The 141308-nt window shown below is 48.5% G+C and overlaps 5 protein-coding genes and 2 long non-coding RNA genes across 10 annotated transcripts in view; 4 read left to right on the top strand and 3 right to left on the bottom strand.

Annotated features, from left to right (window-relative positions):
* The first annotated feature begins 6281 nt into the window (after positions 1 to 6281).
* LOC115029748 (uncharacterized) lies at positions 6282 to 9263 on the top strand. The gene is made up of 3 exons (XR_003835310.2): positions 6282 to 6392; positions 6871 to 7592; positions 8075 to 9263. It is a non-coding gene; the product is annotated as an uncharacterized LOC115029748 (long non-coding RNA).
* A 177-nt stretch (positions 9264 to 9440) lies between these two features.
* Pim1 (Pim-1 proto-oncogene, serine/threonine kinase) lies at positions 9441 to 14756 on the top strand. Its single transcript, XM_021149061.2, has 6 exons — positions 9441 to 9917; positions 10017 to 10123; positions 10212 to 10262; positions 10359 to 10725; positions 12404 to 12580; positions 13255 to 14756. Exons 1-6 carry the CDS (start codon positions 9836 to 9838, stop codon positions 13410 to 13412), a joined length of 942 nt encoding a protein of 313 aa, XP_021004720.1. The 5' UTR covers positions 9441 to 9835; the 3' UTR covers positions 13413 to 14756.
* Positions 14757 to 38069: 23313 nt separating this feature from the next.
* Tmem217b (transmembrane protein 217B) lies at positions 38070 to 38836 on the bottom strand. The gene is made up of 2 exons (XM_085833139.1): positions 38773 to 38836; positions 38070 to 38652 (listed from the first exon to the last, which is right to left on the bottom strand). Exon 2 carries the CDS (start codon positions 38622 to 38624, stop codon positions 38070 to 38072), a length of 555 nt encoding a protein of 184 aa, XP_085689265.1. The 5' UTR covers positions 38625 to 38652; positions 38773 to 38836.
* A 5528-nt stretch (positions 38837 to 44364) lies between these two features.
* Tmem217 (transmembrane protein 217) lies at positions 44365 to 72605 on the bottom strand. Its single transcript, XM_021149913.2, has 3 exons — positions 72543 to 72605; positions 63980 to 64071; positions 44365 to 45041 (listed from the first exon to the last, which is right to left on the bottom strand). Exon 3 carries the CDS (start codon positions 45028 to 45030, stop codon positions 44461 to 44463), a length of 570 nt encoding a protein of 189 aa, XP_021005572.1. The 5' UTR covers positions 45031 to 45041; positions 63980 to 64071; positions 72543 to 72605; the 3' UTR covers positions 44365 to 44460.
* A 147-nt stretch (positions 72606 to 72752) lies between these two features.
* On the top strand, positions 72753 to 132618 carry Tbc1d22b (TBC1 domain family member 22B). The gene is made up of 13 exons (XM_021149676.3): positions 72753 to 72955; positions 88228 to 88284; positions 92292 to 92599; positions 94502 to 94681; positions 95590 to 95660; positions 96902 to 97030; positions 98835 to 98900; positions 102582 to 102696; positions 118926 to 119032; positions 120125 to 120200; positions 124503 to 124630; positions 124845 to 124940; positions 130586 to 132618. The coding sequence occupies exons 1-13, from the start codon at positions 72900 to 72902 to the stop codon at positions 130712 to 130714; spliced, it is 1518 nt and encodes a 505-aa protein (XP_021005335.1). The 5' UTR covers positions 72753 to 72899; the 3' UTR covers positions 130715 to 132618.
* On the bottom strand, positions 114521 to 120637 carry LOC110284079 (uncharacterized). Its single transcript, XR_003835306.1, has 3 exons — positions 120497 to 120637; positions 115128 to 115252; positions 114521 to 115026 (listed from the first exon to the last, which is right to left on the bottom strand). It is a non-coding gene; the product is annotated as an uncharacterized LOC110284079 (long non-coding RNA).
* An 8421-nt stretch (positions 132619 to 141039) lies between the features above and the next one.
* Positions 141040 to 141308, top strand: part of Rnf8 (ring finger protein 8) — a 26871-nt gene continuing 26602 nt past the window's right edge. For 2 of the 4 annotated variants that reach the window (XM_021149871.2, XM_029470956.2), the window contains exon 1: positions 141041 to 141278. In XM_021149871.2, coding sequence (XP_021005530.1) covers positions 141168 to 141278 — 111 coding nt within the window. In that variant the 5' untranslated portion in view covers positions 141041 to 141167. Of the gene's footprint in view, positions 141279 to 141308 lie in introns of all 4 variants that reach the window. The other 2 variants (XM_085832848.1, XM_085832849.1) reach the window with 2 other exon arrangements.

Below are 141308 nucleotides of genomic sequence, written 5' to 3'. Positions count from 1 at the left end.
ACATCCTGAGTGCTAGGATTACAGATATCAGCATCCCATATCTGACTTAAATAATGTGGCCGTTTAAATAGTAAATATGGGCCGGTGGTTGGGCACACCTTTAAACTGAACACTTGGGAGTCAGAGACAAGTGGAATTCTGCAAGTGTGAGACCAGCCTGGTCTACAGAGTGAGTTCCAGGATAGCCAGGGCTACATAGAGAAACCCTGTCTCGAAAAAAGGAAAAACAAACAACAACAAACTAGTGGCCAGGAAGAAGAGAAAGATCAGGTGGCCTCTCCAGTCTGGAAAGAGACAGAATGAACTCAGGACTAGCTGTTTGCCAGCTCGGCTTCCATTCATAAGAAGGGTTTCAGGTGTGGCTCTGACCTATATAAGGACGACCTTCTGACCTGGTGTGTGAGTGTCTTTTTCTGGTCTTTACTACCTAGCTCAGGCTGCCCTAGAATTGCCCCATTTCTCCCGCTTCAGCCTAGGTGACTGCTGGGATCACGAGCGTCACCGTGCCCCAGTCAAGTGGTTCCTTAGTAAAGTGGCACTGTAGGACACCTAGGCAAAGAAAGGTGATACCAGTGCTGTGTGTGGGCAGCACAGCTCGCTAAGTTCCTGGGATCAGCCAGTTTTGTATGTAGACACTTGGGGACTCTCATTTCTGGGCACCTGGCACATACTGTTGAGGTCTGTAGTCTCAGCAAGCTGAGGCAGGTGGGTGATTCCATGAGAATGAAGGGTTTGAATCCCATCTCAAAAAATGGAGCAAAGCTGAGACTCCAGTCTAAGTCCATGTTTAATAACAAAAAGAAGATTGGGGGACTGGAGAGACACTGGCAGCTCTTCGGAGGACCCACGTTTGATTCTCAGCACCCATGTGGGGGCTCATAAACATATGTAACTCTAGCTCCAGTCTCAGAGGACCTGGTGCCCTCCTGTGGCCTTCACAGGCACTACGTACACACGTGCTATACATACATACATACATACATACATACATACATACATACATAGCACGCAGACACAGAAATTAAATTAAATAGAGCTGGGCATAGTGAAGAAACTAAAGCAGAAAGATCCCTTTAAGATGAAAGTGTCTATCTCCAATCTAGAGTGAGTTTTAAGCCATGCTGGGCTACAGTTAGATTCTGTGGAAACAAATAACATCAACCAGAGCAATAACAATAATAACCAGAGCATAAGCATAGATAGTCTCCGAGTTTAAGGAACACACCTTTAATCTGGGCTACACCTTTCATCTGGGATTAAAGGTGTGTGGAACACACCTTTAATTTGGGCTAAACCTCAGCTGGAGACAATATAAGGACATTGGAAGCAGGGAGTCTGGCTCTTGCTCCTTCGCCTGCTTGCTGTGTGAGACTGAGTAACTGCTAGATCCTTGGACTTCCATTCACAGCTGCGACTGAACCATTGTTGGGAACTGGACTGCAGACTGTAAGTCATCAATAAATTCTTTTACTATATAGAGACTATCCATAAGTTCTGTGACTCTAGAGAACCCTGATTAATACAGATAGGAAACAAAGCAAGCCAGGTATGGTTGTATTTCAGAGGTTGAGGCAGGAGAATCACAAGATCTGTACCAGACTGAGCTGAGTAGATACTATCTTAATGTCTTACGGTTTTACTGCTGTGAACAGACACCATGGCCAAGGCAACTCTTATAAGGACAACATTTTTTTTAAAAGATTTATTTATTTATTATATGTAAGTACACTGTAGCTGTCTTCAGATACTCCAGAAGAAGGCATTAGATTTCGTTACGGATGGTTGTGAGCCACCATGTGGTTGCTGGGATTTGAACTCGGGACCTTCAGAAGAGCAGTCGGCGCTCTTAACCACTGAGCCATCTCGCCAGCCCCACATTTTTTTTTTATTATTACGTATTTTCCTCAATTACATTTCCAATGCTATCCCAAAAGTCCCCCATACTCTTCCCCCCCACTCCCCTACCCACCCATTCCCACGTTTTGGCCCTGGCATTCCCCTGTACTGGGGCATATAAAGTTTGCAAGTCCAATGGGCCTCTCTTTCCAGTGATGGCCGACTAGGCCATCTTTTGATACATATGCAGCTAGAGACAAGAGCTCCGGGGTACTGGTTAGTTCATAATGTTGTTCCACCTATAGGGTTGCAGACCCCTTTAGCTCCTTGGGTAATTTCTCTAGCTCCTCCATTGGGGGCCTTGTGTTCCATCCAATAGCTGACTGTGAGCATCCACATCTGTGTTTGCTAGGCCCCGGCATAGTCAAGGATCACAATTTCAAGTATATCTACTGATTGAGTTCAAGGGCAGTCTGGGCAGCTCCAAGTTCCTGTCTGAGAGGGTGAAAGACTTTTGGGGGATGCCGCTTTGTAGCAGAGCAATTGAGCATGCCAGAGGATCCAGGTTTACACACTCCTCGGTACTGTAAAAGGCATGGGAAGAGCAGGCAAGATGGCTCACCACGTGTGGGCCTTGCTTTCAAACCTAGAGAACTGAGTTCTGTTCCCCCACTCAGGTGTGGAAGGAAAAAAGATTCTTGCAAGTTGTTCTCTGGCTCTGTCACACATCGGACACATATCCCACACACTGACACATTGTGCAGAGTTAGCTATTGTGTGCGTATGTGCATATGCATAACCCTGTGGGATTTATAGCCACTGTGTTTGTCATAAACCACCCAGAGGCCAGAAAATGGTGATCCCCTAGAACTAGAGTTACGTGTGATTTTATGAGCTATTGTATTACTGCTGGCAACTGAATTCTTGAACACAGACCCGGTGTTCAAGTTCTATCTATCTTTTTTTGTTTTGTTTTGTTTTGTTTTTTGAGACAGGGTTTCTCTGTGTAGCCCTGGCTGTCCTGGAACTCACTTTGTAGACCAGGCTGGCCTAGAACTAAGAAATCCGCCTGCCTCCGCCTCCCTAGTGCTGGGATTAAAGGCGTGCGCCACCCCTCCCGGCTCTATCTATCTTTTTTAAAGACAGGGTTTCTTTGTGTAGCCCTGGCTGTCCTGACACTCTGTAGACCAGGCTGGTCTGGAACTCACAGAAACTGACCTATCTCTCCCCCAAATGCTGAGTGTAAAGGTATATGCCACCACCAATGGCTTAAAAAATTTTTTTTCTTTAATTATGAAGAAAGCAAAGGGGGCTGAAGAGATGGCTCAGCGGTTAAGAGCCCTCGTTGCTCTTCCAGAGTTCAGTTCCCTGCAATCACGGGTGGCTCACAACCATCTGTAATGAGATCTGATGTGACAGAAGACTGTGACAGTGTACTTACATACATAAAATAAATCTTTAGAAAAAAAAAAGAGAAGAATATGGAACAGAACTTCTCTGAGAACATAAGGTGATTCTTATTCTCATCTGATGGTTCACAGCTGGCTATAACTCCAGCTCCAGGGAATCCAGCGCCCCCTTCTGGCCTTTTGAGGACAATTCTGTTAAAATGTACACTCACACACACACACACACACACACACACACACACACACACACGCACGCACGCACGCACGCACGCACGCAAGCAAGCATACAGAGAGAGAGAGAGAGAGAGAGAGAGAGAGAGAGAGAGAGAGAGAGAGAGAGAGGAGAGAGAGAGCCGGGTGTGGTGGCACACGCCTTTAATCTCAGCACTCGGGAGACAGAGGCAGGCAGATTTCTTGAGTTCCAGGCCAGCCTGGTCTACAAAGTGAGTTCCAGGACAGCCAGGGCTATACAGAGAAATCTTGTAAAAAAAAAAAAAAAAAAAAAAAAAAAAGCTGGGTGTGCTGGCACATGCCTTAACTCCAGCACTCAGAGGGCAGAGGCAGGTGAATTTGTAGAAGTTCAAGGCCAGGCAGATTCATCTCAAAACAAAGCAAAAAACAAAACCAAGGTTGGGGGGGGGCATGCACGTGGAGGCCTTCCTTAGACCTCTCCACCTTCTTTGAACCTTTACCTTGGCCATACAATCCAAACATAACCATAGAATACCTTTTTGTTGTTTGTTTGGTGTTTTGAGACAGAGTTTCTCTATGTAACAACCCGGGGCTGCCCTGGAACTGGTTTTAATAGATCAGGCCTTAAAGTCTCTGCCTTTCTCCCCAGGCCCTCTGTCTGCTGAGTCATTCTCCTGGCCCGTGGCTTCCAGGTTAGGGATGCTAGGACTCTAACCACTGACCTACAGCCTGCCCCCATCCTCACCTTTCTGTTTAGAAGATTTATTCATTTTGTTTCCTTTCATTCTCATGAGTTTGGAAAGGGGACCAGGCCTTTTCCAAACTCATGAATTCATAGAGAGCTGCCTACCTCTGTCTCCTTAGTGCTTCTGAAATTATAAAACAAGTTAGTTATGTGTATATAAGTCCATTTAACACACATGATGTCTTCAGAAACTAGAGAGGGTGTTAGATTCCCTGAAAGTGGAGTTACAGGTCAGTATAAACTGCCTTGTGGGTGCTGGGAGTTGAACCCTGATCCTCTGTTAGAGACAAATGCCCTTGAGCATGGAGCCGGCTCTCCTGTTCCACACCCATCCTTTTTTTTTTTTGTTTTTTGGTTTTTTTTTTTTTGAGACAGGGGCTCCCTTAGTCCAGGCTGAGAAGGTCTTGAATTCCTGATCCTCCTGCCTCCACCTTCCAAGTCTTGGGTAACCACAGACAATGAGTCACCATGTGGATGCTGGGCATGAGACCTCTGCAAGAGCAGCCAGAGTTTTTAACAGCTGAGACAGCTCTCTAAGCCCCAGAAAAATTATTTCAGTTAATTTTAGCTATTTATTTTTTAGGCATGTTCTCACTAGACCATCCTATCTGGCATGGAATTTACTCAGTACTTCCAGGCTGATCTTGGACTCTGAGAGATCCACCTGCCTCTGCTTCCCAAGTGCTGGGATTATAGGTGAGGGCCACCGCAACCAGCCTAGGATAATTACTTTGTAAGAGAGAAATCAGCCATATAGATACTAATTCCTTTACTGAATTAGTTGAAAAACCTTAACAAGAAAAAGCCAGAAGCCCAGTAGTCTGACTCTACTGAACTCAGTGGTCAGTCTGTAAACCTTTCCTAATCCAAGGCCCTGGATAAGATCTGTAGCATTGCAAAACAAAAGTACTTTAAAGCCAGTGTGGGTACCTGGCTGTGGAGGCGCACACCTTTAATCCCAGAACTTGAGAGACAGAGGCAGGCAGATCTCTGAGTTCGAGGCCAGTCTGGCATACAGAGTGAGTTCCAGGACAGCCAGGGCTACACAGAGAAACCCTGTCTCGGGAAGAAGAAAAAAAAATGTTTGGTCTGGCTATCCCTTCAAACTTCCTCCTACACTTCTCTGATGACAAGCATGGCAGGGCAACCTTTGACATGTTGACTCGTGTACCGTTTAGGGATAACAAACGCCACTCTTTACCCAGATCTATGGCTTTTGTCTTTCCAAAACCATTTGTTATTTAATCATGAGGGTAATTTTCCTGACTCTTCTTTAGTCTTTTTCATCCCCATGCCCCCCCCCAGCCCCCAGCCCTCCCCTCCAGGTTGATTGTGTAGACTGATCTGACACCCACCATTGGTTAGCCTCAGTGCCAGAGTGCTGGGGTTACAGGGGAGTGTTACAACACCCGGCTAGGAGTAATTCATTATCATATAGGGTCTTTCCCCCTTTCCACAGTTTTTCTAAAAAAAAAAATCTTATTTTAAATTATATGCATGAATAGGTATGTACGTGCGTGTGTGTGTGTGTGTGTGTGTGTATGTGCGTGTATGCACGCACGTGCATGTGTGTGTACAGGTTCACGAGAGGGCACGTGCCTGAAGGGACCAGAATAGGACATAGGATCAGTCTCAAGGGAGCTGGAATTACAGAGGTTTGTGAGTCACTAGACTCGGGTGCTAGAAACTGAACTCAGGTCCTCTGCAAGAGCAGTAAGCACTAACAACTTAGCCATCATCTCTTCAGTCCCCTTTACTTGTTTATTGAGAAAGAGGAGAGAGAGAGAGAGAGAGAGAGAGAGAGAGAGAGAGAGAGAGAGAGAGAGAGAGAGAGAGAGAGAGAGAGTGTGTCAGTCGACAACTTGGGGATTTAAGGACAAGGACCCAGGAGATCAAACTCTGTTTGGCAGCACCTTTATCCACTTCTCAGTTCCCTTATCCGACATTTTTACCTTTGGACCCTTGTAGGTATAAGGACCTTCCAACATCAGCTGCCCTCTGACCTCCACACGCCCACTGGGATGTGTGCCCATCCCCACAAATATGTTCGTAATAAAAAGACGTGCCAACAATCTCTTTTCAAGGTGCTGGCTGTCATAATTGCCATCACAATGGGCTCTGCTGCCATGTCATAGCTGGGGTTAGCTTTGTGCTGGGTTTGGGGCTAGCCTTCACACTTACAGGCCGACTTTGCTTCTTCCAGTGAGGAGGTAGGTGATGCTATCTGCACCCATGTTACAGCTTAGGAAGAAAGGCTGAGTAACTTAGCCGGTTTCAGAACCACCAGGAACCTCTTCTCAGTACCAAAAGCTTCCTTAATGGAATCTTCTGGTTTATTTATTTCTCACCTTTGGCCTTATTTTTTCCTGTGCTCACTTAAATATCCTGGTTGCTGTTGCTGTTGTTGTTTTGTCTGCTTGATTTTTTTTTTTTTCTTCCCTTGTTGATCATGAACTCCAGGCATGCTAGATGACTATCTGATCATTGAGCTACATCCTTAGCCATAATGCTTTTGAGATATGGTCTTGGTCACACCACTGTCTGGTTTCACTATACAGCTCAGTTTGGCAGTCCTCCTGTTTCAGCCTTCCAAATATATTAGAATGACAAGGATGACCCACTACATCAGGTTCACAAATTGCTGTTAAGTGTTCTTTACGTTGGGTCATACTCTTTCTCTCCCATCAGGAACTGTTGGATAAAGGGCAGTGGTGCTTGCAGTGTGGGCAAGAGGGAAGGCAGAAGCAAACGATCCATGAACTTGACAACTGTCCCGGCTTTGGCGTGCACAGTGAGATTGTATATTAAGTAGAAAAAGAAAACAAAGCAGGTAGACGGTATAAATCAATGAAGAGATAGCATACAGATAGTCTTCTTGTTGTTTTAAGGCAGGATCTTTTGTGTCTCTTACTGACTTTGAACTTCTGATCTTCCTGACTCTACCTCCTTTGTCCTGGGATCAAAGTACCATTTATGCAGTGCCCAGGGGTCAAACCTAGGACTTTCTTCTGTATGCCAAGCAAGGACCCTACCAACTGAGCAGCATCCCCAGCCCAGAAAGATTTTTTTTCTTTGTAAGAACCCCACATGACCATCAAATGGGCGGAGGGGTAGTGAACAAAGGCTTAGAATTTGTTCAGCAAAAAATGTGGAAATACATGTGCCTTGTTCAGAACGCAAGGCTGTGAATAAGCGACAGGACTGGAGTGTATGTAGGTTGGTGACAGGGTGCACGTGTAAGATCCTGGATTGATTTCCCAACATCAGACACTTTCCGAGAAGAGGACAGGGCACTTTGGACAGGTGGACTTAGTTTTCAGAGGCACAAAGTCTGGAATGTGCTGGGAGATTGAAAACAAATGGAAATAGTCCTGTTTGGACAGAGCTGAGGGCCTGACAGGGAACTGGAGGTAGGTGTACTGGTATTTAACACGTATTTATTTATAGACAGTTTCTCTATGTAGACAAGGCTGGCCTGGTTAGAATGTTGTGGTTTTAACGTTGGGCACCACTCTAGGCATACCTGTTTTCTGATTGCCTGTTCAATACCAGTGCCATAGATGTTTTTAGGCTGATTAAAGGGAGAGCTCTGAACCCTCAGGAGCAGAATTTGGGTCATTCTCTCTGCTGTCGTATGACCCTGTGTCATCCCAGTGACGAGTCATTTTCCTATCTGCAAAAAAGGAAGTAATTCTCCTTCCCCTGGGTTTTTCTCCTTTCGTCATCAGAAATGAATGAGTTAGTCCACAGAACACAAACAAAGGGAAATATGTAATGTTTTGTAAGAGGCATCCATAAAAGTTATGGAGTCTCTGGGCATCTTTATAAGCAGCATGGAAAACTTGTAAAGGAAGCATTTAAACGCGTGCGTTAATGACTACATCCACAACAGGCTCGCTCCTCCTTTAAAGATCTCTCAGACCTAAGAACAACAACAAAAATAACGAACAAGGGGTGTAGCTGGCTGTCCATGACTCTGGCCACTAGTATCTCAGTTTATATGGATTACACAGAATGAGAGTTTACCCATTTCCACACGTCGTTATCAACTCTCCATGAAGTTCAAAAGGACAAAAGATGAAAGCGGACTCGGCTAGCTTTCCGTGGTATTTCCACGTGCATGTGGGGACTTTCCTTTGAGACAAGGCTGGGGTGGGGGCCAATAATATCTGGTATCACCTGACTGCTAATACCAAGCTGATGAGAAGGTGACTACCACAACAACCTCTGATTAAACCCAGCGGCACCCTCCCACCCTCGCCCGCGATCAGGAATTTTCCTGCTCCTCCCGCCCTCTCAGAAGGGGCTGAGGCAGCATTTGGCAGGAAAAAGCTAACATTTTTGTCGTGATTTCCTCTCTCTCAGGCGCTCGGACATGGACCCTTTCTCAGGGGATCAGGTATTCCGGGTCCCTTCTAATTCTCTTTGCATTTCTAAATTGAGAATCTTTGTCACCGGCTCCTCGCATCCCAGGTCTCCCCCACTTTTCCTCGCAGGCCTGTGACTCGCCTCGGTGTGCAAAATGCCGGTGACTCACGTCTTGCACAGCCTTCGCCCCCAAAAACACAATCATCACCCCCAGGATCTAGCCCACATAGCATCGTCAACCCGCCCCAGCAGCCTTGGAGGTCTCCGGGCTGAGTCACACCAGAGGACCACCCTGGTCGGCATCCACACACACGCGGTCCCTGCTCATGGCTTCCGCGCCCGCCACACCAACGCCCTTCCATTTCTCACAACTTGCTACGCTCCAGCTCCAATCCTCGACCCCCCTCCACAACCCAAATCTCCGGGAAACACAGAGCCGGCGGAGCTGGCCTCGGGCGGCCTTTGATGGCTTTGTTATTGTTTGGGTTTGAATCGATACGCCCCTCCCCATCCTTCCTCCCCCGGCCGCGCGCGCCACCCAAGCTCCCGCCTCCCTGCACGCCCAGCGCCCCTCCCCCTCCGTTTTGGCGCCTTTTCCTTCCCGCCACGTCGTGGCGGCGTTAGCGACCATTCTGACCGCGAGGCGAGAGGCGGGGCCCGCAACGCCTTATGCAAATAGAGCGTCTTCTGGTTGGCTGAAGCCGCGCCCGGGGCGGGGCCGGAGAGAGGGGTGTAGCCGCGAGGGGGCGGAGCGGAGGGGAGCGGCCCTCGTCCCGCCGCCTCCCCGCCCCCTCTCCGCCCTCCGCCGCCGAGCCAGCCCGGCTCCCCACCTGGGCCTCCCGGAGAGGCCCCGCCCCGTCCCCGCCCGCCGCGCGCGCCCTCCCCAGCGGCGCGCTCCGCCCCTTTACTCCTGGCGGCGGGGCGAGCCGGGCGTCTGCAGCAGCGGCCGTGGCGGCGGAGGAGGCTGGAGGGGAGCCGGCGGCGGGATCGGCAGTAGAAGCAGCAGCAGCAGCAGTCACTGTCAGCAGCAGCCCTGGGTCCCGCAGCGCCTCTCGCCCCGCCGCCTCCCGCACTGCCTGACCCAGCCGGCGAGCTCGCCCGCGGCCAGCCCCGCCAGCGCCCTCAGTCGTCCTCCGACTCGCCCTCGGCCTTGCGCGCCGGCCGCAGCCCGAGCCGCAACGCCACCCGCAGTCTGAGTCCCGGCCGTCGGCTCAGCCCCAGCTCGCTCCGCCGCCGCTGCTGCTCGTCCCGGCACCGGCGCCGCACCGACACCCTGGAGGTGGGGATGCTCCTGTCCAAGATCAACTCCCTGGCCCACCTGCGCGCCGCACCCTGCAACGACCTGCACGCCACCAAGCTGGCGCCGGGTGAGTGTCCCCACCCCACCCTGGGCGCGTGGGTCGTTGGGACGTCGGGAGACCCCCGCGTGGGTCGCGCGCGCTGAGTGTCCCGTGCCTCTTTCCTAGGCAAAGAGAAGGAGCCCCTGGAGTCGCAGTACCAGGTGGGCCCGCTGTTGGGCAGCGGTGGCTTCGGCTCGGTCTACTCCGGCATCCGCGTCGCCGACAACTTGCCGGTGAGTGGGCAACGCCGCCTCGGGGAGGGCGCGTGGAGGGATGCTTTGAGCAGGAGGGTCTGATGGAGACTCGGGGGTCTTCTTCCAGGTGGCCATCAAGCACGTGGAGAAGGACCGGATTTCCGATTGGGGAGAACTGGTGAGTGAGCCGGAGCCAGAGACCCTCGCATGGGTGGGTGGGTGGCGACGGGCGTGCCGGAACGGGCGCGCTAACCTTCGCCCTCACTCTCTGCAGCCCAATGGCACCCGAGTGCCCATGGAAGTGGTCCTGTTGAAGAAGGTGAGCTCGGACTTCTCTGGCGTCATTAGACTTCTGGACTGGTTCGAGAGGCCCGATAGTTTCGTGCTGATCCTGGAGAGGCCCGAACCGGTGCAAGACCTCTTCGACTTTATCACCGAGCGAGGAGCCCTACAGGAGGACCTGGCTCGAAGATTCTTCTGGCAGGTGCTGGAGGCCGTGCGGCATTGCCACAACTGCGGGGTTCTCCACCGCGACATCAAGGACGAGAACATCTTAATCGACCTAAGCCGCGGCGAACTCAAACTCATCGACTTCGGGTCGGGGGCGCTGCTCAAGGACACAGTCTACACGGACTTTGATGGTGAGCCAGGCCCGGGGGAGGGAGCTGCCCAAGGTGCCGGCCTGGAAGCCAGGCGGCCTCGGCTCCGGCCCTTTGTAAAGGTCATTGGGCCGCCTGGCTCAGAGCTGGCAGGGGTGGGGCAGAGGCGAGCTTCCCGGCATAGTACAGCCGGGGATTTCGAGGTGCTTGAACGAACCTGCAACATTTCTGGCGTGATTGGGTTTTTTTTTTTTTTTTGGTTGGTTGTTGTTGTTGTTGCTGGTGTTTGCTTGTTTTTCTTTCCAGCAGGAATTTAGTAAATTCCATGCTTTCACGGTGAATAAGAGGTCGTGGGTAGCCGGCTGTAGCCCAGATTTCTAAAGTATGACCCACTTTTCCCTCCAGTAGGAGGTGGAGCCGTTGGTGGCGGGAGACGTTGGTGCTGATTTTTTTTTCTCTCTCTTTTTTTTTTTTTCTTTTGTAGTTTTGTTTTGTGGGGGAGTTTTAAGGTAGTTCTTAGAACTGCAGGGTTTTGTTTTGTTTTGCTTTTGAGGGTAAAGGAATAAGAGCCGCGGTTTCACCCCATTTGGGGGTGTTGTGGGGTGACTGGAATGAATGTTGTGAAATAAGATCTGTTGCTGGTTTGAAAATTAGTTGGGAGTCTCCGCTGGGAGGATGAAAACCTATCTACCATAGGGAGGGGCTTGGATCGCGTTCTTTCAGCAGAGGAGGGGAGGAATAGTAGATCAAAGCGCGAGGGTGGGTCACGATCCGAGTGGCTCACCCGGACAAACTATGGCCTTTCAAAACTTGTGACTCTGGCTTGTGGTTTGAATTTCTTTGGAGGATGCCGGGCTGGGCTGCGTTTTTTGTATTTAACAGTTAATGGCTGGCTGGGTCCTCCACTGTGTTTTCCCCCCCTGGGCAAGTCTTTGCTGCCCCCTGTTGAGCACCACGAGACTAGCACTTTTTTTTTTTTTTTTTACTACCCAAAGTTTGTAAACAGGAGTCACGTGGTCTGAAACCAGCAGTGCAACTGTACCTTTCCTGTCTAGGGAGTGGGAGACTGTAGTGTCTGCCTTGCTTGCGTAGAACCCGGAGCAAAGCTTTCCAAAGCACACCCTGACTTCAGTGTTGTATAAAGGTCCTCACCTGGACCCGGTCTAGATGCGACTGGTGTGGCAGGGCCTTGGGGTCCTTGTAGTTAAAGGCTAACCCACTGAGTGGGGACTCTAGACTTGAGCTTTTCGGTGGCTTTATTTGTCTTTGGGCCGATGTGTAAGGGATTTGGGTTTAGGGTTTTTGGGCTCCCAGAGAGCTGCCATATCATTTCTTCTTTTTCTGACTGGACCAGAGAGGCAGAGATGGAGAAAAAAGAACATACATGGTTGTTTTAAAAGTCAAATCTGCCTGTCTGCCTCCTGAGAGCTGGGATTAAAAGCATGTGCCACCAAACCCGAGCCAGGCAGTGTCTTTATTAAAAAATACTTTAAAGCTTAGTGGAGGTGGTGGTTCGTGCTTTTAATCCAGCCCTTGGGAGGTAGAGGGTAGGCAGATCTCTGAGTTCAAGGCCAGCCTGGCCTACAGAGTCACTTCCAGAGCTATACAGAGAAACGTTGTCTGGAGGAGAAGAAAAAAAAAAATTAAAAGAAGCGGCTCAGACTAGCTGCTTTGTTTCTTTTTGCTAATGCTGGTTTCTTTCTATTCCCTCTGCTGGTAGGGACCCGAGTGTACAGTCCTCCAGAGTGGATTCGCTACCATCGCTACCACGGCAGGTCGGCAGCTGTCTGGTCCCTCGGGATCCTGCTCTATGACATGGTCTGCGGAGATATTCCATTTGAGCACGATGAAGAGATCATCAAGGGCCAAGTTTTCTTCAGGCAAACGGTCTCTTCAGGTAACTTCCCTCAGACACCCCCAGTCCTCCCCAAGCCCAAGTTCAGGGTTGGTTTGGGGATTACAAGAGTGAGAGAGTATTCCTACCCCCCTTTTTATTTTTATTTATTCATTTTCTTTTGGGGAGAGGAAGGCCTTAGCCTGCCTCTGACCCCCAACTGCTGGGCCTCAAGAGATGGTGGGATTTCACTGGGTCAAAGTTACTCCATTTGAGCTCAAGTTGGAACAAGTTTTATATACATCCCACCCCAACCCCCAGACCCTGTAAAGTCTAAGTACCAGCAGAGACCTAGTCTCTAAAGTTTAAAAAAAATGAAGGTTCCGGTGTCAGTGGAAGGCGTGAGGTAGGTAGGTGAATTGAATCCCCTTATCTCGCTCACTGGTGGCTCATCAAAACCCTTACCATCCTTCCTATTTCTGGTGAGTGGGTGTCATGGGAAAGGCCCAAGCTATTGAAGTCTGAAACCACAGGTTTAAGAGGGGAGGCACTTTTTTAACTGAAAGCTGATTGCTGGAGGCTTTCGGTATCCATTCTTTCCCACCAGGCAGTGTTTGGTATAAAAAGTACCGGGCCTCTTTAAAAACCCCAGTCTTTGTAGGTGTGGGGAAGAAGACGTTTGCATTACAAAAACAAGTTGAGTCATCTTTAACCTCTGTCTGCCCCGCCTTCTGCAGAGTGTCAGCACCTTATTAAATGGTGCCTGTCCCTGAGACCGTCAGATCGGCCCTCCTTTGAAGAAATCCAGAACCATCCGTGGATGCAGGATGATCTCCTACCCCAGGCAGCTTCTGAGATCCATCTGCACAGTTTGTCACCGGCGTCCAGCAAGTAGCAGCCTTTCTGCTGCTGTCTGTCAGACCCTCCAGGGAGGGAGAGCTTGTCTTCTGGCCTCCAACAGGACCTTGCGTGATGATGCAGGGACAGTAATGACAACTCATTCCAGACTCCAGGTCCCTGGAGCAGCCTCCCACAAGGGAAAGAGCCTACTTCACTGGTCCTGGGCCCTTCTTTGTGCGCCTCTGCCCCCAGACTCAGTGTCTAGTGTTGCTGGGCTCCCCTGAATCCATCCCGGGTTGTTGGGGGTGGGAGTGGATCAGAGCCCTGTCATGGAACTTTAATCACCATGGAGACTGTGGGTCACCAAGATGGGCCAGGGGAGGGGAAAACAGTCTGGGGGGGGTGGGATAAGAACTAGCACCATATTTAAGTCCCTGTCACCTCTTCCAACTCCTGAGTGCCTTCTGTGGGGACTCCGCCTGTGCTGGGAGAAATACTTGAACTTTTACCTCTTACCTGCTGCTTCTTAGACTCCGCCTGGGTTTGGCTTCCTTCCTCTCCTCTCCTTTCCCATCCCCCACTTCCTATGAAAGGTGCCATGGGAGAGGCTACAGGGCCAACTGCTGAGCCACCTGCCCCTTTTTATGTCTCCTTTAGTAAAATTCCCAAGCTAACTGGTCTTCCTTTTTGGTTTCGACTTAACTGTTTCAAAACCAAGACCTCACACAGAACGCACAACCAATGCAAAAAAAAAAAAAAAAAACAGACAAGCTGTAAATGTGTGTATAGTTCCGGCATGGTAGCCTGCAAAAGGACTGTAGATGATAACAATTTTAAAGAAGAAAAAAAAATGCCTTTAAGTTATTTTATGTGTTGGGGGTTTGGTTTGGTTTTTGTTTTTTGTTTTTTTTTCTTTTTTATTCTTTTTTTGCTTGTTTTTGAAAGATGGCACGTTCTAGCCCGGAAGTCGATGTTTTAATGTATTTATTTATTTATTTATTTGGTTGCCTTCCTGTCCAAGCTTCCACTGACTGTTGCCCCCGAGGGTTTATTGTCATGTTCTGCCTTTTTATTTTCCTTCCTCCTGACTTGGGGACCTTTTAGGGGAGGGCTGTGACGCTTGCTGGGGTGTTGGGGCTCCGGTGGGACAGCTGCTGTAGCCCCCTTCTCCAGGGGCCCCCCTTGGCTGCTTGCTGGAGTGGGTCTAGGGTCTGCTGACTGTGTACATAAGACAGTTCCGGTGTGGTGTGCCTTCTGGATCCTCTCTGGGGCTGTGCTTTGAGCAGCGTGCAGCCCGCCGGTTTTATCTGAGTAAAGTATACTGTACAGGGGAATAAAAGAGATCTTATTTTTTTTTTTTATACTTGGCATTTTTTGAATAAAAACCTTTTGTCTTAAACCTTTGAGTTTTCATTCATACAAAGATGTATGCTTGGTACAGAGCCAGGTAGACTGGGCACTTTCAGACTAGATCTGATTTCCTGCTGGGGCACAGAAGTACCAGGCTTTCTGAACAAACCAGTGCTGGATAAAAACCAGGCCTTCCCTGCCCACTCTCTCTACCAAGGAAACTCCCTGACTATGACCATCTCCCTTTAACAAAAGTTTAGGGATTGTCACCTTTTCAAAGCAGTGCAACCAAATTATAGCACCAGGAACTTGGGGACAAGACTTGGCTGGGACTAAATTCTTATGAAGTGTCATGTCAGAGCTAGCATCGAACACTGAATTCTATCAAACAATGTGGTTGCAGGAATTACTACAGGTAGCACTTGGGAGTTTGATTTGGTTTTTGTTTTATTTTTAAAGATTTATTATATATGTGACTACACTAGTTGTCTTCAGAAGAGGGTATCAGATCCGATCACAGATGGTTGTGAGCCACCATGGGGTTGCTGGGAATTGAACTCAGGACCTCTGGAAGAAGCAGTCAGTGCTCTTAACCATTAAGCCATCTCTCCAGCACCCTGGTTCTTGGTACCTCATAGCAGGGTTTCTCTTTAGCTCTAGCTGTAACTAGGGCTGTAGACAAGGTTGGCTTCAAGCTCAGACCTACCTGCTCTGCTTGGTGAATGACCAGCCTAGTGTTTTTGACACAAGGTTTGAAGTCTGTGTAGCCTTGGAACTTGATATAGATAGACCAGGCTGGCCTGAAACTCCTGGATCTGCCTGTGTTTGCCTCCTAAGTGCTGGGATTAAGGGCATGTATAGTTCCACTGGGAAAGATTTGGGAGCCACGAGTCCTAGCATCTTCCTAGCAGAGTGGTATAATCCTATAATGCCAGCATTTGGGAACTAAGAGGATGAGAATCAGGAGTTCAAGGTCAGCCTGGTATACTCATGACTGGTCTAATCAGCTGGAAAGATGCACTCTGGTAGACAGGACCAAATGAATTCCTATAAATTCAAGGCTGAGCCTGGGCTGGAGTTCCAGGTCCTATCTCAATAAAAGGGGATGAGGATGGGCAGGGGAAGTGGAGAGATGGCTCAGCAGTTAAGAATTCTTGCAAAGGACCTGGGTACAACTTCCAGCACCCACATGGTGGCTCACAACCATCTGTAATTTCAGTTCCAGAGGATCCAATATGCTCTTCTGGCCTCCAAGGGCACTAAGCATGCATTCATACAAATACACAGATAACATACCCATTTAAAAGAAAACATTTCAGCCGGGCGTGGTGGCGCATGCCTTTAATCCCAGCACTCGGAAGCAGAGGCAGGCAGATTTCTGAGTTCGAGGCCAGCCTGGTCTACAGAGTAGGTTCCAGGACAGCCAGGGCTACACAGAGAAACTGTCTCGAAAAAGAAAGAAAGAGAGAGAGAGAAGGAAAGAAAGGAAAGAAAGGAAGAAAGAAAGAAAGAGAGAGAGAGAGAGAGAGAGAGAGAGAGAGAGAGAGAGAGAGAGAGAGAAAGAAAGAAAAAGAAAGAAAGAAAGAAAGAAAGAAAGAAAGAAAGAAAGAAAGAAAGAAAGAAAGAAAGAAAGAAAGAAAGAAAACGTTTGCTGTTCTTGCAAGGGACCTAGGATTGGTTCCCAGCACCTGTATAACCTCACAATTGTCTGGAAGATGGGACCCCCAGTTTGCCTCATGTTTGGTCTGAGTGTGTCCTAATAGTTGAACCACTGCTGATCCAAGTCCTAAAAGTAAGGCTTTCTTTTTTTTTTTTTTTTTTTTCTTTTTTGGAGGCAAGGTCTCCTGTAGCCTAGGTTTAAATAGCCCAGGATAGCCTTGAACTCCGGATCTGTTTCTAGGATCTGGGGCTTGCTGCTACCACACCCAGGTGTAAACATTGTTTTCTTGTTGCTTTCTGCCCATTAGTAACAGTTCTAACATTCTTCCCTCCTGCAGGGTCATCTTGACCTTTTCTTCCTCTCTTGCCATAATCTCTTAGGAACTTGGCCCCACTGCGTTGCGCTTGTGGAGGATCCAGGCCACAGTGCCCTCCCTTCATCGAGAGATCTCTACCACCACATCTTGGACTAGGTCCCAAACCCTAGCACAGCCTCGGTGTGGCTCAGAAAGGAAGGAAGGATTTCTCAGCTCTTGGGGGCTGATTTTCTGAAGTTCCCCTTTTCCCTACCCTTCTGTCCCCTTCTCCTTCCTGTATACACACTGCAGGGCAGCTCTGGATGTCTAGGCACACTGTGGGACCTTTCCAGTAAAGTTGCAAGTGAACAACTGAAAGTGGCTAGAAACTTTTTTTTTTAAAAAAGATTTATTTATTTATTTTATATATGTGAGTACACTGTAGCTGTCTTCAGACACACCAGAAGGGTGCATCAGATTCCATTACAGATGGTTGTGAGCCACCATGTGGTTGCTAGGAATTGAAATCCCCTGCTAGAAATGAAATCCTGCAGAGCCTTGCCCTTCTTGCCTTTGAGTTGTGGGGGGGGGGGGTCCTTTCTGTGGCTGTTGAGACTGCTGGGGGCCATACAGTGTGTCTGAAGAAAGTAGGTTCTCCAGGGCTGGAGAGATGGCTCAGTGGTTAAGAGCACTGACCTCTGGGTCCTGAGTTCAATTCCCAGCAACCACATGGTGATTCACAACCATCTGTAATGGGATCCGATGCCCTTTTCTGGTGTGTCTGAAAATATCAGAGGTTGTAGGAGATGCTTTTAGGTTTTGTTTATTTGTTTTTTGTTTTTGAGACCTCTTTATGTAAACCAGGTTGGTCTTAAAGTCACAGAGATCTACTTGCCTCTGCCTGAGTGCTAGGGTTAAAGGTCTGTGCCACCACACCCTGCATTATTTATTTATTTTATTTTATTTTATTTTTTATTTTGAAATAGCATCTCCTGCATTCTAAGCTAGACTTGAACCCTGGCACAATAGGTGTGTTGAGCTGAAACTAGGCATTTTTTGAGAAGGGGAAAGGTCCTTGATCTATCTCTCTCTCTCTCTCTCTCTCTCTCTCTCTCTCTCTTTTTTTTTTTTTTTTTTTGGTAATTTTTTGAGACAGGGTTTCTCTGTATAGCCCTGGCTGTCCTGGAACTCACTTTGTAGACCAGGCTGGCCTCGAACTCAGAAATCTGCCTGCCTCTGCCTCCCGAGTGCTGGGATTAAAAGCGTGCACCACCACGGCCCGGCGTGGTTGTTACTTCTAAGGAGTAAGAAGAGGGTTGTGATCTGGGGAGAGGGACAGGCCCAGCTATCTTTGCATTAGTTCCCATCCAAGAGATGGAGACAGATCTGTTTATGTCACTGTTGATTTGCTTTTTAGCTGTATGACATGTTGTGACATTATGGACAGAGCTGTGCTTACAGGAGGCAGGGATGGGGATGGATGTCCTTGGCGGGAAGAGATTGGGACATCTCCCCAGGGAAGGCAGCGTCTCACTGCTTTGTTTTGTTTTGTCTTGTCTTGTTTTGTTTTGAGTCAGGGTCTCCATACGTGTAGCATGGGCTGGGTTCTGATGCTATGGTGCCCTGTGGAGCTCAGAAAACAACTTGCCAAAATTTGTTCTGTCCATCCCCCACGTAGATTCCAGGAACCAAACCCAAGTTATCAGGTAATCAGGCCCAGGCAACAAGCGCCTTTACCCTCCGTGACATTTGACTACTTCAAGTATTTGAATAAGTGCTAATTCTGCTTCCAGAAAGGTGGGTTCCATTTCCACACTAATTTTGTTTTTCCAAGTTATGTTATGTGCCCGGGGCAGCTAGCAGAAGACATGGAAACCCCGGGGACTGGAGTTATAGACGGTTGTGAGCTATCATGTGGGTTCTAGGAATTGAGCCCAGGGCTTCTAGAATGGCAGCCAGTGCTCTTAACCTCTGAGCCACTCTCCAGCCACCCCATCCCCCATTTGACATTTTCATACCTGCAGCCTATGTTTTTTGGTCATGCTTACCCCACCTGTCTCTCTTGTCCTCTCATTCCCATTGATAAGGTCCCTCCCTCCCTCCCTTAGTACTGATCTTAGGAGCTGGCCTCCAACTCTTTACTATGTAGCAGAGGGTGACTCCTGATCTTCCTGCTCTAGCTTTGGATACTGGGATTACAGGTTTGCACCCCAGTGCCTGGCCCAGGGACTTTTACACTGCGAAAAGTGTGATGAAGAATATAACAGCACTTTGGAGGCTCTGAGATGGCTCAGCAATGGCGGGTTAAAGGCTCTTACTGCCAAACCTGATTATCTAGGGTCCAACCCTAGGAGCCAAGAGCCACATACTAGGAGGGGAGAACCCACTCTTTCCTCTAAATTGTCCTCTGACTGCCTGATGCAAGGCCTGTGCCTAATCCTAGCATTTGTGAAGTACATGCAGACAGGAGGAAGGGAGTTCAGGGTTATCTGTAGCTTACCCAGCTCAAGACTAGCCTGGGCTACATGAGGTAGGAATTTTAGAATGTGGGTTCAGATTAGCCATACCCATTGCTTCTCTATTAGACAGACTCCCTCCCCCCCGCCCCCCTCTTTTGGTATCAAGGACCAAACTTGTGTTGTATTTCTGACAACTAGGCATTTGAGTGGGGGGTCATCTCAGGGCCCCTTTGGATTCCGGGACGTGGAGGTCAGAGCAAAGCTGGGGAAGGAACCCTGCTCTGTGGAAATAGACCTACCCTGCACCTGCGTGTCCTGGAAGGGAGGAAGGGCTGGAGACCGCAAAGTGGGGGAGAAGGGGCCAAGGATGGGGGTGGGGTGGGGCCGGGCACGTTTCTCGTAAGTGTTGCTCAGCTCCTTTAACTGCTCCGCTGGTTCTTGGAAACCCTCACCACAAGGACCTATCGAGAGCAGTGTTGGAGCAGATATGGCCTCGCCCTCCCCCTCAACCCCCCCTAGTTCATTTCCGCAGTGGCCTGTGCTACTAACCCCGATTGCCAACAGCGAAGTTTCAGTGACCCCTCCGGTGGTGGAGTGAGGGAGTGGAAACGAAGCAGAACTCAGGCCAAGCTGAGGAGACCCCGTATTATTTTTATTTACAGTAAATAAATAAATTTATAGGACTTCCGATGTGCAGAATTCTTGGTGACCTTAGGTCTGGGATACAGTACACGACCGGCTGTTATTGAATTGTATCCTGTTGTTTGGCGAGTCTAACACCAAGCTCAAGAGCCAATAGCAAGCAAGTTGATGGTGTGGCTCAGTGGGTAGAACGCTTACCAGACATGCACGAAGCCCTGGGTAGGGTTTGTAATCCCTGCGCTGGGGAGGTAGAAGCAGGAGGCCCAGATGTTCAAGGTCATGCTCAGCCTGCATTACAGGCCACCCTGGACTACAGGCAGGACAGTAACAGTCACGTCTATGTGACCCGATCGTTTTCTTAGTTTGTGTCCCAATGCCCCCAGATAGACCCTGCTGTCCTGAATGCCAGGTGTAGCTTTTTCTTACCTTGAAATAAATGCTTTGCCAGGCAGTGGTGGCGCACGCCTTTGATCCCAGCACTTGGGAGGCAGAGGCAGGTGGATTTCTGAGTTTGAGGCCAGCCTGGTCTACAGAGTGAGTTCCAGGACAGCCAGGGTTACACAGAGAAACCCTGTTTTGAAAACAACAACAAAGAAACAAATGCTTTTACATTCATTTACTTTGATGTTGTTGGTTTTAAGATTTATTTTCAGTTTTTAATGATTTGTGTACTTGTGTGTGTCTGTGCGGGGGTGTGCCTACAGTTGGGTACAAGTGCTTGCAAAAACCAGAAGGGGACACTGGACCCTCTGGAATTGGAGTTGCAGGCAGTTGTGAGCTGTCAGATCTGAATGGTGGGAACCAAACTTGGATCTTCTGTAAGACTGGTATGTATCTTAAGCCCTGGACTATCTCTACTGACTCCTTCCGTGATCATGTCATCATCACCATCATCATTATCACCACCACCACCATCATCATCATCATCTCAGGCTAGCCTCGAATTTTTTTTTTTTTTTTTCTTTTGAGACAGGGTTTCTCTATGTAGCCCTGAATGTCTTGGAACTCACCCTGTAGACCAAGCTGGACTCAAATAGTGCTGGGGACAGCACCCAGGGTTCCTGTGATGCTAGGTAAACCCTCTTATCAACTGAGCCACATTGCTGCCAGTCAGTCCATAAGGTTCGAATAAACAATTAATTTTGTGTTTTCCAAAGTTTTGTCATTGTATATAAAATACCCTTTTAATCTAATTCCCTGGAACCATGAGGGCCCACATGAAATCAGGGGCAGTAGCAGCGTGGTGTGTAAGGGACCCTTCCTTGACTTGGAGACATATTGTCACAGTTGAATTCCTTTCCAACTTTGCTCTTCACATGACCTTGGCAGATTTCTCAGTTTCTGAGTATTGTTTTTTTCTTCTCATCCCTGAGTGAGAAATGGTCAGGAGTCTGTGAAGTCTGTGCCACCCAGCCAACGGTCATTGGTACAAATGTGGCACAGCTTATACAGGACACCGTGGAGAGGAGATTTTAGAACGAGCTAGTCTGAATCTCGGTGACAGCAACTGAGCTCTTGGTGACCTGAAGCTAGTGGGGTCCAGAGATAGACTGAAAAGGGAGCCAGGGGAGGGAGTGCGGACTTGTTTTTCAAGTATGGTAATGTTTATTCGGCTGTGAAAGGCTGTCAGAAACACACCCTACTGAGCTAATGCTTAAAATGCATGCAATGTCTTATGTGTATAAATTACCCCCGGGTAAAATGACTTAAAAAAAAAGTTCATTTCTTTTCCTTTTTCCCCATCAATGAAAACACATCCCTGAGCCAAATAAACCACGGAAGTCTCCTTTCCGGTTAGATTATTCATGCGAGTGTGAACATTCTCCCCGTGGATTGATATAAATAAATGAGAATTGCCTTAATTTCCCATCTTACTTTCTGACTGTAGTGCAAAATTAGAGAGATGTGTCATCAGGGGGCGGAGGGGGCCGACGCTGCGACCACGCTATGACGGAGATAAACTTACACGCCGCGGTTTTTTTTTTTTTTTTTTTTTTTAAAGTCATAAACTTAAAGGGAGAAGGTTTTTTTTTTTTTTTTTTTTTTCCCCTGGCGAAGCACTAAAGCAAAGTGATGGTTGCTCGCGGTGGCGGAACATGCCTGGGACCCTCGCACCTTGGGAGGTAGAGGCAGGAAGGTCAAGGCAGCCAACACTTGGTGAGTGCCACGCCAGCCTGGGCTACGTGAGACCCAGTTGCTAAACAGCAAAGCGAGATGGTGCGGTGCGGAGATCTGCAGTAGCCAAAGGAATCACGTGATCCATCTGGTTCTATCTCCCATCATCCCTCATTTCTTTCCCCTTCGGGGTGAAATGTACACACTAATGTATCTTTGAAGGAATTTTTTCTTTAATATCTACTATTAACATTTTTGCTTACAACTCCTTGGCTTTAATTGTCTCCACACCTAGTCAAAGAGAAACTAGACATTTTCATCTATTTTTCAGGTAGCCACGTAACTAGAGATGAGAAGAGGAGAACGGATTTTGCTGTAGATGTCTATCCATCTCTGTGTCTTTGGGTTTTTTAAGATTTACTTTATTATATATACAGTGTTCTGCCTGCATGTATGCCTGTAGGCCAGAAGAGGGCGGCAGATCACCTTATAGATGGTTGTGAGCCACCATGTGGGTGCTGGGGATCGAACTCAGGACCACTGGAAAAGCAGCCAGAGCACTTAACCTCTGAGACATCTCTCCAGCACACTCCATCCATCTCTATGCATATAGAGGAGTAGTTAGGAGTAGTGCAAGGTCAGAGCTCACGGTCCTAAGCAGGTGGTACACACTTGTCAGCCTAACTCTAGGGAAAAGGAGGCATGAGAATCAGGAGTTCAAGGTTATCCTTGGCTATGTAACAAGTCTGCAGCCAGTTTGGGCTCCAAGAGACCCTGTCTTGGTAAAAAGAAGCTGATAAGCGCACTTGCTGCTCATCCAGAGGACCCAAGTTCAAGTCCCAGCACCCTCATGGAGGGCAGATTGGTATTTAATTATTTACAATCTGTTTGTGCTATTGGGATTTAGAACTGAGCTAGGTAAGTGCTCTACTCCTGAGCTCCACCCGTTGTTGCAGTCTTACATATCCAGGTGAGCACGTGGAGGTCAAAGGACAACTGGAGAATTGCTCAGAAGTAAAGAGCACTGGATGTTCTTCCAGAGGTCGCAAGTTCAATTCCCTCACCCATATAGTGGCTCACAACCATTTGTAATGTGAGCCAGGTCTCTCCTGGCTCAGGGGTACAGGGTGCAGGAGGTCTAACCTAGCCCTCTCGTTTACTTTGTGCTACAGGGTCAGTTGTCCTTGTCACTTGGCTCTTCAAACAGTTACATCTTTTTTTTTTTTTTTAAAGATTTATTTATTTATTATATGCAAGTACACTGTAGCTGTATTCAGACACTCCAGAAGAGGGCGCCAGATCTCGTTGCGGATGGTTGTGAGCCACCATGTGGTTGCTGGGATTTGAACTCTGAACCTTTGGAAGAGCAGTCGGGTGCTCTTACCCACTGAGCCATCTCACCAGCCCCAGTTACATCTTCTTGATCACCTGGGATTCCTTCAGGCTGGGTTCTGTGCTCTTTTTTTTTTTTTTTTTTGGTTTTTCGAGACAGGGTTTCTCTGTATAGCCCTGGCTGTCCTGGAACTCACTTTGTAGACCAGGCTGGCCTCGAACTCAGAAATCCGCCTGCCTCTGCCTCCCGAGTGCTGGGATTAAAGGCGTGCGCCACCACACCCGGCCTGTGCTCTTTATTTTAATAATATTGTTATATTTTGAGGGGGTGGGCTGTGGATCAGGGGAGTGGGAGTCATTTCTTCTAATCATTTTGGTCCCGGGGGATGTAATTCAGGTCCTCAGCCTTGGTGGTAAGTGCCTTCACCTCTCTCTCTGTCTGTCTCTCTGTTTCTCTATCTCTCTCTCTTTGAGACAAGGTATCCCTGGGTGATGTGAAACTTGCTGTGTAAACCAGACTGGCCTCAAGCACATAGGGATCACCTGCCTTGGCTTCCCAGTGCAGGGGTTCAAGATGTATAAGGCCTAGCTGGAGAGATGGCTAAGCAGTTAAAAGCACTGACTGCTCTTCCAGAGGTCCTGAGTTCAATTCCCAGCAACCACATGGTGCACAACCATCTGTAATGGGCTCTGATGCCCTCTTCTGGTGTGTCTGAAGACAGCTACAGTGTACTCATAAACAAAATAAATCTTAATTAAAAAAGAAAAGAAAGGAAGGAAGACAGACGGAAAGAAAGAAAGAAAGAAAGAAAGAAAGAAAGAAAGAAAGAAAGAGAGAGAGAGAGAGATGTACAAGGCCATACCTGACTGGCTTATGCCACTTTGACACAAGCTAGAGCCTTCTGAGAAGAGGGTATCTCCGAAGGCAAGCCCGTGGGGGCATTTTCTTAATTATTGATTGATGGGGGAGAGCCCTCATTGTGGGTGGGGTTCTATCCCTGGGCAGACAGTCCTGAGCTCTGTAAGAAGGCAGAGCAAGTCATTGGGAGCAAGCCAGTATGCAGCACTCCTCTGTGGCCTCCGCATCAGCTCCTGCCTCCAGGTTCTTGTCCAGCTTCAGTTCCTGCCCTCACTGCTTTTGGTGACGAACTGCTATATGGACCTGTGAGGGAAATAAACTCTCTCCTCCCCAAGTTGCTTTTGATCATGGTGTTTCATCACCGCAATAGACACCCTAAGACAAGTTGGTACCAGGATAGTGGGGTATTGTTGTGACAGACCTAACCAGGTTGTTTTGGGGGAAGGATTGTAGAAGGACTTTGGAAAGGATTGTGGCCGTCATTGAGTGTTGAGAGCTAAGGGAACGGTTCTGTAGGAATTTGAAAGATAATGTCAGGACAGCATAAGATGGAGACTTGGCTTCTGAAGTTTCAGAGGGAAGCAAAGACACTATTTTTTGTGTGTGAAGAATCATGGCTCTTGTTAACTAGAGCTAAAGAAGCAGCTGTGGTTAGTAAGATACCAGAACTAGCCGGGCGTGGTGGCGCACGCCTTTAATCCCAGCACTTGGAAGGCAGAGGCTGGCGAATTTCTGAGTTCGAGGCCAGCCTGGTCTACAAAGTAAGTTCCAGGACAGCCAGGGCTACACAGAGAAACCCTGTCTCAAAAACAAAAACAAAAAACAAAAAATCAGGGCTGGAGAGATGGCTTAGTGGTTAAGAGCACCGACTGCTCTTGCGAAGGTCCTGCTCTTGCGAAGGTCCTGAGTTCAAATCCCAGCAACCACATGGTGGCTCACAACCATCTGTAATGAAATCTGATGCCCTCTTCTGGTGTATCTGAAGACAACTGTGTACTCACATACATAAAATAAATAATTATTAAAAAAACAAAAAACAAAACAAAACAAACAAACAAGAAAACCAGAACCGCTAAAGTAAGACTTGCTTTTCTGGGACCATGGAAGCTGGTCAGCTGGGGCTAAAGAACCAGCCGTGGTTAAGAAGAGACCAGCATCATTGAGGTGAGATCTTCTGCGAAGTGTTTCCTCTGAGTCAGCACACAGAACTGTGTTCCAGATATGAGTACACCGTTGTTCAGGCACACATCAGATCCCATTACAGATGGTTGTGAGCCACCCTTTGGTTGCTGGGATTTGAACTTAGGACCTCTGGGAGAGCAGTCAGTGCTCTTAACCACTGAGCCTCTCTCCAGCCCCGAGCCTTTTTTCTTTTCCTAAAGCCACTGTAAGTGTCCTGTCCTGCCTCAGCCTCCCAAGGACATGGGATTAACAAGCTTCTCTGTAAGGGCTTAGTTTACACATTCGGCAGACACACTGGAACAGAGAGACACACCAGAATATAGAGACTCACTAGAACAAAGAGACACACTGGAACAGAGACACACTGGAACAGAGAGACACGGATCTCCAGGAAGACTTGGCTTACTCTCCAATCTCTAATGATTGGGCACCACCCCTCAGTCCCTTAGAACTTCCTCCAGCACTTGTCATACTGGGTCCAAGAGGTCCAAGTGGCCTGGCTCCTCAGGGGGCCGGAAACTCAAGGGGATGTGAGCTGTGACTTCTTTCCCAGGACATGTCCCAATGCTGTCTAAGGTCCTACCACCTTGTACTAAACTGTGAAGAAAAGCAAGCCTGCTGGGATGTGGCCAAGCTGGGTGAGCACTTGCCTAGCTCCCCCAGCCCCTAAGGCCTGGGTTAAAAAGTGGAGCATCCTGCATAGAGAAGACACAGTGGGGCCATGTGTGATCTCCACACTCAGGAGGAAAAGGTGGGGAGGTCGGAAGTTCAAGGCTAGCTTTGCCTACTAGGGAGTTCAAGAAGGCTCTCCTTGATCTAGTTTTAGAGAAAAGAAAGAACAAAGGAAATAAATAATACAGGACCAAGGTCCCAGGGTCTTTGACAGCTTTCTTTTTTTTTTTTCTTTTTCTTTTTTTTTTTTTTTTTTTGGTTTTTCGAGACAGGGTTTCTCTATATAGCCCTGGCTGTCCTGGAACTGACTCTGTAGACCAGGCTGGCCTCGAACTCAGAAATCTGCCTGCCTCTGCCTCTTGAGTGCTGGGATTAAAGGCGTGCACCACCACACCCAGCTTTCTTCAACAACTTTCAGTGTCTTCCTTCTTTTTTTTTTTTTTTTTTTTTGGTTTTTCGAGACAGGGTTTCTCTGTGTAGCCCTGGCTGTCCTGGCACTCACTTTGTAGACCAGGCTGGCCTCGAACTCAGAAATCCGCCTGCCTCTGCCTCCCGAGTGCTGGGATTAAAGGCGTGCGCCACCACGCCCGGCCAGTGTCTCCCTTCTTAAAAACATTTGTCAAGATAGAAAGGCCTGTTTTATGCCTGGTGAGAAAGAGTTAGAGGTAAGATCGTGTCTCTCTCTAGTGTCAGCTGAACAGGAGCAAAGGGAGGCCCCAGAAGGCAGGAGGGCACTGGGAGGCTGAGATCTGATTCGCTGTGGCTAATCTTCCCCAGGAACTCCAGAAGAGGGTGAAGGAAGAAAGGGGTGTTCACTTAGCTTGGGTGAAACCTGGGTCTGGCCCCTAGCACCTCATAAACCAGGCATGGTGGAGCAGGTGTCTCATAAGTTCATGGTCACCCTCAGTTGCAGCTGTGAGTTAAGGCCAGTGGGCCTGGACTGCCTGAGACTTCAACTCAATAAAAAGGGGGAGGGGCGGGGAGAGGGAGAGCTGTTGGTGGGGGGAGAATACAGAAGAGGGGGTAGGCAGAGGCAGAGGCAGAGGCAGGGGGATGCCTGTGAGTTTGAAATCTTCAGAGTGAATTTCTGGACAGCCAAAGCTACACAGAGAAATTCTGTCTTAGGAAAGGAAGGAAGGGAGGGAGGAAGGAAGGAAGGAATGAAGGAAGGAAGAAAAACACTCAACAAAACAAAACAAAAAGCAAACAAAAATCCACCACAAACAAAACCAAGCTGCCCTTCCTGTCAGTTAGGGCAACAGGCCTGAACAGGCCCTTCTGTTCAGCAGAGGGACTGTGTGCATTCACTCCACAGGTATTTATAGAGCACCTGCAACGGGCTGGGCGTTGTTCTAGGTGTTGGGGAAAGCAGCCATGAAATAAATATGGTGTTCCTGTGTCCTGGGGAGAGGACAGGGAGGTAACTATCCATGCTTAATCAGGGAATATGTGCTATGGGGAAATCTGCAGGGGCTGCGGGACAGCGGAGCAGCATTTGGTAGCAGGCAAACGGTCCAAAGTTTGATCCGTGATAACTGCCCAAGTCCAAGGGCAGGTGGGATAAATGACACTGTGTGTGTGTGTGTATGTACATGTGCATGAGTGCACGTATGTGTGTGTGTGTGTGTGCAAGAACCTAGACCATGTAGGGAAGGCATTGCTACTAATGACTTCCAAAAGTAATTCTTAGCTGAGCAGTGGTCCTGCACACCTTTAATCCCAGCACTTGGGAGGCAGAGGCAGGCAGATCTCTGAGTTCAAAGCCAGCCTGGTCTATAGAGTGAGTTCCAGGCCAGCCAGGGCTATACAGAAAAACCCTGTCACGAAAAACAATCCCCTCCCATTATTTAAAAGTTGACACTTTAAAATGTAGTGTGTGTGTTTGAGCGTGACATGAAGGGAATGTGGGGGCCAGAGAACAGATGTGGGAGTCAGCTCTGTCCTTCCACCATTTGGGACTCTGGGGGTCCACCTTGTGGGTGTCTGGCTATCTAAGTCACATCAACAGGCTTGGCATAGCCTGTTGGTCACCTCCTTTCTTTTCACCCCCCCCCCTCCATGCCCCCTCTGTCTATGTGGCCCTGGCTGTCCTGGGACTGTCCCTGTAGATCAGGCTGGCCTCGAACTCACAGAGATCCATCTGTTCTGCCTCCTGCTTGGCCTGCCCTTGTTTCCTTTAAACAAACCTCTTTCTTTATCCTATATATTTGTATCTGCCTGCATGTATCAGATTCCATTACAGGTGGTTGTGAGCAACCATGTGGCTGCTGGGAATTGAACTCAGGACCTCTGGAAGAGAAGCCAGTGCTCTTAACCTCTGAGCCACCTCTCTAGCCCCCTCAGGTTTTATTTTGTTTTGCTGATTTATCTTTGTCCTTTGCTTTGTTTTGTTTTTGTTTTTGCAACAGGATTTTTCTGTGTAGTTCTGGCTTTCCTGAAACTCCCTCTGTAGACCAGGCTGGCTCAAACTGAGAGATTTGGCCTGCTTCTGCCTCCCAAGTGCTGGGATTAAAGGTGTGCACCACCCCTGCCCAGCCAGGGGCACTATTCCTGAGGAGGAGTGGGAATTGAGTGGAGCCCCTAGACTCATAGCTGGAAGCCCCGGAGTACACGTGTGTTGTGAGCAGATGCGCCTGAAAGTCCGAGGCGGAAGTCAGGTGGCTTCTGTGACCCATGGCCTCATTCCCTTGAGACAGGGTCTCTCAGAATCTCAAGCTAGCCTTGTAGTCCCAGCAATCCCCAGTCTCTAACCTTCCCTTCCACCTGGCGATTACCGGTGATTTTTTTTTTTTTTTAACCTGGCTTTTTAAGTGAGCTCTACGGATTTGCACGCAGGTTGTCAACAAGCACTCTTGCCCGCGGAGCTGCCTCCCAGCCTGTGCACGAACTCTCTTTGGAAACTTGCTGCATCACTGATCTGCTGTGGACAGAATGGGGTTCCACGGATAACAGAGAATGTTCTAACACAGCTTCACGGTGTCCTGGAGCCATGAAACGAGCTCCCTTTGCATGCCTCTTTCTTCCTTTCTTCCTTTCTTTCCTTCCTTCTTTCTTTCTTTCTTTCTTTCTTTCTTTCTTTCTTTCTTTCTTTCTTTCTTTCTTTCTTCCTTCCTTCCTTCCTTCCTTCCTTCTTCCTTCCTTCCTTCCTTTCTTTCTTTCTTTCTTTCTTTCTTTCTTTCTTTCTTTCTTTCTTTCAAGATTTATTTATTTATTTTATGTATATGAGTATACTGTAGCTATACAAATGGCTGTGAGCCTTCAAGTGGTTGCTGGGTAATTTAGGACCTCTGCTTGTCCTCTCAGTCCCTGAGGGCTCTGTCCCAAAGATTTATTTATTATTATAAATAAATAAAGATGGTTGTGAGCCACCATGTGGTTGCTGGGATTTGAACTCAGAACTTTCGGAAGAGCAGTCAGTGCTCTTAACCACTGAGCCATCTCTCTAGCCCTTCTACACTCCTGGTTCTTATAAGGTGGTTCCACTTGCACATTTCTGAGCTAACTCCTAACTTCTCACAAAGCCCTTCTGCACTCCTGTTTCCTATAAGCCCACCCCACCCCAGCACCTCTGGGTTCTCTCTCAGCCTGTAGCCTTCCTTTTAATAAATTCTATCCATCCTAGTTCCGGATTCTTCACCAGCCACTGCCTCTACCCCGGGCCCCATCCCCTCATCACCTTGCCTGGCTTAGGCTATTGCAGATGCAGCTCCTGACTGGTTTGTTCTGTGTACCCTAAGTACCCTACAGACAAGCCTCTGCCAAGACACTTAAAGGGGCTTTGTTGTTTGGATTTTTGAGACAGGGTCTTACTGGCTGGCTGGCCTGGAACTCGCTCTGTAGACCAGGCAATAGATTCACAGAGATCTGTCTTCATCCAAGTGCTAGGATTAAAGGCGCTAGACAGCCACTATTCCTGGGCTCTTGTTTGTTTGGAGACAGGGTCTCATGTATCCTAGGGTAGCCTAGAACTTTTTTTTTTTTTTTTTTTCCAGCACAGGGTTTCTCTGTGTAGCCCTGACTGTCCTAAAACTCACACTGACAACGAGGCTGGCCTCAAACACACAGAGATCCACCTGCTTCTGCCTCCTCAGTGCTGGGATGAAAGGTGTGCAGGACCACCACCCAGCCGCCTAGAATTTATTTATTTATTTCTTGCTAGCATTTAGAGGATTTGTGGAATGGAGCAGGGTGGTTGGAGGTGGAGGGAAACTAAGGCAGCTTGTGGTTTGTACCTGGTAAACCAACTCCACTGCTCTTTGTAGGAAGTGTGGGCTTTTAGCGTGCTCTAAGTAAGGGTCAAAGGTCACCCACAGGTCATAACACGCAGCAGTCAGGGGTCAAGGATGTCAGTCTACCTGAGCTATCTTCAAGTTCCTGAAAAAAAGAAAAGAAGAAGAAAACAGATTAGGTAACTGTCATTGATGTCACACCAGAACGAGCAGGACTGCGCTTCACTTAGCTCAGTGACCTTGGAACTCCTGGTGTGAGCGATAGGCGGGGAGGGAATGACCCTTGAGGTCAGAAGTTAAGACCGTTTGTGGTTAGTGTGCCCTAGTTCCTGTGAGAACCCAGGCCCTCTCACCTGAGGTCGACTCTCTGGCCAGTTGACTCTGAGAGGAAGTGCCTTCTAAGTCACTTTCCGGTTATTGGTAGGATCCAGCTACTTGGGGGCTGATGTTTGCGAACATTAGTGAATGAAAAATTGAAAATAAGACTGAAGAGATTGGCTCAGTGGTTAAGAGCACCGACTGATCTTCCAGAGGTCCTGAGTTCAATTCCCAGCAACCACATGGAGGCTCACAACCATCTGTAATGGGATCCGATGCCCTCTTCTGTTATGTCTGAAGAGAGCAATGGTGTACTAAAATACATAAAATAAATAAATAAATCTTTAAAAAAAAGAAAATAAAAAATAAAGAAGATACCAGTGTTCCTAGGTATGGTGGAAGAGGACGTTTATTGTAGATGCGAGGGAGAGAGCCAGCAGCTGGGAAGTCCTGGAGAGTCCAGAGTGAACCAGACCTGGCCCTGGGAGGAGAGGGGAGCAAAGGGGAATAGAGGGGAACAGAGGGCCGGAAGAGTAAGGCCAAGTATCCAAAATGGCTGTGTTATCTAGGGAAGGCAGCTGAGGAAGAACACCCCAGCCTCTGGGCTGGAGAAATTTAGGGTATGCCAGCCATGCCCTATAACAGGCAGGGACTGAGGGATGCTGGGAGAACCTGGGGCCAGGGTTGCTTTGCTATGTTAAATAGGCACCTCTGCTAGTCATTTGTCCTGGGTTTGAGATCTAACTATAAGTTCCCAGCCAAAGGAACCTCTCTGTAGGGAGACTACCAACTCCGGGGTAGTCTCGGGTCTTGGTACCACCAGCACTGAAGTCTATACGGTGTTAACAAGAGCTTTTCAGGTGGTGAGAGCTTAGTGGATAAAGACACTTGTGGTCAATCCTGGAACTTGTGTGGTGGAAGGAGATTTCCATATGTGCTCCACAGCACACTAGTTCTTCCTAGCAAACAAAGAGATGTCATATATATATAGAGAGATGATATATATATATATAAAAGACAGGGTTACACTGTGTAGCTTGGCTGGCCTAAAACTATGTAGACCAGGCTGGCTTTGAATGCAAAGAGGCCCTGGGTCTGCTTCTAATTCTAGAGCCCTGAAATTAAAGGCAGGGGCTCCAACCTAGCCAAGATTTATTTATTTATTTATTTATTTATTTATTTATTTATTTATTTATTTATTATTTATTTATTTTGGAGACAGGGTCTCTCTGTGTAGCCCTGGCTGTCCTGGAATTTACTCTGTAGACCAGGCTGGCCTCCAACTCAGAAATCCACCTGCCTCTGCCTCCCAAGTGCTAGTATGGTGACTTAAAATAAGTCACCATCCAGTGACTTATTTTCTTTTATTTTTAAAGATTTATTTATTTTATGTATGTGAGTACACTGTAGCTCTTCTCAGACAATTTGTAAATTATGTGTGTGTCTGCATGTGCACATGTGTGCTCGAGTGTGGGTACCTTTCAAAGCCAGAAGGCAGCAGCGTCAGATCCCTTGGAGTAGACAAGCATGCTCGTTTGTTTTGAGTCTGGGTCTCTGTGTAGTCCTGGCTGTTCCGGAACTCTTCTTGGCGATCAGGCTGGCCTACCTTTGTGGCTTGAGCCCTAGAGTGAAAGGCCTGTGCCACTATAACTGTCCCCAACAGTAAGCATTATAAATAGACTTTGCATTAAAATGTAAAATTGCGGGCTGGGCGTGGTGGTGCACGCAATTTAATCCCAGCACTTGGGAGGCAGAGGCAGGTGAATTTCTGAGTTCGAGGCCAGCCTGGTCTACAGAGTGAGTTCCAGGACAGCCAGGGCTGCAGAGAGAAACCCTGTCTGGAAAAACCAAGAAAAAAAAAAAGGTAAAATTACACTCATTTACTCATGCGTGCAAATGTATGGATGTGGGCTGGCCATCCATCCGCCGTGAGAGGGTGGGGGTCAGAGGGCAACCTGTGGGAATCGATTCTCTCCTCTGACCCTCACCTTGTAAGCGACCGCTTATCTCTTTGCTAGGCTCTGTTTGTTCCCAGGGCATAGGTACTGACCTATTCTTGCTGAGCTCCGTGACTGGTGGACCGGTCTTAGTGGAAGCAGTTACATAAACAAAGTGGATTTCAGAGAGGTCAAAACTGGAGGGATGGGGGGGGAGTGGGGGGACTCAGGTCATCAGTGCAGAGTGAAGCCCAGGGGAGGTGGGACTGAGGCCTGGGGACTGAAGCCAGAGGAGGAGGAGTGGTAGAAGGGAAGAAACAGGAGCCGGCTAGATTGGAGTCTGTGAGCCAAGAGTGACACTTGTTGGCCGAAGAGGGGGTAGCCACCTGTGACAGGCTGCGGAGGTCAGAAGTAGAAGTGAGTACACTGTTGCTCTCTTCAGAAAGAGAGCAACTCACGTACATAAAATAAATCTTGAAAAGAAAAGAAAATGGGAGACACACGCCTTCAATCACAGCCCAAGGCAGGTGAATGAATCTCTGCAGGTTCGAGGCCAGCCTGGTCTACAGAGAGAGTCCCAGGATAGCCAAGACTACAGAGCTCAGTTTGTATACTGAACCTTAGAGTTTCCCACACCAAGTACCTTCTAGCATCTCTTTAAAAAGCTAAACATATCTATTTATTCTTTTTTTTCCTTAAGATTTATTATATCTAAGTACACTGTAGCTGTCTTCAGACACTCCAGAAGAGGGCACCAGATCTCATTACAGATGGTTGTGAGCCACCATGTGGTTGCTGGGATTTGAACTCATGACCTCTGGAAGAGTAGTCAGTGCTCTTACCCGCTGAGCATCTCCAGCCCCCATCTATTTATTCTTATTATTACTGTGTGTGTGTGTAGGCACATGGGTGCTATGGTGTGTGTGTGTGTGTGTGTGTGTGTGTGTGTGTGTGTGTGTGCCTGTGTGTACATGTCAAAGGACAGCTTTAGGATGAGGCTTCCAGGGTTGAACTCAGGCTGCCCGGACCCTGCAGCAAACACTTTTAATCTGAGGAGCCATATTTTGTGCTTCCAGGCCCAGCCATCTTTTTGCTTTTTATTTTGTTATACAGTCTCACCAAATTGCTGGAGTTCGAATTCCGGTAGGCCTGGAACTTTTTGACCCTCCTGCCTTAGGGTCATCAGCTGGTGGAATGACCCGTTTACACCTGGCCCGGCTCAAGTTTCGCTTAATCGAGTTTATTTCTGGTTTCCAGCCTCCTCACTTCTGCTGTGACTGGGCTGAAGAAACCGGGGCAGGGATTAAATCCTGTTGTAGGTTTCAATACTGTTTGGAGAATCTTGTTTTGGCCTACAGTGCTAACTGGAAACTTGTCGCCGATTGCCACCTAGTGGCCATTTGAAGAACTGCCCCAGGTCCAAATGAATTTCTCGCAGTTTATTGGGAAAAGGAGTTAGACTGCTCGCTATTCTGAATTCGGTGAGTCCACAGTAGCCCGAGTTGGGACTACTCAGGGTTGGGAGGAATGTGGTTCAAACGAACAGTGTTGGGGTCCGGGAGAATGGCTTGGTGGGTAAGAGCTGCCAAAGCATGTGACCCTGAGTTCAGATCACAGAAGCCAGTCTGGAGCATGGTGTGCACCTGGAATCCCGGTACTGGGGCCGGAGGATTTCCGAGGCTTTTAGACAGCTTAGGCAGTGTAGCCAGGCAATAGCAAACTCCGGTCCGGTGTAGGAGAGACCATCTTGAGGGGATAAAGAAAAGTGATCATGGACATCTGCCTCTGGCCCCCATGCAGCACAGCCCCACGGTGATGAACAGATCTCCACTCCCAGACACTTCTTTTACTTCACTTTATTTTTTGAGACAAGGTCTTATAGGTCTTATATATAGACTAGAACTCTTTCTGTAGACAAGGTTAGCTTCTAACGCACAGACATTGGACTTCCTCAGCCTCCGAGTGCCGAGGCAGAACGTGAACCCCATTGTACCTGGCTTCAAACATTTTTGTTTTGTTGTTCCTACACAGCATATGGTCTCAAGCAGCTCAGGCTAGCCCGAAACATGAAAATACAGATGGGGAAGAGTTTGAACTCCTGAACCCATACCTCCAATCACCAAACGCAGTTTCCCGGCCCACACCACCACCATGCCAATGTTTAGAAGGCTATTTATTTGTTCATTTGTTTATTTACGTAGAATTCTGAGACAAGGTTTAAAGGTAGTAGGTAGGAGATAAGGTAACCCTACTATCCCACTCTCCATTGAGGCTGCTGCATATTAGGAGTTAAGAAGTGTATAGAAGGGTTGGAGAGATGGCTCAGTGGTTAAGAGCACTGACTGTTTTTCCAGAGGTCCTGAGTACAATTCCCAGCAGCACATGCTGATGAGATCTGCTGCCTTCTTCTGGCCTGCAGGTTTACAGCAGAATGCTGTACATATAATAAATAAATAAATTTTTTTAAAAGATTCATTTATTTATTATATGTAAGTACACTGTAGCTGTCCTCAGATACTCCAGAAGAGGGCATCAGATTTCGTTACGGATGGTTGTGAGCCACCATGTGATGGCTGGGATTTGAACTCGGGACCTTCGGAAGAGCAGTTGGTGCTCTTAACCACTGAGCCATCTCGCCAGCCCTAAATAAATAAATCTTTTTTTTGTTTGTTTGTTTTTTTTTGTTTTTTCGAGACAGGGTTTCTCTGTATAGTCCTGGCTGTCCTGGAACTCACTTTGTAGACCAGGCTGGCCTCGAACTCAGAAATCCGCCTGCCTCTGCCTCCCGAGTGCTGGGATTAAAGGCGTGCGCCACCACGCCCGGCAAATAAATCTTTATATATATATATATATATGGAAGGTATAGATAGGCCATGCTGCTGCTGCTGCTTCAGGCCACACTACTGCTGTTTCAGGAGCTCAGCCAGTGTGACCTAAGTCCTGCCTCTATGTGGCCTGGCCATGTCACCTCCTCTAGTACTCTGTAGCACTGCACACAAGGCCGACCTGTAAAGACGGTGGGTATGAGACTATAACATTACACTTGGGTGTGAAACACAGGCCACAGGAGTGGTTCCCTGTTGATGATAGGTGCACACCAGCTCTCAGCAGTGAGCTTTCACATACTCTTTCCTTGGAGGCCTGCAGAGATGGCTCACTGGCTAAGAGCACACACTGTTCTTACAGAAACCAAATTTGGTTCCCTGCACCCAACCCTGGTGGTTCACAACCACCCAGAACTCAGCTCCAGGGACTCCAACAGCCTCTCCTGGCCTTCCTGGGAACCTGGACTCATGTGTACAAACCCGAGTGCACACAGGGACACATGATTTAAAAAAAAATAGAGATAACTTTTTAAAGCAGGGTGAGGTGGCACATGCCTTCAGTTCCAGCACTCAGGAGGCAGAAGTAGGTGGATTTTTGTAAGTTCCGGGCCAGCCTGGTCTACATAATAAGTTTCAGGCTAGCTGGGGCTACATAGTGATATCCCAATTCAACCAGCATTTGTTTGTTTGTTTGTTTGTTGATAAATGACTCTTAGGGAAACACTAAATTGTGTGTTTTTCCAGCATGAATAGAACCCTAAGTCTGAGCCTTTAGCACTCAGGAGGCAGAGGCGGATTTCTGAGCTCGAGGCCAGCCTGGTCTACAGAGTGAGTTCCAGGACAGCCTAGGGCTACACAGGAACCCCCCCCCCCAAAAAAAAAGGAAAGAAAAGAAAAGTAATAAAGGAAAACCCTAACTTTGATCCCTTACACTGCACAACTGGGTGTGATGCTTGTTGTATATCTGTAATCCCAGCACTCCGGAGGCACAGGTAGGAAGATCAGAAATTCTGGGTCATCCTCAGCTAATGGAGAGTGGAGGCCAACCTTGGATAAAAGATGGAGAAAAGACCCAGAAAATGACAGAGTAAGTGAAGGGGTGGCCCCAAAAGCTTGCAGACCTGTGTCTGGGTCCACAGAACCTGAGTAGAAGCCAGGCCTGCAGCCTGTGGCACACATCTGTAATAGCGGCTGAGATCCCAGCACTCTCATGGCAAGATGGAGGTGGTGGGGCAGAGATAGGAGAATCCTGGAAGCTGTGGGCCAGTTCACTTGGTGATGCAACTGCAGCAAAGACCTCCAGGCAGAAGCTGAGGACCAATCTCCACACACATGGCCCCCGAGGTATGCACTCACGTGCATGAGTGTGCACTGTCACATAAACAGCACCAAGTTCAAAATGAACGGACCATAGAGGGGAAAGGGCGGGGCCATAGAGGGGAAAGGGCGGGCCAGAGGGTAAGAGAGCAAGCTGCTCTTCCAGAGACCCAGTGTTGGTACCCAGCACCCGTGGCGGGCAGTTCAGGATTTTCTACCCTCACGCCCAGAGGATCTGGGGTCTCTGGCCTCCTCGGGTGCCTGGACTTGCAGACATACACCCTCACGCAGACATAACTGCATATACATTATTAAAAGCAACAGAGGGCTGGAGAGAGGGCTCAGTGGTTAAGAGAACTTGCTACTCTTGCAGAGGACCCAGGTTCAGTTCCTGGCACCTACACAGGGTGGCTCACAACCATCTGTAAAGCCAGCTTCAGTGGGGATCCTATGCCTTGACCTCTAGATGTCTGTACTGACATGTACGGAATCATGCTCACTTTAAAAAAAAGGGTGTGGCAGCACATGTGTTTAGGAAGTGCATTGGCTGGGAATGGAACCTGGGCCTCCCAGGTGGCAGGCAAGAATTATTTATTTATCTATTTAGATTTTTTATCTTATGTATGTGAGTACACTGTCGCTGTCTTCAGACACACCAGAAGAGGGCATCAGATCCCATTACAGATGATTGTGACCACCATGTGGTTGCTGGGAATTGAACTCAGGACCTCTGGAAGAGCAGTCAGTGCTCTTAACTGCTGAGTCATCTCTCCAGCCCCACAGTCGAGAATTCTACCACTGAACCACCAATGTCACTTACAGGCTTTTAATCTTAGTAAGACAGAGGTAGAGATGGGAGAAGGTGAGGGAGGGACAAACAAAACCAAAAAGAAAAAAACATATAATTTATTTATTTATTATATGTAAGTACACTGTAGTTATCTTCAGACACTCCAGAAGAGGGCATCAGATCTTGTTACAGATGGTTGTGAGCCACCATGTGGTTGCTGGAATTTGGACCCAGGACCTTCAGAAGAGCAGTCCATGCTCTTAAATTAACTGCTGAGCCATCTCTCTAGCCCGAATATTTTTTTAAAAATGTTAAAAATAGGCACCAAAAAGATAGTCAACACAAAAGGTTCTCTCTCTTTCTCTCTCTTCCTCCCCCTGCCCACCCTCCTCCCCCTTCTCCTCTCTCATTAGGTAAACAATACTATAACAGGCTGCATATAATTCACCCCCCTCCCCCAGAAAGCCGGGTGTGGTGGTGTGGTGGTGCACGCCTTTAATCCCAGCACTTGGGAGGCAGAGGCAGGCGGATTTCTGAGTTCGAGGCCAGCCTGGTCTACAGAGTGAGTTCCAGGACAGCCAGGGCTATAGAGAGAAACCCTGTCTCGAAAAAATCAACAAAACAAAACAAAACAGACAACAACAACATCATCATCAACAACAACAATCCCCCCCCCCCCCCAAGGCAAGCTGTTGAGCAGATCTCGGGTGAGCACCATCCCAAAGGTGGTTCAGTTTGTTTTACGGTACAATGACCCCAGCCCGACGGGGGGCCACGAGTCCACGGTGCTGATGGAGGAGCGCTTGCGGCGGCCAGCTAAACTCATGATCCTGGGGTCCCGGTAGAGTGTGTAGCCGTGCTTGACCACGAAGGGCAGGGCGGCGAAGTGCAGGAGCATGCGTGAGATCTGCAGGAGCAGGTACAGCTGGCTCAGCTCCTTGAACTGCTCCTTGATGGTGCCGTGGATGAGCAGGACCATGATGAAGCTGAGCAGCTCGTAGACGGTGATCCAGACGGTATAGATTAGCAGCCCGATGAACATGTTCTTGTCGAGGCAGAAGAGGAAAAAGCAGCTGACCATGATGGTGGCGATGGACAGTCCTGTGCTGATGTTATGCCTGTAGACCACGACCCAGGACGCCACGTCGGATTCTGTGTCCAAGTAGATGCTGTATTTATCCTCGAAGCCGATGTGTGTCATCTGGTTCAGCTCAAAGATGAAGAACTGGATGGTGTTCAGCACGGAGAAGATGCCCACCATGATCGATATCATCCTGGAATTCATTTTAGACCGGACTCAACCAGGGTAGGTCCTGAAGGGATAAGCAGGAGATTGGGCAGAGCTAGTAGCTCAAGATGGTGACCCCCAAATCACGTGGAAAGGGCGTGGCCCAAGAAAGGGCGTGGCCCAAGAGTCTGAAGCATGGTCTAACCTGAGTGGCTGGAACCACGTTGTTGGGACACCCCGAGATTATTTAGCTTGCAACTCCCAGTCTCAGTCCCAGCCGTCACTGTAAGGTGATGAATGGTTCTATGGAGGCAGGAAGATCAGGAGTTTAAGGTCATTCCCAGCCTGGCTTACAGGAGACCCTGCCTCAAAACACCCCCCCCCCCGCACCCCCCCCCCAAATAACAGGATCTCATCAGTTAGGAGCATGATCTTATGTCCTGTAACTTTTCTATTGCTGGGCTCAGACCCTGTGACTAAAGCCATTTAATGGAGGATCTGGGGATTATGTTATTAGAGGCTGAGTCTAGGACCACCCTGTCAGGGTGCACATCTGCAGGCAGGAAGGCCTGCCTGAGCCGTAGCCCAGAGCTCACACATGAATCCACAAGCGGGAGGCAGAGAGAGTTAAATGGAAATGGCGTCTGTTTTTGAAAGCACAAAGCCTGTGGCCCTGACATGCCTGATTCAAGGAGGCCACATGTGGTGCGAGAATGGCCCTCCTAGGCTCATAAGTGTGAAGAGTTGGTCCCTAGTTGGTGGAACTGTTTGGAAAGGATTAGGAGGTGTGGCCTTGTGGGAGGAGGCGTGGCTCTGTCCCCAGCACTGCATACACCTGGTGTGGCAGCTTGAACTGGTTAATCAGCATCTACTAAGCAGACACAGGGAGAACATTCTATAGGCATTCTATAGGCATTCTATAGGCAGCTTGGAGGCTGGTCTGGGATACACGAGACCCTGTTAGCCCCTGGATGGGAGCCTGGTATACACTTCACTACACTGTTATTCGAGTTACAACTTTTTAAAAAATATGTATAATTTATTCTTATTTTATGTTCATTAGTGTTTTGACTGCGTGTTGGATGCCCTGAAACTGGAGTCACAGACAGTTGTGGGCTTGCCATGTTGGTGCTGGGAACTGAACCTGATCTTCTAGAAGAGCCGGTGTGTGTGTGTATGTGTGTGTGTGTAGTGTGTGTGTGCATTTGGGTACATGTGGGTCACCCCAACTCTGTATCTCAGTCTCGGTCCACCTATGTGCCTATGTCTCTGTCTGTTGGTCTGTCGGTCTATCGGTCTGTCTTTCTCTCCCTTTTTCCCTGTGTCTTATGCCATGTGCCTGTTCACTTGCACATGGCGGCTGGAAGAGGGCATTCAGTCTCTTCCTCTACTGCTCTCTAGCTTTTCCTCTGAGACAGAAACCTCTTTCTGATTCTGGAGCTCACATTTCCTTAGCTAGGTTAGAGGGCGGCAAGCCCTAGCGGTGCTCCCGTCTCCAGTAGCTCCACAGGAGCTAGGGTTCTTTGTATTTGAGGGCACACCTGGCTTGTCACCTGTGAGCTGGGATACAAACTCTGATCCTCATGATTGAGTGGCTAGTGTTCTGCACCGAAGGACATGATACACTGGAATGAAATGTCTCCAGTGAACTCATGACTCTGTAAGATGACCACATGCCAATCAAAGACAAACAGCATGAGGAAAAGAGGGAAGGAGGGAGGGAGGGAGGGAGGGAGGGAGGGAGGGAGGGAGGAAGAGAAGGAGGACGGAAAGAAAGGAAGGAGTGGGGAGGGGGGAGGAAGGGACTGTAGAGATTGCTCATCATTTAAGAGTGCTTGCGGCTCTTACCAAGGACTTGTTTTGAATCCCAACATTCATGTTGGATGGTTCATTACTACCAGCTCTGGCTCCAGGGAACCTGACACCCCCTTCTGGTCTTCTTGAGCACTGCATAGCATATATTCTTGATTCAGAAACAGCTAGCAATTGCATACTTTAGCTATTTTTCTGAGACAGGGTTTCTCTGTGTAGCCTCAGCTGTCCTGGAACTGGCTCTGTAGATCAGACTGGCTTTTACCTCTCAGAGATCTCCCTACCCCTGCCTCCCAAGTTCTGCGATTAAAGGTGTGTGCCACCGTCACCTGGCAACAATTGCATTCTTAGCTTTAAGTATGGCTTCTAATATAAGCAACTACTTAGACAAGGAGGTAACTATGAAATGATCAAGAAAGACTGAGATGGCACTAACTCTGCCAAAGTAAAAGCCACAGGTATATCCTGTAGATTAAGTGTGAGGACAAGGACAGCAAATGGACACCTGCAAACTCAGCGGGCTGTGACCCTGGCCAAGCGACTGACAGTTGGCAGACAGGCTAAGTCAGTAACTAGCAAAGATGAAGTCAGAGATGGACACAGAGGTCTTTCAGCTGGACACAGTACTTCTGGCTGGACTGGCAGACGTGAAGAGTACAGGTCATCTCCCTGGTTGTGTCTCCCTGGTCAGGGGACACACGCGTACAACGTGTGTGCTTTTCCTAGGTTTGACCCATGGTAGCCCAGAGAATTAACCAATCTCAAGAGAGGGCTCCTCAGTCTTCATTCAGCTTCTAACACATACATGCACACGTATATGCACGCACATCCATGCACACACACACTCACAAATGCACAGGCACACACACATGCACATACGCACATATGCACACACACATAAACACACAGATGCACACACAAACTCACACACACTACACATGCACACGCGTGTACATATGTGCACATGCATGTACACACACACATACACTCACACACACACATGCTGATAAAAGGCACAAACGACCTGATGTAATTGAAAACTAAGACTTGCAGAGAAGATCCCATCTCATGGCTCAGAAGATTCGACACCATGAAGATGAAATTTTTACTGCGAACATACCCAGTGAAATAAGACTTGCCTAGCGTGTATGAAGCTTTGAGTTCAATCCTTAGTACTGCCTCACTCCCACCCCCAAATTTCCAGCCAGTTCTACAGCTTGTATGTACTGGCTAGTTTTATGTGAACTTGACACAAGCTAGGGTCACCGGAGAGGAGGGAGCCTCAGTTGAGAAAATGCCTCTGTAAGATTGCACTGTAGGCAAACCTGCAGGGCATTTTCTTAATTAGTTATTGTGGGGGGGAGGACCCAGCCCAGTGTAGGTGGTGCCATCCCTGGGCTGGTGGTCCTGGGTTCTATAAGAAAGCAGGCTGGAACAAGCAGCACCCCTCAGTGGCTTCTGCATCAGCTTCAGCTTCTAGGTTCCTGCTCTATTTGAGTTCCTGTCCTGACTTCTTTTGATGATGAATAGTGATGTGGAAGTGGAAGCCAAACAAACCCTTTCCTCCCCAGGCTGCTTTGATCATGGCGTTTCATTGCAGCAATACAAACCCTGACTAAGACAATACATATGGACTGTATTGTGTCTGCACGCTTGTGCCTTCTGAAATTCATGCTAACTTTATTTATCATTGTGATGGTGTAGAGGATGGTTGGGACTTTTAGGAGGCACTAGGACACTGGGCAGTGGTGGCTCACGCCTTTAATCCCAAAAGGCAGAGGCTGATGGATGTCTGAGTTTGAGGCCAACCTGGTCTACAGAGTGAGTTCCAGGACAGCCAGGGCTAGGTAGAGAAACCGTGCCTGAAAACAAACAAACAAACAAAAAGCAAAAAACCAAGAGGTGCCGGGACACTACTGTGGGGAATTGCCTACCTTAAGAAAACAGGCCCAGAAGATCTATGGTCTGACTGTAGTGACTCATGACATCAGGCACACGTAGCCAGTCCAAAAAGAAGGGAGTCACATTGTAAAATCTATATCTCTGCAAAGCAAAAAAACGTGGGCAGATTCATGCAGGTAGGTACCTCACCCAGCCTGTCCACCCAGAAACAGCCATCAAAAAAAAGCCTACCTCTCTTCCCAGCAGAGCAATCCCCTCTCTGTGAACATGTCTGTTGTGCCTTTTATAGCCATAAATTCAATACATTCTCTGTCTCTGTCCTTGAATCTGGTAAATTCTTTTGCTGCCTATACACTCGACCTTGATAACGTCTCCAAAGATAGCTGGTCACCCCTGGCTTAGCTTTGTGTTTCCTTCTTTTAAAAAAAAAAAATTTGGTCCACTCCTTTTTATCTCAGCATTTAAGGCAGAGGCAGGGGAATCTCTGTGAATTTAGGACAAACTGGTCTATGTAGTGGTTTATTTCCAAGCCAGCCAAGGCTGCATGATGAGACCCTGTCTCCAAACAAAAGTTATTATTTTTATCGCTGTGTATGTGTGCGTCTGTGCATGTATATAGGCATGCAGGTTTGCAATGACTGCAGGAATGCTAGACCCTACTGGAGCTGGAGAGGTGGGCAGTCGGGAGGCGCCTGGGGTGGGTGCTGGTGCTGGGAATCAAACTCTGAGCCATCAATCACCTCTCTAGCCATTCTTTATTTACCTTTTTATGAGAGTGGGTGTGCATGCGTTCATGTATCTGTTGGGGGCAGAAAGTCAGAGGACAAATTTATGGGAGTCTCTTCTCTCATTGCACCATGTAGGACTGGACTCAGGCCCTCGGGCTTCACAGCAAGTTCCTTTAGCCACTGAACTATGATTCGCAGTGTATAGCATAGCAACAAGTGTAACCGACTCCCTTTGATTAGGTAAGTACCTTTGACACTTCTTGTTTCTTGTTTTTCAAGCAATGGATTCTCTGTGTAGCCCTGGCTGTCCTGGAACTCGCTCTGTAGACCAGGCTGGTTTGAATTCGGGGATCTGCCTGCCTCTGCCTATTGTGTGCTGGGATTAAAGGCCACAACCTTGGGTGGACACTTTATTTTTTTTAAAAGATTTATTTATTACTATATGTAAGTACACTGTACACTATAGCTGTCTCCAGACACACCAGAAGAGGGTGTTAGATCTCATTACAGATGGTTGTGGGCCACCATGTGGTTGCTGGGAATTGAACTCAGGACCTCTGGAAGAGCAGTCATTGCTCTTAACTGCTGAGCCATATCTCCAGCCCCACTTTTTTAAAAAATTTATTTTCCTTGTATATGTGTGTGGTGGTGGAGTAAGAATGGCCCCCATAGGCTCATATATTTGGATGTTTGGTCACAAGGAAATGGAACTGTTTGAAGGAATTAGAAGGATTAGGAGGCGTGGCTTTGTTGGAGGAAATGTGTCTCTGGGGGTTGGCCATGCCAAGCCCAGCGTCTCTCTCTCCCTGCTGCCTTTGGATTAGGAGGTAAAGCTCCCAGCTCTATGTCCAGTACTCTGGGTGCATCAGTCCTCCCTGCTCTGATGATAGTGGATTAAACCTCTACAAGTTTAGTAAGCAAACCTTCCAAGTAAATGCAATTTTTTTTTTTTTTGTAAGCCTTGCTTTGGTCATGATGTCTCTTCACAGCAATAGAACAGTGACTTAAAACAGTGACTGGATGCCTGTATCTATGTGTGTGCACTGTATGTGTGTAGTGCCTGTGTAGTCCACAAGAGGGCACTGGAACCCCTAGAACCGGAGTTAGAGACAGTTGTAAGTTTCTGTGTAGGTGCTGGGAACCAAACCCAGGCAGCAAGATAACTGGATAACTCTTCACTACAGAGTTATCTCTCTAGCCCCTTTGGCCGCCATTTCTTGACAAACTACCTATGTGTCTTGGTGGTGAAACTCAAGAGAGAAACTAAAGAATGTTTTCTTTTTTTTTCTTTTTATTGTTTCACTTGTCAGATCTATAACAGAAGACATAGCTAGGGGTTGAGGCTAAAGAGGATATAGCATACCCAAAGCAATCCTTCCCCCAAAAGGAGAGATGCATTGTGGAGGACTAGGACTACCCTGAGAATCTCCAGGGATGGAAAATGGCCACCATTATTCACTGTGGTGCTGGACAAAGTGTATAATCTTTGATTTCCGCCGTGGACGGTCTCCGCTTCCCAAAGAGATACGTCTATGGTAAGTGAGTATGTTGCCCTGTTTTTTGCTCTGGTAGATGATCTGGGCGTGTGTGACGACAAAATATAGCCAGAAGCAGTGTAGGGAGGCACGGGACACCCAGCCGAACCATCGCATGGCTCTGACCAGGGCCACACTGAACTCATCGGTGAGGGTCTGGACGGTCAGGCTGGTGGACTCATAGATGATGATCCAGATGACGTAGCTCATGAGGCCCTCGTATATCTGGGCGTACACAGAGTACAGGAGGAAGCAGCTGGCTATCATGGTGATGATGGACGTGAAGAGGATGATTTGGAAGCTCCAGCAGATGAAGAAGTACCTCAGTATGTTGAGGCCCTGAGCCTGGAAGTTCTCCGTGCAGTTGCCGTTCCCAAGATGTTTCCTTTCAAAGATGAGGTGCATGTGGGTAGCCATGATGGAGAAGACCCCTGACAACACTGTGCCCATCCTGGCTGTCAACCCACACCAGCTGTGATGCTTCATGCCAGTGCCTCCTGTGGAGACAAGCAACCCCACAGGGATTCAGTTCCTGTCTACTGCAGCCAGTACCAGGCTCTCTGCCTTGTCCCCATCCCCCTTGGAAGCAGAGTGGAAGGTAAAGGGGATTTGGCATCTTTAGCTGACCAAAGATATTGGACAGGGGTGGGGATGGGGAGGAGGCCTGGATGATTCCTTGTGGGTTAAAGGGCTTTGCAGAGGACCTGGGTTCAGGGTCCATTGTAAACCCCCTGCAGTGGCCTGTGTTTCTGTAATCCAGGTCATTGGGGGAGGGGGCTTGGGGGGATGGAGACAGGCAGAGCCTGGAATTTACTGGCCTAGGCAAAACAGAGTTTTGGGTTCAGTAAGAGAACCTGTTTCAAAGGAGTATGATGGCGAGTCATAGAGGAATACATCTGACATTCTCCATAGGCTAACAGCAAGCCGAGAAAGATGGGTTTACCCCATCTTTTCTATGCCTGGCTTCAGAAGCCCCGTAGTGACAATCCCAGCATGCTCCTCTGGGTGGGCCATAGACTAGGGAAGGGAGAGAGGGTTCCCATTCTCCCGTGGGGGGCAGGTTTTGTCAACGGTCAGGGAAGTCTTCTTACCTAAGTGTTCACAATCCAAACTCCAGTTTGCCCAACTGCCCAAAGAAACAAGCACCAATCAGGGCAAAGAAAAACTCACAATGAATTGATACGCCCTGGCGTTCCCTAACTTCCACCTTGCTGAGATGGAGGGCTATGTCTCCGTTGGTCTGTCTTTCCCTGGGTGCCGGACTTTAATAACTGACAGCCGCCACCCCAACCCCACCACCGCTTTGTAGAAGGGGTCAGACCTCACACAGACAACAGAACTATTAGAAAACACCATGTGACCTTGTGAACAGTTAGTAACTAGACAACTGGAGAGGAGCTGGGGTCCTCACTCATTGGCTACAGCATTTGCCTTGCACCTGTGAAATCCTAGTTCCCAGTCCCTGCGCCATATAAAACCATGGCACACACTTGTAAATCCAGTACTCTGGCGTGTGGAGGCAGGAGGATGAGGAGTTCAATCAAGGTCATCGTTGGCTCCATGTCGAGTGAATTCAAAGGCAGTTTGAATGACAGGAAATCCTGTCTAAGAAAAGAATGTAGGAGCACTTCAGTAAAGAATGGGCTTGGGGCTGGAGAGATGGCTCAGCGGTTAAGAGCACTGACTGCTCTTCCAGAGGTCCAGAGTTCAATTCCCAGCAACCACATGGTGGCTCACAACCATCTGTAAAGGGATCTGGTGTTTCTGAAGACAGCTACAGTGTACTCATATAAATAAAATAAATTAATAACAAACAAAAAAAAAAAGAATGGGCTTCCGGGGAGGTTTGGAGAGTTGAGATGCTTGTTGCCAAGCCTGACGACCTGAGTTCAATCCCTGGACTATACATAAATGTGGGAGGAGAGAAACGACTCCACAAGGTTGCCCTCTGATCTTCTCCACACATCTGCTCTGGCTCATGTGCCCCCATCATATACACACAATGATAATTAAAGATGTAAAGGGAGGGCCGGAGAGATGGCTCAGCCGTTAAGAGCACTGGCTGATCTTCCGGAGGTCTTGAGTTAGATTCTCAGCAACCACATGGTAGCTCACAGCCATTTTTAATGGATCCAATGCCCTCTTCTGTTGTGTCTGAAGACAGCTACAGTGGACTCATATACATAAAATGAATAAATCTTTTTTTTTAAAAAAGAAACAAAAGATATAAAAGGAAGAAGGAATTGTAACATGGTTACACGGTTGTCAAAATAAAATCTCATCTCTGCAGAAATGTACCACAGAACCCTTGACTGATGCCTGGGACCCACAGGGCAAAAGGGGAACTGCTGGGGCACACATGTGCAACATGCGCTGGCACAAAATGGAAAGAAAGAATGATCATTCTACATTCTAAAAGATTACTAGAAGACCTCGCAGAATCGCCTTGAGAGTTAAATGAGCAAATACATTTGGGAGATTCAGAAGGGTTGAGCATGCAGGGAGCACCGAGCAGCTCAGGGCTCTTCTGTCTTGATACAAATGGGCAACTCCTGTTTACTCTGCACGTTGACTATCGTTTGCTAGGCTTTGTGCACAGAGACACCCATTTGTGTTCAGGATGCTGAGAGGCCCAGACCCAGGGAAAACATCTGCCTTCCCAGACGTTGCCCAAGTGAGGACTCCCACGGACATAGCTCCAGGAAGTGAGCCACATGCGGAGATCCACTGGGCACCCTGCCAAAGTACTTTCTGCCTGATGGTGGAGGCGGCTGTGGGCTAATCCTTACATTTTATTTCTCACTTTTTTCAATATTTAATGTGTGTGTGTAAGCATGTGTATGTGTAGGTGAGTGTGTGCGCATGCATGTGTGTGTGCATGCGTGAGTGTGTGTGTGAGTGTGTGCAGAAGGATTCCAGAAGAGGGCATCAGACCTCCATGCAAACTACACACTTTGCCTGCATCTGCTTCCTGAATGCAGAGATTAAAGATGTGTACCATCACAGTTGGCCTAAAACTGCTTTATTTATTTGTTTCTTGTTTGTTTTTTGAGGCAGGGTCTCATTATATAGCTCTAGTGTCCTGAAGCTCAGTATATAGATCAGGCTGGCTTTATATGCCCAGAGATCTGCTTATCTTGCAAGTGCTATGATAAAGGAATGTGCCATTATACTTGGCCTAAAACTACATTTTAAAAAGTATCTGTCTAGTTAGGTGGTGGCACACGCCTTTAATCCCAGTGCTTGGGAGGCAGAGGCAGGTGATCTCTGAGTTTGAGGCCAGCCTGGTCTACAGAGTGAGTTCTAGGACAGCCAGGGCTGCACAGAAAAACCCTGTCTCAAAACAAAACAAAACAAAACAAACAAAAAAGTTTTTAAAAACTATCTATCTATCTATCATCTATCCATCCAGTGGTTGTTTTTTTGTTTTTGTTTTTGTTTTGTTTGTTTGGGGTTTTTGTTTGTTTGTTTGTTTGTTTTTTTGAGACAGGGTTTCTCTGTATAGCCCTGGCTGTCCTGGAACTTACTCTATAGACCAGGCTAGCCTCAAACTCAGAAATCCACCTGCCTCTGACTCCCAAGTGCTGGGATTAGAGGCGTGCGCCACCACTGTCCGGCTCTTTTTGTTTTTTGTTTGTTTGTTTTTTTGTGTGTGTTTTTTGAGACAAAGGGTTTCACTGTTTAGCCTTGGCTGTCCTGGAACTCACTCTGTATTACAATGCTTGCATTACAAGCATGTCTGGATTTTTGGTTCTTGTTTTGTTTTGTTTTGAAAATGTGGGTTCTAGGGATAGAACTCAGGTCTTCATGGAGTTCATCACACGTACAAAAGTGCACGCACTGAGTGATAGGCTCATATATGTGAGTGTTTGCCCCCCCCCCCCCCCCCCCCCCGTGGTTGGTGGAACTGTTTGGGAAGGATTGGGGGGCATTGCCTTGTTGGATTAGATGTGTCACAGGGGCGGGGTGGGATGGGGTTTGAGGTTTCAAAAGTCCATGCCAGGCCCATTCTCTCCCCTCTCTGTCTTTGTCTCTCTCACTGCTGCTTGTGGATAAGATGTAAGCTCCCGGCTGCAGCTCCAGCGCCATGTCTGCCAGCCTGCCTGCCTGCAGCCATGCTTCCTGCTTTGATGGTCATCAGCTCACCCTCTGAAACTGTGAGCTCTGAAGTTAAATGCTTTCTTTGATAAGTTGACTTGGCCATGGTGTCTTCTCATAGCAATATGGCAGCAACTGAGACACAAGGCAAGGGAATTTATGGACTGAGCTATCTCCTTCAGACCTTAAAGCTTCGATTTTCTGTTTCTGTTTTGTTTGAGACTGGGTCTTACTGTGTAGCCCTGGCTGGCCTGGAACTCACAGATCTGCCTGCTTCTGTCTAGAGAGCTGGGCTCAAGGCATCTGTAACCAACGCAAGGCTCAAAACACATTTTACTGGTGCCCCACCACTACCCCAATGTTGGCTTACAAATTCCATTGCCGCTTCTTGCTCCTCCTCTCCCCGCCCTCTTCCTGGCCCCTCCCACTGGCTCTTGCCTCCTGCTCTCTCTCTCTCTCTCTCTCTCTCTCTCACACACACACACACACACACACACACACACACACAGGAATTAAAATCTAGGACCCACATGTGGGAGAACGCAGGTCCTATTTGTCCTTTTGATCCTGGTTTATTCTACTTCATTTACTTCATTCGAGAATTTCCAGCTTCATCCATTTCTCTGCAAATGTCACTATTTCATATTATTTCATAGCTGAATGATTTCCACAGTCTGTACCTTCCGCATCTCCTCCATCCATCAATCTTTCCATGCTGGTTCCACTCCCAGATGTCTTGGGTTTCTGAGACTGGAGGCGAGGGGTGTCTTAGCTGCCTGCTTTGCCTCAGGGCCCCTCCTAAAGTAAAGGTCTGGAGCGGCTGCCAGCTGAAGGCTGTCCTCTGAGGCCTTTCACTCACCTGGCTGTTGGTAGCTCCTGGCAAGAGACCTCAGCTCTCTTCTTGCGGCCTGTTTTAAGGGCTGCCTGAGTCTCCTTGTGCCATGGCTGCAGGCTTTCCTCGAGGGTAACTGTTTGGTAGCAGCAGACAATGGCTGTTTTTTTTTTTTTTTTTTTAATTTTATGTGATTGAGTGCCTGTCTGCATGTAGGAGCGCCAGGTGCATGCAGTGCCCATGGCAGCCAGAAGAGGGCACCGGTTGGAGCCCGAGGAACTGGAATTAACACAGGCAGTTGTGAGCAGCAAATGCTCTTACCACTGAGCCATCTCTCCAGCCCGGCGGTCTCGCTTCTGATAGGCTGACTAAAGGCTGAAGCTTTGAGCTTTCTTCTCAGCCAAGTAGCCAGCATCCAACCTGGCAGGGTGTGTGTGTGTGTGTGTGTGTGTGTGTGTGTGTGTGTGAGGGGGCACAACCTGCTACCTCCCCAGTTTTCCCAGCAGGAGAGAAATCCCAGATACTGTAGGGAAGCTAGGGTCTTCCCTTCTTCCTGTATTCTTCCAGGCCAGACTCTTGCTCAAGAGATCAGATTTTCCAAAACAAAAACCCGATCCTCTCCAACACAGAAAGAAAACCAGCCTGCCGTGCTTCGACTGTGAGTCAGCTGACAAGCAGGGAAACCAGTCCCCACTGGGGATGAGCGAATGCAGACAATAAACCACAGGGCTGCGCACACAGTCCTGGCCGACGGCAGCCTCGGCTCATCGCCCCAGGGTAGCTCTACACATTCCTTCCTATGTCTATAATCTTTTCTTTCTCCAATGCCTTTCCTCTACTTGGCTCTTTCCTCTGGGTCTTTCAGGTCTCCTACGCGGTGTCAGGGTCCCACGGTAGCTTCCTTTCTGTGGTCACAGGCTGACTGCCAACTTGCCTTTCACCAGCAGGCCAATCAGGAGTGCCCTGGAAGCTCTCCTCTGCGCTCCTTTCTTCCACAGGATGTCAAATACATCTCCGAGAACTTTCAGCACCTTCTCACTGTTCAATGCTCAGAACTGGGGTACATGGGCACCCCTAGCCACGGCATCACCATAGCTGCCATAGACAAATATTTATGCCAGGACTAGAACCCAGCTGCCTTATTCCACCAGCAAGGAGCCCTCTTGATGAAGAATATGGAGTTTGTTCTGCTTAGGACCCGTTTTCCTTGAATGTGGAGGTCTGTGATGTGGGACAGGACCTTCCCTTCCTTAGTGTAGCAATTGCGCCTTCCACAGACAGCAGCACAGTTGGCCAGAATAAAGTTTAGATTTCCAAGTATCACTTGCAGCTAATGGCTATGCTACCAAAGGGTTTTATCTATCTATCTATCTATCTATCTATCTATCTATCTATCTATCTATTTATTTTGTGTGTGTTTATTTTTGGACCAGAGGAAGGGAGTATTTTGAGATAGGGTTTCTCTGTGTAGCCTTTACTGTCCTAGAACTCACTCTGGCCATTCTGGCCTCGAACTCAGAGTTCTGCCTGCCTCTGCTCAGATTAAAGGAGTGCACCACCGCCCAGCTTGGAAGTTGGTAGCCTGGTTGCTACCAACGTTTTAAAATGACATTTTATTCATTTTGTGTGCATGCGAGAGTTATGGTTGTGGATGTGAGCATGCCACAATGTGTTTGTGGAGGTTGGATGACAACTTTTGGTAGTAGGCTTTCTTCCACCTTCATGAGGGTCCTAGGAATGGAACTCGGACTTTCAGCCATCTTGTTTGGCTTTTGATACCTCATGTAGCCTGGGATTGCCATGAATCCATTATGACTTTGAAATCCTGATCCTTCTGCCTCTACCTCTAGTGCCGGGGTCACAGGCTTGGAACCACTGTGTCTGGCTTGATGCTGTCAATTTGTAAGAAAGGGCTGAGAAGAGAAGAAACCAAGGTGGCCATCCGTATTAAATATCAGACTCCTGTCGTTCCTCTTTGTCATCCAGATGGCTCAGAGGTATTTATGGGAGGGGGCCAGCTAGGGACACTTGCACTATCACAGACCCCTGCTTCTACAGACAGAACAACAGAGAAAAGAGATGGAGACCCCTGAGGGTTTCACAGAGCAGACCCCCACTGTGTTTTAAACTCCCACAGGAGAGGGTTAAATGATGTCTCCTGCTGTATTCACCTCATGTTATTTTGTAGCCAGGTTCCTAGCTGAAAGGATAAAACTGCCTTGAATGATCTACCTTACAAGCATTCTAAAGTCTACCACAGCTGGGGCGGGGGATGGCTCTGTGGTTAAGAGGGCTTACAGTCCTTGCGGAGGACCCCAGGTCAGTTCTCAACTCACAAAGGCAGCTCTCAGCCTCTTTAGGAGATTCAATGTCATCTTCTGGACTTTGAGGAACTTACACATGTGCACATATATGCATAAAAATTAAAAATAAAATGAATCTGGCCACTCCAGCCAGAGAAGCAGAATCCCCGAGGCTAATCCTCAATGCTGTAGCAGACCACCTGCTTCCCCTTGCTCTCTGCCCCCATGCCCAATGGATTAAGCAGATTCTAGTGAAACACCCTGCTTCCCTCCCTCTTGTGGACCCCTTCAGCATTCTCACCAGCCTATCCCATTCTTAAGTGTCAGCGCTTAACTCCTAGAAACCTATTTTTCTGGAACCCACAGTAGCCACACCTATCAGGATCCCAGAATTTCCTACCAGGCAACACACACCCTCCTAAGAACTGGAGAGGAGACTGAAACCGAGAAACAAAACACCTGCCCAGCAAAGACGAGACCGGATATCAGCACCAGAATCACAGTCTTCCCAAGCTCAGATGTTTAGACATCAACATGAAAACACAGTAACAGTTGGGGCAAGGTAACCACGAGGGCCCAGCAACCCTACCACAGCAGGCTCGGGGTATTGCAATGGAGCTGAAACGCAAGAAAAAGACTTGAAAATGGCCTCTATGATATGACAGAGATGCTTAAAGAGGAAGTGAATGAATCCCTTAAAGAAATCTAGGAAAATGCAAACTGTGGGAGGAGATGCATAAAACACTTCAAGACCTGAACTAGAACCAACAACCAACCAAAACCCAAAGTGAAGGAGATGTGGAGATGAAAAGGTTTAGGATTTCAAACAGGAACCTAGAGGTAAACCTCACCAACAGAACAAAAGAGGTGAAAGGGCCCGGCAGTGGTGGCACACACCTTTAATCCCAGCACTTGGGAGGCAGAGGCAGGCAGATCTCTGAGTTCGAGGCCAGTCTGGTCTACAGAGTAAGTTCCAGGACAGCCAGAGCTACACAGAGAAACCCTGTCTTAAGAAGAAGAAGAAGAAGGAGGAGGAGGAGGAGGAGGAAGAAGAAGAAGAAGAAGAAGAAGAAGAAGAAGAAGAAGAAGAAGAAGAAGAAGAAGAAGAAGAAGAAAAGAAAAGAAAAGAATAGAAAAAGAGATGGAAGAGAGAATCTCAGACATTGAGGACATGATAGAAGAAATGGACACTTTGGTCAAAGAAAATGTTAAATCTTTTAAAAGGAAAAATAGGCAAAAAACATCCAGAAAATCTGGGACACATTGAAAAGACCAATTCTGAGAATAATGGGAAGAGAGGAAGGAGAAAAAACCCAGGGCAACAGCACAGAAAACGTTATCAACAAAACCATAGAAGAAAATTTCCCCATCCTAAAGGAGGAGGTGCCTGTTGAGGTAGAAGGAGCTTCCAGAACATGAAAGAGACTGGACCAAAAAGCAAGTCCCTTCAGCATATAATAATTGAAACACTAAATGTACAGAACAAAGACTATTAAAAGCCATGAGGGAAAACTATCAAATAGCATATAAGGCAGACCTATAGAACCATATCCAGCTTCTTTCTCTCTCTCTCTCTCTCTCTCTCTCTCTCTCTCTCTCTCTCTCTCTCTCTCTCTCTGTGTGTGTGTGTGTGTGTGTGTGTGTGTGTGTGTGAGTGTGTGTCTTTTCTTTCAAGACAGGGTTTCTCTGAGTAATAGCCCAGGCTGTCCTCGAATTCACAGACATCCACCTGTGTCTGTCTCAGAAGTGCTGGGACTAAAGGCATGCACCATCTCCCCAGCTCTACACCTAACTTCTCAATAGAGACTTTAAAAACAAGAAGGGTCTGGACAGATGTGCTGCAGACTCTAAGAGTCCACAGATGCCAGCCCAGACTACTCTACTCAGCAAAACTTTCCATCACAATAGACAGAGAAAGGACACACTTCATGATAAAACCAAACTCAGGCAATATTTATCTACAAATCAAACCCTATAGAAGGTGCTAGAAGGAAAACCCCAACCTAAAGAGGTCACCAACAGCCATGAAAACACAGGGAATAATCTCAGCAAATCAAGGGCGCCCCCCCCCCCCCACACCACACACACACACACACATACCACACACATATACACCACACACACACACACCACACACACACCACACACACACACACCCACACACACACCACACACACACCACACACAGAGACCATACACATATACACACCATGCACACATACCACACACACCACACACACACACACACACCCCACACACAGACCATACATACACACCACACGCAGAGAGACCATACACACACACACACACACATCATACACATACACACACCACACACACACACATCATACACACACACCACACACACACACACACATACACACACACCACATACACACCATACATACATACACACACACACACCACTCCACCATTACCATCACCACCACCACTGCAAGGACAAAATAACAGGAATCAACAAACTGTGCTCACTGAAGTCTGTGGTGGTTTGAGTAGGCACCATCCCTTAGGCTCCTGTATTTGAATGTTCAGTTACTGGGGAGTGGTGATACTTGACTGGGAATAGGAGATGTGTCACTAGGGGTTGGGCTTTAGAGTTTCAAATGCTCAAGCCAGACCCAGTGTCTCTCTCTTCCTGCTGCCTGCTTCTCTGAGCGTAGATTTCTCAGCTACCTCTCTGGCACCATGTTGGTCCGCCATGCTTCCCACCATGACAATAATGGGCTGGACCACTGACTGTAAACAAGCTCCCAGTTAAATTCTTTCTTTTATAAGAAATGGTCATGGTGTCTTTTCACAGCAGTAAAACACTAAGATAATATCCCTCAACACCAAAGGTCTCAATTCCCCAATATACTGAAACAAACTAACAGAAAGGATACTAAATCAGGATACATTCTGCTTCTGCACCACCCCCACTCCCCCCAAAAAGCAAATGGATCTAAGAAGCAAGCTTGTAGAGTTATTTTAATATCTGACAAAATAGACTAATCAGAAGAGATAGGGATGGATGGACACTACACATTCATCACAGAAGTTCTTAACATCTATGCATCAACACAGGGCACCCAAGTTCATAAAAGCAACACTGTTACAGCAGCTTAAATTGCATACTGACCCTCTCATGGTGAGAGCGGGGAAACTTCATTCAGTACTCCCGCTCTTGTCACCAGACAGGTCATTCAGACAGAAACTAAGCAGAGAAATGCTGGAGCTGTCTGACTGTCGCAAACCAAATAGATAGAAACACACTTATTTTCACAACATTTCACCCAAATGCAAAAGAATACGTCTTTTTTTTTTCTCAGCAACATGTGAAGCTTTCTCTGAAACTGATCTCATACTCAGATGCAAAGCAAGTCTCAACAGATACAAAAAAAATTGAAATAACATCCCGCGTCCTATCTGACCATCACGGATTAAAGCCAGACATCAAGAACAGCAGGAACATCAGAGAGTTAATAAACTCATGGAAGCTGAACAGCTCTCTACTGAATGAAAAATGGGTCAAGACAAAGACAGTAAACACTTCCCAGAATTGAATGGAGACGAATACACAGCAGACTCAAACTTACGGGACACAATGAAGGTTATTTTACAAGGTGTCTTAGCTAGGGTTTTACTGCTGAGAACAGATACCCTGACCAAGGCATTTTTTTCCCCCTAGAACTCACTCTGTAGACCAGGCTGGCTTCTGCCTCCCGAGTGCTGGGATTAAAGGCGTGTGCCACCACGCCTGGCTTCCAAGGCAACTCTTATATGGACAACATTTAATTGGGGCTGGCTTACAAGTTCAGAGGTTCAGCTGGATACAAAATTAACACACAAAAATCAGTAGCCTTCCTACACACAAGGGACTGAGAAAGAAATTAGGGAAACAGTGCCTTTCACAACAGCCTCGAAGAGTATAAAATATCTTGGGGCAACTCTAACCAAGCAGGTGGAAGACTTGTATGGTAAAAACTTTATGATGGGCTGGCGAGAAGGCTCAACAGTTAAGAGCACCGACTGCTCTTCCAGAGGTCCTGAGTTCAATTCCCAGCAACCACATGGTGGCTCAGAACCATCTGCAAGGAGATCTGATGCCCCCTTTTGGTGTGTCTGAAGACAGTGACAGTGTACTCACATACATAAAGTAAATAAATCTTAAAACAAAAAAACCCTTTATGACACTGAAGAAAGAAATTGAAGAATATGGAAAGTAAAGAATAGACATCGTATCAAAAGCAATCTACAGGGCTAATGCAATCCCTATTAAAATTCTAACACACTTCTTCATGGATCTTGAAAGGACAATTTTCAGCTTTCTATGGAAGTGAAAAAAAAAAAAAAAGCCAAGATAGCTGAATCGACCCTGAATAATACAGGAACTGCAGGAGATGTCGCCATTCCCAGTTTCAAGATGTACTGCAGAGCCATAATAATATATTAGCACAAAACAGACATGTTGATCAGTAGAATCAAATTAAAGAACAAAACATAATGCCACACACCTATGGATGCCTGATATTTTAAGCGAAAAAGCCAGAAACACACTGGAAAAAAGACAGACAGCATCTTTAACAAACGGTGCTGGTCAAACCGACAGCTCCGAGTAGAAGAAACCAAATAGAGCTACGCTTATCACTGTGCACAAAACTCCAAACGGATCAAAGACCTCAACATAGATTCAAGTCCACCAAACTTCATAGAAGAGGAAACTGGAATAGCTCTGAACTCATTGGCACAGGGAAACTTTTTGAACAGAACACTGTTAGCACAGGCACTAAGACCAACAGCTCATAAGTGGGATCTTATGAAAATGAGACGCTTCTGTAGGGCAAAGGACACTGTCATTCAGACAGCAGAATGGGAAAATAGACCAGCAACACACCCCATAGAGGGCTAACATCCAGAATATAGAAAGCAATCAACAAACTATCAAATACCAAGAAAATGACCCGATCAAAAAATGAGGTACAGCTCTAGATAGAGAATTCTCAAACAAGGAATCTCACATGGCTTAGAGACACCTGAAATAAATGTCCACCAGGAAAGTGGAAAATTAAAACTGTGTTGTGAGATTTCATCTTTCTCTGTCAGAATGGCTGAGATCAATTACACAAGTGACAGCTCAGGCTGGAGAGGCTGTGGAGCAAGGGGCACTTGTTCCGTGGCCCGTGGGTGTGCAAGGACCCAGTATGGAAGTCAGCGGGGTGGTGCCTCAGAAAGATGGGAATCAATTTTCCCCAAGATTCACAGGGTATATACCCAAAGGATACCCCATCCTCCCATAGAGACACGTGCGCAGCCATGTGTATAGCTGCTGTCTTCATAATAGCCAGAAATTGGAAACATTTCAGATGTCCCTCAACAGAAGAAAAATGGGTGTGTGTGTGTAGTATTATTACTCAGTCATTAAATAAATGAGATTACAGGGTTGGGAGTAAATGGTTGATGCTAGGGGGAAAAATCACAAGAGAGGGATTCTAGAACCCCAGAAAGAGAAAGAGAAATATGGTATGCATTTGCTTATACGTGGATATTAGCTGTTTTTTTTAAAGATTTTATTTATTTATTTATTTATTTATTTATTTATTTATTTATTTATTGTATATGGGTACACTATAGCTGTACTGATGGCTGTGAGCCATTATGTGCTTGCTGGGAACGAAGGTTGCCTAAATATTGATTACTATTATATCTAAGTACACTGTAGCTGACTTTAGATGCACCAGAAGAGGGCATCAGATTTGAACTCAGGACCTTCGAAAGAGCAGTCAGTGCTCTTAACTGCTAAGCCATCTCTCTAGCCTGGATATTAGCTATTAAGTCCATGATAGCCAAGTTACAATTCACAGAAGCACAGAGGCCAGATATAGAGTAAGGGTCTGGGAGGGGGGGGGAAGGGGGTAGAAGAGATAGTTATGGATGAGTGGGAGGGTCAAGTGGGGGAGGGGAAGGAAATAGGAAGGGGAAAGACAGCTAAAATTAAGGCCCTTTTGAGGGCCACTATGGAAATCTGTTGAGGTTTGGTCTGTTGCTGGATATTGTAATGCTAAATGTTGGCTCCCAAGACCTGGCTGCCCCAGAGAGCCCTCATGTAGACCCAAGTGATCTTGCCCCAAGTTGTTTTTGATTGGTAAATAAAGATGCTGACAGCCAATAGCTGGGCAGAAGAGACATAGGCGGGGTTTAGGGTTCCCAAGCTTGAGGATCAGAGGAGACAAAGAGAGGAGAAAGCCACCATGGGTTAGGTGAGTCACCGAATAATGGCTGGGAAATAGACGGAACAGCATGGAGGATAGATATCTGCCCAGCTCTTGTGCTGATTTAGGCTTATTGTAAATATAAGGGCTGTGTGTTATTTATGTGGGAACTAAGAGGTTGAAGGTGGGGTAGAAACCACCAATAGGGATTTGACTTTTTTACAGCAGAAGTCTGACATGGTAGAAGCATCCTAGAGTCTATGCATATATGAAGGTAATCTCACTGAAATCATCAAATAACGAGGAAGACTGAGCACAACAGTGTGCAATGCCCAAGGGGGTAACCACCCAGCCTCTGACTTCACTTAACACCCATTCCATAAGACAGAACTTGTACCCAACGCTGCTGGGGTGACCAAGAGCCTGAGACTATAGACAGCCTAGAGGCCTAAGGTAAAACCAAATACTATTGCTAAAAAATTAAAGTAAAGTAAAATAAAATAAAACGACTCCTAAATGACATTCTGCTAGGCTCAGAACAAATACCTTGCTTAGCCATCGTCAGAAATGCCTCCTCCTGCAGTAGATGTGAACAATACAGAGCCTCTCAGAGAGTGAGAGACCTTGGAACACCCAGTCAGAGACTGGCTGTCTTCATCAAATCCCTCCCCTCAGGGCTCAGGGAACCCTGTGCAAGAGGAGACTGAAAGAGTGTAGGAGCCAGAGGGGATGGAGGTCACAAAACAAGGCCTGCTGAGTCAACAAGATCAAAGCTCAGGCGAACTCACAGAGACTGGAGCAGCCTGCACAGGGTCCTTTGCTTGTATATAATGGCTTCCGGTTTAGTGTTTTTATGAGATTCCTAAGTGTGTGAACTGGTGGTTCTGTTTCTTGTGCCATTTCTTGGGCTCTTCTCCTTCTCTTTGTTTTGCTCAATTTCTATGTGTTAGTTTTTGGTTTTTTTATCATATTATATTATATTATATTATAATCTGTGGTAATTTGAATATGCTTGACCCAGGGAGTGGCACTATCAGAAGGTGTGGCCTTGTTGGAGTAGGCGTGGCACTGTGGGTATGGGCTTTAAGACCCTCATCCTAGCTGCCTGGAAGCCAGTATTCTGCTTGCAGTCTTCATATGAAGATGTAGAACTCTCAGCTCCTCCTGCACCATGCCTGCCTGGATGCTGCCATGCTCCTGCCTGAGATGATAATGGACTGACTGAACCTCTGAACCTATAGGCCAGCCCCAGTTAAATGCTGTCCTTTATAAGAGTTGCCTTGGTCATGGTGTCTGTTCACAGCAGTAAAACCCTAACTCAGACATAATCCCTTAGAAGCCTGTTTGTTTTCTAAAGAAAGACAGAAAGGAAATGGATCTAGACAGGAGGAGGGTGGGGAGGTGCAAACAAGAGCAGAGGGAAGGGAAACCATAATCAAAATATATTATGTGAGAGAAAAAACCCTCTATTTTCTTTTTTTTTTTTAAAGAAATGTATTTTTTTTTTAAGATTTATTTATTATTATATGTAAGTACACTGTAGCTGTCTTCACACGCTCCAGAAGAGGGAGTCAGATCTCGTTACAGATGGTTGTGAGCCACCATGTGGTTGCTGGGATTTGAACTCTGGACCTTTGGAAGAGCAGTCGGGTGCTCTTACCCACTGAGCCATCTCACCAGCCCCCTCTATTTTCAATAAAAGGGGAAAACATGATGCTAAAAAGACAGAAAAAATATATTTTAAAAAGTTCTAGTGCCATGTCATAGGATCAACGGAGAGCTTCAGCAGTTACTACAGCGATGCTGTCTTCAACTCACGTGTCTGAGGTGATCCACTTATCTTGAGGCCAGCTGAACTGGGCTGATCTCAGCGGGCCTCGCTAACGTGTCTGGGTGGATTGTCAGTTGGCCGGGAAGCACTGTTGATTTTGGTTGAGCTCATTCATGCATCTGAGGCTCAACTGCCTGTTGGCTGACCTAGTGTGGCCTCAGCTGGGCTCGCTTCTAGGGGCTTGGCTTGGCTCCACATCCTCTTTATGGCATAGCAGGCTAGCCTAGGCAGGCTCTCATGGCGGTGGGTGAGAGCAAGCCCAATCACACAAGCGCCTTTTTATGTCGTGTTTGGGTAATGTTCACAAAATTCTCACTGACAAAGGCAACTGGGAAGGTGATCCTGGAGACAGAAAGAGAAGGTCTCCAAGAGAAGAATTGAGGCCGTTCACGCTGCTAGCCAATGGGTGCAGCGCTCCGTGGGGCTGGGTCACCAAGGGCACTGCTAAGCTGAAGAGGATCTTGTGACTCTGTAGTTACACTGAGAGTCTTTTGACACCAGATCCTGGGGGCTATTCCTCCCCTCCCTGGAACAGCCCCCCACCCGCCTTTTTTTCTTTTTAATTGTTGGCTTTGCATCTTCCTTAACTCCAACTAAGAGTTCCACCTGCCTTTGACTCTCAAATTCTGGGATTAAAGGTGTGCACTACCACCATCTAAAATATTTTATTATTTTATTTTAAACAAAGAACAGGGGCTCTAGAGATGGCTCAGTGGTTAAGAGCATTGACTGCTCTTCCAGAGGTCCTGAGTTCAATTCCCAGTGACTACAAGGTGGCTCACAACCATCTGTAATGGGGATCTGATGCCCCCTTCTGGTGTCTGAAGACAGTGACACTGTACTCATACGCATACAATAAATAAATCTTTAAAAATTAGAGGAAGAAAAAAAGAAAGAGAGAAAGAGAGAAAGAGAGAAAGAGAGAAAGAGAGAAAGGGAGAAAGGGAGAAAGGGAGAAAGAGAGAAAGAAAGAACAAAGCATCCGGGCAGTGGTGATGCACACCTTCAATCCCAGCACTCGGGAGGCAGAGGCAGGTGCATCTCTGTGAGTCTGAGGCTAGCCTGGTCTACAGAATGAGTTCTAGGACAGCCAGGGCTACACAGAAGAAAACCTGGAAAGAAAGAAAGGAAAGAAGGAAGGAAGTGAGGAAGGAAGGAAGGAAGGAAGGAAGGAAGGAAGGAAGGAAGGAAGAAGCGTAAGAACAAAACTTGCCAACCATTGCTGCGGAGAGGAAAACCCACTGGTAATAAAACCAGAGCGCACGTCACATGGCTGCATGTGCCGTACACAGAACAGACTTGAACTCCGTGTATTAACAGAATGCGGAGGGAAAGGAGCCAGGTGCTACAGCATATGTACTGTGTGATGCTATTTATAAAGTTTCAAAACACAAGAGACGTGTTGTTGCTGCACACACACATATGTAGTCGTCTGCGACGTGTGTGGAGACTTTAGCTTGGGATGGTGGCCTCCTGGACAGAAAAGAGAGCGAAGTCGGTGAGGGTTGGAAGCTGCCCAGCCTACTCTCTGTCATCTGCCGTGTCCTTATTTACTGCCTGGGACCGGCAGCCGTCCGCTGTGGGATGAATCTGCTGTGTAAGGCCTGTGAGCTGAGCATGGCTTTTACAGTTTAAAACTGTTGGGGGAGACTGAGAGAACATTTTGTGATGTGCGAGAATGTCATGAAGCTACAACTTCAGTGTTTATGGTAAATGATTCTTTAATAGCATTGCTATTCTACCTACAAATGGGCTAAGCAGCTTTCAGACCGCAGGGCGGTTCATCAGGGACTGGCTGGCTCACAGTCTTGCCCTTTCAAAGACCTAATTACTGCCAGGGTGTGATGGCACATGCCTTTAATCCCAGCATTGGGGAGGCAGAGGCAGGCAGAGTTCCAAGGCCAGCCTGGTCTACAGAGCAAGTTCCAGGATAGTCAGGGCTACCCAGAGAAGCCCTGTCTCAACCCCGCCCCCAGGAGACTAATTACTTCTTTGAGCATGTATCTTGGGAGGTTAAAGCACAATGACCCATGTGGATCTCAGGGACTGAACTCCAGGCATCAAGAATGGCAGTAAGTTCCACCTACTGAGCCATCCACTGAGCCGTCCTTACTGACCGAACTTGCCTCTTTACAAGAACTAATGTATGCATGTGTGAGCACAGGCGGTTGGAGGCAGGAGGACAGCCTTGGGTGTTATCCTTGGAATCAGCATCCACCTGCTTTTCTATTGTGACAGGCTCTTTCATTGACCTGGAACCCATCAGTTGGGTTAGACTGAATGCTGGCCGGCAAGCATCAGGCACTGTCTTCTCTCTGCCTCTGGGATGCTGGGAGAGCAAGTTTGCTGGCCCAGCATGTTTGATCTGGGGATCAAAGTCAGGCTCTCAAGCTTTTAAGGTAAATGCTCTACTGACTGAGTCTTCCCAGCCCCTTCTCCAGCTCCTTTTCCAGCCCTGCCTGCCACGAGAAGAGGGCATCAAATCCCCTGGAACTGGAGTTACAGAAGGTTGGATCTGCCTGATAGCGGCTGGGAATTGGTTTTTAAAGATTTATTTATTTATTTATTATGTACAGTATTTTGCCTGCATATATGCCTGCATGCCAGAAGAGGGCACCAGATCCCATTACAGATGGCGGTGAGCCACCATGTGGTTATTAGGAATTGAACTCAGGACCTCTGGAAGAGCAGTCAGTGCTCTCAACCTCTGAGCCATCTCTCCAAACCCCCAGCTGCTGGGAATTGAACTTGGGTCATCTCCAATGTCTTCTGGCCTCCTTAGGCACAAGGCAAGTACGTGATGAACGGACATACATTTAGGCAAAACATGAGTACTCATAAAACTAAAAAAAAAACCTAATTAAAATTAGTTGTGTGTGTCTTTGTATGTGTCTGTGTGTGTGTTTATGTGTGTCTCTCTTTGTGTGTGTCTTTGTGTCTCTCTGCATGTGTGTCTCTCTCTGTGTGTTTCTCTGTGTCTCTCAGTGTATCTCTGTGTTTGTGTGTGTCTCTCTCTCTGTGTCTCTCAGTGTGTGTTTGTGTCTGTGTGAGCGTGCACAGGACAACTTTCAGGAGTTGCTTTTCTTCTTCTGCCCCGTGGGCTCTGGGTCTCCAACTTATTCCTCTGACTTGGCAGCAAGTGCCTTTGCCCACTGAGCCATACGGCTAGCCCCAGGTTTGTCCTCTCTAGTACTATAATATAATTCAAGTACAAGCCACACACTGTGAGCTGTGTACTTGCTTTCTCATGTTTAAACCCTATGCTGTTTTTATTGCCTCCCCTTTTGGGGGAGAAGGGGCATCTTGTGTAGCCCAGGCTGGCCTTGAACCTCTGTGTAGTCAAACATGACCCTGAGCTCCTGCCTCACTCCTTCCTCCACCTTTCAAGTGCTGGGTTTACACTATGAAACCATGTAATAAGCACCAGGCCTGTTTATTCCCTATTATTTGTTAAGTTACCAAACAAATAACATGGTTGTGCATAGTCTCTCCTTCCTTCCTTCTTTCCTTCTTTCCTTCTTCCCTTCCTCCCTTCCTCCCTCTTTTCCTCCCTCCCTCCCTTCCTCCCTTCCTCCCTTCCTCCCTTCCTCCCTTCCTTCCTTCCTTCCTTCCTTCCTTCCTTCCTTCCTTCCTTCCTTCCTTCCTTTTTGGTTTTGCGCATCAGGGTTTCTCTGTGTAGCCCTGGCTGTCCAGGAACTCACTTTGTCGTCCAGGCTGGCCTGGAACTCACAGAGATCCTCCTACCTCTGGAGTGCTGGGATTAAAGGTGTGTGCAGCGATGCCCTGGCTCTACAACTGACTTCTCAATGGCCACTTTAAAAGCCTCCAACTATTTGGCTTAGAATAAATTCCCAGCAACGAAATGCCAAATCCTCCCTCCCCTCCCCCAAGCTCCAGCTGCTCTCTCCTCCAGAAGCCTCTTGCTTCTTCGCTGCTCTTCCACCTTCTCCCAGCAACTCCCTTGGCTCTTCCTTGGGGAGGCTGGCAGTTTAGAGGGCTCTCCTTCTCCAAAAATCCCAGCCAACCCAAGGCTCTCCCCCAGAGACCAGGGCTCCGTTCGGTGGCCGGCAGTGCACTGTGAAGCTTCCCCCTCTTAACTCTCCCTCTGGTCACAAAGTCTTCTTTCTCTCCAAGCCACTCTTTCCTTGCGGTTAAAGTTTACCTCGGATCTCTCTGGAAGTCCAAAGGCCTTGTCTCTCTATGGATGTATTCCAGTGGGATCTCCTGTCTCAAATTACCAGCAGGCAGGCCACACTATAGTTTAAAAAAAAAAAGTAGTGGGGACAGAGAAGGGGAATCAAGAAGGAAGGGTGTGCACAGCCTCCTCTGATGAGTGTGATTCTTAGGGCCTACGTAGTGGAGGGAGATAAGCAGTTCTCCCAGACTGCCCTCTGACCTCCACGCTCACTTTGTGGTGAGAGCTTGTGCTTTGGTGTGCGTATACACCCTGACCATGGCAACTCTTATAAAGGAAAACATTTCATTGTGGCTGGCTTACAGTTTCAGAGGTTCAGTCTGTTATCATCATGGTGGGGGAGCATGAGGTGTGAAGGCAGACATGATGCTGGAGGAGCTGAGAGTTCTACTCTTGATCTGTGAGATCTTGAGACTGTGAACTACACTGGGCATAGCTTGCGCATAGGAGACCTCAAAACCCCGCCTCCTCAGTGATGCACTTCCAAACAGTGCCACTCCCTATGGCCAAACATTCAAACACATAAATCTGGGGGCGGGGGGGGGGGATTCCTATTCAAACCACCACAAGTCAGAACCTCACTATGTAGCCCTGATGGCCTGAAACTCATTACATAGACAAGGCTGACCTGACACTCACGGAGATCTGCCTGCCTCAGCCTCCTGAGCACCTAGATTAAATACTACGATGCCCAGCTTAAATAAATAAATGTACTAAAATACTTAAGAAACATTCCTAAGGTAAATAAATACTAGGATCACTGGTGCCGACCAGTAAGAGAAAGTCTGCTAAGCAAAGTCATAGGTCTACGTTAGTGTCACCCCAGGGGCATTTGGGAAATGTGGACTTTGGGTATCACCTCAGACCTACTAAATCAGAAACTAGCTATTTGAGATCGATTTCACATTGCAGCACAGGCTAGCCTGGATCTTACTAAGTAGCCCAGGTTGGCCTGAAACTCACAGCAATTCTTTTGCCTTAGCCTCCCAAGTGCTGGGATTGCCTGCCTTAGCCACCATGCCTCGCTAGGATCTTGGTCTATAATAGCAGTGCTGAGCACACCCATAGTGCCATCATGGAGGACATCCATTGGGAGGGTTCCACAGACCTCTGGTGAACCTCAAACCATTCATTTTTCAGTTCAGGTTGATCAATGTGTAAGGATGGAAGGGTGATCTGGCTCAGCAGTCACACTCCTTTAAACATTTTTAAAAAAATGATTGACTTAGCTGGGCAGTGGTGGCACACACCTTTAATCCCAGCACTTGGGAGGCAGAGACAGGCAGATTTCTGAGTTTGAGGCCAGCCTGGTCTACAGAGTGAGTTCCAGGACAGTCAGGGCTATACAGAGGAACCTTGTCTCACCTCCCCCCCCCAATTTTTTTTATATATATTTATTTATTATATGTAAGTACACTGTCTTCAGACACTCTAGAAGAGGGCATCAGATCTCGTTACGGATGGTTGTGAGCCACCATGTGGTTGCTGGGATTTGAACTCGGGACCTTCGGAAGAGCAGTCGGGTGCTCTTACCCACTGAGCCATCTCACCAGCCCCCCCCCCCCAATTTTTTTTTTTTTGACTTACTTATTTTGCAGGGAGGTGGGGAGGAGAAACATATGTCCCAGCATGCAACGGGAGGTCAGAGGACAACATTCAGGAGTTGCTTTCTTCCTTTACCCTGTGGGGTCTTGGGACTTACACTCGGGTCATCAGGCTTGGCAGCAAGTGCCTTTTGCCACCCACTGCAGCATCTTGCCAGGCCACCCCTTCTTTGACAGACAGAGCTGCAGATGCCCTGGCTAGGCAGGTAATCCCCCCACTCAACCCCCAACCCATCGTCATCTGCAGGACACATTCATTGCATTGAAGCTGCAAAAAGCTTTGTGGAAGACACTGCTTTAACCAGATGAAGGCCTTTCCAACCAAGAGGCCATGCAAGCTTCTAAATCTTTAGTATGGAGGATGTGTCCCTCTGTGGGTAAAGACACAACCATTCCTAATCAACAATGTGCAAACCTGGGCATGGAAAGATGGTCCAGTGGCTGAGAGTGCTCACTGCTCTCAAGGAGGACCCGGGTTCAGTACCCAGCATCTACATCAGAGGCTCATGACTACCTGTGTCTAACGCTGGTTCCAGGGGACTCTGACATCTCTGGCCTCCCTGGGCACCTGACCTGCATCTGGTATATATATATATATATATATATATATATATATATATATATATACACACACACACACACACACACACATATATATATATATATAGTGGCACTCATGCACACATAAAATTACATATACATACATACATACATACACATATATACATACATACATACATATATACGCACACATATATATGTATATACATACACATACATACATGGTGGCACTCACACATACACATAAAATCCTTTTTCTTTTTTTTTTTCTTTTTTCTTTTTTCTTCTTCTTTTTTTTTTTTTTTTGGTTTTTTGAGACAGGATTTCTCTGTATAGCCCTGGCTATCCTAGAACTCACTTTGTAGACCAGGCTGGTCTCGAACTCAGAAATCTGCCTGCCTCTGCCTCCCAAGTGCTGGGATTAAAGGTGTGCGCCACCATGCCCGGCTAAAATCCTTTTTCTTTTTTTTTTTTTTTTCAAGATTTATTTATTTATTATATGTAAGTTCACTGTTGCTGTCTTCAGACACTCCAGAAGAGGGCGCCAGATCTCGTTACGGATGGTTGTGAGCCACCATGTGGTTGCTGGGATTTGAACTCTGGACCTTCGGAAGAGCAGTCGGGTGCTCTTACCCACTGAGCCATCTCACCAGCCCCTAAAATCCTTTTTCAAATGTGCAAAACAACATGAACCCAAAGACAACAACTATTTATCTTTCCAATTCTCTCACCCAGTGAGTATTAGGCAAACACTGGAAACATGCCCAGCTCTGAGATGCACAGACAGCAGGCTACAATACAACGCTTACAATACAATGTCCCTGCTTAGTGACGCTCACATTTCCAGGGGTAGAGATGGGCCACAGACAAGTATATACCTCAGCACATAGAAGAGCAAGGGAGAGAAGATCGCGTGGTGGAGCTGCCACCTAAGATCAGCAATGTTTAGGGTGGGCCAACCAAGGTGAAGGAGCTTGGGGGATGCCAATAGCCATGAGGGAGTAAGTAATCGGGGGCAGGGTCTCTGGGGAGAGAATTCCAAGCAGAAATTAGTTAGGAATTAGGGAGGAAATAGTTACAACAGAGGTCTTGTCTTAGGGGCATGCTTAGGGTATTCAAGAGTCCGCAGAAGACTGGATTGTGCTTGGAAGAGCAGAGCCAGGCAGAGTCAAATGAGGCTGTAGTGATGAGTGAGAGGAGCCAAAACTCACCCCTGTGTCTAAGGGGTGAGGATCTGGGCCTGGTGAGTTGGCTCAATAGACTAAAGGCACTTTTCTCCAGGTCTGACAACCTGAGTTAGATTCCCAGGTAAAAGAAGAGAAACATGCTCACACACACACGCACCACACATGCATACAACATACACAGACACACACTTAACACATGCATAACACACACAGAGACACCACATGTGCATATAACACACATGCCACACACATATGATCACACATATATACACAACACATACACACAACATACAATCACACACATAATCACACACAACATACACACACCACACACAATCAGACACACACAATCAAACATACACAGTCACACACACCGCATACATACAATCATGCTCACACACCTACACCACATACATAATCACACATACCCAATACACACATTCATATTCACACGCACACAATCACGCACACAAACACACACACAGGTCTCACGTAACCCAGACTGGTCTTGAACTTCTGGTCTTCTCGCCTCTATCTCCTGTACAGGTGTGTGCAATCATGCCTGGCTCAGAAGCTAGGGTTTTGTGCCAACTGTGCTGGGAGTCCTTGCAAGCTTTTGGGCAGAGGGACATGATGGGAGCTATATTTGAAAAGGCTCCTTGGCTTCTGTGGGGAGAACAGAATCCTGAGAGCCTAAGATGCAGCAAGGCAGAATAAAAGTTGGTCACAGGGCATGATGAGGAGCTGAGAGAGCTCTTGTGGGCTCCACACAAGGCCCAGGGTCCAATCTTCAGTAAAAATCATTGGCCAGGCATTATCCCAGTGCTTGGGAAACAGCTTCAGGTAGATCTCTGTGAGTCTGAGGCTAGCCTGGGCTGTATAGTGGGTCCCAGGCTGGCCAGCCCTACATATGGAAACTCCATCTCCAAATAAATAAATAAAATAAAAAGGGGTGCAGTTGTTTTGGATTAGGGTGGCTATGGTGGAGATGGGGAGGAAGAGGTTAATCTTCTTGGCTCCCCTATCACATATTATTTAACATATTATCACCAGGTGACCAAGAGGTTTCTTTTGGGAGAAACCTTGGGTAGAGAATGGCAGAGAACAAAACGGGGAGACTGGGGCTCTGAGTGGAGCAATGTTAAACTCCGCCCTTGGGAACCAGCATCATCTAACATCTCACAAGTGAGTTTTATGAAGGGATTCTCTGAGGCCCTTCAATGTCCACAGATTACCCTCTCCTTCCCAGGTAGCGAAATGTCAAGGCGACAGGGTGCTTCTAAGTCAGGAGCTGAAGTGATAAGCCTTGGCAGGGGGAGGCAGAAGGGTCTGGAGTTCAAGGCCTGCCTAAGGGGCATGACACCTTCCTCAAAACAATAAAGATAAAATCAAGGAGTATGATGGATGGTTGATCTCAAATAAGGATTCAGCCCCTCCTGGGAGAAAGGCCTCTGGGCATCCCTGTGGGGAATTGGGTAGGTTAATTAAGGTGGGAAGACCCATGTTAACAATGGGCAAAATCATTCCCTGGGATGGGAATCTGGATTGTAAAAAATGGAGGAGGTGAACTGAGAACAAACATTCATCCCCCCACCCCCTCCGTGGTTGCTGTGTGACCGACCTCAAGCTCCTAACCCTGAGATTTACCCTTCCACGCTGCCTGCAACCTGGAACTGTGAGCCAAAACCAAGCCCTTTCTCCCTTCAGTTGCTTTTGCCATGTATCTTATGACAGCCGCAGGAAATGGGATGCAGGCAGGGAGCGTGCCCCAAGACACTTCCAAAACTGTGTAAGTAAGCCGCAAAGCAGTTGTTGTCTTCACAGACCCACCTTAAGGCTGATGTAGGAGAAGCCAATCTAGATGCTAGCCTTAAGATAGAGCATTCAGAACAGCCAAGTGGCCCTGAGGAGAGGGACCTAGAAGTCAAAGGAAAGTATCTTTCCAGCTATCAGAGGGGCTGGAGAGAAGCCTAACTCATTAAGGCTCTTGCCCTGGGTGCATGAGGGCCTGAGTTTGCATTCCTAGCATTTCTCTGTAACCTTAGTGCTGGGGGGGATGGAGACAGGTGGATGTCTGGAGTTCCCCGGCCAGCCAGTCTAGGCCATCAGTGGGTTCCAGGTTCAGTGAGAGGCCCTGTCTCAAAATGTGGTGTGATAGCCGGGCAGTGGTGGTGCACGCCTTTAAATCCAGCACTTGGGAGGCAGAGACAGGCAGATTTCTCAGTTCGAGGCCAGCCTGGTCTACAAAGTAAGTTCCAGGACAGCCAGGGTTACACAGAGAAACCCTGTCTCAAAAAACAAACAAACAAACAAACAAACAAACAAACAATGTGGTGTGATAGGGATAGGATATCTGCTTTTGGCCTCTATATGCATGTACACCCACATACATGTTCATTTACACACAGGCATGGACATACATATCCCACACACATACCAGATATTCCCTCTCCCACGTTCCCCTCTGGAGGAGAACTTGCTGCGTAGTCTTTGCCTGGGGTGGTCTTATCCTTGCACTTCCTCTCTTTCCCAGCTTTCCAAGTATGAGAATGATAGCCATGTACCGCCATCGTGTGACATCGGCTCTTCTAAAGTCACAAAGGCCAGCACAAGTTCTGGCCATTTAGAATCAAGACAAAGGAAGCTGGAGAGATGGATTAATAGCTAAGAGCGCCGGCTGCTCTTCCAGAGGACTGGAGGTCAATCCCTAGCAACCACATGGTGGCTCACAGCTATCTATAACCCCAGTTCCAGGGGGTCCCATGCCCTTCTCTGACCTCTGTGAGTGTCAGGCACACAGATAACGCACAGAGTCTCATACTGGCAAAACACTCATGTACATTAAAAAAAAATCTAAAAAATTAAATAAAAGAATAAAGATAATTAGCATGAGTTGCAAGGAGACTTTAGTATATTCTCCTGCAGTACAACACTATCCCGAGAGCCAAATATATTTGTATAAAGTCATATGTGTAAAGTTTTGTCCTAATTGAACATGGCTTTGGTGTCATGGGGAGGCACTGAGTATACCAGCTGGGGAGGGGGTTCCATCTCGGTGGCTATAGGGGAAGCAAACATCCATGCTTCATGCAGACTTTCCAGTGTGACTGCTTTAGGGTCGCCCGCACTCCTGACTACAACCCATCTCAAGCTCTGTAAGTAAGCCTAATAGACTCATGGGTTTCTCAGAGTGAACTCTGGTGGAATCAAACTTTTGTTTGTTATTGGGATTGTGGAAGGAGAAGGGTAGACTGTATAGTTTCCTCCCTCCCCCCCCCCCAAGAAAATTCTTTCACTTTTTTAGGGGTTAGTGTGTCTGAAGAGAGAGACAGTATATAGAATAAATCTTTAAAGGGAAAAATGATAAGATACAAGTCTATAAAAGAACAGTGGTTCAGTAGAAATAGCCCTTTCATCTAACTCTTATCATGCTTATTTATTTTTTACATTTATTTTATGTATGTGAGTACCCTGTTGCTGTCTTCAGACACACCAGAAGAGGGCATCAGATCCCATTACAGATGGTTGTGAGCTACCATGTGGTTGCTGGGAACTGAACTCAGGACCTCTGGAAGAGCAGTCAGTGCTCTTAACCTCTGAGCCATCTCCCCAGCCCCCTATCATGTTTACTTTTATTTGTGTGTGTGTTTGTGTGTTAACAACATGTATGCAATGTCCACAGAAGCCAAAAAAGGGTGTCTGATCCCTTGGGTCTGGAATTTCAGGCCATTGTGAGCCACCTGTTGTGGGTACTTGGGAACTGAATTCAGGTCCTCTGAAAGAGCAGCACATGCTTTTAACCCCTGGGCCACCTGTTCAGGTCTACAGTCCTATTCTTTTAAAAGTAGCAAGCAAAAGAAGCCTGAAAACTGGGAGTAATATCTATGTAAAAAGAAATCACCGGGGGACATATAGAAGAAGGTGTTTCTTTAGGTGGGAAAAGAAGGAGCCTTGAGAATTTGCCAGTATGTTGGGCCAGCAAGATGGCTCAATGGGTATAGGGGCTTGCAGCCAGTCTTGAGGACCTGAGTTTGATTTCCTGGATCTAAATGGTGGGAAGAGAAAACTGAAGTTCTCCTTTGACCTTTCTCTCTCTCTCTCTCTCTCTCTCTCTCTCTCTCTCACACACACACACACACTGAATAAATGTAATGTATTTTTCAATATTTAAAAAACCTAGGAGGGCTGGTGAGATGGCTCAGTGGGTAAGAGCACCCGACTGCTCTTCCAAAGGTCCTGAGTTCAAATCCCAGCAACCACTTGGTGGCTCACAACCATCCGTGATGAGATCTGACGCCCTCTTCTGGTGTGTCTGAAGACAGCTACAGTGTACTTATATATAATAAATAAATAAATCTAAAAAAAAAAAAAAAAAAAAACCAAACAAATGGAGCCCAATTGGATCTGAAAAAGAAAGAAAGAAAGAAAGAAAGAAAACCTATGGTGTTAGCACAGAGATGGATTGAGCAGTAGCTCGCACACATCCACAGTTCCTTGTCTGAACAAACATTTCTTTGGAGTAGAAAAAGGAAGTACCCTCCATCTTCCCCCAAATGTCCCAGAATACACTCAAAAAAAGAGAGGTAGTCATTAACATGACACCCAAAGGAGACAACACATGCTAAAATTAGATCTCATTTTGAGTCAAAATTAGATTGAAAAATGAATCTATAGATGGAAGATTTATAACCGGTTAATAAAGGAGTTGAGGATATTGGGGGTACATCTTTCATCTTCCTGATTGTTGCCATGGGGATGAACAATGTCCCTAGAGAAAATGCTAGTATTTCCTAAGCATGACTTCTCAGTATCTGAGAAGTCCTCATAACCAGAAAGAGTCAGACCCGAAGAAGGGATTACATCACGAGGTTCAGTTAGCGGAAGAAAGGGGGGAGTCTGATAAATCAACTGCTACTCATACAACAGTTAACCGCACTGGGGTATGGCCGGAACTGTCCTCTGCGAAACTAGGACCATAAGGGAACAAGGGGGGGGGGTAACCACCCTGGGTGCCATTGAGGTGAGGGACATTCAAAAATGTTCATCATTACATGAGGCCTTCCTTTAGAGACTAATGTATACAAATGTTATGGTTTCTCCTTACCCTCTCCACCAAGATAACCCCAGAACCTCAGCCCATCAAAGGCAACAGTCCCATCTACTTCTTCCCCGCAGTACCTGGTTCTCTGCCTCCGGGGAGTAGGAACTTTCAGCCCCGCCTTCCTGCCCATCTAAGCCCCGCCTCCCCGGCCCACCTGTGTGCCCAGCCCCTGACGTTGCCGCGGGCCTTCAGCGGCCCGCAGGATCCGGGATCCTCATTGGTCCATCCGCCCACCGGCCTGCTCAGCCCACCAATGGCAACGGCGCTGGGCGGGGGGGAGTGCCCACATCCAAGATGGCGCCCCCAGGAGCTGGGAGCGGGTGACCGGCGGCGGGGAAGCGGCCTGGGCTGGCCCTCAGATTGCGGGGTCCCGGGGGCCTGTCGCGGGGCCCCCCCCGTGACCCACCGACCAGGCCTTCCCCCGGGCCGGAGCGATGGCCGCCGAGAACAGCAAGCAGTTCTGGAAGAGGAGCGCCAAGCTGCCGGGGAGGTGAGCCCAGGACGCTGAGGGGAGTGGGGATTGGACCCAGAGCTTTCCAGATCCTGGCCCCTGAATCCCTCCGTCTTGGGGCGCCCCGGAGGCCGGAGGGCTGGTGTCGGAGTAGCCCAGACTGGAGCAGCTGTCAATCAGGGGAGCCTGGCCAGCTTGGGTGTGGGGTGCAGACTAGGGTCTGGGGGCGGGGAACCTCAGCTGGGAGGTGTCGGGGGACCCGGTGTGAGGGGCAGTGGAGTTGGGCGAGTTGCCATTGTCAGCGTGGCCGTGGAGGGCCACCTGCAGACCGCTTCCGACTTTGTACAGAACTCCTTAGGGGTCTCCAACAGCATGGGTGGCTGCTTGCATGAGGGTTGGTGGCCTTGGTTCCCAGCCCATCACAATCCTGTCTTCCCTTGGACTCCCCAGGGGTTCTGATGGGAGAGCCTGGGGCAGGCCTGCGGGGGTATGAGCAAGACAGGGGAGGGGGAATTCTCAAGCCAGACCTTACTCTGTCTTGAGTTGGTCTTTTGAGAAATTATTACAGGGTGGCTGCAGGGCGGAGAGTAAGTTATTCTTTCTGGCATTTTCTAATCACTTGTGCGATCCCCGAGAAGTGATGATCTTTCAGTGTGGTTGCATTAAGTTCTTTTATTCTTCAGTTTTGTTGGCGGACAGACCTCTCAAGCAACTTATTTCCTTAGTGTCTCTTTCTCTGGTTGGTGTATGTTGAAACTCTGAGCAATTGTCTCTCCGTCAGGCTGCCTTTGGTTTACTGGTTCCGTTTGTTTTGGGTGGTGTCCTGAAAAATGAAAGCCCTATGTGTTTCACTACTGAATTTAAGATTTCTGCCAGCCACAGGCTGCTTGGTGTTAGAGTTTGTGTCTGGTCACCGCCCTCACGAGTTCTTTCCTTAGCGATTTTCCTGTTAAGTCTTTTTTTTTTTTTTTTTTTTTTTTTTGTTCAGGTGTAGTCCTTTGACCTGTGACCTCGCACTCTCCCCTTCCTCCTTTCCCTCTCTCTTTCCCCTCTTTCCCATTCTCTCTCCCCCTTCTCTTCCCCTCCCCCTCCCTCTCCTCTTTCTCCCCCTCTTCCGTTCTAGTTCTCTCTTCACACTGTTGAAGACACTCTGCCACTGAGTTACACACAGCCCCCGCCCCCTTCTTCAAGCGAAAGAGAAACTGAGAGTCAGCATTGGCTGTGTAACTTTTCTGAGCTGTCATTACACACGTGGAGAAAGTTGAGGGACCAGGTTTTAGCAATGTGTGCTAATATAATAGCAGGGGAGGCAAAGGTAGCTTTGGGTTGAAGTGCTATGGGGCTAGGGTGTTCACACATTGAACAGTGACACTGTGTTTTTAGATAAGCTCCGCTTCCTGCCACAGATTTCTTTTCCTTCCTGCTTGAGTGAGCTCTCCAGCTGCACGGACTGCTCTTCTCTGGGAGTTTGCTCTGGAGGGGTCATTTCATTTTGATATCCTAAGATAACGATCATTGGGAAAATGGTGACGTCAGGAAGCAGGGGTGAGGACAATGGGTGATGGATGGTCTTTGTGCCTTTGGACTGCCAGATGTGGTGCATTAATGGCCCTTTGTCTATTTCTTCTACGGGACTACAGGAAGTCAACTTTTTAAAAGTACTACTTTAAATAATTACATTTATTCATCTACTTAATCAGTGTGTGTGTGTGTGTGTGTGTGTGTGTGTGTGCCAGTGCCACAGTGCTCACGTAGAGGTCAGAGGACAATTTACGGGAGTCAGTTCTCTGCTTCCACCCCTTGGATCTCAGGGCTTGAACTCAGGTCATCAGGCTTAGCCGCAAGTATCCTTATCTGCTGAGCCCTTTTGATGGCCCAAAAGCATTGCTTTTGCTAGCTAGGAGGATTCTTCAGTTTCTTCAAATCTCTGGCTTCCTTTTTCATTTTGAAACATAGAGCCACAGAGGCAAGAATCTTGGAGTCCAGATCACCATCATTTATCATTATTATTATCATTACCATTGTCATCGTCATCATCTTTGACATTGTCATTCAGATTCTCTGATCTGTAGGACTCACAATCTATTTAAGCTTCAGTTTCCTATGAAGTGGGGACTAAAAACTCTTCCCTCAGAATCCCCCGAAGGCTAACCAAAATGCCCTATTTGTAAAGAACCCAGGACAGTGTTTATTTAGTACACTGTACTTGCTCTATAAATAGTCATTATTAATTGTCCTCTTGTTATTAGAGCAAGCAGACATTTAAAAGGATGTGTCTCAGCTCCCCAGAGCTAGCTATTTGTCTCCTTTATTATAGAGGCATAAAAATGTTGCCATGATCCATAAACCATGACCCATACCTTGCCTGGTGAGGGAGGTATTGTCTCCTGTACACTCTTGGCAGAGAGTCCCAGACAGCTTGGGGCTGTTGGGAGAAGCTGGTGTTGGTTCCCATAGAAGGTGTTTTGGTTCCAGAACAGAACTTTTATGTCTGAACTCTTTTGAGTTTGGAGATGACCGAGCATGTGCGTGGGTTCTCAGAGGACATGAGGACCCTCATGTCTGTGGGTCCTCAGAGATGGAAAGAGAGCTACTTTTCTCTTCTTTGCAGTTTGAAAGGTGAGAAAAGTCCAAGTTGTAACCAGTTACTTTCAGTTTCTTTGATCATGACAGAGTGACTTTAGCGACAGCAAGTAGAGATTTTGTTAGAGTAGCCTAAGTTCAAAAAACAAACAAACAAACAAAAAACAAAACAAAAAAACCAAAATAACCCAAGTGGGCCGAAGAGATGGCTCAGCTGTTAAGAGCACTGGCTGCTCTTCCAGAGGTCCTGAGTTCAATTCCCAGCAGCCAGGAGTTCACAAGCATCCATAATGGAGCTGATATCCTCTTCTGTCATGCAGGTGTACATGCAGATAGAGCCCCCATCTACATAAAAATACACGAATAAATAAATCTTTAAAAGAAAAAAAAAACCCACAAAGCATTCTTTAAGTTTTGTTTGTTTTGAGACAGAGTCTCATTTTGTAGCCCTGGCTGTATAGGAACTCAACTACATTGACCAAGGCTGGCCTTGAACTCACAGAGATCATCAGCTTGCCTGTGCCTCCTGAGTGCTGGGATTAAATGCATGCATCACCACTGCCCTGCAGTTTGTTTTTTGAGATAGGGTCTCACCAAGTTTCCTTAGCTTGCCTAGAACTCACTGAATAGACCAGGCTGGTGTCAAACTCAGAGAGATCCACCTGCCACTGCCTCCTAAGGGCGGGGACCAAAGGCGTGCACCAGCAGGCCAGCATATATTTATTTTAAATGTTAAGCATTTTGCCTGCAGGTATGTATACCACGTGCACACCCAGTGTTGGTGGCAAAGGGCATAAGAGCAATTTGGATCCCCCTGGAACCAGAGTGGTTGTGATCTGTCTGGTAGGTGCCAGGAACCACACTTCTGGGTACTCTTCGAGAGTGATGTGCTCTCAGCTGTGGAGCCATCATCCCCTCTCTGCCAAAGTTTTGTTAGCCTGCAGGTATGTAAGTGGATCATGTGTGTCAGGGCCTGCAGAAGTCAGAAGAGGACAGTAGATCCCTTGGAGCTGAAGTTGCAGATGATCGAGAGCCACCATGTGGCTGCTGAGAACTGAACCCAGGTCTTCTGCAAGAACAGCCAGTGCTCTTAACCCCTGAACCATCTCTCCTGCCCCTCATTTCAAGACATTTCTGAAAAATATTTATTCTTAGACAGTGTCTTATGATATATTCTGGTTAGCCTGGGACTCACAGTGTAGACCAGGATGGCCTTAAATTCACTGAGAGCCAAAAAGGTGGAACACACTTTTAATCCCAGCCCTGGGGGGGCAGGGTGGGGAGCAGAGGCAGACAGAACTATGTGAGTTGGAGGCCAGCCTTGTCTACAGAGTGAATTTTAGAGCAGCCAGGGCGACACAGAGTAATCCTATCTTGAAAAATTAAAAACAAACAAACAAAGTTCACAGAGGGTTATGTGTGCAAGCTCCAGGACAGCCAGAGCTACACAGAGAAACACTGACTTGAAAAACAAATCAGCAACCAGGGCCAGAGAGAGAAGAAAAAGTGTCTGAAGACAGCTACAGTGTACTTACATATAATAATAAATAAGGGCTGGTGAGATGGCTCAGTGGTTAAGAGCGCCGACTGCTCTTCCAAAGGTCCTGAGTTCAAATCCCAGCAACCACATGGTGGCTCACAACCACCTGTAATGAAATCTGATGTCCTCTTCTGGAGTGTCGGAAGACAGCTACAGTGTACTTACATATAATAAATAAATGAATAAAAAAAAAAGAGTTTAAAAAAATAATAAATAAATCTTTAAAAAAGAAAAAAGAAAAATCAAATCAAAACCAAACCAAACCCAAAACAACAATAAAAGTCACTGAGATCCACAGCCTCTGCCTCTGGACGTTGGGGTTAAAGGTCTATGCCAGCACACCCAGCCTAGGTCACTACTGTATTGATGTATAGGCAGATAGGGCAGCATGCATCATTGTTATGGACCTATGTACACAGTGCATATAAATGGACCTATGTACACAGTGCAGGCTCAGTAACCTGCTTGCCTGGGTTAAAATCCCAGGTCTGGGCTGGTGAGATGGCTCAGTGGGTAAGAGCACCCGACTGCTCTTCTGAAGGTCCAGAGTTCAAATCCCAGCAACCACATGGTGGCTCACAACCATCCGTAACGAGATCTGGCGCCCTCTTCTGGAGTGTCTGAAGACAGCTACAGTGTACTTACATATAATAAATAAATAAATCTTTAAAATCCCAGGTCTGACACTTTCTAACTAGATGACTTATCTCAAAAAACAAAACAAAACAAAAAACTAAAAAGAGGGTGTGGGGGGTGTAGCTCAGTGGTAGCACTCTCCTCTGAGACCTTGAGGTCAAGGGTCAGTCCCAGCATCAGGAAAACCCATTCTAGCCCAGCCTGGGAAAGTGGGTGACTTGGTCCTCTGTCTTCAGTGGCTATAGGACATTCACACCCCCACCGCTTTTATCCACTCAGTGTCAGGAAGGTGGCTAGATAGTGAGACAAATACCTTTCTCAGCTGTGTCATACACAGTCAGACAGACCTTGCAGCACTAACCCCCCAACGCACCCCCCCTCCGAGTTCTGCAAGAACAGGTGTTGGGGGGCAAGTTAGGTGGCCACTGTATTCACAGTGAGCATGGTGGTGAGGGCTGATCTGGGGCAGGGAGTAGGGAAGAACAGTGTCAGATCCCTGAGACTGCAGATCATTGGCTGGAAGGAGTTGGGAGAGGGAGGAGGGGCCACTCCCAGGTGAAGAGACTAGCGGGCAAAGGCACCCACCGCCAAGCCTGAAGACCCGAGTTCAGTCCCCAGGACTTGCACAGTGGAAGGAGAAAACTGACTTCCCATGGTGTCTTCTGGCCTTCATATGTCTGTTAGATACACGTGCACAACACACACACACACACACACACACAGAAATACAAAAGTAAACCAAGTCTGACAACAGAACACTGAGATCCGCCATACCTGGTTTCCATATGTCTGGAGCAAGAGGCTTGGGCTGAGTGGGCCTGGAGGTCTGGACCATTGTGAATGAGCCTCACCTTACACATCGGCCAGGTGTGCTTGGCTCCAGTAGCAGACTGGTACAGAAGGTGGGCTCTTGTGTGCTATCCTTTTGAAAGTAGCAGATCACTGGTCAGGGGAACAGCTGAGCATGGCAAAGCTGCTGAACATTAGAGCTCTGAGCTAAGACCCCTGTAGATAAGGAAAGTGAGGGCAGATGGGAAGGCAACTTTCCTGGGCCACAGAGTAGACTTCGGGACTCCTTGCCCCGTGCCCTGCCTGTCTGCGCTTCTGCAGTCCATGGAGTCTCAAAGGGCATAGGAGAGACCATGGCAGTGCCAGCTGCTTGCTCCCCCACACCCTTACTAACGTGCCCGCTCCTTAAAAACAAAGCTTTTGTTTTTAAGCAAAAAGCTTGCTAGTAATTTTTCCTGAGATGTTATTTCTTTTTTATTTTCTGTGTATGGGAGTTTTGCCTGCACAAGTGTATGTGTGGCACGTGCATGCAGTGCCTTGGAGGCCAGAAGAGGGCGTTGGATCATCTGGATCTGGAGTTGTGAACCTCTGGTGCTGGGATCTGAATCCTGGTCCTTAGGAAGAAAATTACTCTTATGAACGGAGCCATCTCTGCAGCCCTCAAATGCTTGTTTTTAAAGTCTAGGAGGGCTGGGGTGTGGCTCAGTTGGTAGAGCACTTGGGTAGTACGTGTGAAGAAGCGCTGGGTTCAGTTCCCAGCACTGCATAAAGCCACCTGGGATAGTGGTGGTGCATGCTTGTAATCACAGCACTGGGAGGGAGGGTGAGGCAGGATGGTCAGAAGTTCAGGCATAGCCTTAGCTACATGTGGAGTTGGGAGATAACCCGTGCTACACGAAGGGAGTCACATTCAGTGTTAAAGTTGAGGTTATTAGTGTTGAAGGAGCTGAGGTGCTGGCCCCGCTGTCTGGAATCTTAGAATTTGTGCGGTGGAGGCAGGAGAATCGGGAGTTCAAGAACAGTCTGGACACAGGACAATATGAGATGAGAACAAAAAGGTTGTTATTGAGATGCTTGGGATGAAGCAGTCTGGCCAGCACTGGGGTCTGTCCCCTATTGGGGGGTGGGAAAAAAAAAGAACAAGTTGAAAACTGGAGGTTCCTGAAGTCACCAGGCACTAAGGTAACGAAGCTCACTCAGGCCTTTTCATAGCTTTTAGGAATCTGGTAGTAGACGGATGAAATGGCTGGAGTTTGCCTGGGCAGATCTGTCGTATTTTTGGCTTGGAAATGTTTTTGCTGATAAAATGACTATAGAAGGTACTGGATTATTGCTGAATCAGCCAACCTCGGGGGCTGGAAGTCTCCATAGAGCCCCCGTGTGAATGGAGTCCTGTTGCCAAAGTTCTTGACATTTAAAATGCGCCATTCTATTCTGGAGTTTGCTCAGCTTCCGTGTCTGCCGGGTCTTTCCCACCAAGGCTTTCCCAGTGTCGCAACTGGGTAAGAAACCTCTGGCAACACTCTCTGTGGGCTTGTCTTCTCTAACTTAGCAGAGGCTAGCCCCTTGGCTGCATGCTGTCTCTTCAGAGTGTGTGTGGCGTTGTCTGGGCAGCAGCAGTTAGTCTGCAGTTTTCAGGTGTACCAGAGAGGAGTTGGATGAGGCAGAGAGTAGGCCTGTGGAGTTCTGACTTTACCCACTCGGGCTGGTAAGTGCCCGCTGTGGGTGCTGCATGCCACGAGGAAACCCAGAGGCCACAGCTTTCTGGAAGCTGAAGATCTGCTCAGCGTTGGTGCTCCCCCTGCTGAAGAGAAACAGCCGGCTGGCTTTCCGGTTTTTCCAGTAAGCATCTGTCATGTTTGTGATCAGATAAAGCAGCTGTAGAGCTGGGTGGAAACCTGTGGCTCAGTGAGGACAGCCAGGTGTGGAGTGAGCCTGCTGGGCTGGGCCTGGAGCTCAGGGTCAGGGGGCTTGCCTCTGGGAGCTGAAGCCCTTGATCTCCCCAGCATCACAAGACAGAGAAGAGGAAGGGGAAGGAGGAGGAGGAAGAAGAGGGTGCAGAGGATGAGGATGAAGAGGAAGAAGAGGAGGAGGAGAAGGAAGAAGAGGAGGAAGAGGGAGACACATAGACATTAGTTAGGGCTAGTGATGTGCTCAGTAGGTGAGAGACTTGCTCCTCCAGACCCAACAGCCTGGATTCGATCCCTAGAACCTGTGGTGGAGGGAGTGTCTCCTGAAAGTTGCCCTCTGACCTCCAGCCGTACGGCATAGCATCTATGAGTAGACACAGTGCACAAGAATAACAGAGAGAAGAAAAGAAACTAGTGAAGACTGGCAATGGACAGGCAATGGACAGAAGGGTCCTTGTACCCTAGGGTGTAGCCGGCTGCTAGGGAAGGACCGTGACAGACATCAGTGTCTCCCCAGTGATTTATGTCTCCCGGGCTGGAATGTGGCAGTGTTAGAGAGCAGGCCCATCACCCGTGTACTATCTTTTCCTTGCACTTTCCTTTCTGCCTGGAAATGGCAGTGAAATACTTTTACACTTTGAGCAATTAGGTAGAATCTCATAGTGTAGTCTAGGCTGGCCTGGTGTACTCTGTGTAGCCAAGGCTAGCCTCAGCCTGCTACATTCTAGAATTGCAGATGTGTACCACCACCCCATCCCGACCAGCGACAGGGCAAATGCCTGTTCTGAGGCGGAGTGTTGACCAGCTTGTCCCAGCACCGAGTATGTGGGTCTCAAGGAACCTGGCTGGCACGGGCTCGTAGGTGCATTATTTAAAAAATTTTGAATTATTTTGTGTATGTCTGGGACAGAAAAGATTGTCAGATCTTCTGGAAATGGAGTTTTGAGCTAGCATGTGGTTGCTGGGAATTGAACCCTCATCTTCTGGAAGAGCAGCCAGCTCTCCAGGTCCTCATAGGTGAATTGTAAAGTCAGTAGATGGGCACCTTTGCTCTCTCACTCTGGAGTCTGTCTTCGTCAGCTCCCTGCAATAATCTTGGTTTCTCTTCCTTTTATAACTTACCACCTGTCTTCGCTGAGGTTCAGCAAACTGATTTATTATACAAAGTGTCCCTGGTTCAGATATATCATAGTCTAGTTCAGGAACACGCTAACAAATTCGATTTAGGCTCCGGTGCCTCTGTGGCCGAGGGCCGTCATTTATCAGAGCCTTTCTGCCTGTGCCAGCGCCTTTGAGAAATCGTCTCCTGGGAGCGGGAGAGCCTCTTCCTTGGTGGTTGATGGCCTCTGGTCCGTATGATTCGGTATGCTTTTTCTCAGAGAGGATTTGAAGATCTACTTTTTTTCTCCAGTCAGCTAACTTAGCTGGCCTGGTGGGACCCTTCTGCCTTGTAGCATTTAAGAGAGGGCTCTGAGAGTACAATGCTTGAACCTGGGAGGTTCTGAAAATGTTCAAATGCAAGCTGTGGCCACTGGCTCTCCGAGTTGTGTTTTAATTTTTGTCTTTGTGTAAGTTCCTTCTCCCTCTCTCTGGAAGAGAGACTTTCCCTGTACTCTGGCACCTCTTGGATTTCTCCTCCGCCTCAGAAACGATAGGAACACATCCCATAGCCTTTTGGGGTTAGCAACCTCTGAGATGCATGGTCTGTGGATCAAATCAGTAATCTGCCACAGAGGTTGGGGAGTCAACATTCTTAGAGCTGAAAACGTCCAGGCTGTCCAGAACTCAGGCCCGTGTGTGAGAAGATTCCCTCTGAACTCCAGAAAGAAACAAGTGTGGACACTGTGTCTGAAAATGCCAGAATGATGTCTAAGATCTTATATGCTACTCTAAAAAATAACATGATAGCCTAGATTCTTTTCGGGAAGCATCTTAAGGGTTTCCTCTGTCATAAGAATCAAAAATGGTGGGTGAGCTTGGGGGCTGGAGAGACAGCTCAGCAGTTAAGAGCGTTTACTGTTCTTCCAGAGGCCCTGAGTTCAATTCCCAGCACCTATTCGGCTATCCCTAAGTCTATTTCCAGCACACACACACACACACACACACACACACACATACACACACAAACCCATTCTGGTTTTTTGGGTGTTTTTTGTTTTTGCTTTTGTTTTTGTTTTTGTTTTTGTTTTTGTTTTGTTTTTGTCTTTTTTTGGTTTTTTGAGACAGGGTTTCTCTGTGTAGTCCTGGCTGTCCTGGAACTCACTCTGTAGACTAGGCTGGCCTCGAACTCAGAAATCCGCCTGCCTCTGCCTCTCAAGTGCTGGGATTAAAGGCGTGCGCCACCACCACCTGGTTGATTTTTTTTTCTTTCATAATCTTTTGAAGAAGTGGGAAGACACATTTCTTTTTTTAAAAAAAATTATTCTTTTCTCATAATACATCCCAACTGTAGCCTTCCCTCCCTCCACTTTTCCCACTACCCCCCACCTCCCCTCTCCCTCAGATCCACTGCTCCTCCATTTCCCTTCAGAGAAGAGCAGGCCTCCCAGTGATGTCACCCGAACGGCATAACAAGATGCAATAAGACCAGGCACAGACTCTCACATCAAGGCTGGATGAGGTAACCCAGTAGGAGGAAAAGGGTCTCAAGAGCAGGTAAGAGAGTCAGGGACACCCTGTCTTCCACAGTTAAGAGTCCCGCAAACATCCCAAGCTAATAACCGCAGTGTGTATGCAGATGACCTAGCAGAGACCCATGCAGGCTCTGTGACTGTCACTTGAGTCTCTGTGAGCCCTGCTTAGTTGTCTCTGTGGGCCATGTTCTCCTGGTGTCTTTGATCCCTCTGACTCCCACAATCCTCCCCTCCCCTCTTCCGAAGGGTTCTGTGAGCTCTGCTAATGTTTGGGTGTGAGTGTTAGCGTCTGCTCCCATTGGCTGCTGGAGGAAGCCTCTCTGAGTGGGCTAGGCACTGATCTATGAGTATATATGAGTATAGCAGAATATTTCATTGACATTTTTTTTTCTTTTGGTCTATCATGTTGGTTCTACCATGGGTCTCTCGGCTTAGTTCCTAGCCATCCAGGCAATGTTGGGCATGGGTTCCGTCTTTGTGGCTTGGGCCTCATGTTGGCTATTCTCACAAGCTCTGAGCCACTATAGCCTAGCACATCTTGCTGGCAGAACAGGTGGAAGGTTTTATGGCTGGGTTGGGGTCCCAGTTCTACCACTGGGAGCCTTGCCAGGTAACTGAAGATGACCAGTTTAGGATCCGTATCCTCCATTACTAGGGGTCCTCATTAGGGTCATTCTCATAGGTTCCAGGACGTTTCCACGTCACCCCTAAATGTCCCTCAAGTCCAGGCGTTTTTCCCTGAGCTCTCCCTCCCCCACCGGACCCTTCCTAGTCTCACCCCAATCCACCATAAAATCTATTGTATTTCCCGTTGGAGCCCTCCTTGTTACTTAGCCTCTCTGAGTGTGAGGATTGTAGTGTGATTATCCTTAACAGCTAACATCCACTTATAGGCGAGTGCATACATAGCATGCTTGTCTTTCTGGGTCCGAGTTGCCTTGCTCAGGATGACTTTTTCCTAGTTTCATCTGTTTTACCTGTACTTTTTTTTTTTTTCCCCGTTTTTTTTTTTTTTTTTTTTTTTTTTTTCGAGACAGGGTTTCTCTGTGTAGCCCTGGCTGTCTTGGAACTCACTTTGTAGACCAGGCTGGCCTCGAACTCAGAAATCCGCCTGCCTCTGCCTTACCTGTACTTTTGATGCCATTTTTTTTCTAATGGCTGCGTAATAATCCATTGTATAAATATTCCACATTTTCTTTATCCATTTTTCGGTGATGGACATCTGGGTTATTTTCAGTTTTTGGCCATTATGAATAAAGTTGCTATGAACACAGTTGAACAGGTATTCTTGTGGTAGGATGGGGCATCTTTTGGGCATATGCCCAGAGTGGTATAACTGGGTCTTGAGGTAAATCTGTCCACAGTTTACTGAGGAACCAGCACATTGCTTTCCATAGTGACTGTACAAGTTTGCACTCCCACCAGCCGTGGACGAGGGGCCCCCTTACTCCACAGCCTGGCCAGCATGAGCTGTCACTTGTGTTATTAATCTTAGCCCTTACGACAGGTGGAATCTCCAAGTAGTTTTGATTTGCACTTCCCTGATGGCTAAGGATGTTGAACATTTCAAGTGTTTCTCAGCCATTTGAGATTCCTCTGTTGAGAATTAGGTGAGACCTATTTCTAATCTGGATCTGTGAGGTCGGAAGATCCACCTCTACCCTGGGCCTTACCTTTTGCTGCCCCATATAAAGAACATGGAAGCTGCTTCTCTTTGCCTGGTTGCTCTTGCTCTCTCTGACAAGTCCCTTCCTTCACTGGCATTAGAGCTGCTGCCACTGTGCCACTGCCGCTGCCACCACCTCCTCCCCCTCCCCCCTTCCTCCTCTTCTTCTTTTTAAATTTTTTTTTTTTTATGTATATGAGTACACTATAGCTGTACAGATGGTTGTGAGCCTTCATGTGGTTGTTAGGAATTGAATTTTAGGACCTCTGCTTGCTCCGGTCAACCCCACTTGCTCTGATTGGCCCCACTAACTCAGTCCCTGCTTGCTCCAGCCCAAAGATTTATTTATTATTATAAATAAGTACACTATAGCTGTCTTCAGACACACCAGAAGAGGATGGTTGTGAGCTACCATGTGGTTACTGGGATTTGAATTCAGGACCTTTGGAAGAGCAGTCAGTGCTCTTACCCTGTGAGCCATCTTGCCAGCCCTAGAGCCTACTTCTTTGTGATTCTGGTGCACACTGAAGACTAGCTGAGACATCCAGTCTCTCAGACTGAGCGACTACTGGATTCTTGGACCTTCTGTTGGTAGATAGCTATTGTGGACTAGCTGGACCACAGCCTGTGATCCATTCTAATAAATTCCTTTTTTTATATGTAGATTAATTCTCTGAGTTCCGTTGCTCTAGAGCACACTGGCTCATACAACACCTTCTATAGTTTAGTTGGCATTTATTTCATGTCTGCAGGAACAGAACAGTCTCTTTCCTTCAGATGCATGTAATTTATTTAATTAGCTCCTGGCTGGTAGAGATCTTTTTTCTTTTCAGTTCAGGTGATTTATATTTATTGGAATAATTTGGTCTCTTCTCTTCTCTTCTCTTCTCTTCTCTTCTCTTCTCTTCTCTTCTCTTCTTTTTTCTTTTCTTTTCTTTTCTTTTTTTTTTTTTTAATAAGTTTTCCCCAGGCTGTGGTGGTGCACACCTTTAATCCCAGCACTCAGGAGGCAGAAGCAGGAGTTTGAGGTCAGTTTGGTCTACTGAATGAGTTCCAGGACAGCCAGGGCTACACAGAGAAACACTGTCTCAAAAAAACAAAACTAACTTACTAACTAACTGAATAGTAAAAACTTTACAATATAGACTAGACTGAGCCTCCATTGTATGTAATCTAATAATTTGGAAATTTTATGTATCTAGTGATTGTATTTGTAACTCTTTTAATTACAACTATTTATTGTGTGTATGTGTGTGTATGTGTGTGCATCATGATACACGTGCAGATATCAGTGGACAATTAGAGGGGATGGTCATCTCCTTCCATCTTGGGGGTCCTGAGCTTGAACTTAGGTCTTCAGACTTGTCAGCACGTGCCTTTACCCTCTGACTCCTCTTGATAACCTCAGATCATTTTGATTGTGACAGATTACACCACAGCAAAGCACATGAAACACAAATGTGTGGTGTGGTGGCTTAATGGAGAGTAAAATTGAGCATCCACGTTCATTTCCCAGAAGCCTCTGGCTTGTTTGTTCTCACCCCTTCCCCATCACAGAGAGCCACGCCCTTTCTGCTAGCCATTTCTTGTTTTGATACCGGGTCTCAGTATGTGGCCTAGACTAGCCTTGAACTCACTATGTAGAACATGGTGGGCTCAAATTCACAAAGATCCACCTGCCTCTGGCTCCAGACAGAAAGATACAATGTTCTCTTCATTACTTAGACATGATTCACAGGGTTCCCTAGGGTCACTGCTCTGTTGTGTGCTGTTAACTTGTTACAGTTTGTTTCACTAGGCCTGGGAGAGGGACTTGGAGCGGGCTTCTTCTTTGAAATTCAGAACCCTCATGATTTGAATAGTTTTAGGTATGCCTCCTGATGCACATGCCTTTTTATTTTTCTTAAGGTAGGTATTTGGGAGAGAAGGGGCTAGAGAGATGATTCAGCAGTTTCTAGCATCTACATGGCAGTTCTTAACTTTCTGTAAGTGGAACTCCAGAGGATCCAGTGTCCATTTCTGACTGCCTTGGGCATCAGGTACACAAGTAGCACATAGATGTCTATGCAGGCAAACACCCATGCACAGAAAGAGAGACTTTTTTTTTTTTTTTTTTTTTTTTGCATGTGTGGAGACTGGGTTTTCCAGAATAGCTCTGGCTGCTTATAACTCTATGTCTACCAAACTGTCTTCAAACTTACAGAGATGCATCCGCCTCTGCCTCCTGAGTGCTGGGATTAAAGGATGGTGCTGCCATACCTGGCCAACAGTTTTATTTTTAAAGATAGGTATTTGGGAGTGACTATACTGGGCCTTAGGTTATCTACATCTCTCATTTCTCCTGGAGATGGCTATATGGTTTTGCTTTTGTTTTATTTATTTTTATTTATTTATTTTATTAATATGAATACACTGTAGCTGTTTTCAGACACACCAGAAGAGGGCATCAGATCCCATTACATGACCCGTCCTGCGGGTCCAGTTATTCGAGGGTCTCGAGGGGACTGTCTCCTAAGAACCAAATGGGGGGAGGGAGAGATGGAAACCACGTGCAAGAATGACAGGGAAGCAGTCTGAGTAGCATCAAGGTCTCTCTGTATTCAGCAAGGCTCAAGGCTTAAATGCACAACAGAAGGGGAAGTACTTCTCAGCAGGAGGAATGGGGCAGCGGAAATGCACAAGCAAAAGAGGAAGTACTCAGCAGGAGGGATGGGGCAGCGGAAATTTTTCTTTTGGCAACTACATGGGGAAGCAGGAACTTGGTGGTATCAGGGTACATCCTGTGGTCAGGACATCTGGCCCTGACTTAGGGCTAGAACATTCTGTGGTTGTTCTTGGAAAGGTGTGTCGGTGGCCCGCTTTTGACCCCCTTTTCTTCTGGGGGGAGAGGCCCAATTCGGAGATCAAGACAATAGAGTTGTCTTAATAGCTCCCAACAATTACAGATGGTTGTGAGTCACCATGTGGTTGCTGAGAATTGAACTCAGGACCTCTGGAAGAGCAGTCAGTGCTCTTAACCTCTGAGCCATCTCTTCAGCCCTCTTTTTATTTATTTTTTGATAGCAGAATTGATTTCATGAGAAGGGAGGATTGTAACATAGATTTAAGCAGATCTTAGTAGACCTTGCTTGCATGGGCTTCCTCTGGATGGAAATAGTGCTTTGCCGGGGGTGGGGTGGGGGGTGTGCTTCTCTCTCCTACCCTTCCTGAGGTGGGGTTTCTTGTCCTGCCATGCTGCCTGTCCCTGGCTAGCTGGACTGTGACCTTCCACCACTCATCAAGCTGGAATGGTCGTTGGACGTGGACAGCAAGCACCACTACCAGCCGAAGCATCTTGCTGGCCCCATGCTGCTGTCCATAAAGACAGGACTGACTGCTGGTCAGTGCTGAGGCACTGGAACGTCCCCAGGGAAAACACTTGAATGCTCTCTTGAAGGGTGGGCTACTGTCTTTCGCATGATCAGGTGGCATCCCTGGAAGCAGGCGACTTCTCTGTGTTACACCAGGCTCAAGCTGGCACAATCCTCACTGAACCTGTGTCTCCCTGCTTTCAGCATTCAGCCTGTGTATGGGGCTCAGCACCCTCCTCTGGATCCTCGGCTCACGAAAAAGTAAGTCAAGACTTCATCCCTTCTCCTGTCACCCACCTGCCTCTTCTAGTTTGCCGAGTGACTGTCTCCTCCCTGGCCTTTCTAACTGCTTTTCTGCCCTGGGTGAAACTTCCCATTATGCAGATTCTCACTGTGTAGACCAGGCTGGCCTCAAACTCACAGAGACCTACTTCCTTCTACCTCCTGACTGCTGGAATTTTTAGTTTTTTATTTTTTGGTTTTCTCGAGACAGGGCTTCTCTGTGTAGCCCTGGCTGTCCTAGAACTCACTCTGTAGACCAGGCTGGCCTCGAACTCAGAAATCTGCCTGCCTCTGCCTCCCAAGGGCTTGGATTAAAGGCGTGCATCACCACTGCCTGGCTGAGTGCTGGAATTTAAAAGGCACGTATCACTGTGCCTGGCTAAAGGGACAGTTTTTTAAAAATTGATTTTGTATGTATGTGTGTCTGCCTGAGTGTATGTATATGCACTGTATGCATCATGTAGGTGCATACAAGGGCAATGGATGCCCCAGAACTGGAGTTGCAGACAATTTCGAGCCACCATGTGGGTGCTGAGTACTGAACTCAGTTCCTTTACAAAAGCAAGTGTTTTCTCAAGACAGGGTTTCTCTGTGTAGCCCTGACTGTCCTGGAATTAGTTCTGTAGACCAGGCTGGCCTCAAACTCACAGAGATCCTCCTGCCATGCCTCCCAAGTGTTGGAATTAAAGGCGTGCACCACCATCACCAGGCCTAGCAAGTGTTCTTTTTTTTTTTTTTTTTTTTTTTTTTTGGTTTTTTTCGAGACAGGGTTTCTCTGTATAGTCCTGGCTGTCTTGGAACTCACTTTGTAGACCAGGCTGGCCTCGAACTCAGAAATCCGCCTGCCTCTGCCTCCCGAGTGCTGGGATTAAAGGCGTGCGCCACCACGCCCGGCTAGCAAGTGTTCTTAACCTCTGAGTCACCTCTCCATCTCCACCACTTCAGTCCATGAAGGAACTGTTCTTTTTTTTTTTTTTTTTAAGATTTATTTATTTATTATATATAAGTACACCGTAGCTGTTGTGAGCCACCATGTGATTGCTGGGATTTGAACTTAGGACCTTCAGAAGAACAGTCAGTGCTCTTAACCGCTGAGCCATCTCTGCAGCCCAAAGGAACTGTTCTTGAGACCCGGTCTTGCTATGTAGCTGAAGCTGATTTTGCAGTTTGATTCTTCCTGCCTCAAACTTCCAAGGGCTGAGATTATGGGCATGCACCACCACTGCCCGGCTTTGTGGAAACTTTTAAAATTTTTTTCTTATTTTTAATTTTGTGTGTGTGTGTGCTCGAGTGCATGTGTGAGTGCATACACATGTGTAAACACCCACAGGTGTGTGTGAGTACCCACATAGGCAGGAAGAGGGTATTGGATCCCTGGACCTTTGAAGTTAAAGGGTGTGGCAAGATGCCAGCTGTGGGTGAGCTGAGGTTGTCTGCAAGAGCAGTGATTTCTCTTAGAGATGCATCTCTCCAGCCCCATGGGAGCTCTTTTTTAAGAAGACAGACAGACAGAATGAATGAATGAATGAATAAATGAATGAATGAAATGAGTGAATTCTATAAAGGAGGCACTTTGGCAGCTATTTACCTGCCTCCTGCTTCCCTTTGAACGTGATGTGCAGTGAGATCTTTGGAGCTGTGGTAAATGACTGCATTTGCCTGCAACTAAAGGAGTCCACCCAGCAGCCTGACAACATGGTCTTGGATTAAGCATCATAGTCTGTCCCTGTAGAAAAGATTGCATCCATCGCCCAGAGCTAGCTGCTGGAAGAGCCTGTCCGGCTAGTTTTATAATTGCCTGAGAGTCTCATGGTCAACACGTAAATCCACCATCCACACATTCAGATCCTTCCCCTTTCTGTGAATATCGGCAACCGAATTTCCCCTGGTTCTGTGTCGAGCACAGATCTTCAGGAATATGGCCATGTCCCAGACTGAGCCGCAGACTTTTGAATAGCAGTGTTTTAATGTTTCACGCCTAAATGATGACCCAGGACAGTTTCCCTGGTCCCCCTACAGAGCCACCCCATCAGTCGGCTTCACACATACGGATGCATCAGCTCTGATGAGTGGCTTCCCTGTCTCACTTCTGTGCTGGCTTGGTATTAATAGTCTCAAACATGGGGCTCTGAGAGTGCAGCAGCAGGCTGTTTCACAGTCCCGGGCTGTTGCCGTAAAACATTTATCGCCCTTGTCTTACCACCTTTGTTTGGAGCTTTGCTTGCTTTCTCTGCTGGGCTCCAGACCATCATTAGTTACCATCATTAGTTACCATGTGCTTAATCTCCATCACTGCAGAAGCTTCCACGCCTGGCCTCTAATTATCTAAACTGCATGAGGACGTGGAGCCTGACTCCAGTTTGCTAAATTATTACTATGAGTGGCAGTGTCGCCTGCAATAATTTTTATAGCTCAAATAAAACTAGTGTTATTGCTAGGCAGCCCCATCAGCCACTTGCTGGTATGACAGGCTTCTAAATGGATTGTTTTCTAAACGGAGGCTGTGTGGCAGGTCCCACCTCCGAGTTACAGCACAGCGCACATGAAGCCAGGGACTGGTCTGCTTGGCTGTCTCTAAATTCCCTACTCAGTTAACCATTGTCAGACATTTTTCTACTATAATTCTACATGCTGTCCTAAATACGCAGGGCTCTTTTATCAACCACAGCAGTTCTGTAAGCGGAGCAGCTGTTGCCGTGGAGCAGGGCAGTGCTGTTGGAGTACACGTGGCAGCTGTCCTGTCCCATGCAGTACGACCTGCAGCCACTCCTTTCCAAGGTGTCCTTCACTGAGTCTCAGGCAAATGTGTCACCTACTGTGTTTTTTGAGATTTTTTTTACTGTCTCCTGGACTTTCTCTCTTTCTTCCTTCCTTTCTTTCTTTCTTTCTTTCTTTCTTTCTTTCTTTCTTTCTTTGCTTTTCCTTTTCTTTTTTTTTTTTGATTGATTTTCTGAAGATTTATTTTTCCATGTGTATGAGTGTTTGCCCCATGCGCACTCATATTTTTTTTTTGTGCTTGGTGGCTGAGGAGGCTAGAAGAGGGCAACAGAGCCCCTGAAGTGGACTTACAGATGCTAGTGAGCATCGTGTGGGCGCTGGGAACTGAACCTGGGTCCTCTGCAAGGGCAGCCGGTGCTCCAATCACCCAGCCATCTCACTAGCCCCACAGAGGTATTTTTATTTTTAAAATGTGTGTGTAGTATGTGTGTTTGTGTCTGACTGTCATCTGTGGTGGAATGTGCTCATAGGTTCAGGTGCCTGAGGAGGTCAAAGGTGCTGGATGCCCTGGTAGAATACCTTAGAAATGGGGACTCTAGATACAGCCGGCTCTGCTGCCTAGTGTAGCCCTGCCTTGCTGCCGAGGTGGTGAGTCGAGGGTTTTAGTGATGTTTTTACCCCTTTGTGGTCCAGTTCCCGTGTGTTGTATACTGTAACTCTCATGTAGCTGCTGCTCTCTGTGAAGTCTGAAGTTAATTGTGGCTCAGGAGAGAAACACCAAGCTCAGACTTTTTTCCCCTCTAAGCCGGTAGAGTAAAATAGAGGAGGCTCTTCATTTGGAGACTTAAAGCCATGTGCATGGACAGTTAACGGTGCCCGACCCCCGAACAGCAGCTTACACCCTACTCTGACGGCTACCCTAGCCGACACCTCAGTGAAGTCTAATGGTTGAGGCTTAGTTCTTGCACATGTGTGTCCAGCATGGAGTTGGGGCAGGGGCGGAAGGCAGGCTGTGGTCCACCTAGTCGCTCAGTGACTGAGGTAGAACCTGGAACCTTGTAGGTCAGGTGAGCAGGATGGGTCGTGGGGCCGCTACCTAGTGTGGCTCTCGACTCGTCCGCCTGGGTCGCTTCCTGTGAGCAGTGGCCGGGGGTGGTTTTCTCTGAAGATGGACAGGTGTGTCGGGGGTTGTTAGTTATGGTAGTGAAGAGAGACCACATCGGTCTGCTGTGTCACGCTGCTCAGCAATGCCGTCTCCTTTCTTGAAGCTTCATCAAAGAACGGTCGAAAGTCAACTCAGTTCCTCTGAAGAACAAGAAGGCCTCCAGTTTCCACGAGTTTGCCCGGAATACCAGTGACGCCTGGGACATTGGTGATGATGAGGAGGAGGACTTCTCCTCGCCTCCTTTCCAGACTCTGAACTCGAAAGTGGCTTTGGCGACTGCAGCCCAAGTCCTAGAAAACCACAGTAAGCTGAGGGTAAAACCGGAACGGTCGCAGTCGACAACATCAGACGTCCCCGCCAACTACAAGGTCATAAAGTCCAGCAGTGACGCCCAGCTGTCCCGAAACTCCAGTGAGTCCATCCTGTCCCTCTGTCACCTCTCAGTAGAGTGCTGCCAGAGAGGAAAGGGTTCCCCACAAGCCCCCACTCAGATCTTCTGTGGCATGATTCAAAACAGGGCAGAGGTCTGCGGCCAGCACGCGGCTGTCCCTATCCGCCCTGCCGCTCATTGCTGCACTTTTCCCGTTACCCCTTCCCTGCAGTGGCGTCCACACATCTCACGTGCTCTGGGCATGGGCAGGTTAAAGTGTGCCAGTGAATGAATTCACAAATGGTCTACCTCCTCAGCCGTGGGAATGGCCGCCCACCTAAGGAGGCCTTTCCCCATTTCTGTGATGTAAACAGCTTGTGCTGAAGGACCGGGTTATGGCCTCCTGATGTCAGCCTGCCTGGCAGGTTTTGTTTTGTTTTGTTTTTCTAATTTGGGAAGCTGGTCTCAGTTACTGCTGCGGCCGATGGTGGTTTTAGATGCTGGGTACTTTCTGTGCCCACTAGTGTTCCTTTCCAAGGTTTTATGTATATAAGCTGGCTACCCCCACCTGGGCAGGGAAGTGCCCTCATCCTAGCTACAGTTATAAGGCTCACAGGTCATGGGCATAAAGGACAGAGGATGTCAGAGCCCCAGAGTGTCCTGCCTCAGGTTCCCTGAGTTTCTTTCACAGTGTCAGACCTCATACAAGGCCATGCGGTTTGGCTGTAGGAACTTCATGGAAATCCTATCGTGTGCCTTTACTGAGACAGGGCCTAGCTTGAACCCACAGTGCCAGTCTGAGATGGGCATCCAGCATTGATTGGCCAGGTGGCTTAAGCTACGTATGGATGAGGTTCTCAATGTCAGGATGGCCCCTGCTGAGATCCCTGCTGGGGTGTGTAGTTCCCTCTGTGTGCACAGCCTGGAGACAGCCGATGCTGGAGATGCACGTCTGCCTAAGCTTTACTGCATGTGTTCTGCATTTTCTTGGCCCCAGTTGTCACCGTAGGCGTCCCAACCAGGTGCCTAATGGCAGCTGTCACAAGCTTCTGCAATGCTGGCTCGTTCCTATTCAGTGTTTAATATTTTCATTTTAAGGCCCAGGTATTGAGGGATGTGACCCAGCCCCAGGAGGACAGTCCCTGGAACAGTCTTCTTTGTGGTAATTCATTCTGAAGGGTGCCCGAGTCAGACAGCCCTGAGACGTCACCTCCACTGCCCCACTTCCGTAACTTCCCAGGCTGACTTTGTCCTTTTGTAAAGTAGTTAAAAATTCTTAGCAGGTGCCATAGGGATCGTGAGAGAGTACATGTTCAAATGGCCACATGGCAAGTGCCAGCTGGGTTAGACAGGGGAACAGAGCCCAGCTCCTGCTGCTCCCACTGCTTTGGCGGTAACAACAGAATTCAGAGCTGCTTCGTTTGGGTGAGGAGTGTGGAGCTCAAAGGACGGCTACTCAGCACGGGGCTGCCTGAAGCCAGAGCTTCCTGCATGCCATGAAGGGCTCCTGGGGACTACGTGCCGGCCGGCTGAGGCTGTGCCTGGCTCTGAGGGCAGTCAATGCCTAGCCAGAAGGTTAAGCATGCAGGGTCACGTCTCAGCTTAGGCTAGGTGGCTACCACACTCACCAGGTTAAGGTAGCATAAGATCCAGGGTAGGATGGAAAGTTTTATCTTCCTTGGTGTCACCATGTACATTCTTAGAAGTCACCATCTGGGCAACATCTGGGGTTAGCTGGCAGCAGCTGTCCTCTGTGGTGCATATGCAGTTCCTGTGTGTGGGAGTAGAGCTCTGCAGGGCCTCATTCTCACTGTTCCTGGCTGGAGCCTCAGGAGGCCACAGACTCAGGCCTTGCCCTGGGGAAGGCACCTTAGCACAGCCCAAGCAGACCCTGGGGCGTCTGACTTCCTGCATAGTTCTTTCTCTTTTTCAAATCCCTTCAGGTGACACGTGCCTGAGGAACCCGCTCCACAAACAGCAGTCTCTCCCTCTCCGACCCATCATCCCCCTTGTCGCCCGGATCTCAGACCAGAATGCTTCTGGAGCTCCTCCGATGACAGTCCGGGAGAAAACGCGCCTCGAAAAGTTTCGCCAGCTGCTTTCCAGCCACAACACTGACCTAGGTGCGTTCACCAGGGCCCTGGGTGAGGTGGTGCTGTGGTGCTGTGGTGACTGTGGCTCTCAGAGGTCAGACACATCTACTGTCTTAACTTCTTTTACTTCTAGCTCCTCCTAGTCAGGTGCCAGCGCATCGATGAACAGTTTTTAAGCGGTCTGTTTTCTGAGATTAGGAACCAGGGTGAATGGGGCCTGCAGACCGTGGGGCGTCTGCTCCAGCCCTGTTTCTGCTGCCCCCAGGCGTTCTCAGAAGTGTACACCTGTACACACCAGATTTACTTACTAGGCCAAGGATACCTGATAGATAGGGCCTCTGAGAAATGAATCTCGACCAGGTCAGGTTGGTGGTAACGCAGCAAGACTGAGCTGTAACAAGTTTATTATGAGCAATCAGACTTTTTATACACTTATTGGAAACAATACAATGGTAGTTGCCAGGGTACAATGACGTTTGCAGGATATACAGGGCATACAAGATTAATCTAAGACCAATTGTCCTGTCAAACTTGTGTATGTTTTGCTGACTTCTAGGGAATGCAGAGAAACACAGGCAGCCTGAGTGCTTCGCTGCCTGAGGGGGGAAGTGCCTTGGTTTCTCAGGAACTGAAAAGCACACAGTGCCCCAGCAGCCTCAGACTCTAGCCTGAAAAACCTATGACACATGCCTCTCGAGGCACTAGACCAGGATAACCCCATGATTCCTCACATACACCCACAGCTTCTCTGAGCCAGAGGCTGCTGCAGGTGCCCTTGGCACCCTGCTGCTGGAGGCTGTGGCGAGGAGCCTTTCCTGGCTTGTCTTAGCGATTAGTGGTGGCGGTGATCATATTCGGTGGTAGGAGGCACCTGGCCAAGGTTGGTTTGGGGCCCTTGCAGAAGGACCTGACTCAGAGAGGTTGTCTTCTGTGTGTAGATGAATTGAGGAAGTGGAGCTGGCCAGGCGTGCCCAGGGAAGTTCGACCAGTGACCTGGAGACTGCTGTCGGTGAGTTCCAACCACCATGAAGAGAAGCTTGGGCCTCAGACAGCCCTCTGCCTGCCAAGGTTGGTCTGATGCCATAGACTCCTCTAGTTCCACTGCCTGGCACAGCTGCTGGGCTGTGTCCAAAAAGGCACATCCTTGGGAGTTTATTCCCATGCCTGCAGGTGAGTGTATCCCTACAGCCATGTGTGGAGAAGGCCAGGAACTGGCTCCTGTGGTCACAGTGTCATTTCCTTAACTGTGGGGAGGCATCTAGCAGGACAGGAGGATCTAAGGACTGGCTTTGAGCTAGCATCACCACTCCTGACAGCGGCTGGAAATCCATCTCCCAGCTTCATGAGAAGAGTTAGGCCGTGGGCCTCTCAGAAGCAGGCTGCTCTTGCTTTCCCATACTCAGATCACCCGGCTCCTGCTTTGGGATGCTTGATTCTGAGCCTCTGAGATTTGCTCATTCATCTAGTAAGGATTTTCAGAGGCCTGTTTGCTAGTCCAGGACCAGGTACTGTATGTATGACCCAGATCTAACAGCAAGCCCTTCCCCACATTCCCATCTCCACCCCCCATGCCCCACAGCAGCTCTCCAGCCACCCACTAAGGAGTGCACTACATAAATGCCTTTGACAGGAAGGGCATCTTGTCACTGTCCCCTGCCCCTGGTCTTAGAGCCGTGCAGTCAGTGCCTCAGCTACTCCTTGTAAGTTCAGATACTGCTCGGAATGCATTAGGCAAGCAGAAAGGGAACAGGAGATTCAGGAAGAAGAAGGGCATCCAGGCTGCCAGAGTTTGGTGCCAGCCTTTTGACTGCTAAGTCACAGGCTCTGGAGCATTCAGCTTGCTGAGCTGATGGTCCCCAGTGCTACACTGGAAAAGAATGTGGAATCTATCCCAGGGAGCGTCCCAGGAGTTTCCAGAGACGGCTAATTCCCTTGGAGGCTGTGACTCGGGTCTAATTCCCTCCTGCTGACTTCTAGTTACTGCTCAAAGGTGTCAGCTCTGGGTGCTCCACACGGTGCTCCACAGTGCAAGGAATGGGACCAAAGCAGTAAGCAGGCTGGCAAAGCTGGCTGGCCTCATCTGCCCACCTGGGGTCCGCTATCCAGAAGAGGGTGAGCGCCAGGGTCGGGGCTGGGGCTGAACCAAAAGAAAACCTGGGTTGTCCTCTTGGCAATCCTGTTTCTGTGCCTTGATGGTTTCTAAGCTACTGCTCAGGTGGAAGTGAGAACTGGGGACACTGTCGTCTTTAGGGCTACCTTCCGGCAAACACCGAGCGGCGGAAGTTGACCCTGCAGCGGAAGCGGGAGGAGTACTTTGGCTTCATTGAGCAGTATTATGACTCTCGGAATGAAGAGCACCATCAGGATACCTACAGACAGGTGTGACATCTGTGGAGCTGTGCTCATGGAGCCTCTTGGTGCACTGAGACGTCCTGTATGTTTTGTGGCTCCCCTCCCTCTTCTCATTCAGCAGCTTTGACTGCATTTAAAAAAATAGAGCTTACCGTGGATGTATGTGCCTGTGTGTGTGTCTGTGTGTGAGAGAGAGAGAGAGAGAGAGAGAGAGAGAGAGAGTGAGTGTGAGTGAGTTCAGGTGCCCGAGGGGTATTGGATCCTTGGAACTGGAGTAGGAGACCGTTGTGAGCTGTGCTATAAGTCTGAAAACCAAACTCAGGTCTTCAGAACAAACAACCTGTACTCTTAGCTGCTGAGCCAACTTCTGACTTATTTTATTCCCTCCCGGTTACCTGGTTGCTGGGGTTACAGGTGCCACTAGTATCCTTAGATAGGTGTGGGTTTTAGCAGTGGTCAGTGGTATTGCTTCTCATGTTTCATGTATGTGCAAATCACCCACACATACACATACATGTACACGTGTACATACATGTACACACATGTATGTACTGTACACACCATATGCATAATATATATGTACACGCACATACTATACATAGTATACACACATGTATGCATATACACGTGTGTACACACACACACACACACACACATGCCTCAGATTAACAATAGGTGCAGGTCTTGAGGTGAGGCTCACACTTCTAACGTGATCTCTGGTAACTGTTTGGCCACAGGCCTGTCCTCTGAGGATTAAGGACCATGGGATGCATAGTAAAGGGAGAAAGCAGAAGGTTCGGAAGTGGTCGGTTCCTTCTGGACTGCAGCATCAGTGTGTGCTTGTGGTGCTACAGTGTCAGTTCAGCACCCATTGTCTGCAGAGGTCCTCAGGCCCACAGAAGTGTCTGTTGGCAGCCTCACAGGAGGGAGAGGTGGCCAGGCTGGTAAAAGGTGGGCATTACATAGCTGCTGTGACTGTCCCCAGAACGAAATGGCCTCTTCTGACACTGTCTTTATGATGTTAATGTGGGCATTGGAGAGGCCTCAGAGCCCATGCTAACTACAGTGGCCACTTGGGTTGCAGACGTGTGCACCTCAGCCCTGGTTACTGAAGGCCATCTGCCCCTACCCTTCCTTACTTCCTGACTTCACAAGCAGGTCCAGTCCTGCTTCCTTGCCCTGGCACATTTTTAGCAGCAGTTGGAGGTCTTTTTATTCTTAGCAAGAGTTGTGGGCTTTGTTTGCTATTGAGACAGGGCCTTCCTGTATATCACTGGCTGGTCTTTAGCTCACTACATAGACCAGACTGGCCTCAAACACTTGCCTCTGTCTCCCGAGGTCTGAGATTACAGGAATGCTATAATTACCATTACACCCGCTCCTAGCTGTTTTCTGATACAGGATTTTACTATATTGCCTAGGCTGGCCTTGAACTTACAGTGTGTGGGTTCTGGGAATACAGGCATGCACCCCTACACCAGACTCTTAGGAATTGTGGGATGTGTAAGATCCTGAAAAGGGGGTGCACATGTGATTGTATGTGGTAAACAGGTGGCGTCCCAGGGTGACTATAACGTCAGAAGACAATCCACTCGGAGGAGAGCTATCTCAGGGGAGATTCCTGTCTGGTTGACAGTGGCTTATTGGGGGAGTTTCTCTCTGAGCTGTGGCTAACATAGGTACATATTCTTCCTGGGTGGGTCTAGCTGGGCTTTGTCCATATTCTGTCTGTCTGTCCTTTTAAAGCTAAGCTGTTCTCTAAGTGTTCCTTTTGAGTGTGCTGCCTTAGACATTCTGGCGTTACATCTGGGCTGTGGCTTCTGTTTTTTAGATTCACATTGACATTCCAAGGACGAACCCTCTCATCCCCTTGTTCCAGCAGCCGCTCGTCCAGGAGGTGAGTGGGTTCCTCAGTGTCCGGTCCTCCTCCTGCCTGGGCCCAGTGGCACCTGCCGGGTACCCCATGTCCACAGGTGACACTTTGGGATAGAGTACTTCCTCATGCCTTCTCGTCTGCCCTTTGAAACAAGCCTGGGTACCAAGTTGTGCTTTGCCTGAGGCTTGGGGCAGAGGGAATCTTATCTTAAAATTCCTGTTCCTGGGCTTCTTCTACTTTATAAAGCTGGGGTGCTGACTTTTTTTTCTAGTAGCATGAATTTGCCCGACTCTTTCTGGTTTTATGAACAGTGGGTGGTTGGCTTACATGCATTTGAATGTTCTGTGAACACCACCTTCGTCTGCTTCCAGAAACTTTTCCTATTTCCACACCTAAATTTAGTGCCCATAAATACAACCCCCTTCCCTGCCACCACCTCTCTATTTTCTGCCTGTGGCTATGACCACTCTAAATACTTCAGATAAGTAGGCTTATACATAATTTGTCACTTTGTATCTGGCTTAATTCACAGTGTCAGAAGTCCCTTCATTAAGATGTTTTTATTACATTGATTTATTTCTATTGTGGAGGGCATGCCATGGTGTGTATCTGTGTGTGTGTGGTTAGAGGACCCAGACAGGGAATTGCTCTCTCCTTCTACTGTGTGGGTCCTGGTCACCAGCCTTGTCAAATAGGTACCATTAACCCACCGAGCAATGCCCCTGCCACCTCCCCATCTCCTTGATTTTTTAAATATTCCATCATTATCATTAATACTCCTCCAAATGAAAACTGTGAACGAGTGGGTTGCTTATCCCCCCTGGCTGTGGGACTATACTGTAGTGAGCATGGTTGGGTAAACACGCTCTAGACCCTGCTTTCAGTTCTTTTGGAACTAAATGTAGGAGTGACACTGGTAGTGATATTGTAGGATCTCAAGCCAATGACACGCACGTGCAAGCTTCCAGTAGGACCGTTAGCTTGACTTGAGCGAGGGAGTCTCGCTGGTGAGATTAGCAACTTCCCGTGCAGTTCTACTGCAGTCATGATGTGGCATGTCAGCACTTTCGAACAGTCTTTCAGTCCTCTCTATAATAGAGAGGGACAGTGAGAAGAATATGCTCTGTGGCTTTAGATAACATTCATAGATACATTTACTTACATTTACTTACATTATCATAGCTTTCAACACCGCAGGGAAAATTGTGTTGGTGACATTGGCTCCCACCCCTAAGAGGCAGCACAAGGAAAGTTGAGAATGAATCCCTTCCCTTCCTCTTCCTCCTCCCCTCCCCATGCCGGGCCCACACCCTTGCCTCCTTCCTGCACCTGGCTCTCATCAGGCATCTCTGATTAGCGGAGCCTGGACACTGGGATGCACACTTTATTCTCTTCAGTTTTGCCTGCATCACCTGTGTGTACTGGACCATAATCTTAAGCAAATGGATGCACAGAGGATTAACCCACCAGCACCCCAACACTGCAAGGCTTGCAGAGATCTAACCCACCACCAACACTGAATGGCTTGCAGACCTGACACACACTGGAGCTTTGCCTGTAGTGGAGGGGTTGGGTGTGGGAAACCCTTCAGGTTTATCCTGTTATCCCCACAGGGTGGTTATCACAGACCTTTCCCATAGTGCAGAGCCTGTGTTCTCCCTGGCAGCCAGGCTGCTTGTCTTTATTTTGCAAATGTCTGGCACCGTTAGAGCCTGGCATGTGTGTATCTGCTTCACTTGTCCCCGAGGAAGAGGCACCGCCGCTCTCTGCTCTCCGTGCAGTCCATGGCCAGCTTCCATGCAGTCGGCCATGTGAAGGGCAGAGTCTTACCAAAGCTGAGACTCTGGAGTAGTGGGCGCCCTTATGAGTCTTTCCAAAAGACCAAGCTGGAGACAGTTGTTTGTTTTTTGAGTCACTGGGGTCAACCCCAGAGCCTTGTACATGGTAGGCAAGTCTTTTACACTAAGTAACAGGGATGGGAGGAAACAATAGGCTTCTTGTGATTTTTTTCCCCCCAGAGAACAGTAGGTCTAGCCTTAGACTGCACTTTTGAGGAAGAAAGAGGTCATTTAGCAGAATAGGACTCCCCTCGGAGCCTTTAGTAAAACATGGATACTACACCTCCAACCACACACATGCACACACACACACACACGCACATGGAAGCTCTGTTGGAAGCAGCGAGGCCGAGGCTGGACTAGCTCACTTCAGGGTGCTTTCCAGCTTTCCCTGTAAGACTCTCTGAGAGGAGCCAATGGACAGTCTTCCTTCCGTGTGTCTTACACCGTCCTTACCCTAGACAGCCATCTCCAAAATCTGTCTCCTCGGAAGTCCTTGTCTCTAGGGCTAGCTGGGGCAGGATGTGCTGTGATGGTCATCTGATACCTTGGCTTACCTGTCTGTTGTCACCATCATCTCTACTGTCCCTCCTGTGTGTGTCACAGAGATACCATTCTCCAGAAGTTCCAGGGCTTGGGGGGTCATGGCCACTGGGACAGAGCCATTGAGCATGTCCTTGGGTTGAGAGAAGTTGAAGGGAGAGCCCAGGAGGTCCAGTGACAGCAGTTGGGGCAACTGCCAAATGGGAATGGGCAGGGCTCTGTTAAGGGACCATCTAGGCCTCAGACTTATTTTCATTGATATATAGAACCCTCAAAGGTTCTGTCATGGGGGCACAGGCTGTTTGGCTTCTCTGTCCCAACCCCCGACTGCGGAAGGAAGCATGCAGCCCGGTGTCCTTTTACTTTTGTATATGGCATTCGTTTCTTTGGAGGGGCTGTGTACATGCTGTGCATGTGTGTGGAGCCAAGGACAGGCTGGCAGGACTTTGCCCCTTCCACCGTGTGGATCTTGGAGATCCAGCTTAGGCTGTCAGGTTTAGTGGTGTCCTTAGCTGCTGATCCCTCTTCCCAGACTTCCCAGCAGATATGTGGTCGGGTCCTGATGCACAAAGGGACGTCCTACAAGAATAGATTGTCACCAATCGTAGTTAGGATGAACCAGAAAATCTATCTTTCTTTCTTTCTTTCTTCCTTCCTTCCTTCCTTCCTTCCTTCCTTCCTTCCTTCCTTCCTTCCTTCCTTTTTGGTAGATTTTATTTTAAATGTGTATGAATATTTTGCTTGAATGCATTTTTGCATACCATGTTCCTGTCTGCTGTCCTTTGAGGTCAGAAGAGGACATGGGATTCCCTGGAATTGCTCACAGTTGTGGGCCACTGTGTGGGTGCTGGGGTCTCGGCTACTGAGCCACCTCTTCAAAGCCCAGAACGGAATCTTGACCTCTTCCCTTCTCAGTGGGAGAAGGGTGGCAAGTGATGGCAAGTGGTGGCTCCTCTCTGTGTCCTGTAGGGACCAAGGAAGATTTAGAAAAAGACACTAGAGCTGGCGTGCACAATACCTCGCTCCCAAATACCTCGCTCCCAGAGATACAGAAGTGGTGGGGTTTGTAAATCCAGTCCCCAGTCTGTTCTGTCTTGATGTCATGGTCATTAGATACTAAAAAGATAGAGGGTGAGCACCTTTGAGCAGAGTGGCTCCCGTGGCCTGAGCGCTCTGCATGTCTCTTCCTTTGACCCACAGCAGTTTTGAATTTTCCTAAAACTTTCCACTAATCCCAAGGTAAGTGATAAGGAAGGTAAGTGGAAGAAGACGTGTACCCCGAGATTAACACACACACCCCCTTTCCTTCTCGTCTTCCTAGATCTTTGAACGAATTCTCTTTATCTGGGCCATCCGACACCCCGCCAGTGGGTATGTCCAGGGAATTAATGACCTGGTCACTCCGTTCTTTGTCGTCTTCCTCTCGGAATATGTGGGTAAGAAGCCCCAGTACCACGTTGAACTTGCTGTCCCTTTCTTGTCCGCTGTCTGCCTGTGTTTTCCCAGGTGGACCACTGGTGGCCATGTCTTGCTAAAAAGAGACAGGTAGCCTCTTTGCTCTACCCAGAAGTGTCTGGGCAGTGAGGAAGCCCGGAGTTTATCTCTTGAGTTTATCTTTAGTCAAAGAGCTGTTTCTTCACAAGAACAGCCACACGGGCGCGCTTCTGCCACGAGCAGAGAGTTTGCTGGTTTGATTGGATTATTTTAAGATCCTCTCTAAACATGTCTCAAGTCCAGTGCCCATGCATGACGCTGGCATCTGAGGTTCGTACCAGCATCCATGCAGAGGATACTAAAGATGGACGGGGCCAAAAGCCCTCTGGGACCCTGGTCTCTCCTCACTCTTCTGTCCTGACCCTGCTGGGCTCTTGTCATTGTTGAGTGACCTTTGAGAGTAGCTGGGGCTTCCCCATGGTCCAGCCTTTTCCTGCAGCTCAGGCAAGCAGAATCTTAAAGTAGCCAAAGAATCTTGTTTCCTTGTGGGTTTCCTCAGTTGCCGTGCTTAGAGGGTCACAAAAGCCTCCCTGTGGCCATGCAGTCCCTATTGTCACGTGCACAGAGGCTTATGTCGGAATCCAATGTGAAGAGGCTCCAGCTGGCACATATTTACAATCCCATGTGAGGCAGGAGGATTGTTAGTCCTAGCCTGACTGCATAATGAAAACCTGTCTCAAAAAATCAAACACAACCAACAGAAAAGAATGTCGGAAGGAACCCAGAAACCTAGACACACCCGAATTAAAGCTCTTTACCAGTTACATGTGGCTCTCAGAGGCCCCAGCAGCTCTGTAAGGCAGACTCTCAGCCCACTTCACAGGCTGCAAGATCCAAGGGTAAGTGGCTTAGTGAGTTTTCCAAACTCGAAGACAGATCTTCTGAGCGAAGTACCTTTGCTCTTCACGTGACTTGATAATGGCTGGACTTAGCTCCTTGCCCTTGGCTATCTAACGCACTGGGCGCAGAGTCCTCCATGTCAAAGTAGGCAGGGCAGCTCTGTGGCCCTTCATCATTCTTCTTTAAAACATTTTAAAACTGACCATGTGTATGTGTACGTGCCTGCTGGTCTGTGTGTGTGCCATGTGAACCAGATGCCCTCAAAGGCCAGAAAGATGGCAGCAGACCCCGTGGTGCTCCTCAGCTGCCCTGTGGGTGTTGACCCTGGTCCTCTGTGAGAGCAGTAAGTGCTCTTAACCACGGAGCCCTCTGGCTGCCCAGTTGTTGTTTATCCTCTACTTTAAATATACCCCTCTCTTGTTTCAAAAACGTCTTTATTTTCTGTACGTAGGTCTTTGCTACATAAATATCAGTGCTGCGTGTATACCTGGCACCCGTAGAGCCCAGAGCAGGCTGTTGGATCTCCTGGAACTACGATGTGGGTGTGGGCCCCCTGAAAGAGCACACACGTACTTACACACACACACACATACACACACACAGAGAGATTTATCAATAATCCATTTTCTTGGATGTCAGGAATTGAGATTTAAAATGTCTATTCCAGTTAACAGACAGATTATTTCAACACTATATATAAACTTCACACATTCTTTATCTTTCTCTGTATCTCTTTTTAAAAAACACTTCTTTAGTGTGTGTGTGTATATGATAGGACACTAGTGGAACTTGGTTGTAACCTTCTACTCTGTGTGTCTCTGGGCTTGAACTCAGGTCACCAGGCTTGGTGGCAGTCACTTTTACTACTGAGCCATGTCACTGGCCCTCTCCAGCATCTATCACTTAGCCAATTAGCACCCATGCTTGCTTTGTGCTCTGTCACGTTTGCCTCGCAAGAGCTGAAAACAGCAAACTCAGTACTGGATCCTTTTGGAGTTGGTAGAAAAATTGTCCACAGCCGGCCTGGCCCCAAGCTGGGTCTCTGCTGAGGAAGCCAGCTGCTTCTGTGAAACGGAGTTCTTGGAAGATAAGGCAGCTGAGCCAGGCCCATGTACAGTCCTGGAGGGTCGCCCCTGAGGCTGTGTGTGCCCTAGACTCATGCCAGGAGCTTTTGGTCCTGCAGAGTGCCGTCAATCTAACCCTGAACCAAGTAAGGACACATCAGCTCAGTGGATGCGTGGAGAGAAAGTCACGTGGAAGAGCAGGTTTGAGATACATCCTATTATTTATATTTTTAAAAAAATTATTCCTTTTATAAGTCTGTGTGTGCATGTACTACAGCTTATGGGAGTCAGTTCTCTCCTCCCACGAGAATGCGTACACTGATACATATGTAGCAAAGATCTACGTACAGAAAATAAAGATGTTTTTGAAACAAGAGAGGGGTATATTTAAAGTAGAGGATAAACAACAACTGGGCAGCCAGAGGGCTCTGTGGTTAAGAGCACTTACTGCTCTCACAGAGGACCAGGGTCAACACCCACAGGGCAGCTGAGGAGCACCACGGGGTCTGCTGCCATCTTTCTGGCCTTTGAGGGCATCTGGTTCACATGGCACACACACAGACCAGCAGGCACGTACACATACACTTCTCCCACTTGAGCAGCAAGAGCGCTCTACCTGTTGAGCCATCTTGCCAGCCCAACAGGGCCTACCTTTAGAAGCTGTTTCTTTCCAGCAAAATAAAGCTACCCAGTAACTTCACTTCTTTTCCTGACCCAGCCCGCTCAGTCAGTCAACAGGTTCTCCAGCACGGGAGTGAGGATTAAAAGGAAAAAAGACAGACAACATTGTAGCGTGACCCCAGTCGATTCTGAGACTGTAGGCAGATTTAATTTTCCAAATCTGCCTTTATACCATTTTAATTACATGCAGATATTAAGGGCGAGCGGTACAATGAGGAACAAGCAAGACAGTTAAACACACAGCCCCACGATCACTCCGGTGATAGCTGTTTCTAAGGATGATCAAGATATCTGAGCCTACTTCTTTGTTCGACCCTAAAACCAGATTCTTACTTTCTTGTCCTTGGCCAATGTCAGGTTCCTGCCAAACGGTACCCCACAAGGCTCTCCACATTTTCCTCCAGGTAAAGCAGGGCGGCAGAAGTCCATCGGGCATTTTATTTAGAGGTGTGTTAACACTACAGCTCGCAGAAGTCCCTCCCAGACCTCTGGCCATCACTCTCAGAGATGATCAGGCTTAGCTTCTCCATATGTGACATTGCTCTAAGTAAGACAAAAGAGCCGAATCCCCGACAGATAAGTAGTCTGTGGCCAGAAGCTGCTGCTCTCAGGCCCCAGGGCCTCCAGACATGTCTCTCTTGTGTTGCTGTCCTCAGCATGTAGTTTCCTTCTCATGGACTAGGTGTGTGTGTGTGTGTGTATGCGTGGGCACGTCTGTGGGCGTGTGTGTATGCAAGTGGATACGCTGTGTGTGGGCGTGCACATGCACGTGGAGACTGAGGCTGATGTTGAGGCTCTCTCTTGGTTGCTCTTTTGCCTCACTGAACGACGTAGTCTTGTCAGCCCTGGGCTCACTAATGTGGCTCATCTTCTTAGCCAGCTTCTCTAGGACTATCTATGGGTTTCCACCGTCTGAGGCTGGAATTACAGGGGAGCCGCTGCACCCACCCAGCCTTTTCATGGCTTCTGGGCATCTGAACTCTGATCCTCATGCTGTGTGGTGAGCTTAACCCCCGCCCCGCTCTGTGCGTGCTCCTTCTGTTTAACACTGCTCCCAAAGCTGTGCCTGATTGTTGGTCGCCCGTCTGAACCTTCCTCAGCCTAGGCATGCTGCAACAGACTCCGACGGCCACAGTGCCTGTCCCTGAGCTCAGAAACGCTGAGACTTCAGATCCACTTTGTCACTCTCGCATGTCCAGGCAGTTACAGTTACATGGCTCCACTAAGGCCCATCTGCAACCCCATAACTGTCTCCTGGGTCTCATTCCTCCCTGCCATCCCGGAGACTGGCTTAGGGAAACCTGGAGCACTGAGCTGGCAGGCTTGGCTTTTCTGTTCACTTTATCTACTTCACCCCACTGCTCAATTGAGGTTTTGGCCATGCAGTTCCTGTCTGGAGACCCTTTCCATAGCATCTGTCTGTCAGCTACCTGCTACAGTGCCCAGGTTTTCCAGCTTGATGGGTGAGGCTCCTTGTCTCACTCCCTCACCTCACCTCAGCTTTTTTTTTTTTTTAAGATTTATGTATTTGCCAGGCAGTGGTGGCACACGCCTTTGATCCAGGCACTTAGGAGATAGAGGCAAGCAGATTTCTGATTTTGAGGCCAGCCTGGTCTACAGAGTGAGTTCCAGGACAGCCAGGGCTACACAGAGAAACCCTGTCTTGAAAAAAAACCAAAAAAGAGATTTATGTATTATATATATATATATATACCCTAGCTGTCTCCATACACACCAGAAAAAGGTGTCCGATCCCTTAACAGATGGTTGTGAGCTACCATGTGGTTGCTGGGATTTGAACTCTGGGCCTCTGGAAGACCATCTCTGAGACCCTCATCTCAGCAGTTGTAATTTTTTTTAAAGATTTATTTATTTATTATGTGTAAGTACACTGTAGCTGTCTTCAGAGACTCCAGAAGAGGACATCAGATCTTGTTACGGATGCTTGTGAGCCACCATGTGGTTGCTGGGATTTGAACTCAGGACCTTTGGAAGAACAGTCAGTGCTCTTAACCACTGAGCCATCTCTCCAGCCCAGCAGTTGTAATTTTTAACATTTTAAAATAAAATATTAAAATTTAATAATTTGTAATTATATTTTATTAAAATAGTAATAACTCAATAATTAAAATAAAACATTTAATATTTATTTGTGTGTGCATGTGTGCATGTGTTTGCACACATGAATGTATGTATGTATGCATGCTTGTATTGGGTATATGTATGTGTGCATGCATCTGTGCATTTGTGTGTGTGTGTGTGTGTGTGTGTGTATGAGGTAGGAGACAGCTTGCAAGAGTCCATTATCTCTTTGCACCATGTGGATTCCAAGAATCAAATTCAGATTGTCATGGTGACAGATACCCTTCTATCTCGGGGCTCCTGGAATGATGTTTTAAACCTAAAGCCTTGCTGTGCCCCTATCTCTCATCCCCTGAGTGAGAAACCCTCCCTAAGCCCCAGGCATACTGTCCCATCGAGTCCTCCTGGGACTTAGCTTTTCCTTAGCTGAGTTACCTTCTCCAGTGTCCCTTGCCAGTGTTTCCCTCTCTGTCCTCCAGCAGACTCTCTGTTTGGGGCCCAGAGACAGTCTGAAGGTTCTCCCCTCCTTTGTAGAAGGATGAGCCCTCCTATCCCATGGTTTGGGCACAGAATGCTTGGAGGTTCGTGAGACCGTGCCGGGCATGGCCACTGGGGAGCAGAGCACCCCACTTCTGCTGTTGTGCCCAGTGTCAGGTCGTCTCTGAAGTCAAGTTGAGGGACTGGGGAGGCAGGCAAAATAAGACAACAGCAAGACAGAACAAGCGTATCCACAGATCAAAGCTGGAAGCAACTGCACTAGCCTTATGGCTGTTCATGCCGCCGTAAGAGGAGCGCATACCGGTGCAGGCAACCATGTGCCAGCTACGGGGAAAGCGGGGGTCGTAAGATTACATTCACACTGGGCCCCAAGTAAAGCAAAGTCTCTCTGCAGCCCTGGAGGTCAGGGCCCAGGCGCTTTGTGCTGGCTTCCTGGGAGTAGACTAGGGCGCTCTCCTGACCTGGGAGTGGGTGAGGGGGAGTGCCCCCTCCACTTCCTCACCACCTCAGCTGTACTGTTAACCACAGACGTGGGCACGCAGAGCATATCAGAACTGTGTGTGTCAGTGCAGTTTGCTGTGGACATTATACCTTCAGAAAAGCCGCCCGCACAGCTTTTGAAAGCCTGGTGGGTGGCCTTCTCCAGTCCTTCCCTGAAACCCCTTCTCTGTTTGCCATGTGGCTGCTTGTCGGACTACACCACAAACAGAATAGCGCTCACTCTCTTCCTTTTCACCTCCTTTCTCCTGGAAGCTCCCTGGACTTGTCTGCCTCTCTTGTTTTTTCTCTTAGATGCTAATAAAACTGGCCTAGGGTGAATAAAAAACCCATATGTGTTTATGTATATGGTTGGGAGGGACAGATGCTAAATTGAAAGGGGTGGGAAAGTACATATTAGTTTTTGCGAAGTGTTGGCAGAGTCTGTTTTGCGTTGTGATGACAGAATACTCACAGCCGGGTACATTCTGAGGCCAGATGGCTGGGTGCTTTGTAAGTAAAGTTATTTTGTTCCTGATGGCTCCTGAGTCCAGACAGCGGGACACCATTGTCTCTGTGAAGACAATGGTGAAGAGCTCCGTGCAGGCAAGGTCTGCCTTGCTACAGGGTCTCCTGGTGCCAAGGTGAAAAGGGATGCTGTGGCCCTCAGGAGGTGCCCAGCTTGATGGCAGTAGCTCTTTCTGTGGAGGAGCATGTACTCCCTCGAGTAAAGGCAGTGCCACCCTGGGCTCCAGCCCTGAGCTTTGCCCTCCAAAGCACAGCAAGCTCTGCTCTGAGAGCAAGTGAGAAAGCCTGGCCTGGCCTGGCTGTGCCCTGCTCTGTGGATGGCAGGGCTCGTGCATATGTAACAAGCAGAGGACAGCTCCTGATAGTCAGATGTCTCCCTCCGTGTGCCAGAGATTGACCTCAGGTCCTCAGGCTTGGCATCCAGCACCTTGTCCTGTTGATCCGCCGTCACTGGCGCAAGAAGCAGGGCTTTGTTGTTGTTTGTTAAATCTTTTTTTGAAACAAGCTTTCATTGTATACTTTGGCCATCCTGGAACTCACTGTGTAGACAAGGCTGGCCCAGAACTCAAAGGACCACTTCCCTGGACCCTCAGCCAAATGCCGAGGCTAAAGGCTTGCACCGCCATGCCTGGCAGGAAGTGGGTTTTGAATAGAGCAGTGTGTATGTTGGGGGGGGGGGTCTGAGGAGAGTCCTGAGGAAGGAGAATGGGGTGCTGGTTTCACATCCTCAGTGCCATGGACACTGCTCTCCCCACCCCTGCTCTCCCCACCCCCACTCCCCCCACCCCACCCCACCCCACCCCACCCCACCCTGCCCACGTGGTCCATGCTCCCTTTCACGGGCCTGTTCTGAGAGGAAGCGTCACCTCCGGTTCCTCCTTGACTCTGCCCCACGTGGCTGGCTGGTGGAGACCAGAGATGGAACTGGGGGCCCCCACAGCAGTGGCAGGCTCCATGTTGCCTCACGACACCGGTTCAAGTTCCTCTTTCCTTGTTTTTAGTGAGTGCGTGAGAGAGACAGAGACAGAGGCCAAATGGAGTAGGGTTTTCTCTAACCCCTTACAAGTGTTGTGGGGATCAAGCTCCGCTCCCCAGGCCTACACACAACATCAAGTGCCTCTCTCTAGGCTGAGCCATCTTGCCAGCCCTTTTGTTTCCGTCTTTAGATGTGAGCTTTATTGAGTTCTTGTCCACACGTGGGTGCATTCACCTGTCACCCAAGCCTCTGAGCACCCACAGGGGTACTCAGAGCATTGCCAGGGCTCCAGGAGCCCTCATGTTCCCTTCGGGTCCCCACTCTGTCCCTTCCTTCCCTGCCCCACAGGGGCCCCATCTATATGGAGTTGTTTGTTTGTTTGCTGTTTTGAAAAGTTTATTTTTGTGGAATGTGATGGCACACGCCTTTAGACCCAGCGCTTGGGAGTCAGAGGCAGGCAAATCTCTGTGAGTTCCAGGTCAGCCTGGTCTACAGAGCAAGTCCAGGATAGCCAGGGCTATACACAGACAAACCCTATCTTGAAAAACAAAGAACACAAACAAAAAAGCTTCATTTTACTTGGTCTTGGAAGGGGCTCCAGGCTGCCTTGAGAGGTCCTGAGGCAACTGGGGCAGAGCAAAGCAGGGAGGGAGCTTCAGAGGGGATTTCTGGAGGACAGCAGCAAGTGGGCGTGGTCAGCAGTGGCCCACTTCAATGAGCTTTCACCTCATCCAGGAAGTGCTTTCTAAGAGGAGATGAGGGTTGGTTTGGGCAGAGCCCAGTGGATGAAGATCTGAGAGGGCCTGGGTTCTTCTCCAGTGTTAAGACAGCTTCCATGGTCTCCTGGATGTTAGTTACCAACTCTTCTCGAGATGGTTTCTAAGCGTCCTGGAAGACCGCGCAGCCTCAGTATGTGGCTCAAGATGCTTGGCCCGCAGCTGTTCCGAAGCAGTGTGACCTACACCCTCCTGAGCCACTTCATCCCCGACAGGAGCGCTTAGAAAGGGGTGCTCAGGAGAGCTTAGAGAGGGGTGCGCAGGAGAGCTGCAGGTGCAAGCAGGCCAGGGGCTTCACTGCCGCCTCGGAGTTTGACCGAGCTTGTCCTTTAAGCTGCCTCCTGGAAGCGGCAGCCTCAGGTGTGACAGGCAGGCAGGGAGTGTGTGAGGTCCTCCCATCACCAGCTGGGTGTCAAAGCAGCTGGGGGGCATGTGCTCCCTGCAGAGCCCCACTGCGCACCCCAGCGGCAGGTGTGGCTTGTCAAGTCAGGGTGTGTCAGACCTAGCCTTCACCCATCCCCGTGGCAATCTTTAGAAAGCCTTAGAAGGGCCGGGCAGTGGCATTGCATGCAGACGGAACTTGGAGGCCAGCCTGGGCTACAAAGTGAGTTCCAGGACAGCCAGGGCTACACAGAGAAACCTTGAAAAACCAAACCAAAAAAAAAAAAAAACCTGAAAGAAAGTCTTAGAAGGTTATGTTACCCTGAACCCCATAATCAGGGCCTCTCCATCCAGTGCACAAACACTGACCTCAGTGATCTGTGCTAAGTTGTGGCAATAGAATCTCGGGATAGTAGAGAAAACCCGAAGGTTGTTGGCTTTTTTTTTTTAAGATTTAATTTTATTGTAATTATGTATGTATGTGTGTGTGTGTGTGTGTGCGTGCGCTTCTCAGTGTTTGTGTGTGCACATGAGTATAGTTACCTGTGGATCCTAGAGGGGTGGATCCCCTAGAGCTGGAGTTACAGACAGTTGTGAGCTGCCTGGTGTGATGTGCTCTGTAAGAGCAGCATGTACCCTTAGCCACTGAGTCATCTCTCCAGTACCTCAGGATTGGTGTGTGTGCATGTGCATGTGTGCTATATACATGCCATGTGCATGTAGGTCCCTATGGAGGCCAGAAAATGGCATTTGTTCTGGGGCTGGGGTTGCAGGCAGTTGGGAGCCAGTCCATGTTGGTGCTAGATACCAAACTCCAGTGCTCTGCAGGAGCAGCCAGTGCTCTCAACTGCCGAGCCATCTCTCCAGCCCAGGTATAGGTTTCTACATTTACTTGTAACCAGGCTATTGTTATTCCTGTACGCCTGAGCTACCTACCCCACACCACACATAGCCAGACCTTGTGTGTCTCTGAGCTAAGAGTGAGCACTGTGATTGACAGGTCCAGTGTGAAGGGGTCCCTGTGCTAGTAGGAAGGTGTCCAGGAGAGCCCGAGACTGGCTCTCTGTGCCTGCCTTGCTCTGTCAGGCTCTGGCTTCCTGGCTGTAGCCATATGGTCCCTCTACGTCTTCTTCACGTGCTGAAGGCTTGTGTCCTCATGGTCTTGTCCGTTGTCACCAAGTCTGGCATAGAATGTCAGGTGACTAACTCCGATAGTGTTTATATGGTCCTCCAACCACCTGGAATTGGGCACAGGAAGCCATGTAGTCTTCATTCCTCGAAGGATTGAGACAGGAGGATTATTTGAATTCAGGAGGTCAAAGCCAACGTGAGCAACATAGTGAGATTCTGTCTCAAAGCAAAGCAAAACTGTTTTCTTATTTAGTTCTTTAAATACATGGTCCTTTATTTTTTTCTTAGTCTATGTATAGTATATATACATGTGTTACAGTATGTGTACATATATGTATAGTATGTGTGCATGTGTTGGTGCATATATTCAAGGAGCGCAGATGTTGGCTAACTTCAGTGGCTTCTGACTTTTTTGGGAGGAGTTAGGTCAGGGGTTGTTTTTGTTTTTTTTGTTTTTTTTTTGTTTTGTTTTTGAGACAGTCTCTTACTGGACCTAAAGCTCAACAATTCAGCTAGGCTGGCCAACCAGTGGACTGCAGAAATCCTGGTCTCCACCAGCCAGTGCTGGGATTAGAGATGCTCGTTGTAAAAGGTCTCACTATCGTATGTCTGCTGGGATCCAAACTTAAGCACTCACGCTTGCATGGCAAGAGCTATACCTTGTGTGACACCTCCCAGCCTCAGGGTACCTCTGTGATCAGGAAATACTAGGCAGGGCTTCCTTCCTTCCTCCCTTCCTTCCTCCCTTCCTTCCTCCCTTCCTTCCTCCCTTCCTTCCTTCCTTCCTTCCTTCCTTCCTTCCTTCCTTCCTTCCTTCCTTCCCCTTGAGACAGGGTCACACTATGTAGCCCTGGCTGTTCTGGAACTTGCAGTGTAGACTAGGCTGGCCTCAAACTCATGGAGATTCACCTGCCTCTGATTATAGGTGTGGGCCACCATGCTCGGCTTATGCAGTGGGTTCTCATGAGTCTAATTTTGGGGTGGAAGGGGAGGGAATGACCATGAGAGGCCCTGGGAAGCCCTGAGGCCTTCTGTCACTGATGGCTTGGAGTGTCAGATCACAGAAGCTGGGACTGCCCTGGGACCTCACAGGGCCCCTGGGACGTGCCTGGGGCCCTGAGCAAAGCTAGTTCTCCTCAGAGCTTCCAGACTGTTAGAGGCTCGTCGTATTCCACTGATTGCTCTGGGGCCCAGGACTCTAAGAATTGTAAGCGAAATCAGCTGTTGACTGGAGCCAGCGCCCCAGTGCATTTTACCAGCTAATCAATAGCCATGTTCTCCTCAGGCCCGGAGTGAGCAATTTTGTTTTCATAAAGAGCTTTTTGGTTTCTCCCTTTCAGATGCATTGCCTCTTGAAATAGCCATAAAAAACCCTTAAACTCACTCCCTGCAGTCAGTCCCCTGGCTGCTACACACTCATGACAACCAAAGATGAGGCCCTCGCCTGGGACAGAGGGCTGGCATGCTTTCCTGTTGAGCTTCAATTATGTGTGGGGTTCCCTCAAGTGGACAGTTAATGATGCTTCAGAACAGATTGTTTATGCTGAGTGAAGCCCTTCAGAGCCCGCCCGCGCCTCCCTCTCTGCTGCTTTTTGCCCATGTGCTCAGCTCAGTTGTTGAGTGTGTGAGCTCTGTCCTCTCAGCAGGCAGAGAAAGCTATGCACACCACAGCCCCAGGAAGTGCAGTGAGCTATCCCACTCCCCCCCCCAGGAAGTGCAGTGAGCTATCCCACTCCCCACCCCCCCCAGGAAGTGCAGTGAGCTATCTCACTCCCCACCCCCCCAGGAAGTGCAGTGAGCTATCTCACTCCTCACCCCCCAGGAAGTGCAATGAGCTAGCCTGCCATCCGTGAATGCCAAGGGTGCATGGCTAACCACAGCTCCCAACTTGAGGCTCCCAAATAGGGTCCACTTTATCTGTAGTCCCTTTGATCCTGGCACAGCTGATGGTTTGGAGGTGATGCAGTTGCTGAGTGTACAGTTGTCTCGCCAACTCCTGACTCCTCTGAGTAAATTGTGCTTTTTCTTACTTATAACTAAAAGGTAGGGGCAGAAAACTGGAAATCAGGCTGGATGGGTCCTTGGGTGAAGGAGCTTGCCACCAAGCCTTATGACCCGAGTTCAGTTTCCAGGACCCACATGGTAAAGAGAGAGAACTAACTCCTACAAGTGGTCCTCTGACCTCCACATGAGCACTATGACAAACACATGCACACACACACACACACACATGCACACACTAAAATAAAATGGAAAAAAAAAACTTTGAAATTTGACTTTTAAGGTATATACTTTGGCATGGTAGGGTTATCCCCGCAGAATCGACCTGTTTTCAAATAATAGAGAGCAAATGTCGTGTCCCAAACAAGACAGGGGCGTATCTGTTCTTCACATGATAGTGTAGGAAGAATCCCAGGCCAGAGCTGCATGGTGTGTGTGTGGTCTGTGTCAGGACGGTCGGTCACTAGCACTTCTCCTGTTTAGTTACCCTTACAGCGTCCCCTGACACTGTCCTGCTGGTGGTGCTTGCTAACAGGTGAGCTGAGGGGCAGAGGGTGGAGATCATACAGAGGGACAGCCAGGGAGAGGCACAGCCAGGACTGAGCTCTGCAGCCCGGCTCCAGGGCGTGCCCTTCGGCAGGTGCTGCTCTGCCTGAGCGCAAGGCAGCTCAGGCCGTAGGGTCCAGAAGGACATTACTGTCTTTGGGAGCACTTTGTCTCGGTCGCTCTGCTCAGTGAGCTGCCGGTCCTGCTTCGTGTTCTGGAATGCTGAGTGCCCAGGTTGAAAACGTTTGTTAGAAGGCTAAAGACAGCGGCACACATCTGTAATCCCAGCTCCTGGGAGGCAAAGGCAGGAGGATTGTAGGTTTGAGGGCAACCTTGACTAAGTAGCAAAACACTGTCACAACTAATAATAAAAATAACAAAAGTTATTACACCTTAAAGAAGTATTAGCCTGGCAAGATGACTGCGCAGGTGAACGCTCTTGCTGAGCAGGTTGACACTCAGGACCCACGTCAAAGGCCACGCATGGCAGCAGGCGTCTGTAACCCCAGCTCACCACCTGTGGGAGGGGAAAGCAGGCATTGTTGCCCAGAAGTTTACTGGCCACCCAACCAGAGATATGCGACAAGGCAGGACTGAGAGACCCCACCTCAGCAGGGAAGAAGAAGAGAACCTTCTCTGCCTGCTGTGTCCACATCCCCACACGTGCACACCAGCTAGAGATGAAGACAGTGCCCTGGAGAGATGGCACAGCTGTTGCATGCACAGGCTGCCTGTTCAGAGGACCCTGAATCAATTCTCAGCGTCCACATCCCCACACATGCACACCAGCTAGAGATGAAGACAGAGCCCTGGAGAGATGGCACAGCTGTTGCATGCACAGGCTGCCTGTTCAGAGGACCCTGAATCAATTCTCAGCGTCCACATCCCCACACGTGCACACCAGCTAGAGATGAAGACAGAGCCCTGGAGAGATGGCACAGCTGTTGCATGCACAGGCTGCCTGTTCAGAGGACCCTGAATCAATTCTCAGCGTCCACATCCCCACACATGCACACCAGCTAGAGATGAAGACAGAGCCCTGGAGAGATGGCACAGCTGTTGCATGCACAGGCTGCCTGTTCAGAGGACCCTGAATCAATTCTCAGCCCCCACATGGCAGTTAAAACTGTCTATAACTACAGTCCCAGGGGATCCATGTGGTGCAGAGATACACATGCAGGCAAAGTGTCCATAGAATAAGGGTAAATAAGGCTAGAGAGACGGCTCAGCCATTGGGAGCAGTTCTGCTCTGCACTGTTGCTCTTGCCGAGGACCCAGGTTCAATTCCCAACACCCACACAGTGACTCCCCGTCCTCCATAACTCAAGTTCTAAAGGATTCTGTGCCTTCTTTCTGGCTGCTGTGGGCTCCAGCATACACATGGTGCACATATATACATACAAGCAAACATTCTTACCTATAAAATAAAATTAAATAAGATAAATTTGAAAAGAAATTATTATTTTAATAAAAATAAATGTAAAAAAATCCCGGAGGAGCCGAGAGTACTGGAGGCCACCTGTGCGGGCCTGAGCTGGAGGCCTGGCTGCACAGCAGCCTGGGAAGAGCCCAGAGATGTAACCCAGCATAAAAAGAGGTCTCTAGAGTCTTAGGCCTGACTTAATTTAAATAATGCATATGGCCACCCCAAAACCATGGCATAATTTATTTTTTTCAAGACCGGGTTTCTCTGTGTAGCTCTGGCTGTCCTGGAACTCACTCTGTAGACCAGGCTGGCCTCGAACTCAGAAATCCGCCTGCCTCTGTCTCCTAAGGGCTTGGATTAAAGGTGTGCGCCACCACCGTCCGGTTAAAGCTTGGGCATAATTTTTAAGTTAGAGAAATCATATTTCTTGGAAGTTGTTGTTGTTGTTTTTAATGTGATCTCCCAATTGGATTTTTTTTTTTTTTTTTTTTAAGATTTTATTTATTTATTATATGTAAGTACACTGTAGCTGTCTTCAGACGCACCAGAAGAGGGCGCCAGATCTCATTACGGATGGTTGTGAGCCACCATGTGGTTGCTGGGATTTGAACTCCGGACCTTCGGAAGAGCAGTCGGGTGCTCTTACCCACTGAGCCATCTCACCAGCCCCCAATTGGATTTTTATGTGGTGTCAGACTTCCTCATTTTCGCAAGGTTGTCATTGTTTTACAAAGTCTTTGTTCGTTTTTGGTGATGAAGGCGGCTGCAGGGAGTGTGGCTCCCCCTCAGAAACTGTGCACATTTGGGGAATGCTATAAAAATTATGCTTCTTGGTGGCAATTTTTAAAAGTACAGCAAAACTTAAAGAAAAACAAATCCTTCATTGTCCCTTTATTAAAGGCACAGTGGGCCAGCAATGTGTTCTGTTCCTGCCCCCGTTCGTTCGTGTAAGCACACACGAATACTTCCTGGCTGCAGTGAGCGTCTGCTGGCGATAGTACCACTCCTTGCTCCATGCATGCTTCCCCATGCCTCCTGCACTGTTATAAAAGCTGATCATCCCTGAGAAGCCTCACCTAAAATAATCTGTGTGCCTACTGTGCGTGGGGCGCGAAGGTTCTTATTTTATATCTGTTAACTCTGGCTGTCTATCTTTCCCAGCCTTGCTTTTCTGACCCAGTATTCCTTGGTCTCCACCAGCCTCTGCCTGTCTCTGTCTCTGTCTCTGTCTCTGAATAGCCCTTGATGTTCATATAAGCTACAACAAAAGACAGTTCTTGGGCAGGTGAGATGGCCCAGTGGGTAAAGGTGCCTGCTGCCAAGTCCGAGTGAGGAATTGAGTCCAAAAGGATCTACATGTTAGGAGAGAAGCCGCTTCCACAAGTTGTCCACTGACCTCCACACACATGCTATGGTAACATATATGCGCGCATGTGCACGCGCATGCTTGCACTAAAATAAAATCTGATTGAAAAAAATACCATTCTTCAAGCAGAACAGGAATCCAGGAACTGTTAAATGTTGGGATTCTGAGTGTATGTTGTCAGCCGTCTGTGCCCCTCTCGCCCCGCACATGAAGGGGACTGCATGTAGTGAACACATTTGTTTCTAAACAGTGCCCATGGGTCTAAGGAGAGAGGCTGGCTTGTGTGCAGAGCCAAAGGGCCTCAGATGGGAATGCGGGTGCTCCGTTTGTGGGCAGGCAGAGCCTGTCTTACTGGGCCCCTCTTTATGCCAAGAAGGCTTAGTTACAGAAGCATCCCAGAGGGGATGCCCATGGCCTTCTCCTTTGGGTTTCTTGTCTTGTCTGCTTGGACCTTGGACCAGACAAGTCTTCCATCTCTGCTACTACTTGGAATTTCCATGAGAAGTTAAAAGACAGGTAGGCTGGAGAGATGGCTCAGTGGTTAAGGCAGCTTCCTGCTCTTCCAGAGGACCTGAGTTTAGTTCCCAGTACCCACAATCACAGCCACCCATAACTCCACCAGGGGATCTGACACCCTCTTCTGGCCTCTGCAGGTCCCACCAGATACACACATGTGCATGTGCACACACACGCACACAAACACTTTTAAGTTAGTGTTTCTCTCTGAATGTGGCCCCGTGGCCCTGTGCTCAAGCTCTGTGGACACCTCACCTTATGTAACTGCTGGCATCCTTTTGTGTGTTGTATATATACGGTCTCACAGAGTCTCTAAAATGGTGAGATAAAAGGGTGTTTCACAAGGGCATTTGTCAACAGGACCGTGTGTGTGTGTGTGTATCCATCCTCTAGCAGTGGGAAATAGTATCACGGTAGAATTGCATCCTAGAGGCACCCGCAGGATTGGCTCACCTTCCTTCTGATGCCAGCACTCAGGGAGTCCGTCCTTATGCTGAGCAGGGTCTCTGCCCCAGCTGTCCTGTGAATGTGGTACACAGCTTACTGCGCATCTATAATCAAAGAGTTTCTGTGCACTGTTCCTGGGTTGAGTGGGGTAGCCTGTTGAGCAACAGTCTTGAGTGGTCACTTAAAAAAAAAAATCTAATGATAAATGCCAAGGGATAATGAGGTAGGCTGGGCTGCAGCGAGAAGTGGCCCGGCTGGGGTCACGGGACCCCTGGAAATTCTGAGACACACTTGAACAGAAGGGCAGGCTTGTCCCTCCACATCAAGTCCCCTGCTTCTCTCGGACCTGAAGAACCCCATGGCAGGTAGTGGGTGCTGTGCCCCTCTCTGTGTTTAGATAAGGCCTCTGAATTTGCCTCACCTTTTGTTTTGCAGAAGAGGACGTGGAGAACTTTGACGTGACCAACTTGTCTCAGGACATGCTGAGAAGCATTGAAGCCGACAGCTTCTGGTGCATGAGCAAGCTGCTGGACGGGATACAGGTGAGTTGCCCGCTGGCCAGGCCCAGCGCTGCCTTGGGCTTCTGCTTCCCTACTGCTCTGCTGTGTGAGGTAGACCCCACACACACTTCCCATCCACCCCCCACCAGCGCGCCTCTGCCTCTTCTATTAGCTTCACTAGACAGTGGGCTAGCATCCCTCCAGGGCTGAGAAGGTCACTGTGCAGTACTAGCTGTCATCAGAGAGGCCCCTGGGCCCTACTGTGTACCCAGATCCTGTGGGCCAACACCAGGGCAGGCCTCCTCCAGCCTTTCACCATATGCTGCAGTTTTAGGAATCCCTTTGTTCCCAAACACCGTTCCTAGCTGTTAGCCTTGGTGAACTTTTAAAATATATATTTATTTTACATATATATATATATATATATATATATATATATACATATATATATAAATAATATTTTACTTTTTTATTTTATGTGCTTTGGTATTTGCAAACACACACACACACACACATATGCATCAGTCTGTGTGAAGGTATTGAATCCCCTGGAACTGGAGTTACAGACATTTGTGAGCTGCCATGTGGATGCTGGGAATTGAACCTAGGTCCTCTTGGAAGAGCAGCCAGTGCTCTTAACCAGTGAGCCATCTCCCCAGTCCGTTTGTGCTATTTTTAATCCTGTGTCTGTGCATGGGTATGTGCACACGAGTGCAGATGTTTGTGGAGGCTGGAAGTGTTGGATCACTGGGATCTGGAGTCTCAGGCAGTTGTGAGCCACGAGGAACCACACCCTGGAAGAGAGTCTGCACTCTGGACCACTGAGCCATCTCTCTAGCCCCCGATATACTCTTAAATATGCTTCAGGGACTGCAGAGATGGCACTGGGGAGGGAGGTGCCTAGCCTAATCTTGAGCTCCAGTCTCAGTGAGACCCTGTCTCAGAAAGCAAGATAGATGTTTGTGAGGAACGATACCTGAAATCTCCCTGGCCTGGGTAACACACACATGCTGGCTCAGGCGCACACGCACACACCAGCAATAATGACAGAGCAGCCTGTCTCTATGAGCTCTGTCTAGGTGTAGAAAGCGGCTGGTTTGGACACTGCTCACCCTGGCTCTGTGTCCTTCACAGGATAATTACACGTTTGCACAGCCAGGGATCCAGAAGAAGGTCAAGGCGCTGGAAGAGCTCGTCAGCCGGATCGATGGTAGGTTGGGAGGATGGGTCTTCTCCAGCAGTAGCCCAGTGAGGTCCCACCTAAGCTGTGACACTCGGTCCTCCTCGGCTCCCTTCCCAGCCAGTCCTTGTGGCACACTGCCTTGGCAGCACTGTCTTCACAGCTCAGCGGGAAGGCTGTGAGCTCTCCCAAGGTCTTTCCACCTCATTCTGTCACCGTGGCCTCAGTTCCCCCACAGCTCTGCCCCAGCCCCTCCCCTCTCCTTCCCAGTCTACAGCCCTGGTCCAGCCGTTTGCTCTCGACACCTTCCTCCTAGAAGGACTTACATTCTCTTCCTTGTCCTCCTTCAAACCATCATCCTGGGAGGGTTTTCTAGCAGTGTTCTGTCTGGACCCTTCTGTTGCAGAGCCACCAGTGGCTTCCCGTTGCCTTTTGCATGCAGTCTGAGGGTTGACCTTGCCTGTCACATGGTCACATAACAATCCCAGGCTTAACACAGGCTCCCCAAGCCTGGCTGACCTGCTGTGACCTGAATGGGCTGGAGAAGCTGGCACAGCTCCCTGGGAGGCAGATAGCTGGGAGAGCAGGTGCTTATAGGAGTGCAGCTTTCCAGCTCTGGCCAGGCAGGCACCTAGGAAGCCTGAGTGACAAGGACACTGTAGCCAGACAGACAGAAGGTTAGGAGTTAATCTTCCCTGCAGTGTGAACCTTGCAGGGGGCTCTGTGACCTGAGATCTGTAGGCCAGAGAGTGCGAGCGAGCGCGTCTTCAGGGCTGCCAGCCACTGTACCAGCCATCTGTGCCTCCCCATCTCTGCTGTGGGACTTCCTGCCCATCCCTCCTTTCCCTACACAGTCGGCTTTCTCTCACTCCTTCCCAGGTTCTCTTGGTCATGGGAACACCCTTGGTTTGTCTTGCTCTTTCATCTTTCCACGACCTAGAACCTTGGTGTGCACCCTCACATGCCCCTCACAATAGTTCTGGGCGGGTTAATGGCGTGCTTTCCCTCGGGGCCTCACTGCCCTGCCCGGCCCCTGGCCTCCATAGTGGGCCAATTGTGGGGCCGTGGGTGTGTAGGGAAGAGGGGAGTAGGAGAGAGTGCCCGCGTCCCGCCAGGGTTCCTGTGCTCTGGGCTGGCAGATGGGGGAGGACTACCAGACACTTTCCTCGCGGCCCCGGGTGGGCATCTGGCTGTGTGAAGCCACTGACCCCGCACGGCGGGGGGTGGACAAGGGGCAGCTCCCGGTACCAGGTTCTCAGTCTCTGGCATCCCACGCTGGATATGACAGAGGAGCTGAGAATAGATTAGGGGCCCCGGAGATAAGAGAAGAGGGCAGGGGGAAAGGGGCGCGCTGGGTGGTTCCCACACAGGCAAGAGTCCTTAGTCCAGTCCATGGCTGGAGCACAGGAAGGCCTTCTGTCGGGAGGTTAGACATGGATCGTTAAGAGAAAGCCTGGGGCTGGTGAGATGGCTCAGTGGGTAAGAGCACCCGACTGCTTTTCCAAAGGTCTGGAGTTCAAATCCCAGCAACCACATGGTGGCTCACAACCATCTGTAATGAGATCTGACTCCTTCTTCTGGAGTGTCCGAAGACAGCTACAGTGTACTTACATATAATAAATAAATCATTTAAAAAAAATTAACTTTAAAAAAAAAAAAAAAGAGAAAGCCTATCTCATCATTCAAGCACAGCGGGCCTTGATGAGCAGATAGTCTATGGTTTTAGAGCTTTATTGTAGAAAGTCAGGGGGAAAGAGAGAAGGTAGAAAGAGAGAGGGAGAGGCCGGCCATGGTCACGAGGAGAGAAGGGGGAAGAGAAAGAGAGAGGAAAGCTTAGAGAGGAAGAAAGCTTAAAGAGATCGAGGAGGGGCCAAGCAGCCCCTCTTACAGTGGGCTGCAATCTTGCTGTTGCTAGGTAACTGGGAGGAGTCTAGCCAGAATGCCAGAAGCTTGGGACATTGTCTACGAGACTACTAGCCACATGCTTGTCTTGTGGGGGTGGTAACTTCGACAGGGGCCAGGGGTCCAGGAGACATGATCAGATGCCTTCCGTCCCATGTAGGTGGAAATTACCACCCATCAGGTACCACTGGGGTTTAAGACCTCAGCTGGACTGGAGACCAGGCGTCTGTGCATAGCCCATTGCCTCACAGGCCATCATTCCCCTGAGCCTTGCATAGGGTGTATGCTGTCCTCTTTTGGGGAACTAAATGGCCCCCAGGGCTGGTCATCAGACGGATTCCAGACGGCACAGTCAGTGGTTTCTTCTGCTATCTACCTCCTTTTTTTTTTTTCTGGCCTAGGTAAATAAAGGCATGAAGATTAAAAATAGTGGGGTTTTTAAAAATGTGTACACTGGGCTGTGGAGCTGATTCACTGGGCTAAAGATGCTGGCTGCCAGGCCTGACATCCTGATTGTCATGGTAGAAGGAGCAAACAGACTACTGCAAGTTGTCCTCTGACCTCTACAACACACAAACACACACACACACACACACACATCCCCCCCCACCAACCACACACAAATCACATACACACACACACAAAATAAATGTGCACCATGCTCTTATGTTTTATGTACTTTCTCATTAGAAAGACTGCAGCAGCCGGGCGCGGTGGCGCACGCCTTTAATCCCAGCACTCGGGAGGCAGAGGCAGGCGGATTTCTGAGTTCGAGGCCAGCCTGGTCTACAAAGTGAGTGCCAGGACAGCCAGGGCTACACAGAGAAACCCTGTCTCGAAAAACCAAAAAAAAAAAAAAAAAAAAAAAGAAAGACTGCAGCAACAACAACCACCCCACAAGCCCTTCATGAGCAAGTCCCCATGCCCCCTAAGCGACCCTTGTTACTGCTCCTCTTGAAGCCCTAGACTGAGCAGTCAGGCACTATTGCACAGACTCACCTTCTCATTTTCCTTCCCAAAGCCCTCTGAAATGTGAGCACTTATCCTCATTAAAACATGAAAAACGCTGGGCTTGGTGGCACACGCCTTTAATCCCAGCACTCAGGAGGCAGAGGCAGGCCGATTTCTGAGTTCGAGGCCAGCCTGGTCTACAGAGTGAGTTCCAGGACAGCCAGGGCTACACAAAGAAACCCTGTTTCGAAAAAACAAAACAAAACCAAAAACAAACAAACAAACAAAACCCCAACCAACAAAACATGAAAAACAAACCCCAACGCTTATGGGGACAGGTACACACATGCCACCTCATGGAAGGGGGCTTCAGGACAATGCCCAGGAGTCTGTTACCTCCTCTTGTCAGGTGGGTTCCGGGGTCAGGTTGTCAGGCGTGATGGCAGATGCCTTTACTTGTTGAGCCATTTGCTGACCTCCGATTGCCCCATTTCATAAATGAGAAGACAGTGATTTAAAAGCATCCCACCAGTGGGGCTGGAGAGGTGGCTCCTGGGTCACAAGCCCTTTCCACTCTTTCAGAGGGCCCAAGTTCAGCTCTGAGCACCCAGCTGCAGTGGCTCACAGTTGTCTGTACCTCCTGGCACTCTGATGCCCCTGACTGTGCTCATGTGCACGTGCCCACACAGAGACACATACTTACATGCACATGCCTACACGCAGACACACACCTGCATGATTTTTTAGTACAAGTGCATCCTAAAACATCAGTAACAAAAGCCCACCTGTCGAGCATTAATCTCGAAGCCGTCATGCAGGGTAGGGACCAGGCTTATTTAACTTGCTCAGGATATGACGCAGGTTCCAGGGCAGGAGCCAAGTGGCAGGTGGCAGCTAGCTTCTACTGAATTTGCAGAATGATCGCCTGGTGATTCTTCTCCTAAGAGAAAGAAGCCGCCGGGCATGGTGGCACATGCCTTTAATCCCAGCACTCGGGAGGCAGAGGCAGGCGAATTTCTGAGTTTGAGGCCAGCCTGGTCTACAAAGTGAGTTCCAAGACAGCCAGGGCTATACAGAGAAACCCTGTCTTGAAAAAAAACAAAAAAAAAAAACAAACAAACAAAAAAAAAAACAAGAGAAAGAAGCAACCTCTGCTGGCTGTCTGTCAGGGATGCTGAAGGCAGCTGGCCAAGGTGGCCTCCAGGCTCCCTTTCCATGCTGGCCCTGCCCTGAAGAATGAGTAGGCCCAAGCAGCTAAGTTTACCTCATGCCTCTTGCTTCATGGCCAGTGCATCTCCGAGTTGGCAGCAGGCACCTGGGAATGGCTTGGTGGGATGGCTGGCATGCCATAGGCCATGTGCTGAGAGAGAGGCACTGGGGGGTCAAAGGTCAGCCCACAGTGGGAGGGGCTGGTAAGAAAGAGAACCTGCTCCTGGCCCCTGAGGCCTGCTGGTAGCTCTGACCTGGTGCCGCTTTCAGAGCAGGTACACAGTCACTTCAGGAGGTACGAGGTGGAGTACCTGCAGTTTGCCTTTCGGTGGATGAACAACCTGCTGATGCGGGAACTTCCCCTACGCTGTACCATCCGCCTGTGGGACACATACCAGGTATGGAGGGACCCCTCCCTCTCCCAGCTATCCCCGTGAAGCCTCTCCGCCCACCTTCGTCTTGTGTCTGCTGTGGCCTTTGGAATCTCTTGAGCCCATGTTCTCTGTCACACAAGAGGTTTTAGGCTGGGTATTCCAGCCTGCAGGTGGCTTGGAAGGGAGAGGTTCACAGTTGGGGCCCTGAGGCCTGCCTGACTCTCGTTTTCTTTCCCAGTCTGAGCCAGAAGGCTTCTCGCACTTCCATCTCTATGTCTGCGCCGCCTTCTTGATCAAGTGGAGGAAGGAGATTTTGGATGAGGAAGACTTTCAGGTGAGTGGGCAGAAAGGCTGTGGAGCGGCCGCACAGGCCCAAGAGGCCCATCATCCATTCATTGATGGGTGTTGCTTACAGGTATGGCCTGTGAGTCACTACGGAGGCCCAGGACATCCTGGGACGTGAAGCGGGCAGAGGGCCGTTCTTACAGCCCACGTGCTGAGGGAAGACAGGCAGTAGACAAAGTCACAGGGGTGTCAGAGGTTTTGGGGTTAAGTACACACTGCCGCAAGGCCCAGCAACCTGTGTGGATCCTTAGCGGTAGGAGGGGAGGCTGCACATCCAAACGAAGCAGTCAGGATATGCTCACCAAGAAGGCGACATTTAAGCAGGAGGGTGAGGGAGGTGAGGGAGCAAGCCATATGGCCACTGGGGCAGAGGGCGTCGCTGACCTAGAGGCTTTAAGTCAGCTGCGTGCCTGGCAGTTTGAGGGGTTGTGAAACGAGGCCTGAGCAGGTGGCCAGAGGAAGAGCAGAGCAAGCTAAGTCAGAGATGGCAGGTAGGGCAGGAAGTTGCTGTGAGCGCCCAGCTGTTCCTGGCAGGTCTTAGGAATGGAGTGGATACGCCCTTGAAGGCCACTCTGCTTCTGTGCAGAGTGGCTGGAGGTGGGGAGTGTGGGCACAGCAGCCACCCAGGACACTGCTGTCATTCTCCAAGGGGTGTGGCTATGGGTAGTGACAGCAGAGGTGTACGTGGCTGTGTTTGAGGTCCTTTGTATCCATGGCCCAGGCTCTTTGATGGGCTGTGTTTGGACTGTGACACAGAGAGATGGACCAGAATGACTCCGGGATGGAGGCTGAGGGGTATGGGGTAGGGAGTTCGAGGCTTTGGTGTTGGGAATGTTGAATTTGAAATGTCAGCTAGGTGTGGTGTGGTACCCACTGTAATCCCAGCATTCGGGAAAGTTAGAGGGAGAGGTTAGGGGTTCAAGTATATGCAAGCGTGAGGCCAGCCTAGGCTACGCGAGGCCCTATTGCAAAAGAAGAGAAAGAACTTTATGCATACAAAGAGATGCCTAGGTAAATAAATGTACAAATGTTAATGTTGTGGCTCAGCTTCTAGGAGCCAGGGTGGACTAGACACGGGAACTTAGAACTAAGAGGGCAGGAGAGATGGCTCAACAACTAAAATGCCATTTGCAAAAGCAGGTGGGGCCTGGCTTGCCAGGCCTGAGCCCTGGGAATACCAGGTATCTGAGTTGGCAGTTAGAGGCCTGGATAGCCCTCTGCTGCCAGTCTAGGTCCTAGAAGAAGCAGATCAGCCAGCAAGCAGGATTTTGGGGAAGAGGGATTATGCAAGAGTCTGTGAGGGCTTGAAATGTCCACTTCCCTTATGACGTCAGGCCTCTTGACAGCTGGCCCTGCCCTGAACTTGGCCCCAGACTGAACTTGCCTGGTATTTGCCCAGCAGAGGAGAGGTCAGTATAGCCCCAGCCAGCCACGCAGACATCAGCAGGTGCAGCCAGGGAAGGCACTGTTCTGGCAGAGAGTGTAGCCCAAGGAAGGCTCTGTGAGAGCGAGAGATAAGGTCAGGGAAGAAGAGAGGAGGAGGCCGCTTACATGTCATGGGTGAGGCAGGAGCATGGATTAGCAAGAGCAGAATGAAAGTGCTTTCTTCTAAAAGAATTTGTTTATCGTACTGCTGGGAACGAGGCCTCGGTGGCTAGGCAAGCATACTACCCTAGGAGCTGCGTTGTGGGGAGACCTTTGGGTTTATCTAAGACAGGTGAATTTTTGCCCTGTCTTCACCACGTCAGCAGACTTGGTCCTAAAGTCTGGCCCCGCGTATCTCAGCCCTGACCTGCACTGCTCACTCTTTGGAGATGGAACGGGCGTCGACTTTTGGTCCCAAACCATCAGAGAGTCAGACTCCACCATGAGGCACCAAGATCACAGTGTTAAGATGGATTTTAGTTCTCCTGAGCCAAGGCTAACCCTGGAAGAGTAAACAAGGCTGGGAGACCCAAGAGGGTAACTCACTGTAGCCCATGGTTTCCGGTCCCAATCCTGTGGCTGAATACACCGTCCAGGCAGGCTGTGGAAGTGGGACTTGAGGGAAGACTTCCCAAAGGTAGTTGATATCAAACCTGAATGGAAAGCTTTAAATTCTGTGTCCCTGGGAAACTGACAAACCTCCTGTGGGCAGTGATGTGTCACCTCAGCACAGCTGGACATCTGCCAGCTACTGAGACACAGGGGAAACATCTTCAAAATTCAGAAATCCAGAAGTGTCCTGGCTGTGCCAAACCACGGGCATACTGACAGCTCTGCTGCCAGCTGAGCAGCTCTGTCCTCACCTGCACCAGGCAGAGGGTGCTTACTCTGTGCCCCAGGAAACCATCTTGTAAACTCTAGGATGCATCAGGCCTCAGGTACTCAGAGCTGATATGGAGAAGCAGGAGCAAGGGGCTCAAGGCCTAGGGATCGCAGTCCTTTTAAATGCGTATAAGAGATTGAACCGGAGGCTACCTGTTCGTTCTATCTACCTACCTACCTACCTACCTACCTACCTACCTACCTACCTACCTACCTACCTATCTACCTATCTATCTATCTACCTACCTATCTACCTACCTATCTACCTACCTATCTACCTACCTACCTACCTACCTACCTACCTACCTACCTACCTATCTACCTATCTACCTATCTACCTATCTATCCATCCTCATGTAGCCTAGGCTGGCCTCAAACCACCCGTGTAGCTGAGGATGACACTGAACTTTTTATCCTCCTCCTTCTCCCTCCCACCCCCAAAACTCCGAGAGTGCAGAACTGCAGGTGAGAACCATCAGGCTTGGGCTGGTCAGAGTTTAATACGATTGTGCAAGGCCACAGGTGTCTTAGGCCTCAGCCACAGAGCTCAAATAGACAAATCCACCCTCACCCTCACCCTCCCCTCCCCCTCCCCCTCCCCCTCTCCCTCCCCCTTCCCCTTCTTTTCTTGTAAAGAATAGAGTTTATTCAGGGCATGGGGAGGGGAGTCAAGAGGGTAGCAGAGGCAGAGAGAGAGTAGAGGAGTAGAGGCTGGCCATGAGCACGTGGAGAGAGGGGAAAGAAGGGGGAGAGAAAGCAAGAGAGGAGCAAGAGTGACAGATCCATCCCTGACCCGGGGTACAGTTGCGGACCGTTGCCTAGGTCCAGGTCCTATGCAGACATTCAGTGAGGCACCAGTTTGAACCCTGCTCTGACGGGTCAGAGAGCCCTGGTGCTCTTGTTACGATGGACTTTCCTGGTTAGAAGGTATGTGACACAGCCGAGTCCACCTGACATCCACAGAGAACCATTGGAACATTGCAGAGGGAGTCTACGCACGATGTCTGAGTTAATCAGATACAGTTTTAAGTTTATTTGCTATTAATTCTTTCTTTTTTTAATATATAAGTACACTGTAGCTGTCTTCAGACACACAAGAAGAGGGCATCAGATCTCATTACAGATGGTTGTGAGCCACCATGTGGTTGCTAGGATTTGAACTCAGGACCTCTGGAAGAGCAGTCAGTGCTCTTACCCACTAAGCCATCTCGCCAGCCCAATTCCTTTTTTAAAAATGATGTTGCTTTTGTTGTTAAGACAAGGTTTCTCTGTGCAGCCCTGGATGTCCTAGAACTCACTCTGTAGACCACGCTGGCCTCAAACTCAAGAGATCCACCTGCCTCTGCCTCCTGAGTGCTGGGATTAAAGGTATGAGCCACCACCACCCTGCAGGATTTATTATTTTTAAGGTTTTTGTTTGGTTTAGTTCCATGTATTTGTCTTGCCGACACATATGCATGTACCACGTGTGTACCTAGTACCTATGGTGTCCAAAAGAGGGCGCCAGATCCTCTGCAGCTGCAGTTACAGATGACGAGCCACTGTGTGGGTGCTGGGAAGCAGAGCAGGACCCTTTGTGACCGCAGCCAGTGCTCCCTCCTTTGGCTTTCTGTCTCATCGCCTTCTCCCAGTCCTCATTTGTGGCCACAGCTCCTTCTCTGCCCAGTTCTTTTTCCTTGGAGATGGTTGGGCTCCAGCATGTGCCTGAGCCTGGGCTCCTAGAGTTCTCTGGAAGGTCGTGGCCGGCTTCCCCTAGTGCATGCCCTACACACAGGCTCAGTCCTGTGTTATCTCACCTGACTGCGCCCTTTACCTAAGGAACCACTTTGTAGAAAATCTTCAGTGTCTTTCTGGCAGTGTCTCTTCTGTCGCCTGCACTTGTGACCAGCGCCTCTGCCCTTTGGTTTCTCCATCTTTATCTGAAGACCATTTTCCACTTTTTGCTGTGCTTAGGATGGGTAGCCGGGAGAGGTGGGAAGCTGCAGTTCCAGTCTCTGCCACGAGGTGGCGGAGCAGCTCCTCACAGCTAATCCTCTTCTGTGAGAAGAGGGGAAGGAAGGAACAGTTGACTAGGGGTGGAGTTTATTTCGAAGCATCTAGAAAGCTTCTGGTAACACTAGGATTAGAGGGCAGAATGGCTCCCATCCCAGAAATAGCGTTTCTTCTCCCTAGCCAGGCCACTGTTGTTGGTTTTGTTTACAAGTTACACAAAAGCATGGGATCATTGTAGAAATAGTAGAATTTTCCAGTAAGGGTTAGGGTGTGAAAGAGGGCCAGTGAGATGGCTCAGCGGGTGAAGGTGATTGCTGCCAAGCCTGGTGACCTGAGTTCAGTCCCTGGTGTCCACCTGGTAGGAGGCGAGAACCTACTCCCGCAGGGTGTCCTCTGACCTCTGCACACTACATACAAGCATACACTCCACGGAGAACAGGCGCAGCCCAAGAAAGTTGCTGGGACAGGGCCTCTTCATGGAGGCTTGGCTGGTCTGGGACTCACAGAGATCCGCCTGGGGGCGGGGAGGGATTAAAGGCATGCACTACCACACGTGGCTTAACTTTTTAAAAATGTATTTAATGTGTATGAATGTTTTGCCTGCATGTATGCCTGTGCACCACGTGTGTACCTGAAACCTATTGGAGGCCAGAAGAGGGCATTGGATCCCCAGGAACTGGAGTTACATGGTTTTAAGTCCCCATGTAGGTACTCAAGGGTACTGTCGATTGAATGCAGATCTTCTGGGAGAATAGCAGGAGTCTCTGAGCATGTCTCCAGCTCACCCTGTCTCTTGAGGTAGATTCTTCCACTGAGAAATAGGCGTACCATTTAGGTGAGGCTGGCTGGCCAGCAGGCCCCAGGAATCCTGTCTCACCTCCTACAGTACTGGGATCAAACTCAGGGACTCCTGCTCCTGACGGGAGCAGTTTACCAGCCGAGCCCCTCACCAGCCCTAGGATGGATCTTTTTATAATTTTTTTAAAAAAGGAGAACTATCCCAGTTCTGAATAACCAAAATGAATGAATGAATGAATGAATGAACTCTAAAAACCAAAACAACCAAGACCAGCTGAGAAGCAGATGTAGGGAAAAGGTACCAGCTTGCCGTAAGAGCAACCCTGCAGCCCTACAGCGGCAAGCACGTGCTGCTTCCTCTCGGCATCTGGCTGGCTTCAGTCTCTGCTACCAGCGTTTTGAAGAGGCACGTGTCTGTGTGTCTGAGAATTGGGGGTGGGCTAATCAAGGACTCGAGGCTGCATGATCATGATGTTAGGAGAAGGTCCCCCTCAGACATAGGCTGCACAGAGACAAAAGGCCTTCCTTCCCTTACAGGGCCTCCTCATGCTGCTGCAGAACCTGCCCACAATCCACTGGGGCAACGAGGAGATCGGGCTGCTGCTGGCTGAGGCCTACAGACTCAAGTACATGTTTGCAGACGCCCCCAACCACTACCGCCGATAGGTGCTGTCTCCCCTGGGGACCCAGACTGCCCCCATCTCTGATGGCAATTTCATCACTGTGGCCACCGTGGACCCCGGCCAGGAACCACTCCAGCTGTACAAAGCTCGCCCCACACCGCAGCCGCAGCCACCACCACCGCCACCCAGGTCTTAACATCCCAGCATCCGTCACTTCGTCTCTGGGTGTGTCTGGGACGACTGTCAGTATTCTGTGCCGTGTGGATGGGCCCGGCTCTGGGAGAGGGCCGAGAGGAGGTGAGAGTTGTCTTTCCCTCTGGAAGACACTGGACAAAGGAAGGGGAGGCCTTGGGTCTGCCCCACAGTGTCCCACACGCACCCGCCGGCCGGCTCTGCCCGGGAACCAACTGGGGATGCTTTCTTTTACTTTCTTTTTTTAAACAAGGAAAACACACATTTTCTAATCTGCCCAAGGCATAGGACATTAGGCTCTATGCTGTTGCTTCCGTGACTCAGTTTGATCTGGTCACTGGTCAGAGACACTTTGTTTTCAAAACACTCCCCGCCTCCCTCCCCCTCATTTCCCCTTGTCCTCCAGTCCCAGATGAGCCAGTGACACAGTGAGTGAGCCCTTCCTTCTCAGGCGGAGGAGACAGGCCTATGCTCAAGGGCTGGGAAATATGTTTGTCCTATCGTCATAGATTATCTGTTCCCTTGTGAGTGGAGTGTGCCTGAGTGTGAGTGTGTGTGTGTGTGTGTGTACACGCGAGCACATGAGTTGTATGTATGTGAGTGTGGGTATGTGAGCATGTATGTGTGCCCGCTCACACACACACATGACTGTGAGGGTGTGTGCATGGTGTGTGTGTGCGTGTACAAGCCCATCAGCATTTTGTCACATGTCTGAATTTGTGTCCAGACTAACCCATCAGAACCGGTTGGGAAGGACCCCAGGGACCAAGCATCTGATGGTCCCTCAAGAGGGACCAGGGCAGGGGAGGGAGAAAGAGGGTTGTTTAGTTCTGTTTGAACCACCTCTTGGAACCCTATTTCCAGGGTGAAGCACTCCAAGATATTATGTGTAAATTGTGTTATTATGTATATGGGTAAAGGTGTACAAATCTACGGCCTCTTTGTAGCAGAGAGGATTTTATATTTATAGCGTGCATTGACACGTGAAAGCCAGCTAGGTCATCAGCACAGATGAAGATGCTTAGGGGAGGGGCCTGGGGCCTGGAGGAAGTGGCTGGAGGGTGTGGTCAACAATCAGTGTCTCCATCTTCCCCCTCCCCTTTCTTCCATCCCTCCGTGGCCTCTGTCGAGGACCTGCTCTGTCTTTCCCTTCTCCTCACCCCAGGAAGGACTGTAGAGGCAGAAGGCCTCCCTCAGGTTTGCCGGCCCAGCCTATATGTCTTCTCAGTGTAAGTCAGCACTGTGGTCAGGACGGAGCTGGCTGACAAGTCAGTGGCAAGAGAAGGGTCCCTGTGTGTCCCCAAGACCGGGAGCTCTTCCTGGAACGTGGCATTAAGTGTCCCCTACTGTCACCATCACACCCCGAGGCTCAGGAGACAAGGACACACCCTAGAGTTCTGGCGTTTGGTAGCGGAGAAAGGACGGAGACAGGCCAGTGGTCGTCCCCTTGTGGTGCCAGGCAGAGTTCCCAGGTGTGACACCCTGAAGCTCACTTCCTGTTCACCTCGGGCCACACCTCACCCCTGTGAGTTAGCTCCCTCAGCCAGGCTGTTTCTCAGGCGTTCTTCCCATCCCCACCCTCCCCTCCTGCACCTCAGTAGCCTCCTTCACTCTCTGACCCCCCCTCGGTCACACTGAGTAAAGACAGAGACTTGTGTTCCCAAGTGGTGGTTTTATTTTTGTAGTTTATGTCTGTCTGGGAAACTGTGGATAAAGTGAATGGACTGTAAATAAATGGTGTTTCCTCCTCCGTCAGGACTTTGGTTTCCTGGTGTGGTTTGGTTTGTTCGATGGTGCTTGTAAGTATTGGGGGTGGGGGGTCATCAGGGCTAGAGCAATGGCTTAGTGCTGTAGAGTGCCTACAGTGCTTCCCAGCGCCCACAGCAGCTGATTCATACCTGCCTGGGCCTGCCTGAGAACCTCTGCAAGCACCGTACTCATGTGGCATATATTCATAGGCAGACAGACAGACAGACAGACAGACAGACACACACACACACACACAGATAGATAGATAGATAGATAGATAGATAGATAGATAGATAGATAAACAAACAAAATCTGCAAAAAGAAATGGGTTAAGCCTCATGTAGGACAGCGGCATTCCCAGGGGACTGGAGTTCCTACGCTGGGCAGAAGACTGTGGGGAGAGTACCTGCTTCCTCAGCTGCTGATTGCCAGAGGCCCTCATCTCACGTGGCCGCACGGGGGGACAAAGCCTTACTCAGATTGTTTCTCAGGCCCAAAGGAGGTGAGAGGGTGAACTCCAACTTCTTGCTAGAGGAAAGGCTCAGGAGAGCCAGGCGAGCCTACAGCCCCACCACCTGAACCTACCATATCCCAAACGGCCTGCAAAGCTGACCAGAGTCAGACCTGGTGGTCCCTGGGTGGGAACAGTGGGCATAAAACCTTCACCGCTTGGTTCTAAATGAGGGTCTTTTGTAACCCAGCCTGGCCCCGGACCCACAGAGTAGCTGAGGATAGTTTAGAACCCCTGAGCTTCCTCTTCTTCAGCTTCCCAAATGCTGGGATTACAAGCCTGAGCCCATTGTTCATAGAGGACCTCAGGCCAGAGCCGAGGACAGCAGCAGCAGGGTCAGGAAGCACACAGGCCTCCTCCTGGTTTGCCTGGTTAGTGTCTCCAGCCACACCATAGCGAGCAAAGGTATGCACGGGACTGTCACTCCCCGCCATTGGCCACTAGCAACCTGTCTTCATAGGGCCTTTTGGTGATTGATCATAGTTTTTAAAAATTTTTTGTCATTTTTTTTAAAGATTTATTTCTTTATTATATGTAAGTACACTGTAGCTGTCTTCAGACACACCAGAAGAGGGCGCCAGATCTTGTTACGGATGGTTGTGAGCCACCATGTGGTTGTTGGGATTTGAACTAAGGACCTTTGGAAGAGCAGTCGGGTGCTCTTACCTGCTGAGCCATCTCACCAGCCCTTTTTTGTCATTTTTAAAAAATTTCTTTTACTAATTTTTATGTGTGTGTCTGTGTCTGCCATACATGTAAGTGTCCTCTGAGGCCAAAAGAGGGCTTCTCATCCCCTGGAGCTGAGATACTGGCACCTGTGAGCTGTCCAGTCCGGGGGCTGGGAAGTGGAGTTGAGTCTCTGCTCCAGAACTAGACTTGCTGTCTCGAGGAAACATTTCCTGCTGCTCCTTCACACAGCATTCCCCAAGGAGGTAGCTCAGGGCCTATGACACTGTTTTTTTTTTTTTTTTTTTAAATTTATTTATTATATGTAAGTACACTGTAGCTGTCTTCAGACACTCCAGAAGAGGGCACCAGATCTCGTTACGGATGGTTGTGAGCCACCATGTGGTTGCTGGGATTTGAACTCTGGACCTTCGGAAGAGCAGTCGGGTGCTCTTACCCACTGAGCCATCTCACCAGCCCTATGACACTGTTTTGGATCCAGAAGAAAAAGTACTCCTTCGTCTTCACAGTCTAGATGGTAGGTAGTTGGGGCTGAGAGATGACTCAGCAGTTAAGAGTGCTTGTTGGTCTTGGTGGACCAGCACCTGCATCACGCAGCTCATTCCTGCCGATAGCTACAAGGGATCCACCCCCCCTCTTCCGGTCAGTCTCAGGCACTACACACAAGTGGTTCACAAAACAGAAAAATGGTAGCTAACGCTTTCTTTTTCAAGCAACAGAATGGGTTAAAGAGAAGAAAGAAGAATGACGCAGCCGAGTTGTATCTAAAGGACTCTTCCAGAAAGCCACTGTATAGTATTTACCTCCTATAGCGCAGGAAGCAGAATGGAGCCTACAATAGCTCACACCAAGTTACAGGGAGGTCGGAGGGTTAGCCTTCTGGAGGCAGCCATCTGCCTAGCTAATGAGTCTGCCTGCCATGGTGGAGGGCAGAAAAGAAACAAGCAACCAAACACAAAAACCCCAAGTATGGGCTGGAGAGATGGCTCAGCAGTTAAGGGCACTGACTGCTCTTCCAGAGGTCCTGAGTTCAATTCCCAGCACCCACATGATGATGACTCTCACAACCATCTGTAATGAGATCTGATGCCCTCTTCTGGTGTGTCTGAAGACAGCTGCAGTGTGCTCATATAGAATAAAATAAATCTTAAAAACAAAAAACAAAAAACAACTATTAGGGTTCAATAGGAATGTTTGTGCTATGCAGTGGTGACACATACCTTGGATCTCTGAGTTCCACCTACCTGGTCTACAGAGTGAGTTCCAGGATGGCCACAGCTACATAGAAAAACCCTGCTTCTGTCTTGAAAAACAAAACCACCAAACAGAAAAACACCCCAAACAACAGCAAAAAGAATGTTTACAAATAAGACTTTATCAGAACCACATGAAGATAATTTTTGGGGGGTGGGGAGGGATTCGAGACAGGGCTTCTCTGTATAGCCCTGGCTGTCCTGGAACTTACCCTGTAGACCAGGCTGGTGTCAAACTCCGAGATCCACCTGCCTCTGCCTCCCAAGTGCTGAAATTAAAGGGATGTGCCACCACTGCCTGGCACATGAAGATAATTTAACATCAAGATTCAATTGACCTCAAAATTAAATTTAGAGTTTGACTTTTATGATACACAGTGGGCATTTTCTCTGCTTGATATAATTTAGCCAAGTGATCCAGAGATTTAAAATAACTAATTTTTAACTAGTGTGTATTCAAACAAATGTCTAGTTTTCATTTATGGAGAGAATGAAATATCTTTGACTCTGACTAGGAAATTGGTTGCAACTGGGCTGGAGAGCTGGTCCGGTTATGAGCGAGCGATTCCTGCTCTTGCAGAAGGCCTGGGTTTAGTTCCCAGCACCTACGTGGTGGCTCATGACTGCTTGCAATTTCAGCTCCAGGGGATCTGGCATCCTTTTTAGGTCAATAAGAGCATCTTCTAATGTTATAGTCCTTTGTAAGTCCCAGGAATTGGGATAACAACAGCCAGGGTCACACACGCCCTGGACTCTAGGACCCTTGGCCTTGAAGGCTGAAGGTTCTGGAGCCTGCCAAGGTCTGCAGGTTCTGTGCCCTGAGCTTGTATCAGCTCTTTCCGCCTCTCTTCTTTCTTCCACTCTTGGACAGGAGTTGCCAGACCACTTTCTAGCCTCTGTCTTTCCTTGAGACAGCCATAAACCATAACTCAAGCATGCTTCCCTCCTCCCTCCCTCCCTCCCCTCTCCCTTCCTCTCCTCTTCCCCTCTCCTCTATTTTCTCCGACTTTCCTCATCTCTGTCCCGTACCCCACCCCACCCCCGCCCCCTCAGTACCGGGGAGCAAACCTAAGGTTTTGCATGTACACCTTGAGCTACACCCAAAGTGACTTCTGTAGTCTCCAGATAATCAACTCGCAGTGATCTAGTCCAGCTATAAATCATCTCCTGCCTACATTTGACATTGACACTGATAGCTGTATCACCTGCAAAATAAACAGCCTGAAAGCTCACACTGATGGAGAGGCACACAAGGCTGTCATCATTGACTTTAAGTTCCCACTGCCCCCCACTTAGTAAAATCCGACATGCAATAAATATTTGAACTTGAAGCTTATCCTGGACAAGCTGATGGATGTTTGGGCCGGCGCAGGCAGAAAAGGAGTAGGGTAGTTATACATTGACCTGAGTTTGTTCTAAAATAGCCACCCTAATTATCGATTACAGATACAACCAGAATGGAAGATACTTGATGGCTTATTATAAGCACTTATGAGCGCAATGCAAGGAGTCAGACATATTATACAGCTTTGTTGACGTTGCACAGCATTTAGGGGCTGGAGAGATGGCTCAGCGGGTTAAGAGCACTGACTGCTCTTCCAGAGGTCCTGAGTTCAAATCCCAGCAACTACATGATGGCTCACAACCACCCCTAATCTGATGCCCTCTTCTGGTGCATCTGAAGTCAGCTACAGTGTACCTAGGACAGCATTTAGTACAAAAGGTATCTGAAGCAGATTCTACACCCAGCCCTGAGAAAACACACACACACACACCGCTGCTTTCTAAGACATTTTCTTCCCAAGGCTCAGTAGAATGCCTTCCTACCAGGTGTGAAGAGCAGGTTGTTGATCCCCAACACTGTATAAACCAGAGGTGGTGGTGCAGCTCTGTAATCCTAGCACTTAGAGGAGGAGGCTGGAGGGTCAGAGGTTCAAGGCTATCCCCAGCTACATATGGAAATTGAAGGCAAGCCTGAGTTACGTGAGACTCTGATGCTCTTGGTCTATTAATCAGTCAGTAAATAAAACTGTTCCCTTTTGAAACCAAAGGCTTCCTTCCTTCCTTCCCTTTGCCAGAAGCATGGATCCTCACCCCAGAGTAGGAGCACTGAGCATAGACAGAGCAGTTAGTCTAGTCGGTGACTTTGCAGGGTGTCATCACAGAGTAAGAGGTGCACTGGTGGAATGCTGAGAGCGAGCAGCTCACAGACTGTGGAGAGCCCCTCCCTCCCTTTCCTCATAACTGACAGTCACTCCTTTGTGCCATCTGGGGCCTGGCTTTCCATCACTTACGTTTGTCTTTTCCTCAACAGTAATCGTGAGTGGGTTCCTCTCTGTGTCCCGCCTCCTGTTCATTTTCAAGCTTGTCGGAAACATGACCCCTTGGGCGAGCTTGGCTGTTAGTAATTTTCCACTCCATGCTTCCAGTTTGGGTGGAATGGGAGTGTATAGCTTAGCAGAGTTTAGATAGTGGAATAGCTACAGTAGCAGGCGTTAGCAGGGGTCTAGTGTTTCCTATTTGATTGTAGCTGGCCCTAGACTGGCAGGGGCAGCTTTGAAGGGAACCTTCAGATTGCATTTCTTACATTTCAGCTTGAATCTCATATTTGGGGGGGTGGGGTACAGAGGAGTGTAAAATAAAGGAGTCAGATAAAAGGTAGATCCAACTAGAATGTAGAGCCCTCAGTTCTAGCTCCCTGCTCCCACCAGACACACATAGGTTGACTCATCCTGGGGGAGGGAGAAGCCCCTCACTCTGAAGTCACACTCCAGTATCCACAAACCTCAGGTGTCTGCCTGCATCCTCCCCCACCCTAGTTCTAGGATAGGTAAATGCAGGCTTCCCTTATAAAGCTGACTCGTGAGCACAGAGGAGGGAACAGAGAAGGCAAGACTCAGACACGCACATCAAGACTCCTTTTTTACCCAGCTCAGTCTTTCAAGATGTAATGAAAAAGCTTCCATCTCACCTCCCCTGAACCCCATGCAGGGAAACCCGATTCACATCATTAGCGAAGCTGCAGCCCAGCCACCCACCCGGATTCACAAAGGGAAACTGTTTGGTTTAGGTTTTTCAAAGACATGACTTGCTTGGATGTGGCTTATAGATAAAAGTCTAAAGCTGAAGGAATCTCTTTATAATATTACCAGCTTAAAGAGAGGAAAAACCTTATTTTTTTTAATTAGGTATTTTCCTCATTTACATTTCCAATGCTATCTCCAAAGTCCCCCATACCCTCACCCCCACTCCTCTACCCACCCATTCCCACTTTTTGGCCCTGGCGTTCCCCTGTACTGGGACATATAAAGTTTGCAAGTCCAATGGGCTTCTCTTTCCAGTGATGGCCGACTAGGCCATCTTTTGATACTTATGGAGCTAGAGTCAAGAGCTCCGGGGTAATGGTTAGTTCATAATGTTGTTCCACCTATAGGGTTGCAGATCCCTTTAGCTCCTTGGGTATTTTCTCTAGCTCCTCCATTGGGGGCCTTGTTATCCATCCAATAGCTGACTGTGAGCATCCACATATGTGTTTGCTAGGCCCCGGAAAAACCTTATTTTTATGTTTCTTGGATAACAGAGGGTAGAATGTCACAAGTGAGTCCTTGAGGGTGTGGCTCAGTGCCTAAGTCTTGGCTAGAATGCACAAGGCTCCGGGCTCATCCTCAGCACCACCAATAATAATAATAATAATAATAATAATAATAATAATAATAATATGGAATAAGTAAAAGTGAAGATACAGCATAGGGTTAGGGGTGGCTACTGCAGAAGCTGAGACTACAGTGTCCTCCAATGGTAGCCAACAGTGATCAGGTATTTACCAAGGACCAGCAACATCTGCCAAGAATTTAGCCTCCCAACAGCTCCATAAGTGAGTGCTGTCATTAGCATTGCTCTCTGTAGTGACAATTTTGTAGATTTGGTTTCTTTAAAAAACAAGACAAAACAAACAAACAAACAAACAAAAAAACAGGGGGCTGGAGAGATGGCCCAGCGGTTAAGAGCACTGACTGTTCTTTGAAGGTCCTGAGTTCAAATCCCAGCAACCACATGGTGGCTCACAACCATCTGTAATGAGATCTGACACCCTTTTCCGGCGCATCTGAAGACAGCTACAATGTACTTACACATAATAATAAATAAATAAAAAACAAAACAAAAACAAAAAAACCAGCCAAACAGTGGTGGCACATGCCTTTAAATCCCACCACTCGGGAGGCAGAGGCAAGCGGATTTCTGAGTTTGAGGCCAGCCTGGTCTACAAAGTGAGTTCCAGGACAGCCAGGGCTATACAGAGAAACCCTGTCTCGAAAACAACAACAAAAACAACATCAGGTACGAGAAATGGCACATCAAGATGAGCTGCTCATCCAGAGGACATGGCTTTGGTGCCCAGCACCCACATGATGGCTCACCATCTGTTACCTCAGTTCCAGGGGATCTGATACCCTCTTCTGGACATCACAGGCACTAGGCACACACGTGGTACATACATGTTGGCAAAGACACACACATAAAAATAAACCGAACCAAAACGATCCATAAAAACAATAAACTCCAGTTCCAGAGGATCCAACCACCTCTTCTGGTTTCTGCAGGCATTGGGCATGCACTTGGCTCAGAGACATACATGCAGGCAAAACATGTACACACATATCTTAAACACCCAAAATTCAGGGTGGAGAGAGAAGGGAGTTTCATCCTCTCCCAGCCCCTTCAAGCCCATTTCCATTCCTTCTGTACCCTGTATGAGCCCCAGGTAATTCGATTCATCTCTACATCTCTACAGATTTGCCTGGTATAATTTTTAAAGATTCAGTTACAAAATGAGGTCATGAAAAACAAATAGATGCTAAATAGGAATAGACTGAATCAACCTTAAAGTGATCAGACTTTTCTTTCTTTTTTTTTTTTTTGGTTTTTCGAGTCAGGGTTTCTCTGTATAGTCCTGGCTGTCCTGGAACTCACTTTGTAGACCAGGCTGGCCTCGAACTCAGAAATCCGCCTGGGATTAAAGGCGTGCGCCACCACGCCCGGCTTTACACTTTTCTAAATCACTCAAAAGTGGGTTATAATGGGGTGGAGGTATAATTTAGCTACAGAGTACATCCTTGGCTGTGTGTTCAATGTTCAGAATCTCCTACTCCCAACCCAAAGTAGGCTATAGTTTTAAATAAAATGGTTATGGCCGTCATCATCGTGTTATAAAGCAATTTTTGTTTGTTTTGTAGACACGGTCTCATATCCCAGGCTGGCCTCTAACTCTCTGTATAGCGGTAGATGCCCTTGAACTCCTCATCCTCCACCACACTTTGCCAACGGAAAAAGGGGTGGGATAGAAATAAGAGGTTCCAGTTCACTGCTGCTGGATCTGGGGTAGTGGCTTTGGAGAGCGCAGAGAGGAAAGAAGGTACTGGGAAAGTCATTATTATACTCACGAACCCAAGGAAAGCGAGTGTTTCTGTTATTTACTATAATTTTTAATCTATAACTTTTAATTTAAGTGTTTATTCCTCTGCGCGCACACACACGGGCGCGCACAGGGGCTCACGCGCGCACACACCCACACCCACCCACTAGGGTGCGCATGTGGAAGTCAGAGGCCAATTTGAAAGGTCAGTTTTCCCCAGTCACCATGTAGGTGAAGCCTGAGCATCGTCTCCACGCTTGGCAGCAAGTAGCTTTACTCGTTGAGCCATCCTCCAAGTCCTAAAAATCGAGGCCAGCCTGGTCTACAAAGTGAGTTCCAGGACAGCCAGGGCTACACAGAGAAACCCTGTCTCGAAAAACCAAAAAAAAAAAAAAAAAAAAAAAAAAAAAAAAAAAAAAAATCTATGTTTTAGGGTTTTGTCCGCAGCAGGCGTTACGCTCGTCCTTCTTCAGGCTCACACCTGCGCACTTCCCGCCCGCCGCCCGCTGCGCACGCGCACTGCCCGCCTTCCCAGGCCTGGGGCGGGCCCGCGCTTTCAGTGCGGTCGATCCCCCGGCGATTGCTTCTGTCTGGTGTGTAGATAAGTTGCGCGAGAGGAACCTCGGAGGCGGCCGAAGCCCAGGCTGGAGGTTGGCTGGTTGCTGAACGCTGCCCCGGTGCCGATCGGGCCATGGGCGAGCCCGACCCCTTGGTCTCGGGGCAGCTCGCGGCCCGCCGGAGCTGGTGCTTGCGGCGGCTGGGGATGGACCGCGAGTGGCTGCAGCTGGAAGCTGGGACTGAGGTGAGGGCGAGAGGCCTGGCGAGCTGCGGG

This window comes from Mus caroli, unplaced genomic scaffold (genome assembly GCF_978045245.1).
Source record: "Mus caroli unplaced genomic scaffold, Mus_caroli_1 scaffold_18, whole genome shotgun sequence".
NCBI lineage: Eukaryota > Metazoa > Chordata > Mammalia > Rodentia > Muridae > Mus > Mus caroli.
Note: the sequence above shows the minus strand (reverse complement) of the source record. Positions and strands in the feature narration are given on the sequence as shown.

Bases quoted from the DNA above. Each gene is read 5' to 3' on its own strand.
- Pim1 (XM_021149061.2), top strand. From the start codon at position 9,836: ATGCTCCTGTCCAAGATCAACTCCCTGGCCCACCTGCGCGCCGCACCC. The intron at 9,918-10,016 runs GTGAGTGTCCCC...CCTCTTTCCTAG, and splicing joins CGCCACCAAGCTGGCGCCGG to GCAAAGAGAAGGAGCCCCTG. The intron at 10,263-10,358 runs GTGAGTGAGCCG...CACTCTCTGCAG, and splicing joins TTTCCGATTGGGGAGAACTG to CCCAATGGCACCCGAGTGCC.
- Tmem217b (XM_085833139.1), bottom strand. From the start codon at position 38,624: ATGAATTCCAGGATGATATCGATCATGGTGGGCATCTTCTCCGTGCTG.
- Tmem217 (XM_021149913.2), bottom strand. From the start codon at position 45,030: ATGAAGCATCACAGCTGGTGTGGGTTGACAGCCAGGATGGGCACAGTG.
- Tbc1d22b (XM_021149676.3), top strand. From the start codon at position 72,900: ATGGCCGCCGAGAACAGCAAGCAGTTCTGGAAGAGGAGCGCCAAGCTG. The intron at 92,600-94,501 runs GTGAGTCCATCC...AAATCCCTTCAG, and splicing joins CCAGCTGTCCCGAAACTCCA to GTGACACGTGCCTGAGGAAC. The intron at 94,682-95,589 runs GTGCGTTCACCA...TTCTGTGTGTAG, and splicing joins CAGCCACAACACTGACCTAG to ATGAATTGAGGAAGTGGAGC.